At 40.1% G+C, this 144,179-nt stretch overlaps 3 protein-coding genes across 7 annotated transcripts; 1 reads left to right on the top strand and 2 right to left on the bottom strand.

The window, feature by feature from the left end:
* Positions 1-12,640: 12,640 nt before the first annotated feature.
* Positions 12,641-18,230, bottom strand: HRH4 (histamine receptor H4). Its single transcript, XM_008497622.2, has 3 exons — positions 17,947-18,230; positions 15,184-15,350; positions 12,641-13,429 (listed from the first exon to the last, which is right to left on the bottom strand). Exons 1-3 carry the CDS (start codon positions 18,191-18,193, stop codon positions 12,641-12,643), a joined length of 1,203 nt encoding a protein of 400 aa, XP_008495844.2. The 5' UTR covers positions 18,194-18,230.
* Positions 18,231-30,902: 12,672 nt separating this feature from the next.
* Positions 30,903-46,922, bottom strand: IMPACT (impact RWD domain protein). Of its 2 annotated transcripts, XM_008497584.2 has the most exons (11): positions 46,684-46,922; positions 45,885-46,013; positions 45,102-45,154; positions 44,090-44,152; positions 40,202-40,287; positions 38,439-38,567; positions 38,055-38,149; positions 37,194-37,267; positions 36,380-36,470; positions 32,873-33,007; positions 30,903-31,100 (listed from the first exon to the last, which is right to left on the bottom strand). In XM_008497584.2, exons 1-11 carry the CDS (start codon positions 46,717-46,719, stop codon positions 31,035-31,037), a joined length of 957 nt encoding a protein of 318 aa, XP_008495806.1. In that variant the 5' UTR covers positions 46,720-46,922; the 3' UTR covers positions 30,903-31,034. The 2 variants fall into 2 exon arrangements, with proteins under 2 accessions (XP_008495806.1, XP_030301164.1); XM_030445304.1 differs by lacking the exon at positions 44,090-44,152.
* A 9,342-nt stretch (positions 46,923-56,264) lies between these two features.
* On the top strand, positions 56,265-131,246 carry OSBPL1A (oxysterol binding protein like 1A). Of its 4 annotated transcripts, XM_030444802.1 has the most exons (29): positions 56,265-56,556; positions 60,527-60,647; positions 65,289-65,374; positions 67,489-67,563; positions 68,632-68,743; positions 69,827-69,912; positions 72,459-72,603; positions 73,316-73,383; positions 73,470-73,514; positions 74,513-74,586; positions 74,672-74,735; positions 75,620-75,721; positions 77,246-77,371; positions 78,507-78,588; positions 81,377-81,483; positions 102,585-102,747; positions 110,207-110,363; positions 115,258-115,333; positions 116,952-117,086; positions 117,429-117,526; positions 118,220-118,402; positions 118,880-118,987; positions 119,079-119,168; positions 119,372-119,498; positions 123,100-123,216; positions 123,996-124,119; positions 126,337-126,427; positions 127,308-127,331; positions 130,062-131,246. In XM_030444802.1, the coding sequence occupies exons 2-29, from the start codon at positions 60,527-60,529 to the stop codon at positions 130,162-130,164; spliced, it is 2,889 nt and encodes a 962-aa protein (XP_030300662.1). In that variant the 5' UTR covers positions 56,265-56,556; the 3' UTR covers positions 130,165-131,246. The 4 variants fall into 4 exon arrangements, with proteins under 4 accessions (XP_030300662.1, XP_008495807.2, XP_030300664.1 ...); XM_008497585.2 differs by lacking the exon at positions 127,308-127,331 and having other exon boundaries at positions 56,266-56,556; positions 60,525-60,647; XM_030444803.1 differs by lacking the exons at positions 56,265-56,556; positions 60,527-60,647; positions 65,289-65,374; ... (11 more) ...; positions 81,377-81,483; positions 127,308-127,331 and adding an exon at positions 84,395-84,628.
* Positions 131,247-144,179: the final 12,933 nt, after the last annotated feature.

Genomic DNA, 144,179 nt, shown 5'->3' with positions numbered 1-144,179 from the left:
TCAGTTGGACAGGAGTCAAACATTCCCCCACACTTCACTTCCGTTTCCCCATCAGCAGCACTGTAACAGGGCATAACATTTTCAGTCAAAATGTTATTAAAGCTGTCCACATTTTGGAAGAAATTGTGGTGGCTCACAGTGCTTTGAAGGTGCACAAAGTCTGGGAGACTTTGACATAATAAATGAAGGCAAGGCTCTGGGACTAAACAGAGAAAAGACTTTTTTTCATGTTACGTGCACTACCACTTTTAATACTTGCTGCCTTTAATGTTCAGTTGTCATGCGACACCAACTATGTTATCAAGCAACTAGCTAACAAAATGGGGGCTGTCAGCAGTGGCAGGCAGGAATAGAGGTGGCAGGGGATGCTGCTGACTGTTCACATCTTGCTCTGCACCCAAAAAGCCTGTTTCCCCCTCTGGTGGGGCAGGGTGCTGTAGGGAGGTAAGTGCCTCGTTGTAGTGGAACCAATGCATAGAGATTTTGTTTTCCTGCTTCAGAAACATTCTGCACCATTTAAAATTTGTCTTTATTCAGAAGTTTTTAAGTGGGAAAACAATTGTAAATTGTAGCAGTGTACTTTCTACACCTTCACTTCTTATTCATTTTCTCAGAGAATCAAAAGAACAGATAAAGAGAAAGAAATTACAAAAACAAGTAAGTAAAACTTTATACATTTTTAGTGTTCTCTCTTGAACTAGAAGACCTGCACAGGTCCCCTCCAACCAAAATTATTCTGCAATTGTATGAAGTGCTTGTACTGATACCTTCAGCTCTTCTCTCAGATGACCACTGTCACAGAAGCTGGAAACAATAAAGAGCAGGAGAGGTCTGTTCAGGGCCAAGCACAGTCTGCCTACAAGGGTGACACTGCAAGACCAAGCAATAAGAAAACTGCACACAGCATCCCCCCCATTGGGATCCCTCCAACCCTGGGTGGTACTTAAAAGACAGGTGGATGTGGTGCTTCTGGACATAGTTTAATGGTGGGCTTGGCAGTTCTGCTTTAGCAATTAGTCTTAGTGATCTTAAAGGCCTTTTCCAACCAGAACAATTCTATGATTCTATGATTCCCCAAACTCAGGAATGTGGGGGGGAAAAAAACCGAACTTTGGGTAAAAGTCATTTCAGAGGCATAGATCACTTTGAGAGGAACATTATGAATAACCAAGTCAGCTTTGAAACATGCTAGATTTGATCTCTGCTGCATGAGCAAGCCTGAAAATGTCTAAAATATCTGAGGTATGGCATGCAAACTGCATCTAATCTTTGTTTAAAGGTTTATGGATAATTTATTATTTTCACTGATCTGAATCATTGAATCACCTTAAACTCCTAGTTCACCTAAGACCTTAAAATAAATGAACTTAAATTCCCTGTGTCAAGCATTCATCTGATCAATATTTATTAAACTTAAGCATGTGAATAAGAGTATAAGCTTTATATTATTATAAAGTTCTTATAAGGGAGTTCTTAGAAATGTCATGACTGATTTTGGCTCTCAGTTCACTTCACAAATGCAGTCTGCGTGAAAATTGAAACTTCAGAAATTGTTTACTTGCCATTTTGCAGACATCCCTTCAGTTTGGGGACCCCTCTGTCATTTATGAGGTAGGGAAACACTGTAAAAAGGAATAATAAAATGATACCTTGGCAAAATTTTTTATGACTAAGGAATGCATCCCTCAGTTTTGAAGCTTGTATGAATAACTGCACTCTCTTTTTGTTTTCTTTCAAAGAGGTTTTACTCACTCATTGGACAATATTCAGCAATAAATATTCAAGCAAATATTCAGCAATATTCAGACATAAATAGGCTTGCAGCTATTCTTCTGTTGTTTTTTTTTTCATTTCAAATCTTCCCTCATTTTCAGAGAAACTTTACTTTCCCTACTCAGTGTTAAGTAGGGAATGTCCCCTTTGTACTTCCTGCTGTTACATCTTTTGTAAAAAAAAGCACAGCTTTGCTTCCCCTTTCTGTTCCCTTAACAAAACTACACAGATGGAGAGAGAATTTTCCTCTTTCCCCAGCACAGGTGTCCACATCTGCTAAGACTGAGAGAAAGAAAAGAAGGTGGCTTTAAAGAACTAGCAGCTCTGACTACTGGAGCCACCCTGGACGACCTGGGAAGAAGAATTTGTCATTCATCAGAGAAAAGGGATTACAGCACCTCTATGCACCCCAATAGTGCAGGGGTGATGGGGCAGCCTAAGGGCCACCTTGTCTGCTGATCTTCCAGGCTGGCCCTTGTCTCTGCTTCACCCTTCAAGCAAACAACTCAAACACACACAGTCTTGACCAGGAAACACATGTTTGTTGAAGAAAAGCTCAACATGAGCCAGCAAGATGCACTTGAAGCCCAGAAAGCCAGCTGTATCCTGAGCTGCATCTAAAGAAGTGTGACCAGCAGGCTGAGGGTGGTGATTCTCTCCCTCCACTCACTGAGACCCCACCTGCAGTACTGTGCCCAGTTCTGGAGCACCCAACATGGTAAGGGCATGGGCCTGCTGGAGCAAGTCTAGAGGAGGGCCATAAAGATGATAAGGGCTGGAGCACGTCTCCTATGAGGACAGGAGAAGAGAGCTGGGGTTGTTCATCCTGGAGAAGAGAATGTTTACAGGGAGACCTTATAGCTGCCTTTCAGTACCTGAAGGGGGCTACAAGAAAGATGGGGATGGACTTTTTACAGGGTGTATACTGACAGGACAAGAGCTAATGGCTTTAAATTGGAAGAAGGGAGATTTAAGTTAGACATTCTTTCCTGTGAGGGTGGTGAGACACTGGAACAGGTTGTCCAGAGAGCTGTGGATGCCTCGTCCCTGGGAGCTTTCAAGGCCAGGCTTTGGGCAACCTCATCTGGTAGGAAGTGTCCCTGCCCGTGGCTGGGGGGTTGAAATTAGATTATATTTAAGGTCTCTACCAATTCAAACCATTCTATGATTCTGAATAAGAAGATTATAGCCTGGAAACCCCCTAAGACAGCATTTGTAACTTAATTTGAGGTATTAACAAGGACTAAGGACCTATAAAGTGTTATAAATTGGAGAAGGAATTAAACAAAAGGGTTTGATTGTTTATTTATTTGGTTTTGTTTAAAATTATTAAATTTTGTGAAAACAGCCCAAAGAAGAAGATACTGCCAAACTTCAAACTCACAAGCCTGAGGAGAGTCCTAAGTTCGGCTAACCTGCCCTCAGTCCTTGTTTTCACCTACTTTAGAACTGAAACCCCTGCAGCCTGGGCCATCCAGGCCTTTGTGCACAGGGTACCCAGCTCCTGAGAGGTGCCTCCTGGGCATCTTACATCCTTGTTGTTCTCTCTTTGGGGCAGGCCCTGGCTTTCAAATTCACCTGGTAGCTGTGGAGCCCTTTTTGCTTATTAGAAAAGCTAAATTGGACGCTAACTGCCCTGACTATCAGCAAAGCAGAGCTGATGTCAAGAGTCAGCAGGGCAGTCTGAAGCTCAGCACTGCCCTTTGCAGGCTGCTGCCCCACCGCGGGCTCACCAGCAGCCCTTCGGGTGGCCGGGCCATGCTGGCAACTTTCCTTTCAATTAAGAAATCTAAACCAGGAAGAGCCATGGAGAGGCAAGAATTATGCGGGGCAAAGGGGACAAGGCAAAGGCTAATGGCCTGAAGCGAGAAAGGCAGACAATCCAAGATTAAAAGATCCTAACAACAAGGTCTGCCCAGAAGCACCCACGGGAACTCTTACGCTGGTGTTTTGTGCTTTGGGAGGATCAGAGGGAGGAAGGAGTGAAGGTGATGGCCTATATGAACACTTTGTTGGCTTCAACTGCAAGAAATAAACAGACCTGGTTCAGGAATACTAATGACTACAGAGAGACTTTGAGTTGCTCCACTGTGAGCGAGGTGGTCCCTGCTCCCTGACCCAACCATAAAGCCAGGATATTATTAGCAGTGTGAAAGTCCAACACGCACTTTCCCACCTCTGGATATTTCTTTACTCAACTCACATGTCAAAAATTAGAGAATCCATTTTTTTTTTTTAATGCCAGCAGTCTAACAAACTACACCCATGTTACCAAAACCCTTTTTTAAAGGCATTGGCTAAAAACCTAGAGAATTTGGGAGCAAAAAATAAAGACACATTTTACCTGTCTGGTCTTCTTCCAGCCCAAATTTTCATGTAGCATAGCACTGAATAACATGTGCTGGTCTCCTGGTTCCCTTTCCCATGAAAAATACATCCACAAGAATCTGCTAGATCTCCCTGTGGCGTTCAGACAGTTTTTCCAAGCACCTAGGAAACTATGTGAGAAGAGACATTCAGATATGGCTCAAGATCTTTACCAAAACCTGAGAGGGTTTTTCCTGTTTGCTATTTCAGTAGACAACAAAATACTCTCCTTCACATCCCCCATTTGTTTTGGGCTATTCCTTCCAGCCTTTCATGATTAAGGGAGTGGAACATCTCACTTATGAGGAAAGGCTGAGGGAGCTGGGTCTCTTTAGTTTGGAGAAAAGGAGACTGAGGGGTGACCTCATCAATGTTTTCAAATATGTAAGGGGTGAGTGTCAGGGAGATGGAGTTAGGCTTTTCTCAGTGGTGACCAGTGATAGGACAAGGGGTAATGGGTGTAAATTGGAGCACAGGAGGTTCAAGTTGAATATTCGAAAAAATTTTTTTACTGTAAGGGTGACAGAGCCCTGGAACAGGCTGCCCAGCGGGGTCGTGGAGTCTCCTTCACTGGAGACATTCAAAACCCGCCTGGACATGTTCCTAAGCGAAGTGCTCTAGGTGGCCCTGCTCTGGCAGGGGGAGTTGGACTAGATGATCTTTCGAGGTCCCTTCCAACCCCAAGGATTCTATGATTCTATGATTCTATGATTCGTATGGTCCAAACAGAAATAATGGCAATCTAAGTCATGGCATTCAGATATGGATGTTAGGCTACATGTCTTTTATGTATCCATAAATATGATTATGCCTCTTTTACCTATTGGAGCACTGGTAAGTAAAAGGCATTTTATCACCTGATATTCTGGGTCAAGCAATTAAACCAAGTAATCAACATTTTTGCCAGACTGGGAATAGTAAAATTCCCCTGGAGCTGATGAAAAGTACGGGCTCCAGCACACCAGTGCTTCAGAAACAAAATTCCCCATCACTCCTCAAATGGACCTATGGTTTTAATATCATTCTTTTAATATCATTCTGCTTTCTGTCATCACTGGAAGCCTGAGATCCTATCAGTATGAGTGTCAGCAAAGCCATTGACTGTGAGCTCAATCAAATCAGACGTGAGTTTTCCCCTAATAAAACATGCCCTGGTCAGCAAGACCTATAAGAAACCTCCTTAGCTCCATCTGAAAATTCATTGTTCTTTCTAAGTTAGTCATGGGTTTATCCTACATTTTCTATGACAAAGCGGGTCCTTAGCTCAGCATTACAAGTTTTTACATGTCTAACACCCTAGTAATTTTCTCTTCATATTGGCTCCCCAATGGACTTCACGTCCCTCTTTTAAGGCTGAAAAACTGAAATAACTTTAATCCTAACCTCCTGGTTTTGCTCCCTGTGCAGGAGTGCTCTCACACAACACAAAGAAACAACAAATCTAGTGAATTCACAAGAAATAGCTTGCACAGAGACCAGAGCCTAAGCTCTGGACATGGCAAGAATCTCAGAAGGAAATTAAAGCAGCTTTGTGCCTTCAGTTTTGGTTTAAATTCTTCTTTACTTCGTCTCTTACATGCACAGGTTCAAGTAGCAAGAAAGACATAAACCTGCAAACTAGTTAGGAGGAATATTTTAAAACATAATATTGCCATCCTTCATCAAAAAAAAATCTAACAAGCATTTTAACACCAATCATCAAAGGACCCTATTCTCAGTTTCTCTGACACATTAGAGGAAAGATACTACACTAGGTGTAAGGCTATAAAACCAGCATAGATTCCAATGCTGTTTGCTCTCTATCAGGATATACCTGGCATGGTGCTCTGATGCAAAGAGGCAGCTGCCCAGGCAGGGCACAGCAAAGGAAACCTGATGGTTAATAATGAAATAATCAGCAAGTGCATTGTGATATTAACCAGTGTGAACAACCCCACCAAGAGAGAACAGAAAAGAAACAGTGTGCCAGGCAGTATGATACCAGAAAAGCCAGGCAATGTGTTAACCTGAAATGGCAACAGTGGAACAGGTTGAAAACCGATTGATCTGCGTACACCAGAAATTATCACTGAAATATAATACACACAATGCAAACAGTTAAACTTCAGAAGCCATAGCCATTAACTTCCATGGCATTATTCCAAAAATTAATTTGGCTCATGTTCTGTAACACAGGTATTTGCACTGACACACTGTCTTTGTAAATACTTGAGGACTGACTCTACTTGCAGTTAGTTGTCAAAAGCAGCAGAATCAGTTGAATGTAAATTACCCAGCAGGGAACTCCACTAATTTTAACAGTCACAGACAGTTTCCTCCTCACAAAGGGCTCAAGGCAGAGCTAAAGTTGCTAAGACCTTCAGCATATCAGGGAAAGGAGTAGAACTGGGATCTGTCTCATAAGGGAAGCCCTCCATTCCCAAAAGCCCAGCCAAACATACTCCCTTGAGGTTGTCCACCATGCAGACCAGGTCCCACTCAATTCTAATTTGGCATAACTTTTCTAAAGTCACTGGAAGTTTACCAAGACAGAGAAGCTAAAGCTCTTGTCTGTAGAAAATGACTGAGCAACATATCCGTATCATATCCAAAGCTGTATCTTCATCATTACTTTAAGCTTAGACAAAAGTAAGCTTCTGACAAAGGAGGAGGTCTCACCTCTTCTGTTACACCACTGTGTGACAAACCAGGTTAGATACTCACCCTAAACTAGCCAATCAAACAAACAAACAAACAAAAAAAACCATCAATTTTTTAACTGGATCAGCCCCTAGACTTAATTTCCTTTGCAGCTGCACAAGTCCTCACGAAGCATGGCAGCAGGGCAGAACAATGGAGCCAGGAGTAGAAGCAACAGCAGGAAGGGTAGGACAGACAGACAGCTGCTTTAGCAGCAATCCACAATTAGAATGGCTTAAACCAATAATGAGAACAAATCATTTGATATCAGACAAGACACATTTTTTTCAATGAGCCAATGCTGGGGACCTGTTCTCAGCTTGGTATGACTCTGCTTTTCCACAGGTGATGTGTTTTAAATGCAGAGGACAGGATAATTACTATACAGGGCAACTTGGGAACAAGTCCTGCACTGATTTATGATTATCAGCATGATTCCAGTCTCCCTTTCTTTGCCAAGCTAATCAGCCCTACCCCTAAACTCTTCTGCAGCAAAGTAAATATTAGATGTAATATAACAGATGTGGTGGCGTTTCTGGGAAAGGTGCTGGTGTCATATCATGCAGGATTGCACTTAGAAGCAGCACCTTTTGAAATACCCACGGCTCCACGAGGTTTTAAAAATACCGTGTAGCACTACTGACATCTGCAGGAGCTCTTGGGTTGGAACAGCGAGAAGAAAAATGCCAAAAATCAGGCTTCTGTGAGAATCTCTCATTAGGCAAAGCAGCAGGTATGTTCACAGGACCTGCCTTCCCAAGCCCACCATGGAATGAAGAGGTCCCCCCTTACCTGCTCTCTCAAGGGGCTAAGTCAGACCCTTCTCTAAATCACACTTCTCATTTCGTTGGCAAGACAAGAATGTGACTGTCTGTCTTCTTGGGAGTGACAAACACAAGTGTGATCTTCAGGGGTAGGTTGTGGGGAGATTGTGTTGATTCCTCCATCAGGCCAAGGTAGGGTGACCAAGAGACACCAGTCCAAAGGGGACAAACAGAAATCATTGTGCCTTGTCCTACAGAAAACGGGGAAAGAGAACAGCTGACTTTAAATGTCGACACAGCTCAAGGGAGAGCACATCAGTGAAGTCAGTTTTGGTTGTACTGAGTCTTGCTGCAATTGATAGTTTTAACAAATGCTCTTCTTTCTACAGTGATAAGGGAGAGTTAACCGTAATCGAGATAAGAACTTTGGGCATGGTTGTTTATCAAGGAAACAAAATGAGTGAGCAAGTGAGTGCAAGAGAAGATCAGAGCACTGTGGACAGAGATCAGAGCACACAGAACACTTAAAGGGAAGAAATTTTAATCCAGCCTGAAACCAGATTGCAAAAAAAGGAGCTAGAAAGGAAAAGTTTTAGGAGGACAAGAGCTAGATTTGGCGATGTAAGGAATGAGACAGTCTGGCTTTTTTCATTTCCCATCTTTTCAAGGAAGAAATCCCTCTTGCACAGTAAAAAAAAAAAATATCTTCTTACTTTATATGATGCTGTTCCAGTTTTGCCATACACCAATCCAACCACTCTGCTTCATAACACTTACACTTCTAACTCATTTTGTTAACGCTGCTATTGAAACATTATTGTAAAACTAGTGGCACACTACTAGAAAACCAGAACAAAAAGAAATTTAGTTTTTCTGGTTTAGATGCACCTGTTGTGTTTTCTTGCTTAAAATTTGTTCATTGATTTTTTTTTTCTTAAATTCAACTGTTTTCATTTTTAATCATGCTTAGTCTAAGTTCTCAAAACCATTGCAAAACAGTGTCCCACACCACCAAAATGAACCAGGTGTGATTATTTATATTCGCTAGGAACAGAGGTCATTAAATTTTGACATTTTTGAGATCAGGATCTCCCTAGAATCATGGTTCTCTGGGCCCTGAGGTTGGTGTTGGTAAGGGCAGGAGCAGGTGAACGGTGTCATGACAGTTAAGGCCTACTGGGTCCTCACAAGGCCCTCACACAAATAGCAATAAGAATAAGTTGCCCTTGACTAAGATCTGGCCAGCAAGACATCCTCCCCTTCATCACTTCTTTTGGTTAGGGACAATTTTTTTATTTTTTTTTATGCAGGCTTACACTGTTGTTCAATAATAAATCTAAAAAGCCATGTCTCTAGAATCCAGACAGATTCCTCCTAGGAAGAGTGATACAGCCTTTTAATCAACTCTAGCTTCTGTGCCTAGATACACACCTTTCTCCTAGCAATTTTCAAGTAAAGTCCGTACTTCAAACTGAAGTTTTATTCAGGTATTGCAAAACAGGATTAATAGTTATATATATATATATATATTTTTTTTTTACTTAGAACAGTAATGCAGCTTACTTGTGCAACTTCCACAGGGACCCATGGTTCACAAGAAACAGTGATCACCAGTAGCACTGGAGTTACTCCCATAACCACACCTTCCCAGACTAACTCTGACAGCTCCCAGTGTTCATGCTTCCTGGCTGAAGGATAACGATGACAATGTGGAGACATCCTGTGTCTTTCCCTGTTGGAAATAACTTCTGCATCAGAAGAATAAAGAGACTAATTGAATTCCTCACCTACACCACTCCATTTTTCTTGGCCATCAGCTTCTTTCTGACTTGTCCTACAAACAGCAGCTCGCAAAAAGTGGGGAGTATAAGAACTATTAGATTCCCAACTGATTTGCCAGTCAACTTGCAAAATGTGTCAGATACAAGCCTGAGGCATCAGTGCAATGTCTTCCTGTGCCCCTAAAGCCAAGTTGACATCAAAAAGCCCTGTCCAGTTAGAGTAAGTATTCTTGTAACATGTCAAGTAAGTCCAAGTGGAGGTAGCACCAGGTACTCCACTGCCCTTCAGAGGAGCTGGGCTTGTGCTCCATATCTTCTCCCAACTAACTAGCTTTAGCTAGCTTTTCCTAGGCCTGACAGAGGGCACTGCTGCAGATTTCACAAGTTTAAAATTTCAGCTGTTTAAAAACAAGACCGTGTTGGTACCAGCATTCACCCACTGTTCTGGTCTGTGCCAATGAGTTGTGGCAGAGCCCCGGATGGTATGAGAAGCGAGGAAGAGACAGGAGCAAAGAAGAGGAAGAACAAAAAAAATTAATATATCATACATACAAGACTGTGTCCTTATCTACACATAGCAATGGCTTAATTTCATCAATAGTATTTTGATAAGGTAATTAGAATGAAATCTTTAATTGTCTTTTGCTAACACTATCAAAAGCGTATCTTATAAAGCAGTAAGGAGCTATTTACTTTTAAGGATGACACAAAAGCATTTTCTCACTCATGTTTCCATTACTGACTTTACAAGTTACGATCTAAAATAATTACAAAAGAAGCTTTGGAGGGTGAAAAACTGGTAGAGAATACTTTCAAAGAAAACAGATGGGTGTATGGGCACTCAGGGTTTATGTTCTGAGTTGCTTTGAGTGTTTCTGTTGAATTTAGCATTAATTGCAAGCCCAAGTCATTGGCCAAAATCCTGTAAAGACTGATGCTGTTTAAACATCAACTAAAACTATTACATATAGTTTAAGGAACATATATGAAGTGTATTCAGAGAGTTCTGGAGAGAAGGTAGAAAAGCCAAAATGCTTTTATCAACTTCTAGTTTACACCACAGACTTTCTAAATTTACAATTTAGCCTATGTTAATCCAAAAAGAAATGTCACAGAAAGAAAAAAAAAAAAAAAAAAAAAAAAGGAAATTCTAATGAGCTGTAGAAAGAAATAGCTTTTCACCTCAACAGATGAATGTGACAATGGAACAAGACCAGGCTAGACTAAGTAATCACCTGGTTTGCCTGAAGATGATGCCAACAGAAGTACATCTTGCTGTATTTGTCATAATGCAGCTCTTAAGTAGTAATCAGTCAGTCAAATAAGAGCTGTGCCTCTGGTCACAATCCTCCTGATGCTGAGCTCACATTAATATTTCCACTTGCAAGTGTAAGAAAAATGCTCCTTTCTCAGTATGTGACACCTGAATCTTGGGCAAGTTCATTCCCAAAAAAAGGCTGACTACTCAGAAAATTTTTCCAGCATTTAAAAAGCTTTAAAAATTACATTGAGATTCTTCCCCTTTATTTTTTTCATTTGTATGTTGTATCCCATGATTAACACCTTTAGCAAAGTTCTACTTAAAAATCAGGCCTTCGAAGTAGTTTCTTAAACTCTTATGTTTCTTAGTTCATGTTTGAGAGTCTCTTCCTACATTCCTGAGTACGTGTGATTTTTGTAAGTAGCTGAGTATCATACAGTATAGCAAGACAAATATTATGTTCTAATTTAGCCCAAAAGGAGAACATGCAGAAGAGTGCTAAGTAAAATATACTAATATACTATAAGAATATACATTAAATAAAACCAGGAGATAAAAGGGACATTGGCTCCTTCTCTCATTTCAAGAATTTTTCATTTTTAGAATTTATTCTTCCATCTATTTGCTGGCCTAATACTTACTGAGAATGTCATTAAAAAAATTATTTGTATTTTGAAGAATTACACCTGTGAGGAAACTACTAGCTGGTAATTCCAGAGTCATGCAACTAAATAAACCTTAAGTTTGGAAACTGCATACTGAAAGATTATCTCCATTCTATCTCAACTAAGTCACCACACATGCTATAGGGAGTCAGTTCTAGACATTTTCCTGGCTTACTCAGGAAACCAAACAGCCTAAAACAGTGTGTAAGGAATTTACCCATTTATAATAAACTCCAACAAAGGACATGTTACAGAAATAGAAGAAGTACAGAAGAGGTCAAATGAGATACAATATTCACATTTAGCCTGTTTCTCAATTATTTGAATTGCTTCCCCACTGGAACACAGAACTGACTGGAAATTTGCTCAGGTGTTGAGATGAGTTCCTCCCTGTGCATGGTGTCACATTTGGAAGTGAGCAGGGCTGGTAAGGGCAGCATTTTCACAGTACAGGACAGAGCTTCACTGGGAGTAAACAAAAAATTCAGATAAGTAGAGCCCTTGTAGTCGAGCCACTCTTACTGCTGCACACACCCTCCTCTGGGCCAGCAGCAGCAGATTTTTTCCCCTAAGGAGTAGGAATAAATGCTACTCTTTGCTGTGATCTCTCAGAACTATAGCTACAGAAGGCTTGCTTCTTGAAGAACAGCTGGAGATGCACATAAATGCTTTACACACCTAAATTCTCTTCTGCTGCATGTGAGCAAGCAGACAGAATAAATGCCCTTTTGCAGAGAAAACCTTCACTCAGTTTTTTTATAAGCAGTACCTGTATTCTCTTGATATCCAAACATCAATGAAAGGAAGTAATCCTGCTATGTGCCTGGCAACTAAAGAAATATTTAACTCAGTATTTTATGATAAGGAAAAAAATCTTCTGAATGCAGTACAAGCTGTTCAAAAGAAATATAACACAGAAGATGTTAACTTTAGAATACTATTGACCTTACAGCAAATACCCACCTTTATTGTATTTTTAACCAATAACATCTATGAACACAAATACAAGCTGTACTGCAGTTCATGATAGTATCATCCACCACCAGAATGAAGATAATGTAGATAAACTAACAGGGGCAGTCAGACAGAGGCAATATCCTTTAAATGACCACTTGAAATAGCTGGGAAAAGTACAAACTGTGGACATGAATGTTTTTCTGAAGAAAGACATATTTCATGGAAGGCTTATCTGGGCTTTCTAACTAGACCAATTGCCTGGAAGACACTAGCTTTGATTTCAAAGTGCTTCTACTGACATCTCTCATCTACAAGCTATTCAGACTTTGATTTTTATTTTGTTTTCTTTCTTCAGAAGAGGAAATTTATATATAAATAATTTATTTTAACTATCTAGAAATAAGATGTGTTAGGTGATGACAATGTTGCAAGCTTTCGGGGACACAATATTTTCATGAAAGCCATCCGAAATTTAACATGGCAGAGAGGATAGAGAAATGGGTTCAAAGAGGAATTGATCCACAAAAGCCAAAAGGTGATTTCATACAGAGAGTCCTGAACACAGGCTCCTTGGCAGGCCCCACGAATAATCATCAGGAAAGTGTAGGGAGCCCAGCAGATGGCAAAGGCACACACAAGGATGGTAAGAGACTTGGCTATTTTCTTGTCCCGCTGCAGCTTTGAGCTGGCCCTTGAACAGAAAGAAACAGAAAAGTCATTTTCTGCTGTTACAGAATTGCCTCTGGATGGAGAGGAGCTCTCAGTTACCAAAGACTCTTTCTTTGGCCTCATGGATGATGAAGCACTGTCCTCTGCTTCCAGTGGAGACCCTCCTGGCCTTGGCAGTGGCCGAAATCTCCAAGACATGTTCCTGCTCCTTGGAATCTCACGTTGCCGTGTCCTGCTGTGCCTCTGGCGCCTCTGGATGTTGTGGAAGATGTGCACATTGAAGTAGGTGACCGAGAGCAGTGGGACAAAGAACTCCAGGGTGGATGCAGACAGGAGGAAGTACCAGTTGTAAAAGAACTCGGCATGGCACTGATCCGCTGCTACCACGCTGTGTCCAGCAACCCACTCCCACAAGAGGATTGCTGGGCAGTAGAGGAGGAAGGCAAAGACCCAGATGGCCACCATTTTGATGACAGGGTTGGATATTATTCCCTGCTGGACTCTGTAAGATACCTAAAAAAAAAAAAGAAGGTCCCACCAACACAGATGCATTTTGCGAAGGTCCCACCAACACAGATGCATTTTGCAACCAACAGAAGTAGCAGAAGAGAAACTGAGCAGAGTGCTTGGTAATTTAGAGATGCAGCTATAACGATCAGCTGAAGCTCACCCAAATACCTTTAATTCATTGATGTTAATGTAACAGAAAGGTGTTTCTCTACAGCTTAGTCTAACCATGCTGTAGTCCTGGGCCAGGTGTTGAAACATGATCATACGTCAGTACCCAGTAATTTGGTGTGCCTTGTTTAAAACATCTGTGGCCTGAAGTGTCAGAATAATTAGCATTTTATAGTTGTTCAAAGGATGACTCCCATTCACTGAAAACTGCTCTGTTTTTACAGCATTTTACAAGTAAATGGGGCTGTATGCATCACAGTGGTCAACAGTAAACATAGCATATGTATTTAATGTCCAGCTCTGAGGAAATTTTTTGTTGCACATTTCATGAGGAGATAGGAATAGATTTAAGTTTTGTAATGCAGAAGCCTTTCACTAATGAAACCACAAAATCACCCCTTTTCTTCTCCCCTCTTGCTGCCCAGTACTTATTTTCCACTATATGTTGCAGAACAGACAGATATCTTGTAGTTCAAAACCTGCTCCATCGCTTTCATAGGATGAAAGGGGAATGTAATTTTAGAAGCTTAGATATACAACAGAAATTAAAAAATTATATATTAATGTCATTAAAGACTATCATTAAAATGTCCATAGGTCTTAATTAAATTTGTGTAGGTGCTCTTAATTTTGCACTTTGTAAATGCCAGTCTTTGGTTTTCCAGTTTAATGTTTCTTACATCCGAAGTGTTTTGGTATTTGATTTCCCAGACTTTTTCCTTAAAATAAAATAACACATAATAAAATGTCACTAAAAAGCAAGCATAATAAGTAAAATTCATGATCATTAACAAAACTAAAACTAAATTCTATCATACAACATTATGTTGACATTCTCATACATCACCAGAGAGCTGGAACCTTTAGCTCTCCCCAACACTTCCCTGTTGCACAAGCTAACAGAGGGATTGGTAAGAAATGCTGCTGGCCTCTATCCTTAGCATGACCCAAGACATAAAGCACAGGAAAGGAGAGCAGGATTCTCTGCAGGGAGCAGAGACATTGAGCACATCTGAGGTCTGGAGTTCTGCCCCAGGTGTCAAAAGAAGGGCATGTCTGAAAGGCATGTCTGCAGGATGTGTCTCCAGGCTGCCCTTTGTTTTACTCACTGCCCTACTTGCCCCTGGTCTTCTCCAGGGTCATCTGAGGCCATATCTCAGACACATCTTCCCTGGTGTCCATCACCTCTTTATCCAAGCCCCACTGCCTGTAAAATCCTTTGGATTTTACATCCAAACCCAAATCCAGTTTACTTTGAATTTCCTCTCTCCCCCTTATACCAGCTTCCTGTCTTAAACTTTTTAACCTTCAGACTTCTTTTCCTCAAGCAGTAGCACCACAGCATCCTGTGGCAGAAGTTGTGTGAAAAGTCTTGTTTGATGAGCTCTGGGTTGGAATATGCTCAATGAAGAACATTCACCACACCTAACTGCAAATAACCTAATAAAACTCCACATGCCAGCACATTTTTGAGAACTATTTCCTCAGTTAAATCTGGGTTTATGCTCACCAGCATGGAAAAAGTTGGTAAGTGTAATCCATCAGTGGTCTTGTGATAAAATCAAAGAAGCTACCAACAGGGTACTTACAGCTTTAGTAACTGACAGGAAACGGTCATAGCTGATAAGAACAACGCTAAACACTGAAGCTGTGCACAGGAGATAGTCCAAAACTAGCCAGAGCTTGCAGACACCTCTTCCCAAGTGCCATTTCCCCGTCAGGCTGTAAGGGATGTACAGAGGTATGCAGAATGCACCTATGGAAAGTAACAAGAGACACCATGCAGTTCACACAGATGGTACCCCTGGAAGCAGAGAGAGACATTATTCTGGTGATTGGCTAAAAAAATTCAAATATATTAAGGTGAATATGTAATTTATGTACAGAAATGGTACCATTCCCATGAAATCTGACAGTGACTTTGTATATATTAGATTGTAGTGTATTTAGCTATACCAGTTGCTGGGCATAAACTCAGAAAATAATCAGCAAAAAAGGATCTGTTGAAGAATACTTCAGCCTAAGCAGCTCACAGTCTCTAAAGATACTTAGTGCTGCAGAGTATATGCACTGTAGTTCTGCTCTGACATGCAACCTCATTGCTGCATATCCTTTAGTCTTTGATGTTTGTTAGAGATTTCCCCAAAACACATCTATAGATGTTGATAATGTCAGCTGTTAATGTAAGGCTGGATAGCATTTGTAAGATAGAAACAATATAGTGGACAGTCTGCATAGTATCTGGAAACCTCTTCTACCAAAGACAGAGCAGACACTGCAGAGGGATGGAGCCCTCTCCTCCTGTGAAGAGGTGTTTCAGTCTCGTGCAGGTTGGCCAGCCAAGATGAACTCCAGAACTACTTTGCTGGTTCATGGGTTTTGTCCAAAAGTCCTTCCACTGAAGTACTTTCATTAGAAGGTCATGTTTGAGTTTTCTTTTTAAACCAGCAACTTCTTCATTTTGCTGCTAATATCCTTCCAGAAGTATGGTGCAGTATGTATTCTACATTCCTGAAAACACTGATCCATCAGAGACAAATATAAATCTATATGAATCTTCAATATCCATTTTTTAAACTCTTGAGATTACTCTTCTTTAATACAGATCCATCAAGATCTTAGAAGTTACTGAACATATCCAGGCTGATGTCACCCACTGATAACAATCCTCTGGGCAATGAGCTGACAGACTGTTATCAACAGGCAAATGCACTCAGCACTTTCAATACTGATGGCTTATTTTATCATTTACCCTAAACAGAAACAGCATCACTTTTGTACAAAATAATTATTTTTTTCAGAGCTGCTGAAAACAGCTACTGCTCTCATCAACTTTGATGGGATCAATGTTTGGCACCATGTCAAAAAAGTCTATATAGCTCTTAGCTATAGATATAAATACAGGTGAAAGAATTGAGTTTGAAGGGTTTATATTTGAAACTTTCCTCACTTGTACTAATTAGAGGATGCAAAACACATGAGTCACATGCATGACAGGATTCCAGACCTCTAAGAAATTTTAAAAATACCACAGCAGCTTCAGAAAATAAAGCATTTTCTGACTGGTCACAGAGTTGGCTGTAGGTCAACATAGTACTGATACATCTTCTCTTGGCTGATTTAAGACTCCACAAGGCATCAGCCACAAGCAAGAAGTGATGTAGAAGGTAGATATTTAAATCTCCTGGCTATACTGTAAGACATGAGGACCAGCAGACTTTTGCAATATACCAGGTCAATTAAATGGCAGCTCTAGCAAACTATATGAAGCAGGTAAGCAAGGGCCCCTGCATATGCATCATTTCCTTTCTGCCATGTGGGGCAAGCCCCAAATTAGGGGCTACAGGTTATAAATAGCATAAATGAAGGAAAATCTTAAAGGCTAAACTAATACACTTCACTACAAAGCACTGGCAAAGGAACAGCAGTTAAGGGGGATGCTATTGCCAGAAGTGCAGTAAGCTGGTGAGTGCTATTTCCCTCCTTGCTATTCAGTGAATCCTGCTCTCTGTGAGTGTCCTGAAGAGAAAGGACTTGTGTGCAGAAAGACTGCCTTGCTCATATCAAGTCAAAATGTTTTCTACAACATCTACCACAGGAGGGTTTCATCAGGCTTCCTCTTTTTCCCTGCACAGACTGCTTCCCTGGCCTGAACCCTGAAGGGCTGCCACAAGGCATCCATGTCCCCCATCTCCTCCCCTGGCATCACCCACCAGAACTGAATCCACAGCAGCTCTAAGGACCAACTCTCCTGGCCTTCTGCAGTGACACTATAGGAAGAGGGGACTAAAAAGGATGGGAGATGCCAGCAGGCTGTTGCTGGCATCAGGTGAGCCATTTGATCTATAGCCTGTACTGAGCTGAAGCCAGCAAAAAGACATAGTGGTAGAATGTTTTGTTGTAGTGAAAAGCACTCAAAAGGCATTACTGCTATGTAGAGAAGAAATTATTTACCTGGATGTATCACAGATAGTTGTATAAAAAAACAGTTATGTTGTCAAACATAAGGATGTTCTCAAGTGTGTGACATTACAGGAGGAGCAAAGGTAAAATATGCACTGTACCAAACAACCCTTGTTTTTCAACTAGCATTTACATACAAGAGTTGCTCCTTTTTCTTCAAGCAACGCTAGAAGTAATTACATGAAAAAAGATACATTTCTCATTATAATATATTTGCAGACATAATAGGCTGCTAAAACACTTAATGCACTTTCTACCAGGCCTTACCATTCTACAAGAAATACACCTGAGAAATAGTTCCCCTAGAAGAAACCAACCAGAAAAAGAAACCCTCTTCTCCTAACAGTCCTAGGAAATAAATATTATGTGTCCCCATGGCTGCAACTTACCCACTGCAAAGTCAGAAATGGCAAGATTGAGAAAGTAATAGTTACTCCGATGCCTGAGGTTTCTGTCTGTGATGAAAGCAAGGATTACCAGGATATTTCCGAGGATGGTGACCAGAGCTAGCAGCACCATGAGGAAAGCCAGCAGCACCAACACACCCAGTGAAAACTCAGAGCTCGGTGGTGGTGTGCATGAAGTCTCATTGCACATTCCAGCCACGTGTGGAGTTTCGGCAGTGTTGTTGTGCATGTTTGTGTATCCAGGTCAGTGGAGTCCAGGAAGAAATTCACACCTGGCAAAGTTGTCCAAATAGTTGAGACAAGTCTGTTAGCAGGATGGTCTGAATACTGGCACAACAGAAAAAAAAACAAAACAAAACAAAACAAAACAAAAAACAAACAAAAAAAAACAAACCACAATATTTATTTTAATAAAGGATCACAAGAATTCAAGGCCTGCAGTCTCTAATGTTACTCGATTTGAATTAAGCTATTGGCCTGAAAACAAAATCTATAAAAAAGACACCTCCTATGCAGCAGTAATTGCACACTTTAAGATAAATTATATTTCCCTCCTGAACTCTGATCCTTATCTGCTGCGGTCAGGAAAGTTAGTATGAAAACAACTCTTCACAGCCAGTTTGCATATTAACACGGTGCAAGCAATTTTACATATTGAATTCTGCTGAAGCTACAAACAAATCTCATTTTCACTTCCCCTGTGATCAACAGAATTTAGATTATTAACACTCTGTTTCTCTTACAGCTTTTCAGACTGCAGCCATAATATTGAGTTCTTGAGAAGTGGTAGGGTAATAAATAAGGAAAGAGAGTGGGCAAGGTGTGGGGAGGAGAGGTGCAGTGCTCTGATCTTATTTTGAGAAACAAAGGGAAAAATGTTTTAAGGAGTAATTAAAGCAAAAGGTGTAGGGCACCAGTAAGAGAATAGCAGAATCACAGAATTAGCCAGGTTGGAAAGGACCTTTGAGATCATCAAAGCCCAACCCTTGATCCACTACCACCGTGGTTCCCAGACCGTGGCACTGAGTGCCACATTCAGTCTCTTCTGAAAAACCTCCAGGAATGGAGAATCCACCCCCTCCCTGGGCAGCCCATTCCAATGCCTGATCAACCTCTCTGTAAAGAATTTTTTTCTAACATCTAACCTAAACCTCCCCTGGTAGAGTTTAAGTCCATGCCCTCTTGTCTTACTGGGAGCTGTTTGGGAGAAGAGACCAACCCCCCCTGGCTACTCCTCCTTTCAGGGAGTTGTAGAGAGTGATGAGGTCTCCTCTGAGCCTCCTCTTCTCCAGAATGAACAACCCCAAGAAGAGACCTTAGGAGTAATAAAACATGGAAAACAATCACGTGCCTCAGGTGCATGTGCAAAAATGCAGCCTGGAGCTTCTGTTGCTCCAACTTACAGGAGGAATTAGAGCTCTCTTTGTGCTCCCAAAGCCACCAGGCTTTAGGGGTAACAGAGGCTGTGGTGCAGCTCATACAACTGGAGGGCTGCAACAGGCAGAGAAGTTTGTCAAAAGACAGGCAGGGAAGATGAGGAGCAGGGATTGCCTGCCATGCAGAGAAGCAGGTTGACAGTATGGAGCTTTTCTATAGGGTAGCCAGTTTGGTTGCAAAGTTGTGGGTCAGCCTGAGGAGAGGCCAGTGACACAGGTGACATAGTGGTGGGAGTGTGTTGCAGATCACCCCAGTCAGAGTAAAGGGGTTTTTGAAACCTGCATTAAGCAAATCAGGAAAGCCACGAGTGCAGAGATCCCATTTCTTGTGTAGGACCTCAATATTCATGAGAACTTCTAGGAAGGCAACACAGCAGGATTCTATCAGTCAGTAGGATTCTGGGGGTGTGTCAGTAACAGCTTTCTGGTAGACACACGGAGTGGACCTAGAAGAGACACAGCCTGATCAGTTCGGTGGTAAAGAGGAGATGCTTAGGGATGTGTAATCAATGGCAGCCCTGACTGTAGCACCTATGAGGTTGGAATTCATGATCCTAAGGGGGAGAGGAAGGAAAGTGGCAGAGTAAAGACCGTGGACTTTGAATAAGGGTACCATGGTTCATTCAGGAAAATACTAAGTGGGATCCCATGGGAGGTACCTCTGAAGTGAAAATATGTACAGGAAGCCTGAAGGTCTCTAAGCACAGCAGCCTCCACACACAAGGAAACCTGGCCCCAGTTGTGAAGAGAACAAGCAGAGGTATCAGGAGGCAGTGAACCAGGGAAGCTACAATGTAAAAAAGCAAAATGGAGGAGTTTGAAGCAGGGACAGGCTACAAAAGAGGAATTTAGGTATTAGCATGATGTTGGGATAACCAAAGCTCACTGAGAGTTAATGCCTGTAAAGGACATCAAGTCAATATTAAGAGCTTCGGCTGCCTCCTCAATAGTAACAAGCTGAATGAGAAGAATGTAGGCCTGTGTGGAAGGGGGCCAGCGATCTAGGAGCAGCAGACATGGGTGAGGCTGAGGTACACAGTGCTTTCCTTGCTTCAGTCTTCACCAGCCAAGTGTCCCTCACCTCCATGCTTAGTGAATGAATTCAAAGAGGATACCTATCAGGAGCAGGTGAGAATAAGGCAGGGATTACTTGAGAGGACTTGAGCTATAAGAATCCATGTGACCTAATGGGCTACAAAAGCCTTCTGAGAGAAGAAGCTACAAACCTTCCAAGGCCACTTTCTATCCTCTTTGAAAGGTCAGAGAGATGAGGGGAAGTTCCAAACAAATGACGAAAGGTAAATGTTGCATACATCTTCAGATGATGCCATGAGGACAAAAAGTCAGATTCACTTTGGACCCTGGGAAAATACTGGAGTAAGTCCTCATGGAAAGTATTGCTGAGAACTTCAGGGAGGAAAAGAGATGACTGAGCAATTTGGTTGTCTTCTTTAATAAAATGACTGGATTAATGGAAGAGAGGAAAGTTGCCATTTGGTTTTACAAGTTAGGGAATGCATCAAATTTACAGTTTTATTCATAGTCCTTCATGGAGCTGCAGGATAGATCTGTGAGGTCACTCCTTCCTTTCTCCCTGTGGAAGAAAAACTGTAGCCTAACATAAAGGAGGCAGAGACTATAAGAATCATCAGGGTTAAATATTCACCCCAGAAATAAACAAACATAAGAATACACCATTTCTTCCAACATGTATGGTTTATTTCTTGGGGGTTTTTTATGATCAGAGAGAGTAAAGTTAGAAAAATATTGATGTGGTTCAAGTTGAACCTCACAGTGTCATGGGCCTACTGCGACTATGTATTTACAAGAGCTATTGAACATTTGCAAAGACAGCAAAAAATGCAAGGACATGAAATAGTGAAATCAGTGAGTGAGTGGACAGAGAGACCTGGCTTAGAAATCACTTCAGCAAGCAAAGTCCACTTGTGTCAGTGCATGAAAGGCATGCCCAAGAACAAACGCTGAATAAGCATCTTACCATAACAATGAGTTACACAATGAGCACACCTTGAGTACTGTGTTCAGTTCTGGGCCCCTCAGTTCAAGAAGGATATTGAGGTCCTGGAGCAGGTCCAAAGGAGGGCAACCAAGCTGGTGAAGGGACTCGAACACAGATCCTATGAGGAGAGGCTGAGGGAGCTGGGGCTGTTCAGCCTGAAGAAGAGGAGGCTCAGGGGAGACCTCATTGCTCTCTACAACTACCTGAAAGGAGGTTGTAGCCGGGGGGGGGTTGGTCTCTTTTCCCAGGCAACTCTCAGTAAGACAAGAGGGCATGGTCTTAAATTGTGCCAGGGGAAGTTCAGATTCAGAAAGAATTTTTTCACGGAAAGGGTGATCAGACATTGGAATGGGCTGCCTGGGGAGGTGGTGGACTCTTCGTCCCTGGAGACATTTAAAAAGCGACTCGATATGGCACTCAATGCCATAGTCTAGTGACTGTGGCGGTAGTTGATCAAGGGTTGGACTCGATGATCTCTGAGGTCCCTTCCAACCCAGCCTATTCTAATGCAAAATGTCAGATGGGGTGGAGAAGACTTATGATGCCACCTTGACCAAAACAGCTCTAGTGCTTTAAGTACAGCAACTCAGTGTTTGACTTACTCTGGGGAGCATTGAGCAAAATTTTCAACAGTCAGAAAAACACAACAAATTCCTCAAATATAGAAGAGGACATAGAGTGTGACGAAACAGTTTGAGTACTGTGTGTGTAATGTAGAACATAAAACCCAATTATCCCTAGTAGCTTCACTACTCTATGTGGTTTCAAATTTGCTGTACATTGTGCTCCCTGAAAAATTCTAGTTTTCCAAGACTGCAGTTTACCTAGGAAATAATTTTGTAGGCCATTTTTCCAAAGTAAACAATACATTATTTAATCTTCAAATACAAACTGAATTTTTACACTAAACCGTAGGGGTAGAAAAGCAGACAATTTAAATACTTTCCCATTTTGTGCCTATCTACAGTTTCCCTGTTTACCAGATGTTTATTTAGTACATCGTCTATCTTATAAAACTTTTAAATGTGCGTGTGTTTGGTTTTTTAAAGCCTCATAGGAAAAAAAATACCTCGCAAAACCTATGCCAACACCTTAGCTCATGGCAGTGGAAACAGCTCTGCTGAATCAAGGACCTTCCTCTGAAACTGGATCTCTCTTAGCAATCAGGCTTACAATCCATAACACTTTCCATGGGAGTCGAGGAAGCTTAATAAGAATGAATGGTGGAAGAGAATCTTCTACCGGTGAGAGAACAGGCAGAACTCTTCAGTTCCACATCTCTGAACAGAATGTCATTTTAGCTCCTCAAAACCATCAGCATTTGTGGTCTGATAAAGCTGCTTACATCTATTAGCATCATGCTTGCAAAGTACTCTTCTTTTTTTTTCAACACTTCCACAGCCGATTTCAAATTAGGTAAAAAACACTATTCATTGTTCTGTGCATCAGATTTCTCTTTCCGTATTTTATACATTTATATAACTATACAAAGAGAAAATAAAATCATATAACAGGAGAGAAAAAAAAATTAACCAGTGACATTCACTTACCCATCCACAAAAGCTTTCTGAGTGAGCTGCAACACCCAACACAAGGTAAGGAAGTTTGGCACATGGAATGGATTATGATCGAGCTCCATTGCCTTCTGCAGCACTTTTACCCACTCTTTTCAGCACTGCATATTCAAATGATGTTTATGAACAGCAGCTTAAGACACCTCTGTGTCAGCTTTCAGACCTCTGTGAATCCCATTCTCAAGCAGTGAATGTGGCCCTTGTTCAGTGGCAGAAAAAGATCCAGTTTGATACTGGTTCAGTGGCAGAGAAAGTCCGTATAATGTCAGAGTAATGGGACACAAAGAACTGATCTAGTATAAAGCTCTGCCAGATCAAATTTGTTCCAGACATTTTGCTAGAATATCTTTGCACTTGCAAAACTTCACAGCCGAGAGGTTATTGTCTATTCTCGCATCGCCAGCCAAAATGAGAAATCCAGCAGGAATTTTGTATTGCTTGCTCTGCTAATTCAACAGGAATGTGATCACATGTCCAAGCCTGGCCTATCTTTTAGGTAATCGAGCAGTACACAAATCTGGCACTAAATATCATTTAGATGTGACCAAAGAGGCAGACACTGTCAAGAAAAAAGGACAGAACTGGTGAAACAAGGACTCGCCGCTTATGCCTGTGACAGTTTTGATCACCAAGCTCAGAATTCCACTACCATGGAAACTTTCATTCTCTGAAAACCATCCAGAATTGCTAACTTAATTGCACTGTGTCCTGCAACACCAGGTATGCATTATAATAAAATTTAAGAAGGACACATATGCCAGATTAGGAAATCCATTCACTTGCATATTCCTCACTGTGGGGAATTATGACTCTAATAACTAATGCCACTATCTTGTCTTTATAACAGTTTTTAAAACAAAGTTATAGTGCTTCTAAGAGGATTTATACAGCCTTTCAAAACTGTAGAACTACTTCTTCAGTGGTGGCTTTAGGTTCCCCATTAATACATAAATTTTAACACATACACAAACAGGTACCCCCCTCCAATGAACCTTTATGGAGGTATCTACAAAAGAGTTCTTTCATAGCATCAGCAATATATTAAAAAGCAAACAAACAAAAAAACACAAAGAAACAAACAAAAAAAATCCACCAAGGAAACTTAAAATTATCTGAAACCCTCAAACAAAGAAAGAAATTCAGCAAAACTTATACTTTTCAATGCATTAGAAAGCTATAAAAACTGGCAGAGTTAATTAAGTACATCCAGTCTAACATTTCTTCTCATAATTCTTGATCATAACCACTTTTCAGTGGTGAGCTGATAGGGTATTATCTCTGGGGACACACCAAGCAGTGGGAACATGTTTGAGTGACCTGCACCCATGGCTATTTAAATTTAGGCTGTTAAATCCAAATGTTGTGAAAGTACCAACATGATCTCGTTTTAATGACTTTCTGGTTGATCACACTACTCAGAGTCACCACACGACCTTGCAAGATCAAAGAGAATCATAGAGCTAAGAGTGTAGCTTGGTGTGATGCAGAAATGCAGTGAACAGCATCACTGCTGCAATGAAATGAAATGGAATACCCACACCTACAAAGCAATTAAGACTTGCTCTTTTCAACAGAAAGATTATATTGTAGACTTTAACATTCACAGGGGTGAAAAAAGTCTATTATTTCAACTTTAGATTTCCTTCATAGTAGTGTATACTCCTGTAAAAGTTATTGAAAAATATCTTGTTTCAATTTCTAAAAAAAAATCTTACAATTCCTGTTATTCTCCCTCTACTAAGAACCAAGAGGTGTCTCTAATCAAATCTAGCTAAAGGTCCAGAAGCACAGAGATAAAACAAAAGTAGTTCAAAGTGAAAGTGTTTGGATTAAATGTATGTAAAAGAATAAACAAAGGACTCCACAAGCATGGAAGTGTGTGCTTTTTATCAGTTAAAATCAAGAAAAAAAAAAAAAAAGTAATTAAGAAATACCCTGAATCTAAGTTACTTAGTTACAGAAATACAAACCAGTTTGACTCTAATGTGCAAAGCTATTAACCAAGTTCAGAATGCAAAATGAGATACTCAAGTAAACATAGTACCATGAAATAAAAATCTATGGAAGTTAGGTAATGGCAATAAGATCTACTTCCTTCTCTGATAGAGGACATTATTTACTTCATATTTCTCAGGTAGGTGCTGGTGTTTCTTCAATACAGTGCTAGACTGGGAGCCAGATGACAGATCACTGTCAAATGGTTTTCTGTTCACTGTTTTGGTTTTTTCCTATGTACCATAGCCAGACATCAGGAAGCAATAGCTCTGCAGCACACCAAGGCAGTTATCAGCTGGAAGAAGACATCAGACAATGGCGGAAGGGATGAAAACATTACACAACGAGATCTGAACATCACAAGGATGGCACTATTAGAAGCCATGCCCCTAACTGAACTTCTGACACTAGCAATAATTTGCAAGATTTTCTTCTGGTCTTCTTTAAAAGAGTTTTAAGATTTTGTGATGAGAGTAGTCATAATATAGATTTTATTAAATATCCACACCTATTTAAAACCATCCTTCTGCATGCTCAATACCAAGACTTTTACTAGAGACACTCAGTACTTCATAGAATATTGCAATAGGTCATTAGTGTTTTGTACTTTTTGTCAGCAAACGTTTCAAAATAAAATGTGTCCCTATATATAAACATATATGTAAGACATTACATTTCTTAGAAACTATTTGTTATTCACCTATACAAACACATACTCCTAAGGTAGGACTCTGGAGAGAGATGTACAGCAAATTGTTTAAACACACTATTCAGTTGCGAATGTCAGGTGATTATCTGTGTTGTGTGAGAGGAGATTGAAAAAGAAGATATCAAACATGCATCCAAGATCGACCAGGTAATACATGCTTATTCAATTTGAGTATCTAGACTTTAGTCAAGACTTTCCACAAGCAACTCCCACTCTTTATTATACTGCATAGATTCATGCACACTAGGATTTTTTTCCTGAAGCAGTAACATGAAATATTACCTGTCTGCCTGGCAAAGAATCTACTTCTTATGATAATGTATTTCTGTAAAATAGTGGGCCTCTAAAACACTTAATGCATTTTCCACCATTCCTTCCCCTACAAGAAACCACCCAGAAAAAGAAGCTCTCTTCTCCTAAGAGTCCTAGGAAATAAATAGTATGTGTCCCCATGGCTGCAACTTACCCATTGCAAAGTCAGAAATGGCAAGAGTGAGAAAATAATAATTCCATGGTAAGAACAAGGATCACCAGGATGTTTCTGAGGGTGGTGACCACACCAGCAGCACCAACACACCCAGTGAAAACTCAGAGCTTGGTGGTGGTGTGCACGAGGTCTCATTGCACGTTCCAGCCACATGTGGAGTTTCGGCAGTGCTGTTGTGCATGTTTGTGTATCCAGGTCAGTGGAGTCCAAGAGGAAACTCACACCTGGCAACGTTGTCCAAAAGGTTGAGATTCATAGGCTCTACTAACAGGATGGGTCAGAAATCCAATAAAAATTGACTCAGGAGAGTAAAAATTGAAATGTTGTGATCCTAGATAGATCTAGCTTTCCTAGGATTTTTTAAACCTACACGTATCTCTAAGAGTTACCAGTATGAAACATGTAGTTTTGACAAGCTCATCTTTTAAAATGCTAATTCTACATTATGCAATCTGATTCTTATCTGTGGAGGTCAGGAGGGCTGATCTGAGAATATTTCTTGTGTTCATTTATCCTTCCCTCCTTCCCTCCGTTGCAGAAGCATTTTCCTTACTAGCATTAAGTACAATTTTTCATCAATTTTTCTTAATATTTGGTACATATTCATATAAGAATTTAAACTACTTTCTAATTTCATTCTTCCTTATCTAGTGTCATTGTATTTGAGCAAGTCTGTGGCTCCTCTCTAATGTGTTAGATCTTGTTGACCAAAGGCATGGTCAGCTTTGTTGGTGCTGTTGTTGTTCCTTTTTCTGTGGAACCTAGGGCTGAAAACTGATACACTCTGAGTAAACTTATATAAAACTACTTACCAGAGCAGTTAACCAGTAGTGGTCCAAGCCTCAGAGATAAGTTGCAAAACTCCTACTGGTATCAGTTCCCAAATTTCTTAGAAGCAGCCTAAGCAACACAGCATCAGCTTCTGCCAGCCCAGCACCAAGGAACAAAACACTGACTCCCTGAACATGAATGACAGCCTGGCAATTAAGTTTAATGGGAGTAGGCTTTTCTTTCCATATTTGTGGGAAAAATCGTGTGTCTATGGCAAGTGGCTATATTTTGTGTGAGTAATGAAGCCACTTGCAGAGAGCTATGAGTATTCCACAGTACTAAAAATTCAATCATTTTTATTACGGGTTCTAAAAACACTTTGGTGTCTAATTTTAGATACTTAAATTTGAAAAATGTTGGCTGTCATATCTGTACTTCTGTTGTGGGAACAAATTCATTAGCATTTCCCAAGTGTTTTTACTAAATGTTTGAATGGCAGCAATACAAAAAATGCAAAACTTTATTACCCAAATATCTTCACAGCACGCCCATGCAGTACAGCTTCAAGCTTTATGTCATTTCCAGGTATTGCTGGACATGTAGAAAACATATTTTGGCAACAGCTGCTAAGTAATACCACTAGCCTTTCTTCTGCTAGCAATACTGAAGCTGATCTACAAGAAGTTTTTTAAGATTCAAGCTATTATGTGGTTGAAAAGAAAGGAAAGCATTAAGGAAATGTGAGGTTAAATTGAGGGTTCAGCCAAGTCTGTATCCTGTCTCAACTGCCTGTAGCCTAGAGGAAGAACATGGCAAAATACACTGCTGGTGTCCTCCCTGGTCCTCCAGGGATTTGCAGTTCAAGGTGTCAATATGGTAATAGAAGTGACATTGATTAATTTTATTTTCACTTCATCTCCTAAACAGTCACGTTCTTACCTCAAGAATTTCTTCTTCTGTATTTTATTCATAATAAGAGACATCACAGGGCTCCTGTGGGTCTTGCAGGAGGGTAACAATCCTGATTTCATCCATTCTGACATAGTTGTTTTTCAATAAATTTCTCTTATTTACAAATCTTCAGATTATCAGAAAATATTAAACCACCACAGTTTACACTGATAGATAAGACTATTACACTGTTTAGCAGTAGGATTTTAGAATATCAGTATTTATAGTAATACACTCATCAGCAGTATGGTGATTCTGTTGTCATCTTGTTCGAAAGCAAAGGCTCATCCCACCCTTGTTACCTGGTAAGGGATGAAGTTGTGTCAAGTCTAAAGCAGACCCCATGTCAGCACACTTCAGGTAAAAGAAAGCAAAATTCATTCTTCTCCCACTGCCAGGAGTAATTTTGCCACTTCTGCTTAACATCTTTTCACCACAGAAAGCTGCAAAAATGGTGATACATGCCTAACAGAAAAAGCAAATCTTTCTCTTTTCTGTTTAAACGCACCCTGAAAACCATAACTGCTCTTAGCATCTGCTAATATTGCCCCCCCCAAAAAAAAGATATTACTTATGTCAGCAACAAAAAACCTAAACGTCTGTCAGGTATAAAAATGACAGGGGTATTGTGATTACAAGTATTTGTCTATTCTGTTCTTTCACATTTTTAAATTAATGATATTATATAAAATAAGGTATACCATTCTAAAATGACTATAGTTCAGAAACATAAGATGTCAGTACTTCCACTCCATTCAAGAGTAATAGACTGGCTTCAAAGTAACATACTCCAAAAGCATGTTCAGCATTCTCAAGCTTCACCAGAGATCCAGGTCTCTCTATTAATGTTAGGATAAGTCTCTCTATTAATGTTAGGCTACAGACACCAGCAGCTTCTGAGAATACTAGATTTTGGGTTTTAAATTATTTTACTTATTTAAGGTCTGTGCAAAGTCATGCTCCTTGAAGCACAGCTAATAATCAAGGAGCAAGAATCACAGGTTCTTCAGGTCATGAGGGCTGCTGAGGCATTGCTCTCAAAGGAATGGACAAACTCTTGTATTACAAGAACTCTTCTGGAAAGCCACATGAAAACTTCTTCTTAGAATAAAGTTTAAACTTCCAAAACACTAACAAACAAAAATAGGGAGAGAATGCAACTTCTCTAACCCAGTGTCCACAGGACAGCTAGCCAGCACTTCAAGTTCTCTCTGAAAGAAATAGCATGAAAATGCATATTTTCACCTTGATAGTCCAGCCATTTTAAGGGATAAGAGATTAATTTTGCTTACTGACTGGATGACCTATACAGTCTATTTCATTTACACAGCAAGTGGTTATAAGAAACTTGTTTCTTCATTTCAGGGTTTTTTTTTTTCCTAACACACGACACTGAAACATGAAATTCCTCTGGAGAAGGATGTGTATTTTATGAGAAAAACCCCATAACATAAATAGTAAAAGAAAAATCAGTCTGCAAACTTTCGAATACCTCGGCCTTAACACCCAGAAGTTCAGACCTTCAGAATCACTTGTTGATTCTGAGTGTTCAAGCTTAAAGGATGGTCTTTGGGAAAAAAACATGCATTGCTACCAGAGCAACTGTATCTTGGGCAGCTGTAGCAGAACATCTCACAACCCACCTGCTTCCCCTATCAGGCAACTGCTACAATTTCACTTTCATAAAAGCAAGAGAAACTTTGGAATGCTTAAGTTAATACAGTACTGGGAGCGAATGGCAAAATAAGAGTTTATCAATAAGATAAACTATGTACAAGAAATAATTGTACGACCCACAAAGTGCAAGATAGATTTTAATATATGGGATCTCCTTCCTTCAGACAAAAGCCATTTTGTTATGACAAGTACAGAGGCTAACACTGAACCTGAGAGAGTTTTAGTATGCAGGTAAGGTAATGTAACTGTATACAATTGTTTTGATAAATCAATACAGGATCTATCTGACAGAGAATCAGTGGCAGTTTATTTTTTTAATTATGTATCTTAGTGGTACTTTTCAAGTTACTAAATTCTTAAGGGGTATCTCTGCTGCTATACTAAACTCTGGAGTAGTTACTTTGACTAGATGAAGTTTGCCTCCAGGTTTTCTGTGGTACCCCCATTATAGAGAATTATAATAAACAGTTCAGTATGAGAACATACTGGTAAAAAAGATGTATATTGAACTGGAGGTCATATTAGCTAATCTTACAAATACACCTCTAAACTATGCAAATGTCACCAGACAAATCTGATTAAATATCATCAGAGCCCTGACATTACTATAAGAGCAAACTGTGCAAGGTGTAACTGACCTAAGAAGGTACCTGTGACTCACCCAGTCATTGACGGATCACATAATTAAGAAATTAACTTAAGAAAAAATAAAAAAAAAAAAACAAGGCAATGTTAAATATTTAAATCTCATCTAAACAGCAATATAAAAAAATTAGTTACAAAAGGTCCTGTTAATTTTTTTGTAATGCATTAAAGTCTGAAAGTTATTAGCAAAAGAGTAAAAAATTAAAGTGTTTGTGATTGTATCAGAAGCACTTGCTTTTTTCCCCACTCTACACCCAAGAAGTCACTTCAGCACATTTACTGATGCTCACTATTAGCTGTAATAGTCCTATTTCAAAATCCCCACCTTCTTTGCTGAAATCACTAGCCCTTCTTACTATACAACACCTACTCCCCAGCTTTTCAACAATGCTCACAGCATGATCCTCAAAGAAATCCTGAAGTTAACACAATAAACTAGGGAGTTCAAGTTCTAATAAAAGACAGGTGCTTGAGTTCCAGCCGAGGAATGGAGAAGATAAGTAAGTCACAATTTAGTCAACCATCGTTGGGTGGGAGGAAGTGGGATGGGTATATGGCTCCAGATGCTACAATGCCCTCAAAGCAAGGAGCTGAAATGTGTAAGAATAAAGAAAACTTGTGCTGAAGACCTACTTCACAACTACAGGGGGAAAAAAAATCACAGAACAAGATGAAAATATACCTATAGCTTTACTGAATGCTTTTTTGAATACAAAACATCTGTTGTACCGCATAAGGCAATAGTATCCATGTATTCTTTGTAAATATGTGCAAAATAATTTTTATTGTTTTAAAAAAATTAGTGTTACGTTCTCTTCTTGTTGTCCTTCCTCATCTTTTTGCTCTTTCCTGCTTGTTTAGATGACTCTTCCTGAAATGAGAAACAAGCATTAAAAAATTTAATCTGCATTCTTATATGCTTGTGAGCATTCTCTCAGTGAGAGAACTATTTTTATTTTTATGAGAACTATTTTTAATATGAACAATGGTCATAGTTCAGTGGGATTTACAAAAGTTATGAAGTTTGCTTCTGCCTTCAGCAATGATCAAATTACAGACCTAACTATGTCAACAGGAATATAATGTAAAAATAATCTAAGCCATTTCCACCCAAAGAAAAGGTTACCAGTATAGGCATATATCTGTATTACACTGCAAAATTGCTTCCTCCCAGTGTGGATGTGTCCTTAACAAGAGATATACCATGCACCAATACATTAAAATTGCTTCCCAAAGTTAAATAAACCTATGCTGGGAAAAACAAAATTTTGCCAGTTATGTTGTCATGTAACACTTTGACTTCCAGTTTTGAAAAGCCAGATTTTTCTTTAGTGGATATTTATCACAAACACTCCCCAAACACTCAGCCACTACAACTGACAAAAACTGGGAGATTTTAATCCTTTCTCCTATACCCATTTCACATGGGAGGGAAAGAGACCCTAACAGGATGTTTGAATTCTGTTTTTCTGAAGAGAGTTAGCTAAAAGAGTAGTTTTTTCCAAGGGCCACATCTATAATAATATTAATTTCCACCTGTCATTTTTCTGATGGACATTGGTAACAAAACATATTTATTAATATACAATAAAGAAATATAGTCTGATTTAAGTTGTGAAAAATATAGAAAATAAATAATTTTTGGTACTAAACATTCTTTTGAGGGTAAAGGCTTAAAATTCTTGTTGCAGCTTCCTTTCATTTTATGAGCAACACATTCAAATAGGCACACTGATAAATTGCCAAGAAGGTAAATCAGTAAGTACAGTCAAGCACCTGTAAAATGCAGAAAGTAAATAACTGAAAAATGCAGGGGGAGAAATGGGGAAGAATGCTCAGCTTTCAGCCACAGCAATCTTAGGTAGTTTTTCTTATGGAAGAAAACTGACAGTTGCACAGTTTCACAAGTATCCATTAGTAATTCTTTCCTACTCTCTTACACTTTCTATTGTCAGCACTTACATACTGTAATACAAAAAGACATACCTAATAGGCTGTTCTGAGGTTGAAGAAATGTTGAAAACCAAGAGTATTATCTGATTAAATGACACAAGTCCCTTAAGAAGTAAAATGCCATTTAAAGGCATTTGGATCTTTGTCTTCCCAGTTGTTTAAGCTCCCTTGAAACATTTTCCCTTAATCTTTTCTGAAACAGTCACTGGTGCTTTGCTTGACTTCTTTTAGTCTAGGTACTTTTTTTTTTTTTTAAATAGGGTCTATCCTTTGTAATTCTGAAAACTGCCTGGGGTCTAATAAAGGTTTCACTTTTTAAAATGCCTACTAGCTACAGCAATTCCCATACTCAGTCTGCCTACACACTAGAACTGGTGGCACAAGTAAGCAAAAGAAGCAGCAGCCTCCTGTTTTCTGAACATGCAGAAAGAGGCATCTCCCTTCCCATCCTTCCCCAACCTCCAAACCTGTGCTGTGGATCAATGCCCTCAATGCCTGCCACACATACAAACCAGGTCACCAACTTCTTTGAAAGTTGCTCAGGACTCTTTGCACTAATCCTCTGCATACAATCAGTGCATCCAAGCCAACAGAGACAGTATTACTTTTCTTCTGGTTTCATCTAACGATGAAGGACCATTAACTCAAGTCCACATGCAAATGCCTTCATTCTAAGTGGCAGAAACTTACCCCTGAATGTACATAGTTGTATTCCACAAGCACATTTCTTGCACAGTTGTTGATATGTTTAAAACGATCTGGTCCTAAGAGAATGCCCCCATACCAGCGGGACACAACAACTAACACATTGTGAACATTCAGAATCTGTTATATGGAAAAAAAAAAGGGAGAGAAAAAAATTATTATTTTTTAATTGAACTAGTTTACACCTATTTTATATACAGAAAAAGTCTACTATCTTGCATTTTTAAGAGGAATTTACAGTCAGATCTGTGTCACACATAAGTTATCAGAGGGTAACAAATAATGACAAGTCAGCAGTTGCAATTAATCCCTCCCCAAGCTCCTACCCACATATAAAACCAAAGTAAAATGATCTGATATATCCCTCAGAAAGCTTGTAAAGCTATCTTATCTGCACAACAGTTGCTTAGCCATGTATCAAAGGCTTCAGGCATTATTAAAGTGAAAATTACTGAGTAGTATTTATTACTCTTTGATATGATAAATCAATATTTCCAGAGAACTACTGTCACTAAGCTGTCTATCTACATTTTTCTAAGTGTTAGTAGGAGAAGCTAATAACAACCAGGTGATAGCCATGATGTATATCAATACCTATAATGCCATAAGCTAATACTGTTGCCATGTGCAGGACAGCACCTGGGTAATGCAGAAAGACCTCTGCATTTTCCAGGTTTGAGACACAGCAGTTTGTAGTGGGAGGAGCCATTCTTGCTCCTGAAGCTCAACAAGCTGCTGGTCTCTTCCAGGACTCCAGCCACCACACAGCGCTTCCAGGGTAGAAGTGTAGCGGGAAGAGCCTTTCTTGCTCCAGAGGCTCAACGAGCTGCTGGCCTCTCCATGCCTCGCACCAGAGTGAGCTGAGGTACCTTCTGTGGGTGTGTGTCCCACCTTTATTGGCCCCCTGGTCTTGCTCATGCCCAATGGGGGCCTGTCCTAACCAGGCACAGGTGGACTCACACCCACTCTTTGGCAACTCAAGGCACCTGGTTGACAATGTCTCTCTACAGCAGTTGCTTTCTGAATTCAAAAAGGCACATATAAAGTTCACACCACATGAAATAATTGCATTAGCAATTAGGATTGAAAGACACTAAACAACCTCTATACAGCTTTTTTGTGACTGTAAGTAACAAATTCGAGTAGAGAGTTAAACAAAAGAAAAGTGATGATTTCTTTTACTGCAATTCAAGTCAAGAAACCTGCAAGGCCTTCAGAAGCTCTAGGTTTCACAAAATTCAAATGTGACTTGGCTAGACTTGACAGTTAGCATCCTTCTTACAGCAATCCTGTTCTCAAAATCTCCCCATCACCAGAAGTCACACAAGGAATGACAGCTGACTAAGCAGCAGACAGGAACACATATCTTGTCAAAATCCTAAATTTGTCCCTCAAAATAAGGCATCTGAAATCTCTGTGGAAGTGTTCACTTATGAACAGGTTCCTCTGAAGTCCTGGGCTCTGCTACACAAATGCACAGATGGCTTGGAGCCAGAGAAACTGAGAACAGCTTCACCAAACAAACACTGAGCAAAAACAGAGGTTTGCAAAGTATCAGTGTGGTTTGGTGGAGGTGAAAAAACTGCCTTCGGAGACAGCTATCAATAAAGCACAATCACTACCATCTCCATTCCAGAAACATAGATATGCTTAATTTGAACAATACTTTGAGAAGATTCTATCACTGATTGTGAAAATGGAGAAAATCTTCTAATTTTAAAATTCAAATGATAATGAAAAAAAAATAATAAAGAAAAAAAAGGAAGGATTTGGGCAGGTTTCCTATGCCACATATACACACTGGCCATAGAGTTTACATAGAGCAACTGTCCACATTAATCAGGATGCCAAACATAAATGAACTTTAAGTTCAGAATTAATCTAAAATACAGTTTCTGGTAACAGGAAAGTGCTATCTTGATTGAGGTGCTGGGTTTATCTGAAACAAGATAAGATTTCAATTGCAAAAGAAAAACTATTAAGCACAGCAATAGTAAGTGTATTAAACCAGTCAATTTTTGTGTCTATCTTATTTTTTTTAAGTGCTTATAACAGACAAAATAGGAGACCTATAAACATCTAGAAATCAGCCCATAAACTATTTTAATCTTTTCCTGTGAGTGAAAATTGCACTTTTCTGACAACTACACTACTTCCAAAACAAAAATATTCTCAATAGCTAGGACTACAGATGGAAAGAGATGATCCATATGACTTAGACACATTCACATTTGAAAGGAAAAACACCGTGTCACCAGATTCTTATGGAATGTTAAGTACCTAGACACTCTAAGTCTTCCAAATGTATATTTTTCATAGATATATATAAAATTTTCAAAAGTACACCTTAACATACTGAGAAAGTGCTGGTAAGCTTAGGGAAAAAAAAAAAAGAAAAAAAAAAAGAGGGACAGTAATTGCAGAAGTTGCTTACTTACATTATTTTTATTACAGTAATGTTTTCACACTTACTATGTATACTTGCATATGTTACATAAACTAAGTTTGCTTTCCCAAGTCAGATGTGAGTTATTTTAGAAGTTTCAATAAGCTTTAAGTGAGAAAATCAAAATATTTCCATCGATTTTATTTTTTCAGGAAAAATCAAACGAGCTTTGATATTAAAAAAGAAAAGCTCAAGTTTTAGAAGGGTCTTCAGGAATAAGAGTACAACACATTAAGCAAGAGAATATGCAAGCAAGCAAAGGACAGGAAACAAAAAACCTTGTTAAGAAGGAGACATCAGTCTAAAAATCAAAATTTGAAACAGTAATCAGTGTGCTGACATAGCTAAGGGACTTGAGGCACCCAGTAAGATGTATCCAGCTGTCCCCAGTTACAAGATTTTATTTATGGTTTTGTTAGGGCTGGCACCATGGCAGTGAGTCAAAATTTATCAATCTCAATTCACATTTAGTTGTAACTCTGCCAAGGGAATATTATTTTAAGACTTGAAAATTAAAATATATGCTAAGGACCAAGAACTGGAAACAGCAAAAAGAAACAGTTTAAACAATCAAAACAAAACATCTTCACTCTCACTACCTTTTGCATTTGAGATTCTACTCTGCAACTTCAAACAGAAACAATTTTATTACAAATGTCTGAGGAAACTGAATGAGAGGCTGTGCACAAATCAGCTGTAACATTCTGTCCATCATCTTCTTCCAGCCTTCATTTTCTGTGTAACCTATACCACATAGTAAGCAGAAGAATCAAAACTTATTATTCCCTTAAATCATTGAAACTATTCTTCCCACCTATGAAATGCTACTTGATTCTGTGATCCAAGACTTAGAAATCTCAGTTTACTACCTGCATACAACAAACTGTTTTTAATTTCACCTTCGATAAAGCCTTTGATCACCTTTGATCATTTACTCAGTTAAGAGCAGAGCAAGATTAAAATAATCTTCTGAAAGTTTATTTGCATTGCAGTGATTTTTAAAATCTGTTCAAGACTTCAAGAAGTTGATGACTGATTTCTATAACCTGCATAAGATGAAGAAGACGGCCACCTGCTGCTGTCTCCCCATCATCTTCACAATCCTGTAAGAATGTCTGCTTATCTTCACAGTATATTCTTAAAAAGAAATGAAAAAAGGGAGGGAAAAGGGAAAAATTAACATGAAATAAATTAGAAAACATCAATCAACTAACATTTTGACATGATAAATGAAGTCTCAGGGATCTTTCATATGCACAGGTATCAATTCCACCTCTCTGATAAGGACATCTATATGAAAACAGGATGAGGCTTAGGGTAAACCACAAATATTTATCTGTACAGTTGAGTAAGATTTGAGAAGCTTTTACTTTAGCTACTTCAGGTTAACTCCAGACTTCTCATCAGTGTAAAGTCCCTAATAAGAAAAATCCTTAGATTTTTAGCCCAGCTGAGAAGAACTCTATCAGATAAAGGTTCAAATTATGGTACACACCCATAGTTGGAAAAACTAGCACAAAAATATTATGAATAATAAGTTAGGTCTGTATATCAGCATTTCCATGCTCATACATACTATACAAAGTATAATAACACATGTCCAAATTCACTTTTAGTCTTTTTTAATTCCTACTACTTTATTATCTTATTTCCTACTGTACATTCTACTTTCTTGACCTCAAATTCAAAATAAAGTCTAAAATCTTTAACATACAAATAAGAAACCTACTCCCATAAAGATTTATACAAGATTTAATAGCAAGGAATTTCTTTGATGTATTTTGCTTTTTTCATTGCATCTTTCCCTATTGTCAAAGAACACTGAAAAAAAAAAATTAAAAGTCACTACTCATCTCTCACCTGTATGCATATATGTTGTGGGTAGCACTTGCAATTTTCTTATTCTCATATAATTTTTCAAGAACTCTCTTAACCTTTAAAAAAACAGAAATAAGCTTCTTTTTTATAATGCAGGTTTCAAACACACCATTTGAATAGCACTTGTCATCTGTCTTAATACCATAATGAAACACTTCAACAATCTGATATAAAATGAATTAAATATTCAGTGTCATAACTCAAGAAGCAGCTTCTCAGCACTCCCATGTTAGTTTCAAATCATTTCTGAGATACTGAAAACAGCTGTTCTTTGAATTTGTACATTCACATTAGTACTGAAGATGTAGAAGTGCCAAATCACTTTATGAAACAGGAGACAGTAAGATACAGAAAACATTTTTACATACCACTGTCAATTACACCTGCTTAGTTTTTTCAACTTTAACATTACACTGGAATAATCTAATACAACTTGACTCCCATTACACACTGCTTTTATTTATTTCACAAAAATATATGAAAGAGGAGAAAGCTCTACTACATTTTATTTGGAGTTTTTCCTTTGTACTCAAGCATTCCTTTTTTTCAGAGTCTCCATTTCATAGAAAGAATAATCAAGTCATACACGGTAGACTCAGTAGCTTCCAAATACCTTATAAAAAACCTATTAACATCCAAAAGTCAAATGTTTATATTCTTATTCTCTCACATCTAGTGCACATGGTGGTAAAAAACAGCAGAAGCATTGCAGAGCTGGTATTTAGAGCAATATATGCACAAAGATGCAAAGACAGACTGACATATTTGGGTAATCCCAAATATTTCGGTACTATTTTGTCAACCTCAAAGCACAGAGAAAAAGTAAGATTAATCTCTACTAACTTGTCTGGGTGTCACCACAGGAGCCAGATGTGCCTGGAAAGTACTCCTTCGATCTGTGATTGGGCTTCCATGATGTATGGGTGGCAGTTCCTCATCTAATGATCACAGACAAGAAAGTGTTCACTCTCTTTTAAGGGTACTGAAACAATGTACACGGCTACCTAAGAACAGAATGTTTCAACTTGAAAAAAGGGATCTGTTACAGCTAAGTACAACAGATGACATTCAAAACCAACTAAAATATGTTGTAGTTTTTTACCACTGTTACTAATCTTTATTAAAATTTTAATGTTACTAATTATACTCAAACCAAGAATAACAGAATCTTAAGGCCTCTCTCTTGTAAAATTGTTCCATCAGGATTAACAAGTGCATTTATTTTACCTTCTTGACTTTCAGAGGGAATGTAACTTAACATTTTAATTGAATCTTCCTGAACAGGCTGACAGTCTAGAAGAAAATCATCTCCATCATCTTCATTTACTTCCTCACTGGTTTTCTTAATATCTGGTTCTATTAAGATACAAGTAGTAGAATGTATTATACATTTTTTTGGCAGGAAAAGTAATATTTCATTTCTAGTTCTTTTTCTCAAAAATCTTTGGCTTTTCAGTTCATATCTGTTTGTCATTAAGAATTTTGATATGCAGAGCATTAATGTTTGTTACAACAAAAAACATAACTCTTAGTCCAGTATTAAGCATAATCTTGCTCAGAATTAGGAATACAACACTCATGCTAAGGAATCTTTACATAATATCTTCTATTTCAATATTAATTAACACTATTTCTAAAGAGAAGAATAATGTTTATCATTTCCGTTAAGCTTTAACAATAATACCATTACTATGTAATCTGAATTTAGAGAATAAAATAATCTGGTATTTCACAAGAATTACAGTAATTTACTAATCCTTTGGGGGAAAATGTAGATCTATTGTTCAGTGCTAGTTAATGATGTTAGAATATTGTTATTTAGGAACATATCTCTGGACACGTTTCAAGAACTCTGGGATTCCAAAAATCCTATTTACCTTCATGCACAGGCCATATGAAAAATAGTATTTAATAACTAAACATCACACACAGCTAGTGCTCTGGCAACTGGATTTAGAGGGAATCAACCATACAGGTGAGATAATATATCACAATCTGATTTGGAGGGCTTATGATGTGGAGATGATACAGTTTTTGCAACACAGGTATTTTCAGTGAAAAAGCAGAGTGGTGATATAGCACGTTCAAAAGACCTAGAAAAATGTATTAAGTAGATATATTAAGTAGAAGCCACAAGGTTGCTGTCAAAATACCCCAAAAAACTTCCAATATTGTCAGTAGAACTCTCACCTCTTACTATCCATACTTTTAGTCATGTCAGATACTTTTAAAATTTGTGATGCAGCAACAAAATGCATATTTTATTGAAAAACTAAAACTGGATCTTATACTGAGAAAACATGTATTTTTTATCTTCAGTCTTTTATCCCTCCCAGTACTAGCATCCAGCTCACAGAAAAATACTCCTATTTCCTTTTGCCACAAGTGCATTCATGCATGTTAGTCATGCATTTCATGGCAATTATGTATTCTAATGCATCAGAAAACCCTACCACTTTTTGACAGAACAAATGTGAATTTACACAAACTCTATCACTGTAAGATTAATAATAGAAGAATCACTGCAACACAAGTGATCATTTAGTTTTCATCCCAATATAGCAAAATACAAGTAAGACAGAATATTTGGGCATTTATCTGCAAACTCCACTGAAGTCACTCTTCTCTTGAGACTAATCCCAATCCTCCAAGAGTTCACTCAACACAAGAAATTAATTACTGATAAGAATGATTCCTTTGCAAGTGAGAACAATGCATAATGTACCTGTGTGCAATTCAAGTAATTTAATTCCTGAGAGAACTCAGGACCTTGTTCTAGTTCACTGAGACCATCCCCTCCTTTTTTTCCCTACTGCTTTTTAAAAAGGGAAGTTTTAACTGTAAAACAATAATCCATGACACTGGAGACTGTTGCATTGTGCTATTAAGATCCGATACAAAACTGGGTACAAAGCTTTAACTGGTAATGAATTCTTGCTTTGCAGCTGAACAAGAAATAAACTGAAAAACCCATGTATTTTCTGAAGTACCTGGATCTGATGACTGTGCCTTTTCTATCAGAACCTCTCGTATCTTCTCCACCCACAAATAAAGTATACTTTCACCAAGGTTCTGTCTGGAATATAAAACTCACAGTGAATAAATAATAATTTCACATGGAAAGGACACCAAATAATATACAGATTTCAGGCATGCAGAAATAGAATATAATAATCTAGTGAGATAAAGAGCTTAGGCTTGTGGAAAGTTCTGTTTCAGTAGTTCACTGGGTGAAACACATGATATCTGCAGCATTAGATACGCTTTGTGGCTTGTTTTTTTTCCTTTTTCATTTCTTTTTTTTTCTTTTTTTAACATTAAAAGTACCAACACTAGAGGCAAACAGGCAACTTGCGGAAACTTTCTGGCTACTAAAGAAAGGGAAAGCAACCCTAAGAAGAGTACACTTCACAGTCCTCACTGTTTTCAAAAGAATGCTGAGCCAGGATGTCTGGCCTTACAGCTTGTTCTGGATCAGTTTTGTCCACAAAAAGTGCTGTGCTGCCAGTGGTGAGCTCCTTCAGCTGCTCTGTGGCTGTAGGGGACTCTTTCCCTTCATGTTTGGGAGGGAGCTCTTCCTTGGAACAGCACCACTTCTCTTCCTCCTCCAGCAGTCAGTGCACACAGAGTACAGGTTAGTAAACCACTGGCAGTAGACACAGTGGAGTACTGGAGTGATTTGCTACAGTTTCAGTAATTAGCAGTCCTACAGCACAGGGAGGTAAATTAAAAATTTAGGGCAGAAGGTGATTCATGATTTATTTTTTTTTCTTACTTCCGAGGTTACTCAGAAGAAGAAAGACTTTAAATGGGGCTCAGAACAACAAGCTGCTTTTGAGAGTATTAAACAGGAGATTGTGCAAGCAATGGCCCTTGGACCAATTCGAACAGGTCCAGACATTAAAAATGTTCTTTACACTGGAGATGGAGGTGATGGTCCTACATGGAGCCTCTGGCAGAAAGCTCCAGGAGAGACTCGAGGCTGACCTCTAGGATTTTGGGGTCGAAACTACAAAGGCTCCAAAGCCAACTACACAGCCACTGAAAAAGAGATACTGGCCACATACGAAGGAGTTAGAGCTGCTTCAGAAGTGATTGGTACTGAAGCACAGCTCCTCCTAGTGCCAAGATTACCTCTACTGAGTTTTATGTACACAGGTAGAGAATCTTCCCATCATGCTACCGATGCTACCTGGAGTAAATGGATTGCCTTACTCTCACAGAGAGCTAGGATAGGAAGATTTAATCGTCCAGGAATTGTAGAAGCAATAACACATTGGCCAGAAGGCAAACACTTTGGAATGCCACCAGGAAAAGTGGTAAAACGAGCTGAAGAAGCCCCACCATATGACCAGCTACCAGAGAATGAAAAGCAATATGCTCTTTTCACTGATGGATCCTGTCGTCTGGTAGGAGGCCATCAAAGGTGGAAAGCTGCTGTATGGAATCATATATGACTAGTTGCAAAAACAGATGAAGGAGATGGTGAATCAAGTCAATTTGCAGAGGTAAAAGCCATCCAATTGGCTTTGGACATTGCTGAACAAGAAAAGTGGCCGAGACTTTATCTCTATACTGACTCATCGATGGAGTGCCACGTATCTACCTATCAGTGACAACATGATGTTTTTAAACTCATATTTTGCATAATGCATAGAGCATTACTGCTGAATAAAATCAGAAATTCAAACAAATGTATGCATCATAAGAAAAATATTCGATCAAAAATAATGTAATTATAAACTTGTAACTTTGTCTTCAAATTCTGGTCAGACTCCAGAACAATTCTACACCATGATTTCATGCTGCTTCTACACAAGTGTCACATCAATACATGAAGAACAGTATTTGATTTAAAGATGATTAAAAGAGATTAGACAATTTATCAAACTTCTCCATTTCGTGAATGTAAATAGCAATTTCCTCAGCTATAACTCAATTTTAGTTTCTGCCTATTGACAAATTACACTTAGTCTAAAATGTTACATTCTTATGCTACTGTTTTTCTTGTCACTTGTGCCCAAATCATGAAACAAAGCTTTTGACTGAAGAGACGTTTCACCAGAATAATATCCTGGATTTAAAAAACAACAAGCCACAAAACAACATTTGCTATGTTTTTAGGAACTCTGGGTGTCCCAAAACAGAACTTAAAAAAACAACTGTTTTCAACAGTGACTGACAACATAGCTCATAAAGTTTTATATTGCAGAACTATACAATTAAGATCACTGGAGACTAGAAACCTGGTAGAACACACACTGTAAGCCTGTAATGTAAATGTACCTGTTTATATGACAGCTATTTAGACCCTGTTGAGATAAAAGGCTTTCATAGATACCATGCACATCAGTGACAACTGCAAAAGGTTGCTAAAGAGTAATTTTTTACATAGATGGCCTGAAGTACAAATGCATTCATTTCCTGTTGAACAAATGAAAGTAAGAGGAGACCAGTGAGGGCCCTGAGCATCAACTGAGATAGCTGGAACAGAGCTGCAAGGGACTGAAAGGGAAAAGAAAAAAGGGAAAAGAAAAAAGAGGGAAAGAAAAAAGAGGGAAAGAAAAAAGAGGGAAAGAAAAAAGAGGGAAAGAAAAAAGAGGGAAAGAAAAAAGAGGGAAAGAAAAAAGAGGGAAAGAAAAAAGAGGGAAAGAAAAAAGAGGGAAAGAAAAAAGAGGGAAAAGGAAAAAAGGAAAGAGGAAAAAGAAAAAAGAAAAAATCCCCAACACAACAGAAAACAGAAAAATCTTCTTCACAATGCTATTTCTCTTCATAGTCCTCACGTGGCAACATGCATCTGTCACTCAGGACATCTGAAAAACTACCTACAGCAGATCTACCTCTGGTAATGACTCCAGCAAATCCTATGGATCTGGACAGAGTTAAGGACAATCTCTGTCTGAACACTGACCACTGAACAACTGTGGTTAATAAGATCCCATAGCACTTTTCACTTATAATCCTTGCACAACTTCAACACATCAAATTTTACTTGTTTAAATTGCCTATTGCTTAATTAGATAAGAATCCCAGTTAATCAAAGTAACTGAGTAAATAGATAAAAAAGCCCTCACGCAAGCTAAGTGTTCTCTTCTTCATTTTATGGCATTAAAAAACATTTATTATAAAAGATGTTCCTACTACAGTATTTTGGGCATGACTGTGCTTCCTTATGACATATTTTCAATTCATTTAGTTTATATTATCTTTGGGATCTAAGAGAATTAAATAAACCATATAAAATTGCTACATTTACTACTCCAGTTTCACAGCAATTCAAAACCACATAATTTGAGCATTTCTAAATGTTCCATTTATTCTCATACATTCATTATGTGCCATTGTTAGCTGCACACTGTGATAATAAACAGTCCGCTATGTTACAGATTGTAGTTAATAGATTCTACATGTGTTTAATTTGTTTTAAAACCCACTTATCCCTCAGCTATATTTAAGAAAAATTGTTTTGCCACTTAACGCGCTAAGACACAAATAAATGTTTTTTGCATCCTGGAGTTTAGCATTCAAGTGCAGAATCAGTGCAGAAATCTCATACTTCACAGCACCAATTCACAAGCCATCTCATAGATTCTAAAGGGAGTCTGTTTTATTAGGAGGCAAAATGAAGACAGATAAAATCCTAACAGAACACTAAGTCGAAACCATATAAAAGAAATTTGCCAGCATTTAACATAATTTTTTCTTGCAAAACAGCATCTTTAGCTGCTAGTATTATACAAGAAACTTTCTGTTTTATGGCTATTCCAGTAATCATTTCACAACCACTACTTTATGCAGGTGCTAAAAAGAATAAACTCACTGCTGCATGAAACTGAAAATACATTGTCTCCTACTATGTTCCACAGTCTCCAACTTACATATATATTTCTTCCAAGCTATTTGCAAGTTGCATATAATCTTGCCCTCGAAGCCATGGGGCACTAGAATGAAAAGAAATACAATAAAAATTGTGCCCATACACTGATTCCAGCATCCCAACAAACATTCCCTCCAAAATAAATATGAGAAACACCTTAAAAAAAAAAACATTATCAAACATTCCCACCTAACAAGTTTGTAGTTGAAAACATCTTGGCAGTCCTCCTTCAAAACTCCTACCTTGGGCTGCCATTTCTTACCTCAGGTAAGAAAGATGGACTTGTTTTTCACAGTGACTGACACTACAGTCACCTTACACATTACCAGCTTACCCTTCCAACTCCTTCAGCACCATAGTACCTCCTATATTTAGAGTAACTCTTCACTTCTGTACCTGTTTCCTGCTGACCTCATCTTTAATTACAAACTTTGCCTCAATGTTTACCAGCACTGTTTTGTATTGCCTTGTCAATACCAAAACTCATTAGATGTGCTGTGTGCCATGCCCTGCAGGTCCCTCTGTCATCCAAATCAGGGACCTTGTCTCCATTCCCATCTCATTTATATGTCAGGAGACAAAGGGAGAGCAGGGCAGGAAAAGAAGCAAGATGGCACATGCCACGACTCCATCCCAGCAAGAGTCAGTGCTCAGATGAAAACCATGCTGTACAATCTGAAAGAAGGATCAGACAAGAAGGGTAAACCCAAGGAAGAGTTGAAACATCACTGTCCAACATGACAGGCAGCAGCCACTATACCTCCAGGGTCTAAGTGCTGCCTTGCTACAAAATAATGCTGCAAGAGTCAGAGTTAAGGGAAGAAAGACTGTAAAAGGGAGCTCCATGAGGGTAACTCAGGAGAAAGAAGAGAATATTCTTGATGGAAACATCCCATGCCTGATATACTTGAATTCCAGCAATCATCTTAACTAAACTTCAGCTTACAGTGTAAATAATTAACAGTAATAATTCAGAAAAGAAATACAAGTGTTTGAAAGAAAACTTTTCTTACTTGAGTTGATAAATAGGTGGCTCTGCAGTTGGATATCCTGGTGGCAAAATCACCTGAAAGAAATTCAGGATATGTATTCACTGGACTACTCCTTGCAGCTAGCAGAGCTTTACTGATGGACTCTAGTGTCAAGCACAAGGACTACCATCAGGGTCACAAATTAAGAAAATTGTTGGCTATGTTGTCACAGAATGACAAGAAAACCTGAATAATGGTAATATATATAAATACTATATTTCTTGATGCAGTTTTTGTGGATAAAGTGTCATGCAAAATAAAGCACAGAATATTTTTGAAAGGAGCTGCATACATGGTTACCAGACTTAAGTAAGTGGCATTACACTTCCGTTCAGTGTTTCTCCCATGAAGTAAACTTACTGTTTTTAGTTCTGTAAACATAAGTAACAAGTTACTCAACTGACACAAATTTTGTTTTGTCTCCATACTTTCCAGAAAGTAAATCCAGAAACAAATCACAGCAGATTCATTTAGGTGTCCTTCACAAAGTCAACATAAAATATACTTTTAAAAATTAGTCTTTGGAAGAAAACACCGAAATTAATTTTTTTTTAGGTGAGGAATTGGGATATGCAACTACTGAAAATATCATGAACACATTGATTATGCTACAGGAACAACCACTGAAAAGTCTATGACAGATTCCAATCCAGAAGCCCCTTAATCCATCTGAGAAGATAAAGAATCCTATTTAAAAGGGTTTCAGGCAGTCACAGGATTTTTCCTACATCAGTTCTGCTGCTCAGCTCCTTAATGCCACTACACCTGTAAACAGAGGGTCCATTTTGGTTGATCCAGACAATCACTGATCTTGATGCAATAGATTTTTTCATCTTCATCAAGAACACACCAATCGTCACCATATATGGATGAAAGGGCTTCAATTTCATCAGTCTAGAAAAAGCATTACACAAAAATAAGTAAACCCTTCTAGACTCACTTGCCAATCACAGTTTTTTTTAAGCCTTGCTCTTCTACAGCTTATTTAAAGATGTGACAAGCTTCATTACACTGGAAGGTTGTTAATTATTGAGGATCCAGTCCTGACTCCCAGCATAAGTAGCCTGTGCTCAGTTCTTCCATACACACAGCAGCTATTGCATTTCTATGGATAATCCCGTCATTCCAGGCACGATTTGGGTGACCAAAGCAACACAGAGCAGCTTCAACTTACACATCCCTGCAGTGATGCTCCTGGCTGGGAAGCACAGCCCTGCAGAGAAGACAGCCCCACAGGCCTTGGTGCTAACTGCGTAAAAACTAACAAAATTACCCAGCAAATTCCCACAAAAACGGGGAGAGCCACCTTCCACCTAGAAACAAAACACCCGAAATGTGTCTTGAGTGCAAATGTGCTTGGGCAAAGACACCGTCGCTGCCACTCGGGACAGCACTGCGGCCCACGGACACGGGGCTCCTCACCAGGCCGGGGCGCACCCCGAGCCACCTGAAGTCACCCACGCTGCCTGCCCGAGGGCGCTGCGGCCCAGCCCGGCAGAACCGTGACACCCCGAGGGGACGGGCACAGTTCCCCCCTCTCTCCTCCTCCCCCACTGCCGCTCACTTGCTGCTGGGCTGTTTCCGTGCCACTCGCCGCCATCGGTCCCTGACAGGAGGCGGCTCAGGGCAGGCCGCAGCCGGGCACGGCGGGGCCTCTGCGCATGCGGCGGGCGGAGCAGTTTGCGCAGCGGTGGCGGAGGAGCTGTCGGCTCTTCCTTCGGCAGGGGTTCCGGTGCTCAGCAGAATCGGTGGTGGTCACCTCGTCCCTCCGGCGTCGGTGTGCCCGTGCGGTTCTTGTTGCGTCCCGGAACCCAACTTGCGAGAGGAGGGAAAGGGCAGAGACGGCCGCTCGGGGGGGCCTCTCAGAGTCTTGGCAAGAAGGGAGAGATCTGCTCGCCCGCCCTCAGGGCGACCCCGGGACTCCAAGCGGCCCCGGTAGCGCCCAGCCCGAGGCGAAACGGCGAAGCCTCCGTGCATCAGCTGCCGCTTCTGTGTGAGGCGGTGCCGTAGCCCTCCCTGCCCCGCTGCTTGGCTCCGGTTCTCTCAGGACCGGCTGCATTTATCCTGCTCGTCCCAGCGCCCTCTGCCTTCCCGCCCTTTGGTTCTCCCGAACAAAGTCTCACCCGGAGCCGGGCTGCCCCGTGGCCCGATCGGAACTTGAGGCATAGCTAGAACCGAACCCGATTCCCGAACAACTATTAGAACGGTTCCTCCTTCCGCAGCTTTCACCCCGGTGCGCAGCCACCCAGGTGTCCTGAACCATTTTTTGCTTGTTTCTGAAAAAAGGAGTGATCCCGAGGTTATGGTTAATTGCTGTCCCGAGTAAAAGGAACTTCACATATTCCTACAGCATCTCAAATAATTAGGGAAAGATGGAGCTTTCAGAAGTTGACACAAAATCTGCCTCTGACATACATTGCCACAGAATCACGATTATGCTTACCAGGTGGTATTATTGCCTTATTCGGTGCAGCCTGTTTTTAAAATGTATAAGCAGTTTTATGTCAGGGATAATTTTACAGATACAGTCATTTTTACCTTGCATTAAATGTCACTCAAAATAAGTGATTGGCATTCTCATGATGGTATCATTTCTCCTAACGAAGGATTAAAAAAATAATAATAATCTGGTGTTACAAGTAGTTTTCATTACAGTTAGAGAAATACACATAATTTTTAACATTGACAAGGTTTATGTATCTCTTTTAGAGAGCACAGATCAGTAAAGATATGTTTTTTTCTTGATTGCAAAGTATGAGTGTCACCTGTTTTTGCAGTTTGTAGTTCAGATGTTTTCTTCCAATATGTTTTTATACTGACATAGTGGTGAAGAATTCAAGGTAAGTTTTGTTTTCCCCCTTTCTCAAAAGCTGGGAGAATCTGCACCTGCTTTGGAGAACAGGGTCAGAGCTCAGAATGATTGTGACAAACAGGACACATGTTCTAAAACCAAACAAAAATAAGTGACAAAAGAACCAAAAAAAAAAAAAAAAAACCCACAAAAACCAAAAACCATGGGATGCAACTAAGTACAGACAAATCCATCACTGTATTGTCTGTATTATCAGCTGCATATACTCAGGTTGGAGAACTGATGGTTACATAAGAGTGCCACAGAAATTATCACAAGCTAAGAATTTGCAACAGCACTGTCCTTCTGCTTAAAGAACCGTCATACTGGGATGCCTGAACACACATGAGGTAAAGTAAGATATCTGAGGTAATCCTGTCTTGTATGGAGCCCCTAAAGCCCCATAGTGCACAAAGCATGTGCACTATGTAAGATCTGTATTAAAACAAGTAAATCAATCACAAATTTATAAAGCCTAAATTAATTCTGAAAAGGCTGGAAAGGAGTTTGTTAGTTTAAAGAGAAGTCTGAGAAAGGCAGGCATCCTTAATATGCTACAGATTGCTGCAGAGAAGAGACTGCATTTTTCTCCCTCTCAGATATAGAAAAGATGTGAAGTGCGAATATTTAGTTTTGAAGGTTGAGTGATTCAGATTGTGTGCTGCAGAGAATTTGCCAAGAATGAAGTCAGTTACCCTGAGAGAAGAAGAGTGGCAGTGTGATAATCATCTTTATTTACACACAAGCTGTTGCAAAGATGGGCCCATGTTGCCTAAAATTGCAGGAAGGAAGATTCAGATAATTATGAGTAAAACCTAAGCATTGAGGACTTCATTGAGCTGTCATCACTAGAAGGTCTAACAGAGGTTAGCCCTGAACAAAGTTAATCTTGTCTTGGGGCAGGAAAATGGGATAGATTGCTGTGAAAGCAGCAAATCCTAGGATGCTTATGTGAACATATTCTTGGGCTTGTAGTTCTATTGGAAATTAAGTTACTACTAGTAACTAACAACTTTAACTTGAGGGCAAAAAGAAGACAGAGATGGTAAAGAAGGAAAAATTTTGTTCCACATTTCAACCTAGATTCAAGAAACTGCTTAATTTTCACACTCCTACTGAGACCTTTGACACTACAAGGTATTTTTTAACTTCCTGATAGTAATCTCCATACATAGTGCTTGCACTTCACAAGTTGCTAGTTTACTTAGCTGAACAAATGAGTTTTCAGAACTATACATGTTATCTGTTACTAAGTAAGTTGGAGTTGTTATTGACATTTTTAATTACTTTTATTGTATATAATCCATATAATAGCACTGATATGAAGGAATTTAGCAACCTGCCGTTGGGTCAGGAATAAACTGCACTGAACCAGAGAACACAGAGAACCAATCACAAAAACCCTGTGGACAGTTAAGACATCTCTGACAGATTTCTGAGGACTCTTTAATTTCCTTTCATTGTCAGATATATTTGTGACAAATCTTACTAAATTGAAATGGAGATAATGAATCTTCAACTCGTTTATCTATACTAAATCAGTAGAAGAGTAGCTGAATTGATATAGTGCACTGGAATGTTTAACAGCTGATTAATTTCTTTGCTGGTCTGAAAAAAATGCTTTTAAAGCAGGATATGAAATACATATCCACAGCTTTCAGACTAGGGATCACAGCAGAGTTTACTGAAATGTTAGGGGCCTTCTTTTAGCACATAACTGAACCTCACTGTTGTTCATGGTGAGGGGTCTCCCAAACTGATACTCTTCACAGCAATGTATGACCTTTGATATTTAAAATGGTTACTAAATCTAACCTTTGGTCCATCAGATCTGTCTCTGTGTCCTGCAGATAGTGAACTAAAACATTTAAAGCTCAAATCAAATCAGTTAAGCAAAAGAAGACCGTGAGTGTCAGGAAGTGGCCCAAATTGCTATGGGGAATTCAAATACTTCGTTCTGTCTTGTTGGGGCACGATAAAACACTGGATAATTACTGATGCCTTTCTGGAACCAGAATCTAATCCTAAAGCACAAAAAGCTTAAACCAGTTACAAATAATATTCACATAGCTAAGGATGCAAGATTTACACATATAGCATAAATAAGAATAATTTTATTCAAATGCATTGCATATCAGAGCTATCAACAACTCTGAGGGGGAAAAAAAGAAGTTTAAAATCAGAAATGCTTTTTGATTTCATTAAATGCTGCTTACAGTCTACTACCAAATCTGTCCAGAGGGGGGAGGTAAATAGCCACATTTTAACGTTACCATAAAGAAAAGGGAACCAGCTCGTTCTCCCTGTATATTTAGCTTCAGCTCACAGGTCATGTGAGCTCTGTTTGTTGCAAATTCTTTTATCTCTGCCAGTCATTTTTTTAACTTCATGATCCAAACCTTAAAAACTTTAGATTTGCATAATAAGCCACATAAATTATATTAGTAAGATAGTACAGAGTTTGACAGCACACAGTAAATGCTGATTACGAATAAAATGCCACACTTCATATGAGTGAAAATTTCTGATCTGTGACTAATACTGAAATCTTAACTTCATTGCAGGTGATGGGATTTTGGCTTCTAACTTTGATGGGGCCACAGTATGTAAGCATAGAAAGATAAATCAGAATGGAATCACAAATAAGTGAAGAACATAAAACTGAGAAATATATAAGAACTAAAGCACTGGAGTAAATTCCTTGATTTTGCATACAACAGCACAAACAGCATGGTGTATTTGCAACTTCTCTTGTACGAAAAAAAAAAAAAAAAAAAAAAAAGAAGGAAGATTAGGGACAAATAAGGGCAGTATCATGTCATGTAGTACCCATTAATGCCCTCAGTTCTGTATTCTGTTTTTGAGCAGGATTTTGTTCTGTTGATGCTCTGTCAATACTGTAACTTTCTCTCAATAATAGCTTAATGAGAGCATTTTGACTATAGTCACTCACCAAGAAAACACAAAATTTTCTTTAATGTTCAGTTCCACTCTACTTCAAATATAAATCTCAGCCATCCCATAAGGAGCATTTAAGCACAAAGTAGTTAATCTAATTTCAGTTTCATAAATATGCATTTCTCTAGATTGACGTAAATTAGCTGTAAAGTTCACACTGCCAAATTCTCTACATACAGCTGACTTATCATGCTGGAACTAAAACCAAACCAAACTGAATCACAAGAACAAAAAAATTGCATTAAACCAGACAAAACCTTCATCTAAGAATACGAAGTATTTGTGCAAGTGACATACACCTTGGTTAAGAGCATTTCTTCTCTTTTAGCCACAACCCAGTTGTGTGCTGGGCATAGCTGTATACAGTTATCTTCTGTAGAGCTAGAGAAATCTGAAGGCTTTTCTGTGAAGTAATAACTGCTGGCAGGTTTAAAAAGCCTCCTGTCATAAGAGGATCAGTGAATTCTCATGTTTTCTCATGACATTCCTGCATTCAGATAAAAGGGGCATGTTAAAATTAACTCCTATTTATTATATGGGGTTTTTTTTACCACTAAAGGATAACTCCAGAAACTGCCTGATTTTGCTTCAGCACTTCTTTAAGCAGCGAAAAGCCTTCCTAATCTCAGTAGTTAACCCAGCTCTCACCATCTACAAACTAACCACGTTACATGGTTATTTCCTGCAAAGTATGAAATAAGTATCAGCAACAGACTCACATCTGCAAGAATTTCTACTGCAGGACATTCAGAATATCATGAAAACTTGCTTGCATCACTCACTGGAAGTTGCTCTCTGTAATTCAGGGAGAAGATCTGCAGGAATCACATCTGAGAGTGTCAGCACATAAATGAATTCTCCTGTGCCTGTCTTTCACCAGACTAGTAAATAAAATCAGTGTGGAAATATGACAAGGGCCTGAGCTTGCTGCACTGCTTTGCAGACAGAGTTGAGGAGCAACTTTCTCAGGTGCACCAGGGCTGCATGCAAGCTACTAAGGAACAAATTTTTAGCTTCTGTCCAGTGATTAATGGTCAGTTAACAAACACTCAGTCCTTAGATTTTTTTATTGCATGAAAACACACATTCAACCTGTCACACATCACTTATTTATCATAATGCCCTGATTTGAGCCAGAACAGAACCAATTTTCTTTCTAGTAGTTTTACTTTTCAGGTAAGTTAATAGAGAGCATCTGTCTTTCTTTTAATTGCCAGCCAAGCATTAAACTATGACATATTTCCATATATAGAGTACCTTGGTAAGCTGTAGATCTCAAAGTTGTCCAGTATGCTCTAGTCTGAAGAGGAAGAAGAATAAGTATCAGTGCAATAAAGACTTGTTGTATGATAAATAAAAATGTGAAGTTTCATGGAGCCATAGCAATAATCCTTGTCCCTTTCCAAGTCTAAAATGGTTTCCTAAAGTTCTTCCTTAGTTTACCTCTGGATAAGCCAGTAGCTACCCCAGTCAAATGTGCAGAGGCAGAAAGAGGTGTAGGGAGGTGCTGCTTGTCATTTCTCAGATGCAAATAGTACTTTGCAAAATTAAAAAAAAAAAAATCAGCATCTTGGCTTGTATAGTTGCTAATGATGGCATCAAACAATAGTGTGGTCATTTTTTTTTCAGGTCATGACAATGAAAGTATTATTTCAAAATTTCCAGCAGAAATACTTCTAGTCATAGGGTTTGATTGCCTGCAGCAATTAATTCAACTGGTTATTTATGCACTACTCCCAGCAGAAGCTCTCTTTGTGAATTTCTCCTCAGGAAGTGTATAACCTTACAGCTTCAAACTCCGCAGTCAGGTTGCCCCACTGCCCTATTCCAGAATATGAGATACTGTAAAATACATAATGCTGTGAAAATCATTGACAAAAAAGTTTAGTGAGTTCTGTGCAGGGCTGTTTGCCAGTGCATCCAGCCCTAGCATGGGAAATGTTTCATGCTTCATTCTTCAGATTCATGCTTCCAGCACCACTAATTTCAGCAGATTATCTAAAAAAGGAAAGACATGGGGAGAAAAAATAATTAAATATATGCTCGAGAGAGATTAAACCCCTAATGTCAGCAATACTGTTTGTCTTATTTTCACCCTTCAGACTCCAAAATTCACTGGGTTTTGTATGGGATGTGCAAGCAGGCAAAAAAAATCAGTGAAAAATAGACACTCCTTGAAGAAGGTGGAAGCAGGGGGATTGTAGTAATCCTGACAGAAAGATGACAGTGCCTCCCATTGCAGTTAACCTGAGCAGGTCCATGTTTATGCTGTGCTGCCTTCAGGCCTGTGTTGTGTTGCACAGAGTCCTTGGCTGCAGGATAAACTCCACCAGCTCTTTGCCACAGAGGAGCCTGCAGGCAGCTGCCACTTGATGTCTGCAATTAGAACAGGCCTTGCCTTTATCCAGAAATACATCCAGACGTTCTCATGTGAACACCCTTTATGAACAGGCTGTTTTCTTACAAGAATATTAAAATAGCTCGGATGAACAAGGAAGATAGGATCTGTGGAGTTTGCCAGGGGGGAAGATCATCCAGAGTTAGACCAGTGACGCAGGAACATGAAGTGAACAGCATCTGAAGGGACATAAGGCTTACACACTATCTTTATCATTCTATTATTTATTTTTAAAGAGGGTATCTTATTAATACATGCATACAAATATGCAACTTGTTGTTGGGCCTTACTTACTGAGATACAGGAAAAAAAACCTCCACTGTCCCTCCAAATTCATTGCCCCAGCTCCCTAATGCAGAACAGGGAGCTATAGGATAACTGACTGGCTGGAGTGTAGAGCTCTGCACTGTATTGCAATGCTTTATAGAGCAGAGGTTGCTGGTACTTCCATTTTATTACAGAAATTATAGAAAATATGAGGAAATACTATAAATATTGTAGATAGCATCTCTGCATGTAAATATAACACAAAACAGGAAAAGGGAGGGATGCCTGATTTTATTGTCAGGTTGCTGGGAGCAGCTAACAGCATTGTGAAAGATGGCTCAAAACCTAAGGCAAGAGGAGGAAATAAAGGGCAAGGAGCTTAGTCAGACTGACAGCAGTGGCCAGAAGCATCAGAAAAGATGGGAATCTGGGTGTGAAACAGTTAGGGATCTGAAAGTAAGAACAGCAACTTGAAGACCTGCTCCTAAGGAAATAAAGTCAATATGATCCTTCACTGGAGCCTCTCAGACCTTTTACAGTTGCTGCTGAAGCATCCTTGGAAGCAGGTCTGGAAAAAAAAGCATTGATAAGAGAAACCAATTTTAAGTAGTGAAAAGCAGGACAAATCCAAACACAGTAAATTTATGTGATCTCTGCAGGTTTGGAATTAGGTATTGAATTGCAGATATTTTCCTCTTTTTTTCTTCTTTTTTTTCTTTCATTTTTTTTTCTTTTTTTCCAATGTTCAAACCTTTAAAATAATATGTAGCTATAGACAATAAAGAAGAACGAAGTGTTTATGTCACAAGAGACATCATTTATGTCTCAAGAGTTTCACAAGAATTCCTCAGGTTTAAACTTGCCCGCTTTTGGAGCAGAAGTTTCATCCTAACTTTTGGAGATAGTTTCTCCTGGCACCTGTGACTCTTGCCCTGCCTTTTCGTGCACCTCTTGCATGTGACAGAAACCCAGTCATGCTCCAACACCACAAAGTTTCCCTACTGCTTTAATAAGTTCCTGAAGGATTTCAAAAGTGCCATGGGAGCTTTCAAAATGCAAAAATCCTTTCTGGTGCTGAAGGCAGAAAAATAAGGTGTCGGCTACTGGCTTCAAGTGAGTGGGAAAAAAAAAAAAAAAAAAAAAATTCATTCATGGGATGAAATTGTGAACCGAAAGGCCTTTTTGTGCAAAGTAATACCCAAACTTGCTGTTTTAGGTTGCTTTTGGCTATGCTGTCCTTAGGAGTAGTGTTTCAATTCAGTTTCCTCGTAATCGCTCTGCATTTTGTATACGAGACAGATGTGACTTTCAGGGACACATTTTTTACCCTCTGGTGACTACCCCATGCTCCTACTTCGACTCTTCTCTTTTGAGGCCGTTCTGTCCAAACCCTCCACGCCTCTCTGAGTTCCCATCGGTGTCTCCACGTTCCCGCCGCCCGCTCCGTCCCCCCTTTCGCGGCAGGGACTGAGATGCTCCCAGAGCACAGCGAGAGCCAAACCTGGGTGCCCAGCAGCTCGGCTTGCACGGCAGGCAAACCCAGGGGACAGCAGGACGGTGTCTGTCCGGCAGCCACGGGGTTGCAGGACTGTACCCCCCCTCGCCCCTCCCTTTTTCCCGGGAAGAGCGGACACCACCAGTCGCGTCCGGTGCGGGATGGTTTCTCTCATAAAACCGGCGTGGGCATGCCCTGGCACCGACCCTCCCGGCTTCTTCGGGCAGATCCTGGGGATCTGCAGCGAACCCTGGCCCTCAAGGACCGGCCTCACACTCACGGTCCTGTCAGGAGGCCGAGGGGGCAACCGGGCTCCTGGGAAGCGGGGGGCGGGGCGGCCGTGCCCGGGGGGAGGGGGGCGGAGCCACGGGGAGCGGGGCGGGGCTCTGCCATACCGGGAGCTGGCACCGCCCGGGCTGCCAGGCGGCGGGAGTCGGGGGCGGGAGGGAGCGGCCCGTGGTGTCGGTGCGTATAACACAAGGGGAGGAGGACGGGGAGTGGGGAGGTGGTGGGCAGGCAGTAGGAGCTGCGCGGAGCGGTGAGGCTGTACGGCGGAAGGCGAGGCTGGCGGCGGGTCAGCCCACCCGCCCCGGGCGTCTTCCGCGGCGCGTAGGGAAGGGAGGGAAGGACGGACAGACGGACGAAGAGGGACACGGGAGCGGGGGGAGACGCGCCGTGCCGTCCCGCTGCCGCGTTTGCTTTGTTGCTGCCGTTATTCCGCCTTTCGCTGTCCCCTTCTCCCTGGGGCTGCTCCCAAAACGGTGCTGCCCTCTCCCAGCCGTGGGCCGGGAGGGAAAACCAAGTTCAGGCAGAACCGGCTGCCAGGGGTGCGCCGGGACTGCTGGGCCGGGGAGGCCTGCACGGCCAGCGATGCCAGAGGTGGGGTGCGTTCCCCCACTGGACCCCGTCTCGCTGCCCGTCTCAGGTGCCGCCTCTCCTCTGCGGGCGCCGGGAGCGTATCGGGGGGTGGAGTGGGGGCATCGCCGCTGCCCCCGGAGCCTCTGGCAGCGCGTCCTGGCAATCCGCCCGCCGTGCAGGGGCCGGCCCAGAGTAAGGCTGGCGGGAGGGTGAGGAGCTGAAGCGGAGGCAGCCTTGGTAGCCGGGAGGTTTTGGCCTTCCGGAGGGGTGTGAGCCCCCGGTGCGGTGTGCAGGTGGCCCTTCCTCTCCCCACTCCTCTTCCTCCTCCCTTTATCAGCCCCGTAGCCCCGGCGGAGCTGGGTGCGGGTGTTTGGTGCCTCCAGGTGCGGTGGTCCCTGCCCTGGGTCTGCGCGCACCTTGGCCGTAGGCGAGAAGTGCGGTTGCTGTGGCTCATGAGCCCGTCGCTTTAAAAAGTGTTTAATTGCCGGCACTGAAACGGACTGCTCGGTTCCAGGCGCACCTAGAGAACTCCAGAGGTTCTGCCCAAGTTTCTTGCCTGCCTGAAGTTGTTGCGTGCCTGCTGATCCGGTGAGATCTCGCTCTAGCTGTGGTAAGCTTATTCAGAGCTCCTGGGCTGAAAGACTTTGACGTAAAAGAAGTAAACTGTGTGCAGAAAGCAGCCAGGAGATGCTCAAGAGGAGGTTTAGTTTGAATAATATTTGCCTTTGCAGTGGTATTGATCAGATACTGTGTTACTGCATCCGTGTTAATTGCTACTGAGCAGACAGTAACTTTGTTTCAGACAGAGGGCCCATCACATGAAGAGCCATAAGGCTGCGTGTAGAATCACATTCGATTTGCTATAAATCGAAATTTTGCAACCCTTTAGCTAAAATTCTTTTAGATAACATCACTCGTGCTTCTAGTACTGCATCTCTTTCTTCTTGGAGCAACTCCTGTCAGTGCAGTGTGTTGTGTGGGTTTGTAGACAGGTTCTGTCAGTTTGTGTGGTTTGGTACATTTTGTCCTCCTCCTTTACAAGCATCACATCATAATGTGTATGTGCTGGGACATGCAAGAAGTCTTCCTGAGCAAGTTTTCCTGCAGGAATCTAGTTTCCATCGCTAGAGGGAGATCTCTTGAAATATTGTCTAGTGTTGTCTGTGCTTTTTACCAAATTTACTATTTGCTATGAATAGAAAGCTTCCTATGCAGTCAGTAAGTACTGACTCAGAGTCTTAACATTGAATTGGGCAGTGCCAGTACTGCTTCTGCTGGTTGTCAAGCTGTAGTAGTCTGAAAAACAGCCATGTTCTGGTTGGTGGGTATTGGTGCTGTTCTGGGCTTTCTGTGTGGCAGGAGTCCTCAGCAGAAGAAATCCAAGCAAAAGTGAGTGCATCTTATCAATAGTGTTGACCTGTGGTCCAAGATGTCACCTCAGCACTTTGTAGACTGCTTTCTAAGAAAAGGAGGGTTTTTTTTTTTCCTTCGCTCTCTCCTAGTGGTTGGGTTGAGTTGGTAATTTGTATCTTGTTGTTTAGTTGGCCTTTTGTGGTTAAGTATTCTCCAAAATTCCCTTAAGCTGGCAACATGGTAACTTGGGCTCTCTGCATTGGAAGCAACCTCAGTGTGAAGACAGCTGCTGTAATATCATGAAAAGGTCTCTCTGGCGTAAAAATGGGGCATCTCAGTGCTATTCTTTATGCATTCTTAAAGAATAAGATTCAATAAGAAGTCAAGTACTGGTTCAGTAGTTCAGGGAGTTCAGCGAAAGTGCCTTGAAGTCACCTCTTGGCTGTATAGGAGGCACTAAATGTTATTCTGGTGTTGTTTTCTCATGGTATACTAGTGACTGTAGAGCTGAGCATACAAGGCTTTCACAGCACAAGGCATAAAGATGAGCTGTTTAATTTACCTCAACTGATTAATGGAATAATATAATGATGGCAACACTACTGACTGAACAGATGCCAACTCTCATAGGTGGCTGGTATCTTAGCATGTAGACAATTCATATAGATCAACCCACTAGTAGTATCTTATGGCTAATAAATCTAAACTAAACTATTAAGTTTCTCCCTTAGTGCTGATGGTTTGGCTTGGTACCTCAAAATTGGTGGGTAGGAGTTTTTGAGCTCTTTTAGAGTTGAAACATGAGACCACATAAATCCTCATCTGCAAGAGAATGCAAGTGTACAAAGTACAATTTTAGGAGCATAGGATGTGAGTGCCCATGTATTGATTTCTTTCTCAAGACTTGCCACTCAGACTTCTGCTGGTGGTTGCTGATCTCCATTATAGAACGAATCCAATTGCTTAAAAACACTATTTTCAAGATTATGCTGAATTCTGCTAAGAGCCCCTTTGCTGCCAGCTTCATTCAGGCACCTTTTAGCTTCTTAGCTAAAAGTTTAGGTTCTGTATCCCTTGCCTGATGAGTAACTCCACACAGATTCACTTTCTAGCCCCAACTGCAGGAACACTTTCCTGTGATCCTTCTAACTATGACTAATAGTCAGACAGTCATTCTTCTGCATCATTGCATGCTTCAAGCTTACAGAGTGTATTTGAAGCTGGAGGTTTGGCCTAAATAGCAAAGTCTTTGGGAACTAAATCAGTGAGGCAGGCAGACCTTTCTTAGCCATGTTACTATGCATGCCACACTACTGCTAGTATTTACTGCTAAGAGTGCAAGCAAATTGGTGATTTTCACCTAGTGACATTCTGGGAGCAGAGGAAGAAGATCATGCCAGTAACTTTACACAGTGATTCAGCTTTCCATGTATCTTAAACTGTTTAATATTTTACTTGTGTACATAGCTGGCCTTACTATATATAAGGGCTGTGCATTTGGATCAGCTTCTTGGTTCCCTTCCCAAACAGTTTCTTTTATCCTTTCTCATCAATATCAGATGGAAGCTGCAGGCTCTTAATAAACTGAGCATGTTATACCTGCTGTGTATGTGGGATGCTGGAAAATAGTGCAGGGTAATGATAGAAGTATATTTCTCTTATCTGAGAGTTCACTTAAGAAACACTGTGGGGGAGGAGGTGAAAATGAAAGATTTTCCCCCCTCCCCCTCCTGATCAATAGTCCAGCAAAATGAACCCCTTAGATTTTTTCTATATGATTCTCATGCTGGGTTCCCCTGAAAAAGTACTACTCAGCTTCAGAGGAAGTATTAGAGACTTTGGCATTCCAGTATTACAGTAGCATATTTGATTTTGATCTTTTTCTAGGCACTGATAGAACTGATTTACTGGAGAAAATTATACCTTTCCAAGTAACATTGTGCTGTGTTGCTCAGACAAGTGGGTAGACTCCTGTTTAAAGGAGAAGATAGCTTCAAGGTTTGAAGGATTACTAGAAGGACCAGTACTGTTGTTTTTTTGTTTGTTTCTGTTTTTCAAGTAGAACACAAAACCAAGCACAAGAGTATTTTCTAACCACTGCTGGAGAAGGCATTTTAATCCTGTGTCTGTGGTACATTGAGTTTGACTGATATGACCTTTTCTGAAACATGTTAGAAAGGGCTTGCTTAGCCTCTCCATTTTTTTGTAAACCCCTTAAAAACATATTTAAATGGAACATTAAGGTTGAGTTTTGCCTATGCTAAGCTGTGCTGCATTTGGATCTAGTTGTTGTAGTAATATTTTTTTATTTAAAGTCAAAACAACTGCAGATTGTGATTCTGGCAGTGTGAAAAGATTGGTAAAGAGATTACTTAATATAACTGCATTCATTAAGAGACCTGGCAAGTAGCATTATCACTTATCTAAAGGTCTCAGACTCTCTGCCTAGCAGAGAGTTGTAAAAATAGCAGTCAGAACAGGTTTTATTTTCTCTGTTCCTTTAATTATGTAAATGCACAATTTTTTTTTAGTTCAAAAGCAATAGTAAGATGAGAAATGCTAGTTATGTTTTGCTGTCACATGGTAACTTCTTTATATTTTACTGTTCTTCATAAAGATAACATGAAATCTGTACAGTTGTTTGAATATCTGACTCCCCTTCAAGTCAAGGTTGGAAGGGATCAATTACTTAAGTTCAAGAGCCGATCATGTCAGTGATTGGTATCTGGGGCCTCCATATGAAGGTGGATTCCATTCCCCTGGGTTGGCAGTCAAAATAAGTCTTGGTTAGTTATGAAGAGAAATTGGACTAGAAGGCAAATATCTTCATTTGTTTGTTTTGTTCTTATTGTCTCTGGAAACCTTAAGGGGTAAATGTAAAAACCTTGGGAAGAAAAGGTAAATGCTTACTGCAGCAAAGTTTGTCTTAATAGCGGCACACAGTTTCAAGTTTCAACCCACACTTAGAACCTAGAAAACTGAGAAGCCTGGTAACATGAGCATTTTGTCATTTGATTGCTTTTTATAAGGAATTTTAATGCCCTAGTGGCATGACTGGGTGCTGGACAGTTGCAAATAGCTTGCATATTAAATGTACTCCACATAGGAAGTAATTGTCTGTCTCATACTGGTGTTAATATTATATAAGGGAGAAAAATTACATTTATATTTTTACATAATTTACAACAAAAGTGATTACAAAATTGTCTTTCCTATATATATTAGAGATGAGTACTGAAGCAGAACAGCAGCTTCTCCATGATGCTAGAAATGGAAATGCTGAAGAAGTTAAACAGCTGTTGGATACCATGCACAAAGGAGAAATAAGCTTTGACATCAACTGCAAAGGTTAGTGGCCTTCCTTAAGTGTTTGTGACCTCACTGAAGCCACAGGTAGTGGCTGGAAACTGTTACTGATAATACAGACTTGCTTTCTCTGAAGTGCTTAATAGAGTAATAAAAAAACTTAAACCTTTGCTTTTACCTTGTGACCCTTAAGGCCATACTGGCATAAGGAAGAGGTCATAAAAGCAGACTACAGATAACTAATGTACAGAAAGCCTGAGTAATTCATGGAATCTAGAAATGTCAGCAAGACTGAGAATCTGTGCCTCTTTCTGCCCATGTTTGTGTCTATGCCAACTTCAGAGCTTTGTACTACTAAGCAAACCAGACCAGGGGATGGCTCAGTGAGGTAAACAGTCTCAAATAAAGCTGCAGAGATGATCAAGTAGTTTGTCTGCTGCTAGGTATTTGTGTTTATTGTTTTTTGGGGGGGGTTGTTTGTTTTGTTGTTTTTTTAAGGCCCCTGTTTCATTATCATGTATTAGGAGCAGCTACATCTCTTGCCACTTGCAGGAATGCCTGAGAGAAGTGTATGCTTTTAACTAATAGAAATGTACTATGTTACTTGGGAAAAAGAAAATTGCCAGTTTTCTAGCAGGACCATTGGCCATCATAAAAGTTTTGCATGTGCACAGCTACCATAGTTACAGCTAAGCAACTTGCTGAGCATTAAAGCTTCAACCTGGGTCTGGATTTGCAACCTCGTTATCAGTCACAGGCTGCCCTATTTTCTTATTTAGTAGCTTTCTATTTATCTTTGTTTACATCAGTGTGTTTCTGGATGCTTAAAAAAAACTGTGAATGTGTATCCTACTCCTTCTACATGGACTATTTCTTTGTTCAGCTCTCAACTGTTAAGCAGCACTGAGAAGACAGTTCTGCAAAGGGAGAGGAGAGGAGAGAAGCTGTGCTCATGGAAGAGCCATGACAGAGGGAACACCTTGCCCTAGAGAGCAGGGAAGCCTGTTATCTGAACAAGCTTTATCCCTCTCCCAGTTCTATTTCTTTAGTCATCAGTTTACTCATCCTTTTGTTTGACTGTGTAGCCATGTCTGTGTGTTCCCAATAGTTAATGTGTTCACATCTGAAAAACAAATTGTAAAACCCAAATCCTTGAGACTTCATCTTCACGGAGCTAGTTTATAATTTAAAAGGGAACTACAGAGCCTGATTGAGCTTGAGTCCTCAACCCTCACAAATATGTAGTTTGCAAATATTCATTACATTGTGTCTAATGCCTGAACATCTGGAATCTGAATGCTTTAAGATTCATGCAACATTCCTGCAGATAAACTGCTGAAGTCTCCTTGTGCTTAGAAGAGTTACCAGAGCTTCTCAGATGTTTTCTTAAGCTTTATCTGAAGTGAAGAAAGTATAATGAAATGGTATATAATCTGCAGTCCTGTATTACATCAAGCAAACTGGTCTCTGGTTGTCATTCCTGCTCCAGGTCAAGTATTGTGAAAGGTTGCGGCTAGATAGAAGGCAGTCAGCTATATAAATGAAAAGCTTTGGCTTAGCTGTCACTTGTGCTTCTTAGAAACATGTTGCCTGCCAGCTACTGCATGCTTGCTGGGAAACGAGAGGGAAGATACTGGTAACAGTTTAGGTTGAATAAAATAGTTCTGAATATGGAATACAGCAAATTCTATGTTCTCTAGAACATAGTTCCTCTAAATGTCAGAGGAGACAAAAGTCTGACTAATGTGTTCTCTAGGGGAAACTGTTCCGGCTGCGTGAAACTTTAGAGTTAAATCTCTGTTCTTCCACAGTCACTCTTCAGAGACTGTTTCAATCACTTGTACCTCTAGAGGACCCCACTGGAGACAGTCTAAAACAAATTAAGGCCAGCAAGCCTCTGCAGTATAACTACCCCTGCCATTCTGCCTCCTCACTGCCAAAACCACTATGCCTTGTACCAAATCTTAATCTGTTAGGTACCACCAGTTAGCAATGGCACAAACACATTATGATTAATTAAAACACTGATTGTAGATTGTAACTGACTTATTGCAACCCTCAATCATACTTCTCTTCCCTCTTGTCATTCTGCGATTATCCTCAGGATAATCAGATATCAAAAGGCAGGGTATGGGGAATGTCTTCAGTGCTGCAGCAGTTCCTTCAGGACTTGCACTTGACGGGGTGATGACACTTGGCTTGGAATAAAATACTTGTGGAGCAGGTGTGAGGCTGTGGTGGAGGTGCTGTAAACTTCTCCCAGAACATTCCTTGGGAGGCGTAAGTCCAACACATTAATGTGCCAGGGTATCAAAGTCTACCTTCAACACCTTGTAAAACCTGTCCTGTCTTTCCAAGGGTGAGCTTATATCTGATGCTGTGCTCTAGATTTACAAGCATAAAGTCTGATGAGTGATTCCAAACATTCCGATTTCAGACAAAGTGAAGGAAAATAAATCCAGGCTCCTCCTGCTCATTCTGTTGTGGATGGATTCTAGGTAGTCAGTGCTTGCAGATAAGCAAGACTTGTTTGAGTACCCAGCCAAATGATCTGAACTTCTATTTCCCGTTTTTTCAGTTCACTGATTTCAAAATGTATCCACATCAAAAATGCACTAAACTTGGTTTTCGTCCAAAAAGATCATGTTTTCTAGGGCTGTGGTGGCTTATTCTCCTTAAGTACAAGCAAACAGACTATCTAGAATTTTGCATAGTTAGAAAACTGTGAAAAAGTTCAATAGTGTGTTATACCAAAATGTATATTTGAATGACTTAATGTATACATTCAAACAATGTATATTTGAATGACTACAGAGTAGTAGCCTGGCAGACCACAACCAGGAGGTGACCACCTAATTTATCTCCATTCTTTAAACAAATGGTAATGCTTAAGACTTACAACTAAATGTCTAAAGTGAAGAACTGTGTGGGAGAGGTAGGGGAGTTATTTTTTTGTTGTGTTTATTCTACTTTCCCGTCCATGCATTTTGCCCAGCGTAATGATGTCCTGGTTTAAAAGAATAGTAATTTTAAAAGTGCAAACACTTGTGGTCACTTAAAGAGAAGTGTCAAGCATCTCAAGAGATTGAGAAGTAACAGTTCGGCTAACATCAGAAATACAAACATTGAGTAGATGCGGAACAAAGGCCTCTGGCACTTTATTCAGTAAGAACTAAAAATCTGGACAGGACCCTGATTTTTTTTTCATGACTGATTTCCCTGGCAGTAGTCCTTTCTTGTCAGTGCTGTAACTTGTGACTGTATTGGGCTAATTGTATGAATTCAGTGTAATTCAGACCTCTTTTGTGTTCTTTGAAAGAATCTTCTTCCCTGCTATACTAAGGGGTGAATGGTGTCCATCTGGTATGTTATCCAGAGTATGTAGCCCCAAAATTGGGGATCCACGCAGTATTTGTCTTCTGGGGTACTTTGAACCTATCAGTCACATAGGACAGGAGCTCTCTTGTAGGCCAGACAGGGATGAGGGGAACACATTAAACCTGGGGCTGGAACAACAGCAGGGTTGAGAAGAAAGAGAACCAAATAACAAGAATTAGCCAGCGAAGGGTAGAAATGTTAGCTGGAAACAATTGTAAGAAATGGGAAAATATTTCAGCTGTGAACCACATTGTAATGTTTCCTTGTAATATGAGAGTAAAAGGAATGATGAATTTACAAGATTAGGAGTTTTCTTTTTCCTTGTTCTAGTGCCTTGTCCTCTCAGGCCAAACTTGTAATGCATGATCGGGACTTCTGTGCTTAAGGATATGTGAAAAGGAAAAACTTAATGGTGGCAGTAACTTCAAAACCATTTCTAATGCCTCATTTTCATTTTGCTTCCAAATAAAAGAATGATAGCTTTTAAGTCACTCTTGGAATACTGTGAGTCTGCTGCTTAGTAAAAACAAAGCAAAAATCAGCTTTGCTTAGTAAAATTGAGTGTTGCAATTAGAAGCTAGCATGAGTTGTTAAATTAGTAATCTCTAATACTATTGATACTTTGCTTTTAAAGAAGTGATTGTAGGAAAGTTCTTGAATTTTGTTCATACAACCAATTCTCCAGGATGTGTTTTGAAGGGTTTTTTTAAAGCAAAAATGAGCATGGCATTTCTGTACCTGAATTCTACTCATGCGTTCATGCAGAAGCTTTGAGCTGTAGCACAAAGATTTCAATTAATTGTATTTCTTAAGGCTATCTTTATTAAAATTGAGTATAACAACAAGACAACAAAAGAATGCTGTCATTAGACCATCCCACCTGTTTTGGTTTGAACCATCTGTTTGGAAAGATGTGTTGTTCTACCTCTCATTCGTGTGGAGGATGTAAAATCAGGTAAACCAAACTGTTTTTTGATAAACAAGAGAAATACATATTTGCATGTGCTATTGTGTGATTGAAAGTAACCGAAGTTTCTCCCTACTGTTGTAGAACAATGTGTTACATAAAAATAATTAGGGTTTGGTGTTTTGGAGGTTTTTTTCAGATTTTGTGGGTATGAAACTGACATTGTCAGACTGCATCCTAATTTGGTAATTCAGATAAGATTAATAGTACTGATGTTTCCAGCCTCCTTGCTCCTCTGCTACTATGATGAAAGATCATCCATATTTACTTCCAACCATGTGACAAGATCTCCCTTGTACTGTGCGAGCAAAACTTTATATTCCTGTTTTGTCTTTTAGGCAGAAGTAAATCTAATATGGGTTGGACACCTCTTCACCTCGCATGCTACTTTGGACATGCTGTTGTGGTAGAGGATTTGCTGAAGGTATATTTCATATTTGCGTCTGTGTATAAGACATAAAATTCTTTGTTCTGCTGGAAGGACTTAGTAGTTATTAATTTCTGTGTGTGCACGTGTGATAGAAGAAAGGCAGCTTTGTAGAGAGGTAAAGCCACTCCTACAGCTTATCTGCATATAACATGGGAATAACTAAGCTGATTGTTGAAACTAAGGAATTAAATAGTTGGGGTGTTAAGATGCGGTCAGTTTACAAGCACTCAAAATATTGATACTAGAAGTTTATACAGTAGTGTACAGCTCTTTGCACGGTGTTTACAGATGTCAGTACATAGCTAACTTTCTTATGAAGTGTTTGTGCTTATGTAACCATCTAAATATAGAAATTAAAGACACATAGAATATAGGTATGCGCTTGTGAAAGCTTCAGCCCTTTTCAAGCTCAGTGGACATATTCATATAGTAAGCCAGAATCTGATACCATGTGAATGCAAAAGTTTTAAGGGCCTGAAAAAAAACCAACCAAACAACTAAATCTAAATCTGTGATCTAACTGGTTGGAGCACATAAAAATATGTCCAGAATTCTTTGCAAAGCAACTTGTATGGGTTTCTTTCCTGGCACAGCCTAGCACAGTTTGACTCATTGTTTCTTTCTAACATCTTTGAAATAATGAACTGTTGATAAGATTTGAAATGATGGACCTCTGTGGTCAAAGCTCACCTATTTGTATCTTCATAGCCACATTTGCATTGCATTTGCAGTTGTTTCCAAGTGGTTTTTGTTTTGCTTTTTTTTAACTGAAGCTATCCTGGGGGATGAGTTAATGCTAGCTGCATTATACCCCATTCCTGTTTGAAAAGTTCTACCCTACATAGCAGGAACTTGTTAAACAGCTTCAAATGGAAAAGTAGCCAATCTAAACTCAAATTTCATTCAGAATAAAGGCTACCAGCCATAATTGTGGCTAAAGCAGAAAACAAAGTTGAGATTTCTATGAGAAGCTCTTCTCCAACCTACACATCTGCTCTGTAGATAATGCTTCTCTCAGTCCAAGTGAGCTACTTAAAGAAGAAGGTAAAGTTTTGTCACTTCATGCGTTTATTAACACTTCCAGAGTTGGAAGAGTATGTGTAACTTTGTACTTTCTTCTTTGACTACAGGGCTCTTAAAAGGGTATTATTTAAAGAATAGGAGGAATACAAAAAGGAAGGTGTGTAACTCTGAAAGCTAGGTATATACAGGTGTGTCTGTACTTCTGCCTGGTCTTTGTGCTCAAAAAAGTGAGTGAATGAGGTATTATCAGAAACAGCTCTGGAACTAGTATTTGTTCATTAGTTAGCTTTGGGCAGGCAGCAGATCTTTGGCTAAATTATGTGATCTAAACATATCTGAGAGTTGTAAATATCCTACCCTCTTCTTTGAGAGGTTAAGTGGTATAGAAGAAATGCTTAAATAAGAGTTAAGTATTTCTTGGTATCCTGGAACAAACAGTCTTTCTTTCAGAAAAAACGTGTGGGATAGAGAAAATCTGTGAAAAGAGGAAGGGAGATTCAAGACAAAGGTTGTAGAAGAGAAAAGCAAGGAGGAGAAATGTTAATTTTCAGAGGGTGCCATCTTAATGCTGACGTGGATGTCTTTACTTCAAGTGAAATAGCAGCAAGAGATGCCTACAGAGAATGTCACTTTTTAGATCAGGAGCAGCAGAAGGCTCATGATACTGTGCATAGAGATGTAATATGCATATGCATGTTATCAAGTACAATCACAGTTCTTTCATTAAGTTTGATTTTATTTTTCTTTTTGTATTTCCTAACAACCCCCAAAACAAACCCTAACAAACAACACCACCTCCATCCCCAGCGTTAAACTTATTTTATACATACCTTCTTTTCAAAAGTGAGAGAGATGACTGGGGAAAAAACACAGGAGGCTTTTCATTTTTGAAGCTGTTTATAAAATGCTGGTTATGAATCTTACATATATACTTTACCTTTGCCTCCAGGATGGCAGTGTTACAATTCTGATATGATTTGCCACAAGGCCTATATTAGTGTTCTCCTGCTTCTCTTAGTCAAAGGAAAGAGCTATAAAGTTCTTCTTGAAAGGGCATTTATATGTCTTTTGGTCTTGCTGTTTAGGCTGGTGCAGATGTGAACGTGCTGAATGACATGGGGGACACTCCACTCCATCGTGCAGCTTTCACAGGGCGCAAGGTAAAGTATGTTCACTTTTTTATAAGCTCCAGTAGTAGAATTATTAAGGAAATACGAGCAATAGTATCGCTTTAAAAAGATGCCTTGGTGCAGGGTGTTCAAAAGAGTTAGGCATATAGCCTAGCTGCTATAACTGTCCAAAACAAAACCGTGGTGCAAGTATCTTTTCTTGAAGACAGGAGAAGACTGGTCCATGGTTTTCCTTATTATACTTTGTCATATATTTTTAGCTTTTCATTTGTAAAGATTTAGCCCTCAGATACAAACAGTAGTTGCCATCCATTGCAGCACTATGCATCCATGTGTAACTAACTGATGCTGCTTCTATTCTGCTTCTGCTGTGTGCCAGAGAAAATGCTTAAGCCTAGCACTATCTCTAGCTGCAGGCACTAATTATCATGTGGAAACCAGTGTGTAAAGGTATCCCTTCTACTGATGAAGTACAACAGATTAATTTGTGTTTGTGCCTGCTTTGACACAGTAAAAAGAGTAAGCATTTTTCTTCCTAACTGTGTATTTATATAGAAAGGGACTATATTGTTTTCATCTGAGTGGCTTTAGGAGAGCAGACACTATAAGATAGGACACACTGGTGCATTCGACATCTGGAAGTGCTGTTACTTCATAGAAAACTCGAACTTAAGACCTTTTCATAAGCCTGTAATGTGAGACAAGTTTGATTATTTCCCACGTCACCATTGTTCCCAAACTAGTACTGCCTCTGTGGATAACATCTTGGCCCTTCTGAAGGACTGACTCTTGTCAAAAGAGCCCATCAGCTATTTCTATCTGTCAAATCTGGCATTCACACCAGAGACACTCGCTTTTAAACCAAAGCAGGTTTGTTGAGCTATAACTTAGCTCCTGGGTTAGTTCCTTCAGCTTGACTGATGCTAGAGAGGTTTGCACTGAGCCCCACTCTCCAATCTCTATAAAACATCCCTTCCTGGTTTCGTATGTCATCAGGGCTGAGCAGCCATTGCACAGCTCATTTTATAGGATGTCAGTAGCTGAAAAGCCTGATTGTGGCTTTGTGATAAGAGAAGTATTTTTCAAATTGTTTTCCAGGAACTGGTGATGTTACTCTTGCAGCATAATGCTGATACTTCTATTGTTAATGGGAGTGGAGAAACTGCAAAAGAAGTTACTCACGATAAGGACATAAGGAATATGTTGGAAGGTAACTTTTATAGGTCATAGCCTGCTTTTGTGTTGTTTGTGGGATTTTTGTACATTCTAGAAGCTGTTTTTTCTCTTGCAAGTTATGGAAGTTCAATTGAACTTTTTCTTTAAATTTGATCACTAAAAAGGTTAATTTTTGGTTCTTCAGTGCGAACAGCTGGTTTCTTTTTCCCAATATGTCTGCATGTGACCTAGAGTTAATTATCAGGAATGCTAATAGCATTATTCAAGAGAACATTTCAATCCTGTTGGAGTAATCCTTGCTAAAGCTCTGAACGATGTTTGGCAGTCACAGCCTTAGCTCACTGGGAGAGGGAAAAACTCAAGTCAAGAATAGCAAATGGCTTTGTCAACAGAATCACTGAAGAACAAGATTTTGAACAGTTTGTGAAGGTGATCCCCTTCTTGATTAAGTTTAGGACTTGCTATTGCTGTCTGAGAGGTTATGTCAAAAGGGGGATAAAAGTAAAACCTCTTCCCCTCATTTCCTCCATTGCCTCAGAGGTCTTGGAATTGAGTGAGATGGTGTCCAAATCCTTACATATGTTCACTGCTGACAGGTTTTGTGAGTTCAAGGGCTGAATCCTGGTATTATTATATGATACCCCTAAAAGCTGCTGAAGCTCTGTGTCCAGCATCACAGGCTACATATGTGAAAAGGGTTCTCACTCATTATTCCACATGCAGGTGCACAGATAACAGTCCTTTCTTCTGCTCATCTGTGTTGTTAGAGTATAAAAGTTAGAATTAAAAATTCAGTAGGATAACAGTAAGAGAAGAAGAGAAACAGGAAAGAACACAGGAAAGATTGGGTAGGGATATATTTTTTACTAGGGAGTAGGATTGGGTTTAAAAAAATGCATATGTGTATATACTGCCACATGTCTTGTAAAATACACTATTTTGAAAATATTTTTGCTCTGATATAATTTTCTTAAATATTCAATTTTTACCTGTCCCATATAATACTGGAAGCTCTTGTTTCTCTAGGCTTGTTTGGAATATTTTCTTGAATGCTGTACTTTATATGTACTTGCTACTTTATCAAGACTGACCTTAAATATGAGTTTTCTTCAAATAGCAGTGGAAAGGACACAGGAGAGGAAACTGGAAGAAGAACTCTTAGGAGCAGCAAGAGAGGGTGAAACAGGGAAACTGACTGCCTTGGTAAGAATTCAAGTCTTTGTAATAATTTTGTGCCAAGTGGATCAAGCAGTAGTGCTATTGTAGCAACATGTGACATTAGGCTTTGCATTTCAAAGTGCTGTGATTTCAGAAAGTAATACTGTGCACTGTGTTATGTTAAGGTGCTAACCCCTCAAGGGTTTTAAAGTCTCCTTTTTGTAGACTGTGAAGAAAGAAAGGATTTTCAGCTTCTTTCATGTTACAGTTTTCTAAAGATTCTGCAGTCAGTTATAAGTAGCAGTGTAATGGTTCTATCTCTACTAACATAAGCTGGTTGGTTTTTTGTGAGTGCCAGCTGGGTTTTGAAGGAGGGTCTTAGTGCTTGAACTCAAGCTTTTGAGAGACCTGAAGAGGTTCCTTGGGAATAAGATGTGGTATGGAACACTTTCTACCTAGTTACTACCTTTAGTAATACCTTTTAAGACATCAAGGCAATCTGAATACTTCCACTGAATGGAAAATTCACAAATGTGAGATATATATATATATATATATTGAGAAATTTGACCTTTCTGCCTAGAAGCTGGAGTGAACACCTATTCAGAATTTATTTCCATCCTTTATGTTTACCTGTTCTAGTTTGAAGAGCTCTTGTCTATCAAACTTCTAGCATGGAAGCTGCTTTTAAATCTTTGGTCATCCTTGTAATTATGATTTGAACTTTCTGTACTATCACCTTTGAAAAAAAGAGAGTACCAGAGCTGTAAAATATGGAAGAATAGTGGATTAGTACTAATGATTGTTCTAATTGTCCTGCTTTTGCAAGAGGGCACCACTTGAAAGATACCCTTTTATGGTTAATTTTCTTACATATGTGTATATATATATATATAAAAATCAAAAATATACCGTACTGAATATTGTAAAACGGTTGTCTGGAACAGAAAATTTAATGGTGTGGTTTCTCTAAATCTTCTAATTGGACTTCAGACCATTTTTCTTCTTTTTTAGCATATGCTTTAACTTTATAACTACTCCTTCTATTGAAGTTTCTTGAAATCAAACAGTGGGTTTTGATCTTATGTCAAAATTCTCACTAGATTGCAGTATGTTTGCTGCCTCCAGTAGCTGAATACTAACCCAAGCTTTTTAATTTCCCTGATGCAAAACCAGTGTGTTCTTCCTGTGAGTTCTGAAAACATACTGTACATGTACTGAAATTACTGGAGAGCTTTTAATCTCAATGAGCTGATGCATGAAACTTACTTCAAAATACTGCCTTGTAACAAGGTGCAAGCTGCTGAAAGCACAGGCATGTAGCTTAAAAGGTGTGGAGGCAAAAAGTTTGGAGAGGCAGAGATAAGGCAATTGTAAAATAGCTGGCTGGGAAGAGCTAAAACTGGGGAATCCTCAGGGACTCAAGTGCTTGACCTCAGTGCTAACCATGTTATACTTCCCCAAGCTGTCTCTTCTTGGCTTGTGTCCTCTTTTCAATGGTAGTGTAACTGACAGCTGTAACACTTGATCTTTTACAGGGCTATTTCTGAAGCACAGTTAGGTGGCTACTATTGGCAGCAGTTTAAGTTACTGTCATGGGATTTCTTTATTATAGACTAATTTCATTAAGATAGCACATGGCTAATGCAAAAGGCTTAAACTCTGCTTCTCCAAAATCATTGTGGTCTACTTGTGACTAGACTCCTAATACTACTTAACTTATCTTTATTTAAGCCTAACAGGACTGCTTTAATACAAATGGTGGATATTGCATAAATTGGTTTGGGCTGGAAGGGACCTTTAAAGATTATCTTGTCCAGCTCCCATATACACATTCAATAGACACATTTAAGTAGAAATGTACTAGTATTTTAGGGTGGATAGTAGCATCATGTTTAGTGATCCTTTTCTTTCAGGTCAATTTCTTGAAGCATTCATATTATGCCCATGTAAAGCTTTTTTTTCTTTTTTTTCCACCTCTATTACCTAGGTGCTCTCATCTTCAGTTCTCACAATAGTTAAGACCTCAGAATGTAGCAAAACCAACTAAACTCGGAGCTTCTAACTGGCCTTGGGTAGCTCTGTCATTGAGGCTGGCAGTTTGGCAACACTTCTGTACAAAGTTCTTGTTCTCTGAAACAGGGTGGCCACACAAATTTGTGCCAATTTTTGTGGCCTGTGCCAACTTTCAGACTATGCCTGGGAGTCCTCAACAGAGAACAGCAGAATTTTGGCTGTAGAAACACAGTGCTGCTCAAGCAATATAAATGACTGAACTGCAGTCCCAGAGAACTCTATCTGGCACCCTGTAATTGAGCAGGATAAATGTATCAGTGTTGTGCAATAGAGGTAGAAAGGGCATAGCAAGCAAAAAACTGACTTTCCTTACTCTAGGTGAATATATTACTGGGTTATTGTAGTCCTTGCCCTTCTTATAACACTTCCTACATGCCTTCTTTTTTTTTTGTTAAATCTACACCAAAGTACCCTAATTAGGAATGGCTAAATTTGAAAAGAATATATGTGGCATGAAGAGGGAGGAAAACTGTTAAGTAAGCAAGGCTGGTTTTTTTGGTTTTTTGTTTTTCCAGTTGAACAAGCCCAAACCACCTGATATCAATTGTACAGATCAGATGGGGAACACGCCATTGCATTGTGCAGCATACCGTGCCCATAAGCACTGTGCATTGAAGCTTCTGAAAAATGGAGCAGACCCTAAAATAAGGAACAAAAATGGTGAGTACCAAATGCAAATACAGGGAGTGTTAGAAGGAATCATAAATATAACAGTTTTGTTTCAGGTGGAATCTCAGTGCTTTATGAGCTCTTTGTATCACTAATAAGGGAAGTCCCACTCTGACTACACTGCAAAAGACTTAAGGATTGTAGCAAAATACTCATTGTACATACTTTTATTTTCCAAACTTACCCATTACTGGTAACTTTACCACCTGTCTGTCTTAACCATTAACTATGTCTGGCTTTTGTTTTCTTGATGCTAAACACTGAGCACAGGTAACGAATAAAGTGGTAAGACTGAAGGTGTGGCCCAGACAATGTGACTTTTCAGAAGGAAGCTGCTAATGGAAGCAAATCCATAAAAATTTTATGCAGATGTTACACAGACCGTGTATTTGTCATCTGATTGAAGATGCCTCTGTCTTGGTATTTGGGAAGGTTCTGAACTGCTACATATATAGCTGAAGTGCAAAACCAAACTGAAGTAAGAGCAAAGGCCTCTTCTGTGGCCAGTAGAACTCAAAGGTGGTTGAGAGCCTTGTTAATCCTCTGACTCTGAGGAGCTTATATTCCCCAGTTCCAAGTAAACTTGAATGCTTATGGGGCCAAACTTTAATGGGTAAACACAGTGTCACGGTGCTTTATTTTTAAGTATGTCTAGCTTTATATGCATCAAATTCTCATGCCTTGTCTCTTGATTACTAAACAGATCAGACACCCCTTGATCTAGCCCAAGGTGCAGAAATGAAACTGATACTGGGAGGAAAAACTGGAAAGGTAGGAGGTTTTATACCCATTTTAAATGCCACTTGCCAAGGCTGTCTATTTGAACCAATTCTTATTAAGCTTTAATTTCTGTGCAGGTTATCAACAAACCCCTGAGACGATATGAAGGTCTCCTGTGGAAGGTATGTCTTATTCCCTGTTCTAAAATAGCTTGTAAGGTCTCCAAGTATGTAATTTTCTGTACCTAAGTGAGAACTGACAAATGAGGGAACTCTTGAATAATACATCTGTAAAATTATTTGACTTCAATTTAGTATATTGGCTAAATTATATATGGCCTGGCTGAGTGGAGCAGTTACTAGATTCATGGCACTCTGATCGTAACCTCAGATAAGGTTACGATCCCTTAAATCTCTTTTCATTTCCTTGATAATTTTTGTGGCAAAGTTTCACTGTGGTAAGGTTTTGTGCCTTGTCTGTGTGGTGGGCAAAATGTTCTGTGCTATATATTTCCTGGATAGATGTGCTATTCTCCAATAATCTATAATATTTTATCACAAGTTCACCTTCTTCTGGAAATCTAAAAACTTTAAAAAAACAAATGTCAGTTAAATACTTGTTTAAAGCTTGGTTTTCCCTTGTTAAAAAAAGCTCTCTCAGTATTCTACATGAATGATTAGTTTTTATCTGCCTTGATGAAATCTTTGAAGACTCTCTGAAATTTCCTTCTGTGTAAATTTTCCAATATATCCACTCTAAATTGTATTATAAGGAACTGTTCTTAGACCAGAACACTGTACTAAAGCCTGTGAGAGGTAGAAGCTGGATATCTCATTGTGTTTCTCATTTGATGCTATACAGTAGAATTATGTGGTGATCAACAACCTCTATAATGTCAATAAATGCAGCATTTTATTAATTAATTTCTTTCTGAATAGCAGGCTCAACAAAACCTTTTTTTTCAGTGTTTCCAAAACCAAGAATAGCACTGTAATTGCAAAATATTCTCGGGTTAAACTGATTGTGAAGATATGTAAAACCTAAAGGGTTTTCATAGTGACTGTCAGTTTTGTGTTATAGCCTTCAACCTATTAAACTTACTGGGAATAGTAACTCCAGCTTTTAACCTTACTTGGCCTTTTTTGGTTTGCTTTTTTTTTTTTTTTTTTTTTTTTTTTAGAGCTCACGATTTTTTGGTTGGAAACTCTACTGGATAGTTCTAGACCATGGAGTTCTTTCCTGGTATCGGAGACAGTAAGTTCTGTGTTTACATGTTTGATAAGTGATTTAAACAGCTTTAATCTTCTTCAATTTACTAAATCTTTTTTTTTTCTTTAAGAGCTGATGCAGTTAATAATGATCATCGTCAGGGATGCAAGCATCTAACTCAAGCTGTCTGCACGGTAGGAAGTGAAGTGACTGTAAATGCTTTTCATGTGATGGTGTTCCATACCTAGACAACAGAAACTTTAGCTAGGTTTCTAAGCATGACTTTATTGTAAAAAAAGGGGGAAATCTTGCATTATTTCTTGAAGAGCCAGTGTTTATTGCCAAGTATTCTTGCAGGTAAAGTGGCAATAAAGTTCCTTCCAGAGTTAGGAAGATTTACACAACCTTAAGGCTTCTGAAAAGCATCTCTTCAGTGTTAGAAAACAACTCTGAAGCATGTGATAGAGCAAAGCTCCAGTTCCTCCTGTAGCTGTCACTGGCTGCTTTTGACTGGTTGTGTGACATCAGTTCTCCAACTAAGATCCACTTTTCAATACTGAAGGTGACTTTAGGAAAACTTCCTTGACTGGAAAGGATGAACAGAGGACAGAGGAAAGAGAAGCCAGGTGTCATGTGTAATACACAGGAAAATTAAGTGTTTAAGGAGAATGCATTAAGAATCACTTTAGTACTTTCTCTTCTGTGATTAACCTGCCTTAGTATATAGACTGGAGCTGTAAGTTCTGTTAAATTACAGTACTCTATTAGAAGTTACTCTTGTTTTTCTATATGTACAAATTCCTTAATATTGGTGGTCTTGCACCATTGCTTAGACTTCGTGCAAATATAAAATTTTCACGTCAAGAACCTCTGTATTCTCACTCCTGATGAAAAGAGCTAGTCAGCACACGTTGCAGAACTGTTCTGACCAAGCCTTTTTTGAACTAAAGTTGTTTTGTATCAAAACTGAGGCAAAAACTTCTGAGTTAAGAGTAAAAGTAGATAATCACTCAACAGTTTTGTCTCCTCTTACTGATTCCCTATACTAATTATACTGTTTTTCTTCATCTTGCTTTAGGTAAAATCTACAGACAGTTGCTTCTTTTCTGTTAGATGTTTTGATGACACTGTTCATCGTTTCAAGATTCCTAAAAATAGCCATCCTTCTCAAACTAGAGAGGTAATAATGACTCTTTAAAAAAGGCTGTAAAATCTAATAATGCCTATAATAATTTGCATTTCACTTGCTATGGATTTATCACTAGTGAGTTCAGTATCTTGATCATCAAGAGTTGGTGACGTAAGTGCATATATTAAATCTTCTAGCATAACTATAGACTAAGTAGCAAAAATAATCAGGTTGTCATTCTCGTCTTAAAAATAAATACCACTATGTTGTACGGCTCTGTGCCTGTTTTATGTCCTGAAATCTAACTTCCTCTTTTTCTTTAACTTCTCCATGTGGTCAACTACTATTGCAACTTCCTTTTGTTGCACTTTCTTTCAGAGTTCACTATTCTGAAGAAAAGAATGTTTAATGGTACAGTCTACTCATAGCCATGTTTAATGGTACAGTCTGCTCATAGCCATGCTCCAAGATGACCTAATGAGTTATAGTTTTGTAAGGATTGATCTGAAACAAGAATAGCTTTTATTTCTTTAGGAATCTTTGTGCCATAGTTACCATCATACTTCTGTGGGTGTATTAACTAGAGATGAAGCACAATAGGAGGGAACTGGAGTACTGTGCCAGTTCTGGGTTCCCCAGTACAAGAGAAATGCAAACATACTGAAGAATCCAACAAAGGGCCTTAGGTTATTAAAGGGACCAGACCTTCACTAACACTAGGAAAGGCTCAGAGAGCTGGGACTGCTCAGCCTGGAGCAGAGAAGTCCTAAGGTTATCTTATCAAGATAGAGAATTGTGCATGTAAATGCATGAAGAGAGTTCAAGGGAGGGATGGAGCCAAGATTTCATCAGTAGTGCCTGGTGACAGGACCAGAGGCAAAGGGCACAAACTGCAACACAGGAGGTTCCCTCCTGAACATAAGAAAAAATGACAGGCACTGAGCACTGGCTCAGGTTCCCCAGAGGGGCTGAGGACTGACTTGCTATCCTTGAAAAAACTCAAGAGCTGTCTGGACGTGGTCCTGGCGAACCATCTCTAAGAGACTCTGCTTGAGCTGGAGGGGTTGGACCAGAAGACCTCCAGACATCCCTTTCAACCTCAGCCACTCTGTGGTTAAATGACCAGGAAAAGAATCTTTAACGTTAAGAACTGTACACAGAGTCTGTCATGCACAAAAAGACAGACTTTGTTGCGGGGTCTTGCTGTCAGTGCAGGAAAGATGCAAAATACATTCCCTACAGTCTTAATAGATGCAGGTTGTGTTGTTGTTGGGGTGGTTTTTTTGTTGTTTTGTTTTGTTTTTTCTGTGACATTGGATAGACTAACAGGTGGGCTTAAAGTTTGTGCTCTACAATTTGAATGAAGTCTGTAGCACTCTTGACTACAGAGTATCACATCTTCAATACATTACAATTTTTAGCAGTCTTTCCTGTTTCTTAAGGTGTCTTGTTTCACTAATGAATATTTTATTCACGTGCATAGAAGATTTTATTTTTTTCTTCTGTGTGCATGTTGCTGCCTTCTGGGGATGACCTTTGAAATATTTATTATTAATTTTGTCTTTTTCTGTTCAGAGTTGGCTGGAAGCAATAGAAGACCACTCTGCATATAGCACTCATTACTGCACACAGGAACAGTTGAGTAGTGATGACGAGGAAGATGATACAGTATCTGTTACAGAACTGCAGGATACTCTGAAAGTATGTATAGAGTATTTATTTGACTTGTTGCAGATTGCTGTTGTGTTGAAATACTTCAGTATACTTTTGTCTAGAAGTAATGATTCTTTCATCTCAGGGTTGCGTAGCTGCTGCTTGTAATTGCAATGATTACTGTCATGTGTTACTGTTTGGGCTGTACACAGAAGATGTATCATAGATGTATCATAGCTACAGGGTTGTGGGTTTTGGTTTTACCAGCACTACTGCAAAGTGGAAAGTTGCTTGAGACTTTCAGCCAGGAGGTGGAGCCCTGTGCACTGTACTTGGTGTCAACAAGATTGGAAGGTAACTTTGATTTTATTGCCAGAAAGCTGGCAATAAAATGGCCTAGAAATAAATGGTCCTTTAGTACCTCAAGTCACCTTAGGGAAGCATTGTACAGCTATTTTTCAGACCTCCAATGGAAAGGAGTCTTCCTGGATAATTTCAGCATCCTGTAATTCTTGTTTTTTGCTGTATATATACTTCTAAAACCTTTTACTTGAAGGGAAAGTTGACACTGCTGTGTAACAATCATACGGCTGAATTCCCAAGTAGTTTGTACCATACCTTTTGGTACAAGAACTCAAAGTATCCCATGGCAGGGCAAAAATAGGAGGGTAGCTGTGGCTGACAGTTCACAGCAGTCTAGAGAGGAAGATGGTGATATCTAACAGATAACTGACCCCACGTTTAAATGCAGGCTTGGAATATGATCTTGGTGTGGGTTCCTGCATATCACTGTACCTGCCATACATTAGTTAACTTTTGTGCCTGCTTATTTTGGCCTTAGGTTTATCAAAGAACAAGCAATGGGACTTTCTGTATTTTCAAACTTTTTTTTAATAAAAAAGAGGGGGAAAAACAGAAGTGGCACACACAACATAGCTTTTGGGGTTTGGTTTGCCATGCCAATTTAAACAAAAGCAAATATAATGTATATAAATCCTCTATTTGTCTGTGTGTCTTTGAACGTATTTCAATTTCTTTCAGTTTTAAAGTACCGGGCTCTGCCACTGGCAATCTTTATTAAAATTCTCTCCACATTTAAAAATTTCAGTTCAGCTGAGGGAATAAATGTGTACCTTCTTCAGAATAAGGCACTTCTGACTTAGTAATCCTTCCTGTCTTTCAGAAAGCACAAACATGCCAACAAAGACTCAGTAAAGAGATTTCAGACTTTCTTGCAATGGTTAAATCTTTGGATGCTACAAAAGGTAAACCTTATTTTTCTAAAGTGCAGGTTGTTACCAGGCAGCTATTTTTTTCTTCTAAGCAACATGTGCTTTAATGTCAGTGAAATTAAATTTTCAGGAGATTGAAAATATAGGACTATTTTCCTCATTAAAAAGGTTCAAATAATGTAACATAATTTCTAAGAACTAAGTTTTCAGCTCTGGAGATACAACTAAGTCTGCTGATTGAGAGAAATTTTATTAGTTGTTGTAAATGCAGTGAAAGTGCCTTTAGATATAGTGCTTACTGAGTAGTATCATAGGATTATAAAGCAAGGGTTTATTTTAAGGTTTGTTTTTTTAAAAAAAGATACATATATATATATGTTGGTAGCTTATTGTTGAGCATAAGTGACCCCTGACAGGTTCAAAGACCTAGTTGTCTTAATTTAGTTTTCCCCTCAGAAAATTCTTGTAGTGAAGGCTGAGGCATGATAAACATGATGTGAAGTTAAATCGAAATACCATACAGGGAACTGGAGACATGGTGTGATGTGATATATTCCAGACCTCTGCCATGAGTTTTATGCCTGGTTTGAACTTCTCAGGCTTCATTTTAAATAATAATTCTTAAAATAACATACACCTGGAATTTTGCAGCCTGTCAAAAAATGTCACAGATCTCAAGCTGTTAGAGATTAGAGCTCTTTTCATTTAATGCCTTAAAGTTGTTCAGAAGTTGCTCCTGTATTAAATGCACAAGAGTTCTGTAAGAACATTTAACTGTTGCTTCTTTGAACCTGAGCCAAATTTACATATTTTTATTAAAATTTATGAAGCTCAGGATAGAGAACAAGTTGTTTATCTGGACAAATCTGTAGTCTGCAGCAGAACAGTAGTTTTTGTGTGGAAAAGTTCTTTTTTTTCCTATCCCTGTGGCTTCCCAAAAGTAGTCTAAAATACAGCTTTTTCTCCATATGCTATTAGGGTAAATTACTGTGTGATGTTAACTTATCTTGCACTTAGTAAATTTTAATTAAAAAAATATAGTAAGGAAAAGTAAGGCTTCATAACACATGAGTGTTTTACTGGGAAGCCTTTGTAATTAATAATACTATAAGACTGAATTATTCACAAAACATTTTGAAAATCACTCCAAGGCAATAAATTCCCTTTGGTAAGTGTAGGGGCAGTTTCTCTGACCCCATATTTCTGACCTGAAGTACCAGTGGGTGAGGACAGTAACTTAAAAATAAACAAACCCAACAAAAAAGAAACAAAAACAAAACAACAAAAAACCCCACAACAATTTGAGTAACTAAAACCCGTAGCAAAGCCAAAGCAGTGTTTCCTAAGAAATGCTGATCTTAGCCAAAAGCAGTACGAAGTTCCTATTTTCTTCCCAATGAATGTTAAACTTGATGGGTCAGTGGGCTGTTTCCTGACTCATGTCACACCTCTAATAGAGAGTTTCTGCACCTCACCCAGTTCTCACACGGGGTTGATGTGGTATCTTTAAAGTATTTGACTCCTCTGGCTACTGAAGATTGCAAATTTTTAAGTCCTTTGATGTGGAACTTCTCATAAGAGGTTTTGAGTAATACAAAAATGGCTGTCTTGGGGCCTGATATTAAAAAATCCCTCCATAACTGTTTCAACATTCTGTTCTAACCCCAGGTATCTTTGGGATACCTGGATGTTATTTATCATAAAGATACCTCCTGCTCCTGCACTAGACTGCCCCTCCTTCTATTGGATGGCTGCTGTAAGTAGAGACTCCTAATTCCAGTCAGCAGTGAGGTGATCAAAGACAGTAACTCATGCATGGATATGTACCACATCTTGTCCTGCACAAGCAGGATAAATTGCAAAATACATACAAGAACTGTTGCTGCTGGACCTCTTAATCTTCATTTGTATGACATCAGTTTGAGGCATCTGCATTATTGAATGGTGTCAAATTAACCCTGGAGCCTGTGGCTCTTTAACAAACACTTGTAACAAGCAATTGCAACCAGTATGCTGCTTGATAGGATGGCTTGCTTGACTTCTGAGGAATTGCAGCACATCACAAAACTTCAAAGATGAACTTAAATGTTACATAATTTCTACCAGCTGACTGGGGAGTTATCGTGGTTTCCTGCTGGCTCTAGACATGTAGCCCCTTCTATAAATGGTTGTAGAAGTCAGGATGTGTGGTGGCAAGCTGTGCTATTATTCAGAATATGAGGCCATGAAAATAAGATCTCATTTCCTTCATATTGGTCCTTGCCTTGTAACATCCCATCTATTTTTCAAACGTAAATCTCCACAGGCACTGTGCTAAGTTTTTGCTGTGTTTTTTTTTCTCTTCTATATAATACCACAACAGAAAGGGAAAAAAAAAAACCCAAACAAAAAAAAAAAAAAAAAAAAAAAAAAAACAACCCCAAACCTTTCTCACTTTAACTTATATTAAACCCAGTGGACTATATCCTTTGTATTTGAAATGCCACATGGCAACTCTGAGGCTTTTAAATCTAGAAAGTGGTTTAAAGGAGGTTGTTGGTAGTCACTTTTTCAGTATTTTGCTGCCATGGCAGACTACTTCTGCTTTCTAAGCCATGCTGAAAGAGAAACCTGATCCATTCATATGCCACTTAAACCAGTACTAGGGAAAAGATGCAGAAGAACTTATGATCCCTCAGTGCTACTTTGGCTTTCTCTTCCCTCACACAGATATTGCAGTTCACCACCCTTCCTGTTGAATATGAATGTTATGTCTGTATTACATAGAAGATTCTGTAGTTTACAGTTTTAACCTAACACTACTAATCTTCTGTGCTTCCAGGAATATCTTTTCCCCTCCTGCAAAAAATTGATGTGGTTTCTGAAGTATCCCAGGAAACCTGTGAGGCCCTGGCTGACTGCCTCAACCTATTCACAAAGCAAGAAGGGGTATGTATTGTGCTGTGTGGGTCTACAAAGGGTCTAAATAGTTTAGTTCTGCTAATTCCCTGTGCACCTGTTACAAAAATAACTCCACAGAACTTCATATTGTTGGTAAGGTGTCCTTTTGCATACTGAATATTTTGATGAAACCTCATTGTCTTGTAGAGGAACTTAGCTACTATTTCTTTAGAAGCATATCTTAGTGATCAGGTGTTCAGAAGAGACTCAAATTTTGCTTACAAACTACTGCTTGAATGCTTCAAATGCTAAAATTCAATAAAGCAGTTGTTTTGCTGACTCGAAGGTTAAAATACTGAGAAAATTAATCTTTTTTTGGCACTGGCTAACTGAAGTGTTGAACGGTAGTGCTCCTGAATTTGATTTTCAGACCGTGTGCTTAGTGGGTGTGTGAATGCTGCCTCTTGAACTTTTGGCTTTCCTAGTGACAAATATCATGTGGTGTTAAACACAATGCTTCAACTGAGAATGTATGTCAAGGTCTTTAATTCCTGAGGCAGGAGATCTGGTATTTTTCTTTCCTCTGAAAGGTACCCTCATACCATGGAATAAACTTACCTTCCTGTATTGTGGTAACAGCAATTCCTTAGTTAGGCTCTTGTTGTCATCAGTAAGCTGTGTTTCGAAATGAAGTTTGTGTTGATGCTCTTCCAGTTACTTAACAATGAGTTGCAAACACTGGCTTCATTGTCTAAGTTTGGTTTAAGATTACTTTTTTTTTCCCTTTCCAGGCCTTTTTGTCTCCAGTCCCAAGTCTCCTAGTCTTGAATCAAACTCTAGCAGATTGGAGCAAGCTTGGGTTTTTTTACATGGAGTTTTATAGTTAAGAAAGTCTTGTATTAAAGTTGCCAGTTTTATTTGTGGATGAGGGGGAAATTGTTGCAACAGTGGGTGTTACAGTGGTAGTTAGGATTCTCTAATTGTGTTGGCATCTTGCTTCAAGCTGGACTAAAATAGATTTCTACAGTGGAGCATGGCAAAACATATGGTGAAATTGTAATTTCACCTTACTTGAACTTGAACAGTCTCAGTAGGTGTTGCAGAAGCCTTATTCTAATCTGGAAGCACATAGATTTGGGCACAGAGGGATAGGCTGAGGTGTGAACTTGAATTTTCATCAGAGCTACTGAAATCAGTTGGCCATGACAGAGGGAGAAAATGTGATGCTGTAGAGTTTTGTGCCTTGATATTTTTAAACTGCAATTCTAGAATATAATGCAGCCTTTTAAAGATGCCTTAAGCTCATAAGGGAGCAGCAATCTCTTCCTAGGACTTGAACCTTCCCAAAAAAATATGTTCCTTGATCATTACTGCTCTTAAACCCAGAGCATTTAGTTGTCTTATCTTTTGTAAGACAGGGCTCTGTTTTTTACCACTGATTCCTAGACTGCAGTTTTTGCTTGGCAATGCAAAAGCAAATACTGAGTTCCACATTAGCAAGCTGTAGGACTCCAAGTAAATGTTTTAATATTCTTTCCAAGTATACTGCATAGTAAAGCACTATTTAAAATGTGAAACTGAAGAGCAGTTTAGACAAGTGAGTTGGTTTTGGTTTGGGGTTTTTTGTTTGGGGTTTTTTTTTTTTTTTTTTTGGTGTTTTTTCTTGTGTTGTTGTTTGTTTGTTTTAATCTTTAATCTTTCTTCTGATCGTGATCTCCATAATGAAGTCTCAGGTATTGCAGATGCTTGGGAAGCAACTGCTGTGAATGCTGTGCTCTTGCAGTAGTTGACTGCTGTTAACTTAAAAGGTCCGTCAGGAAGGACAATTCTGCAACAGTTGTTTAAAAGTTGCTTTCCTGCCTCTCCTGCTACCTCCAGGCTGCTTTTGTTGTCAGTGGGACTGTTTGTCCCCTGTTAGAATTTCCTCTGAGTAGAGAGGAGTTATTTGCTCCACAAGACCCTCTGTGGCATTGTGTGTGCCCCAAGAAATCTGGTGCCCTGCAGAACAAATTAATTCTCCAGCTCGGTACCTTTTTATCTTGCCTCTTTAAGGAGAATTCTTCTCCTCTCCAACTTAAATTGTCAGCATACCAGAAGCCACTGCTCGACTAATGATGTGAGGCTGCTAACTTCAGGAAGGGTAACCACGGCAAAAGCACTTTTTTTTGCCATTTAGAGAAGACTTTTTGTTTAGCATTATCCGTCTCTGTGCCCTGTAAATCGTTGCGTAATTGCGCAGTATGCAAATGAAACAGCTAACACAGCACTAAAGAAAGAAAGAAGGAAAAAAAAAAACAAAAATACAAAGCTTCAGTTCACTTCCACTTGCGTTAGAAATTAGTGCAGGAGCGTCATCTCCAACCCGCTCCATCTGTCCCCTGCTTTTCCTTCCCCCCAGCGCTGTCTCTCCCCCGCCACCCGCGGTGCTTCCGCGCAGAGCTCGGCGTGCGCCTTGTCTGTGGCGGCGGTGACGCTTCCGCGGGGCTGCGGGGAGGGTGCGGCCGGGGTTCTTCTCTCCAGAGGGCGGGCGGACTCCGTGGCCCTTCGCTCTGGGGGTGGGGGTAGGGGTGGGATGAGGACGAGTGGCGGAGGGTGCTCCGCAGCTGCGGGCTACCCGCCCCTCCGGTGCCGGAGAAGGCGTCACCTCACCGCTCCGTACGGCGGGAGGTGCTGAGACACCGTAGAGGGGAGCCGGGCGGTGGGGACCACACTTCCCCAAAATAATCACTGCGGCGGGGCTCTGTGCGGGGCGGCCCCGGACGACTCTGGGACCCGCGTACCCTGCGGCTCCGTTCCACCCGTGAGCGGTGGGCAGGGGCTCCGGAGGCGGGGCGGGCGGGAGCTCTGGGCCTGCCGTGCCATTTTTAGGAGGGTTGGGAGCAGATTTGCCGCTCCACGATCTCGGGTCGTTTTCCCCCGCCCCTTCTGCATTCCCCCGTGGGCCCTGGCGGTGCGCGGAGCGGCGAGCGGGCTGCGCGGGGCGGGCGCGGTTCCCCCGCCCTGCACCGCGCTGCGCCGGGGCGTCCGCCCGAGCCCGCAAGGTGAAGGAAGGGTCCGCCCGCTGCGCTGAGCTGCCCGGCCCGGACGCCGCGGCTGCTGCCGGTGCCGGTGCTGGTGCTGCTACCCGGGGCGGCTTTCCTAGCAGCGGAGGGACGGGGCTTGGAGCGGCTGCCTTCCCGAAATCGGCTCCGTGGTATGTAGGGTGCGTGATGGGCTGGGTTTGGTTCTTGGGTTTTTGTGAGGTTTTTTGGTGTTCTGGGTTTTTTTTCCCCTTTTGACATTGGGCCGAGTCCTTCAGTGTCAGGCAGAGAAAGTAGAGATAAGCGTAGACGCTTTTTGACCAGCAAGTAAAACGTTAAGAGGGGAATACGAAGCTCAGTTGGTTGCTTTAATCTGAGTGCTTGTTCAGACGCTTGTATGGGAGGTAGTGCGACTTGAGACGTTTTCTGCAGTGACTTTGGCACAAGGTTAGTAAGTGTTGTTCCAGAGCAGGACTTCCCTTGTGCTATTTCTAGCAGATACCATAGCCTGCATTCCAAAAGGAGTTCCATTCTAGTGTTTTGTATTCTGAGGTATTTTTATAGAGTTGTGAGAGAAGTTTAACTTAAGGTGCTTTGTATGCTGTTATCTCTGCTAGATTTTCTGGGTGAGTTTATGTTTAATACTTCAGCTGCATGCACTGATGCTATATGAAGTTAATGGGAAAGGTATTCTTTAAAGAAATCGGCTTTATTGTTCTTGTAGCTTGCTGCTTCATTAGCCATTGCTTTATCAAGTGTGCTGATAACTATCTTGTCTCCCCTAAGTTTCACTTTTACCATCAAAGGCTACATTTAACAGTAGATTCAGAGCTCGTATTGCATGAGTAGAGAAGGAATAACAGTTTTAAGCTGACTTCATCTGTAGTCTGTTCATGGCTACATGATTCATGTTCAGTCTTCCTTTCTTTTTAATTCTTGTCATTCTTTTTTGTTGCTGCTGTTTTGATGGCTTTTTTTTTGTTTGGTTGGTTTTTTAATGGGGACTTATTTACAACCTGGTGAAAAAACCTTAGCTGATGAGATAAGGGATTCAGGAAATAGTTTCTTCATTTCTTGGTTAAGTGAGTTGTATGCTCAGGTAGAATTTCTCGTAGCAAATTAAGCTTGTCATTTTTATAGACACTTTCATACTGTAAATAAAACACATGCATACAGTTCAACTAGCAAATATTTATCTCTTGAAGTTTAGTGCACTGCCTTAGTTTATTTCATATTTCTTGGAAACATAAATGTCCAGGGGTGTGTATGGTATTGTGAATAAATGCAAGCATGGACTTTGGAATACAAATAGCTGTCTTTAATAATACATGTCTGGTTTGTGGTCTAGAAGACATGTTGTTACCACTTAGACCTAGTACCTTATAGGACTGCGAATGAAGAAGATGACTCAAAGCTGTGTCCTTGTCTCTTCAATGAGACCTTTTACTATCCCTTACCTTGTGGAGGTGAGAGGGGAGGAGCAGCAATGACACTGCAGTCAAGGGACAACTATAGATGTGGGTGACCTGAGCAAATCTGTCTAGAAAAGTCCTTGTGTCCATCTGCAGTCTTTTTCTGCCACCTGGCAATATAGTCAACTACATTAATCTGGTCGGGTTTTGGAAGCCTTTGGTGTGGGGGAGGGAGGGATGAAGAGGGCGTGAGGGACTTAATTAAAATCAGGAAAGCTAAGATTTTATGATTTCTGAGTAAGGACTTAGGAGGGGATGGTGTCTTGGCTAGCTGTTGTACTAGACCTAGAACTGTAGAATCCTTAGTCCCTCAAAGGCATGAATCCAGTGCTTGTGGTTGCTCTTTGAAGCAGGTGACGGCCCTAGTATTTTTTTCTTTTGCTTCATTTTAGTCACAGGAGCACAACAGAACAATTCTCTTGTCTGTTCTGCTCTGCAGTTTTTGCTGAAAGTAGCAGAAATCGAGGCAAGCCCTCAGTGAGTCAAGGCGTGTAGGCAATGGCCCAAACAACTGAAATGCTCTTCAGATTGTACACTTGAGGAAGGGAGGCGTTTGGAAATAGCACCAAGCACAGCACAAGGTGTCTGATGTTGAGAGGCTCAAGGTGTGTCTGCTTCAAGAAAACCTTTACTGTGCTGCATGTGTCTCTAACAGACTTGTCCCTGTTTCTTCCCCTCTCCAAACGAGCAGAAATGTGCTAGAAATACCTAATGCAGCTTCCATGTTTGGAAGTAACAAGGTAATTGCAAGGTTCTCACCGCTCCAACACATGCCCAGGTAAAGACTATGGTATTTTTCCCTTATGCAGAAGAGCACAGGATATGATGTGTTTGGGGAATGATGTACAGGCAGAGAATACAGGAGAACAAAGCTACTGGCAGAAAAATCACGTGGCAGGCTGTTTCTCATGCTAGAATGTCAGCAGTTTTAATCATGCCTTGATTCCTGCTGTACTAATATTTAGGTGCTGTATGTACATGTGTCTTTCACCTGTGGCTTTAAAGGATTATGTACAGCACTTTAGTGAGTCTAAAGTATCTAGGAGACAGGGGAGTTAAAGATCACAACTTTTTTTTTCTTTTAGAGACTGCACTGCTAGAACAGCCACACCTGAGTGGCAGAGAAGCTAAGCAGCAGCCCAGACGGAAGTTAGTTAAAATAATAAAGACAGGGACTCTATTCAGGGAAAAATAAATATTACTGGAGATTGATTGATAGATTTATTGTAAAAGGATTTTATGTGTATTGACAAAATGCTTACGTTTTGAAGCAGCTGACAAGATCCTTGGTAGAGTGCCATATATGAAGGACTTCTAGGTGGCAGATGGTCTTGGATGACAGAAAGATGCCAGAGCATTACTATATGGCAAAAAGTGAATGCTTCTGGCCTTTGTAGTACAACAGAGTCTCAGGGTCTCAACTCTTTCTTTTTTTTTTTTTTCCTTAAAAGTTTGTACTTCAAAATTTCAACTTTTTCCTTGTAGCTGGTGGTATGTTTGAATATAATCTATTGGCAAGGTGACTTACTGATTTTTAGTGACAGGAAAACTCGCTCTGTTGTAGCTCTCCAAGCCTGTGTGAAAGCTGTTCACACAACTTATCTGAAGGCACCATCCACTTGGTACTGCATTGCCCAACTCTCAAAGCACACTGTTAACCTCTTCTTGCATTTTCCAGAGTGGTTTAATGCTTTTTTCAAATCTTGGCTTGTAGTTTGGTTTTTTCCCTGGCAGTTGTTAAGCAGCCTTGTGTAAACTGACTTGGCATCTGTTCATAGGCCTCTAGGGAGACACCGTGTAAAAAACATGTTAGTTTGAAATGAGACCTCCTCACTGAGCTCCTGCAGCTCCCACTCTGAGGTTTACTTCTGAGGTATTGTCTATGACTTGTTTTTACATTAAAAAATAAAATACCCAAACTTGGAGAAAAGGAGCTTAGCTGAGGCTTCAAGGAGGAAAGATCAGGCAGGAATCAAGTTTAATGGAATAGTTTTTGATACAGTAAGCCTCCAAAATAGGAATTAGCAACTCCATTTTTTGTGAATGTATTTGAAAAAACAGAGCTCTTGTCTCTCTGTAAGCTGATAGAGAACAAAAAAGAAATACATAGAAATGTATTCTTTTTGTTGTTGCTGCTTCAAGCTATTAGGTATTGGCTTTTTCCTCTGCCATGCTCGGAAAAGCTGGAGTGAGAAGGATGCACACTTTTATTCTTCTAGTGTCATTGTGATTTCATAATGGCATCTGATCAGCTGGTTTCCAGTGTTCTGGTGTAATGTGCATCTGTGTTTTGGAAGAATGGATGAACAGCAGAGTTCTAAAACTTGCTGGCTTCCAGATTGCTGTCTATTGTCAGCTAAGCACTGGTAACATTTTTGAGGAGAAAATGAACCAGGATTTACAGCTGAATTTCTGTGCATAACACCATATTTGTTAACTTTGGTGGGATTTTTCATGCTGGTGTGAGATACTTGCCTGCAGCAACAGTCTGGCTGAGTGGTCTGGTTTTGTCTCATCTGCATAAGACATCAGAATGATGAATTGGGTGACTGCAGTCACACACATTCACTAATTTTCTGGAGATGTGTTCTCCTTTCTTGAAACTTTAGGGTTTTATAATGCATTTTTTCCTTGTAAAGCTAATAGTTATTATTCTAAGACACTAGTTCTTAAAAAAATATTTCTATGCATGTGAAAAATTTTATGTGGCCTGTCCAGTACTGGATATTAGCCTGTGTGTCTGAGGCAGATATGATATTTAACTTCTTACTTGTGTGATGGGGGAGGTTATTTTATAAGCATTGTTGCTGGGTAGCATACGTAATTTAAGGCTTTGTATCACTCATCTGTTGTCAAATAACCTCATTTGCCACGTGGTGGGATATTTAATTGGGAGGATACATATAATTGGCCTCCTTAACTGTCAGTGATTTCAGCTCTCCTGCCTTATGGCCTGGTAGGCTGTCCATGTGCAATTGTGTAGCTTTTCCTTGAATAAAGGAGGTTTACTAACAGTAAATTTAATTTTCTGCCATTCTTTCTGGGTTAAGTTGGTGTATTTTAGTAACTTCTGGTTCCATGAAATACGGGGTGGACAGTACTAGTGTGTGGGACAGATTGTGTCATTTTTGCTTTGTTTTTGTTTTGTTCTTCATCTTCAAAAATCATGGCTTTTCAACCAAAACTCCTCTTTTTCACTTTTTTTTGTTTGTTTTGTTTTTAATTCAATAACTCCTTAGAGCTAACGCCATTTTTATAACAGAGGTAAGCCATTGCAGAATTTGAGCTCATGTCTGATTTTTAATTTCATGAACTGAATGTGTACTTGTTGGCCTCTCTTTCCCAGAGTGACAGTGACTTCAAAAGCTGCTTTTTATTTTAATATTCAACATTATGTTATCTCTGCTTGTTGTGCTGTCCAGTGAAGAAATGTATTCGTATAATGCTGAGTCACTGTGGTTATCACTGGTATTGGGAGATGGGCTGTGTTTAGGAAATGTTTATGTACTGAAAATAAATCACTGGCATTATAGCTTTCCTTGAAGGTACATGCCAGGCCTGGTCATCAAGGAATGTTAGTAACTTCTTTTTTCCAGAGTGCTTGTATCATTCTTATCATCATCCGCTTTTAAGTGCATCAATAATATACTTTAAATTTATTCAGTGTTGCATACAAATAGGAAATGCAGACCTATGCTGTCATATAGGTATAGCTGATAAGCACACACAAAGCAAATTATGCTCCATTTATAGTAAAGAGCTGAGCTGAATGTTGATGCAGAGAAGTGATAAGATGGAGGGCCTCTCACAAATGGAATGTATCCATCTGCTGTCAATGTCCTGAAAAGTCCAGTATAAGAGGATGCTTATAAGAGTCCAGCTTTGATGTAAGGTTAGACATCACCTAAATATCTCATCCTTATAGAATGTGTTTGGAAGCAACACCTGTGATGTGCTTACTTTGCTTGCAGAGCTTCATGTTAAGCTTCTGGTAATATAAACATGGACTTAGTGGCTTTGAGTAGGCTTTTTCATCTGCTTCAGAGTTTTGTGTTGCCAAAGTTGTACTGCTTCCAGAACATCAGCTCACTTGTATGTTGTTTGACTCTTAAATGAAAATACATCTTCCTATTAATCTTGAAATTTAATAGTTTTGCTACTTCAGGTCCTGGTTTTTTGAGTCAAGGGCTATGGTTGGAGAAAGGATAGGGAGAACAAAACTGCCCTCATCTTGCCTGGAAGCATTCAGTTTTAATTAGCCAGAGCAACAGCCATCTGGGCCATATGCAGGTCTACCTGCACATCTGCATCTGCAAAAACATCTGCAGGAACACTGAGGGTTTGAGCTAATAGGCATGAACTCACGGGGCAGTCATACATGGGGATTTTTATCATTGTGGTGGGCCATAAGCTTAAATTGTCAAGATAATGGTATAGCTTCTCTAGGTAATTTCATAATCCATATATGCCAGTAGTTTATACATTTCTAGAAATGCCAACAAGACTATTAATTGTTGAAGTATTCTGTGCTGTGCATGCAAATTGGACTGCCTAGTGAAACACCTTGCTGCAAGGTCAGACAAATCAAATTGAGGTGAAAATGAGCTGGCTGAGCCTTTTAACACAGCTTGAAACCTTAGACAGTTGCAGCTGTGCCTATGGATAGCAGAAATCTGGTTTTGTCTGACCCCTATCTCCTCTAACTCTAAAGCCACATTTCAGGCTAAGGGCTAAATTCTAATCACCCAGATAAACAAGATCGGAAGGACCTCTGGAGTTTTTGTGGTCCACCTAGAGCTGTTTGCCCAGGACCGTGTCCAGACAGCTTTTGATTACCTTCAAGGATGGCAGCTTCACAGTATCTCTTGTCAACTTGTGCCAGTGCTTAGTCAACATCATAGTAAAAAAAAAAAAAAATTTCTTGAAGTTCAGAGGGAATCTCCTGTATTTCAGAGTATGCTCATTACCTCTTTTTCTGTCAACACCACTGAGAAGACACTGGCTCGGTCTTCTTTCCACCCTCCCTTTAGATATTTATGTAGTTAGGTAAGGTCCACCCTGAGGCTTTTTTTCTCTAGCCTGAATGCCCCTCAAACATCCAGACAGTACTTAGGAGGCAGTCCAGTCCAGTAGTTTTAGGCATTTTCAGGGAACCAGATCAGCTGATAACATAATAGGCAGTATTTTTTTTTTTTACTATTGTCTTTGCACCTACATACAATTTATTGAATCTAAAAAGCAACGTGTCACTACTCTAGGCTCTAAGATCCTTCTTCAGCTTGGGATGGGGAGAACTGTTGGTGTTCTTGTTAGACTTAGACTTTCACAGAATCACAGAATGTTAGGGGTTGGAAAGGTCTTTGAAAGAACATCTAGCCCAGCCTCCCAGCCAGAGCAAGATCAATAAGTGTAGGTCACACAGGAACACATTTAGGTGTGTTCTGAATGTGTCCAGAGAACAACACTCCACAAACTCCCTGAGCAGCCTGTTCCAGTGCTCTGTAACCCTCCCAGTGAAAAAGCTTTTCCTTATGTTTACATGGAACTTCCTATGCTCCAGCTTGTACCCATTACCCCTTGTCCTACTATAGGACATCACTGAGAAGAGCCTGGCTCCATCCTTCTGACACTTGCCCTTCACATATTTATAAACATTGGTGAGGTCACCCTCATTCTCTTCTTCTCTAAGCTGAAGAGCCCCAGCTCCCTCAGCCTTTCCTCATAAGGGAGATGTTTCACTCCCTTAATCATCTCTGTGGCTCTGTACTGGACTTTCTCAAGCAGTTCCCTGTCCTTCTGGAACTGAGGGGCCCAGAACTGGACACAATATTCCAGATGTGGCCTCACCAGGGCACAGTAGAGGGCAAGGAGAACCTCTCTCACCCTACTAGCTGCCCCCTTCTAATGCACCCCAGGTTGCCACTGAGTTTCTTGCCCCCAAGGGCACATTGCTGGCTCATGGTCATCTTTCCATCCACCAGGACCCCCGGGTCCCTTTCCCCTGTGCTGCTCTCCAACAGCTCAGTCCCCAGCCTATGCTGGTACCTGGGGTTGTTCTTTCCCAGATGCAAGACTCTACACTTGCCCTTGTTGTATTTCATTAAATTTCTCCCCATCCAAACCTCCAGTATGTCTTGCCTGTCTTTCATCAAATCTATATGCTATCTTTATTCTAGCAGCTGTTTGTGTATTATTTAAGTTCATATAAAACTGGTAAGAAGTTCAAGCTGGAGCTGCTTCTTCCTCTGAACTGTAGGTGCTACTGGATTGCATATTAGGGAATAATAAGTAGAAGGTCCATCAGTAAATATCTTTTGCTGAAGTGTTAAGTATCTATCTGGGGGAGAAGAGGAGTTTTTTTTCTACTTGATGTATTTTTAGTTACTTTGTACACAAAAGGACCTGAGTAGCAATGAGTAACACACTGAATTCTTTCAACTGAGAAGGTGAAAAAAAAACAAACCAGAGGAAAACTTGCCACCAGACAGACGAAAGTGTTTGAGCTCATTCTCAAGGAGTGAAGAGCTGTTACACTGAGTGGATTTTTTGGGTGATCTAGTTGTTCTGCATGGCAATCTTGGTTCTTTATAGTGTCTTCTTTAATAATATCAGTAGATACCATATTTTGGGATAGTTGTAGCAGTTTTAGACTCTAGCAGTAATTCCTAACAAAAATAAGATCTGGAAAGCAGTATTTCATATTTAATTTTTGGTAAGTAAATGTCTTTTTGCTTATTTGTTCTAAGGCTGTGAACTTGCATTTGGATTTCTGTAGCCCAAAGCATAGTTTCCTGAATGCCCTAACTGCTGCGTGAGCTTCTGTGGGACAAACTCTAATTTCAGGAAATGTTTTATCAGCCTACCCAGGGCCCAGCTAATGTCTGCTGGCTGTTGCCTGATTAGATGTTAGAACAAAACAGTGTCTCAGGGAAAAATCATCCCTTACAGGAGGCAAACTTACTAATGCTGCAAGCTCATCTAAAATCTGAAGCAGAAGTGGGATTTTTGCAATTGTTGTCTGTCTATGAAGGGTGATTCTTTCATACTGGAAAGCTGAGAAGAGCCTGGTCTGAGCTATAGCAAATGAAAATCCTTTCAAAGCTGGATTCCATTTGGAGATCAGAACTCCAGCAATGTTTTGTGAAACTTACCATCTACATAGGAGTTAACTTTTTCAAATTTTATCTCAATTGTTTATAATCCAAACTGAAATAAAAACCAGCAAATAAGATGTTAAAGTTTTTAATAAAAGCAGAAGAGCTATACAGCATGCATGTTTGCTTTGGAATTGCTTTTTTTAAAAAATTGCCAGTTATTCTTCATAAATAATTAACAAGTTTCTCAGTGCAGAGCCTGTAGAACAGACAACCAGCTTCAGAAGTGTTAACTTTTTAATAGGAAGCTGGTTTTACTCAGAGTCAACAATGGGTCCAGTTGTGTAGCAGCACTAGTAAGCCAATAAGAGCCAAAAAAAACATAGCAAAACCATGACAGTTGCTTCAAAAGAGAGAACATTAATACATGCATTCACTGTGATCCAACTGGGAAGAAGTGTAGGGGAGCTAATACAAAGGGGTTGATAAAAGCAATCAGTAGTGTATACTGAAAAATAAACTTAAGGGAAGTAGCTACATCAAAACTGCCTTAAGATCTATTTTCAAAACTGTCCTTAAAATAAAAATGCTTCCTGTTTGCGTTCTTCAGAACACTTACATCTTAAAGTCTGGGCTGGCAGACCAGAAGTCTAGAAGACTTCAAAGATGTCCAGACAGAGTCTCCCAAAAGGAAAAGATGCAAAAAGTGTCCCTACCAGATCTGCAAACATGCAGCAATGTACTGTTAAGAGTTCTTTTGGTATCAATGTAATGTATTGGCTCGAATTATACCCTCAGTTTGAGTAAGGTTACTTGGGTCATATGCCTCTGAGGAAATAGATGCTTCATCTCATTAGGGCAGAGAAATAACTTTGGGGTGTGTTGGGTTTGTTTGTTATTTTTCTGGTAAGCTTGTATCTCTGCAACTTTAAAGGACCTTCTCAAACATGTACCTTACTGCAGATGTCATTCCGTCCCAGCTTGTTTTGGCATAAGATATTGGCAAATGTGAATAGCAGCCATATTTAATTTCAGCTTTACTTGGAATAGAAACAATACTTAAAAGAAAATGACAAAATCAGAAGGCTTTTTGTTTGAACTCGTGGTATTTGACTAATCATTATTGTAATACTGGAACACAAGTGGGGACAGAATGCACTCTGGAAACTGGCAATTTCTGCAGTTCTCAGACCTAACCTAGACTTCATGAGATTTATCAGTTTACAGTTAGGTCATCTAAGTAAAATGTAATAAGACCCAAATGTTTTTTGAGAGGAAGACTTGCAATTGGTATTAAATCTCCCTTTAGAAACAAACCAGAAAAGAATCTAAAGTCTTGACCAGTGCAGAATTGCTTTGAAGAAGCAGTTATTCTGACATAAAAGCTTAAAACATGATCTTTTAAGCCAAAACCATCCGTCTAATCTGAAATCAGAAATCAAGTTTTTTCAGTTTGTTCTCGTGCTTCCAGATGGGTCTTGGCTCAAAACTGCAACATTCTCTGCTGATTAAAACTGTGGTGCTTTATCAGCCCCTGAGTAAACAAACTTTGATATAGTCAAATGTGGACACTGGAGAGGAGGAGGAAGGCAGCAGGCAGCAAGGTCCCTATTGAGAAGGAATTGTCAGTATCTTCTGAGGCAAAGGTGGAAGGCAAACTTAGTCCCTGGCCTGTGGATGTTTCAGAAACTGTTAATCCAGGCATTCTTGAATTTTTATAATAGAGCTTTATAATTTGAAGAAGGGTGCTGCCTGCTCTCAGCATTGCCAGATCTTGTCTTCAGTAACAGTTCTCTTGCTGCCTTGATGTCTGTGTTGACATGATCCTGCCAAATTCTGAGTTTCTTCTGTGTGAATAATAGCTTGGCTCTTGCTTTTAGCAGTGGTTCTACTGTATCTAAATTTGAACATATCTGATTCTTCATTAGTAGAATTTTATTATTTTGATAAATCAAATATAAGGTAATACTGTAACTCTGTACTTAGCGAAATGAAATATGGCCTTTCCAAATCAGCCCTGTGAAACTCCTCCTCTTGAACTTTTGAGGTGAATGTTCATAGTTAACTAACAATAAATCCTTATGTTCATCTGGGGAATGATTGAGGCAGAGTCTTATGACCTGATTTACAATGTCTTCAATTTCTTCTATATGCTTTGATCTGGGATTTAAATGACTAGATTACCAGGACTTCCAATTGGTATGTATGGAGTTTGCTTGTGTGTATGTGGGTCTTCCAACCTTTGTACAAAAAAGAACTTTATTGGTGATGCTTTTCCTGTATATAGATCTGAAAGAAAACAAAATGTTAACCTTCTGAGTTGTTTTCTCTTTTGAATTGGATGTTCTCAGTAAGATCTTGTTCTCTGATGCTGTAGTTGTGGGCTCAGTTGGCCAGACTTCTTAGATGAAGACTGATGCTGTCTTGTGATACAGTAAGTAACCCTTTACCTATCATCAGTGAGCTCAGCTTTCCTCCTTGATTAACTGATCACATCTTGTTTTGCATTTCAGTAGTTGCAGTAGCAGTTGCAATGCTACCTAACTATTCTATTTTTAACTTGAGATCTGATAGATCCCTGAAGCTGGGTAAATAGTAAGCTAATAGCACAGAGAGAGACAGAGAGCCTAAGAAAGAAGCAATGGCTGAAGTAAAGCATGACTTCTTAAGATCAGTCCTTTGTACCCTGGAGTGAGCCAAGGCTCTGATAGAGTTCACAGGAGCTAATTTATTCTAGTAAGTGAAGAGTTATAATATTAGGCCTAAATGTGTTAAGATAACAAATGTTTGTCACAAGTTCCTTATGACTGATGGTTACTGGGATTGGTGAGCCAGAGGAGGGGACTCTGTGCACAGGCCTATGTGTAAACAGATAAGAATTCTGAAAGATTTTTATAAAATACGTACATGCTTTAGGAATCTTGTGATATGTTCATGAAACTAAATCTGTTTGGAAATGCTTTAGTTTTGCTCTAATGTCAGCTGACACACATGCAGTTTTATGGTATGCCATAGGAGTATTCATAAAGCACTCGTTCCTTTCTCTGGCACTTCAGATACCTAAGGACTGCTTGCAAAGTGTACTGAAATAAAAACAGTTCCTGTTTTTTATAGGCAGAAGGGGAGGAGGATGAGGAGAAAAGCAGGATTATACATATTCATATCATATTATAATGTGTGCTTAGTGGGAGTTAAGTCTCATGAATAGAGGTAAAAATCAAGCCTTTTAAATATTTTTCTTTCTGGAAAACTTCCTCTATTGAAGTGTTTAAAAATATGAGAACTCTATGTGAGAGCAACTGGTTTCAGTTTTCACTTCAGCAGCAGCTTAATCAGCAATTTTCGTCCTCCTTTAGGTAGCAGAAAATCTAAAAGTACTTTTAATAGAAGCATAGCCTGTAGAATTACAGCTAGAGTGGTGTGTTTCAAATTTATCTAAAAAATATATATAGAACTGTTCCATTTCTAAACAAATATGCCTTGGAAAAGACACTGAAAATCTTAACATTTCTTCCATGCTGAATTTAGAAGGGAGGTTTTGCTCAAGACATGGAAGCAGACCTGACTCTTCTCAAATCTCTGCAGTTCTCATTCTACATTAAATGTAAAAGAATAACAGATTTACTCAACACTAGTTTAAACTGGTCATCACAAAGAACTGGCTCATGTGAGGAGGCACTGGCAATAGGGACTGTATTGTACTAACAGCAAAACTGCAGCTATGTGAGCAAGTCTGTGAGACCAGACAAACAGTGTACATACCAAACTTGTCTGCACTGAGGTTGTGATTTGCAGTGGTATCTTGAGCTTTTTTCAGTAGGGGTTTTCATCTGGGACGAAGACCACAGAAGAGAAAGAATCCTCTCTTTGGATTCCCAGTGCTTCCTGTGAGTAATTCTCCACAGTGTAATGTGTTACAACACAGAGCTTTAGTAGGTTCTGCCTTTCAGGATAGTATGTCCTTCCGGAGTTGCTGACCCTGAAAACTATCAGGCTCATATAAATAGATGTAGTGTGAAAAAAATGGTGGGTTTGATTGGCATTTACTTCATTACAGAAAGCAGGGTTACATTTCTTAATGTCAGGAGATATCCACAGAAAACTGTCAGTTCTACTACAGCAGCATTTCCCTAGTTCTCTGGTTAAATGTTAATTTCCAACCAGGTGTTAGATTAGCCTTTAGCTTGCTGCTGAAAACTTGCACCTTGTGTCTGTGTTTCGTGGCAAATGCCCCATCAGTGGTGACATTTTTCTGGGAGGATGGAATGGCAGTTGGACAAAACCATGCATTCTGAAAAGCAAAACCCTGGTTCTGAGCAGTCGGAGACATTGGTGAGGCAGTGTCACAGATTGCTGCTTTCCTGCACTCTGCTTAGTGAGGAAGAGGAGGATTGGTACATGGTGTGCTGGCACTCCAGCAGAGTCTTGGCTTCAGATCCCCTGGTGGCTGCTATGTGAAAGAGGTAGCTCTTCCTTCCTACACAATTCAAAAATCTGCATATTTAGGGCATTCTTGCTCCTGACACTGAAGTTGAGTACTTTTGGAAGTAAAATTCATCTCAAATTGACGTGTTGTGGAGTCTGTCTTTTCTCTTTCTCTTTGTCCAGGAGAACTTAGAGCTAAGGTCAGTCTTTTAATTTACTGTTCTTAACTTAAAGGCAGGTAGCCCTATGAATTGTTGAGGTGTCTGTAGTTGTTCTGTTGCTTAGTATGTGTTGTTTCCAGGATCTACTTGCAGCTGCAGTGGCATGTTGCTGAGATGATAATTTATTATCTGGGCATACAGTGGTATGACCTTTTCCTACCCCACAAAAGTGCCTCTGTTGTTGAGCATTAGTTTAAATTAAATTCATCCAGCACAAAACAAAGCAAGTATTTTGTGTTTTGTACTGAGATGTCTTCAGGATGGACAGAGAATGCTTGGTTACAGGCTGTGCCGATATAGCTCATGACTTGAGTCTTTAAAAAAGTAAAAAAAAAAAACAACACCAAGCCCTAGTGGTTTGGTGCCCACCTGCCTCGTGGAAGCTGAGGATGCAGAAAGGAATGGGACTGCTGTTTGTTACACACAGATAAGCTTTTTGATATTTTGAAATAGGCACATGAACTTTCTGCTACGTATAGGCAGTAACCTATTTACACTGCTCTTGTGCTTAGCAGGATTTTTAATAGCAATGAGAGACAATAGAAGCGTCTGCAAATAGCTTGATGCTTTGTTTATAAAATATAATTAGAGGTTTGACTGATGATAAATACTCAGTTTCATTGCTAAAATTCAAAGTTTAGTGCTTACAGCTTGCAGGACTCATTTATGGTAAGCTGTTGGAAGCAAATTCCCATTCATTTAAACCAGAAATGAAAACAGTTACCACAACTTGGATATCAAACCTCTTCAGCTGGAGAAATACTTTTATTTTTTTCTTAGGTGTTGCACTGATGTAGATACTGAAGTCTTGGTGGCTCTGTCAGGGTAACAGATTACAGCCATGTCTATAGCTGTAGGGTTAATGTCTGAATGGTTGTTTACTTCTGTGAGACAAAGCTAGATAGTCTTCAGCAATTATAAATATGAAGTTTACTAAATAGTACTCTTTATAGACAAAAGCAAGGCTGATTTTAGCTGTCATTGCCTAACAGTGCCAACACAAGCTCAGCTTTATTGATAACTGCAGATGTTCTTGTGCAGGATAGGCCCTGATAAGGTGAAGGTAAGAAGTCTGATCTGTGGGACACTGGGGACTCAGCTGGCCTCATGCCAGACTTGCTGGAGGTCTCTGGGCTGCTGTCCCTGTGCAGCTCTGGGGAGAGCTTATAATGCTGATGGTGGCACTGGCATCGTGAGTACCAGCTGCAGGGGTCAAAAGATGACAGCTCTTCCATAGCTGGAGGACAAGGAGATGAATCACATTACACTGTGAACTGCCATCTGTCCCTTCCTCAGCTCAGACCACCACTGCTGAAGGTACAGAAACTGTGCTGTATCACAACTTCTGCCTTTTGCAGGCTTTCAATAAAATGTCTCTTCAGTGTTTTCCTGGGTGTGCTCAGACTAGATTTCCATAGCTGCATGCCTGCATCATTTCAGCATGACACTTGCTACTGTATAAAAGTATTTGTCACTGTGTCAAATAGTGTGGTACTCAGCTAATGCAGCTTCACAAAATCAGATTACATTCCCTTGAAAAATGCTGGTCAGTTTAAGAGACTAAAAGGCATTTCTGGAAGTGGGTGTTCTTTGCTGTTGTTTTATGTTCATCTTCCAGTTTTATACCTAGATCCTAAAGAATTTTTTATAGTAAGAATTTTTAAAGCTACTCTGGGCACTCTTTCTATAATGCTTCAGTTGGGTTTTTTTGTGTGTTGGGACAATGAAGAAAGGCCAGGGAAGAAAAAACTTGAGAAAAGGGATAAAGCTGAAGTGTCATCTCCAAAACTGGTGATGGAGTCTCAGGAAGATGGTATTATTCACCCCAGAACTTAATTGGTGGCCAAGTCTTTTGAATGAAAAATTAGAGTATGGCAAAGTTATGCATAACAGCAATCTACTTGTTACATTTTGGGGAAAGCCTGTCACTCAGCTGGTCAATTGTATTGGTCAATAAATTTATGATTTGAAAATAGTGCCAGTCTGCCTGCATATTTCTTGCCAGTCTTGGAAGAATGGAGTGTGTGGTTGTGGGGGAAAAAAAAGCCCAAATTACTGCAAAGAAGCTTTGGGAGTTTTATCTAGTCAAGGCAGCAAAATAGTGGTATTGTTTTAAACTGCTTTGTGTTTAAAGAATAAAAATTAAACTGTAGGCTTATTTCAAATGAGGTTATTTCTCCAGTGATACCTGTATTTTTTTTAAGTAGAGCACACAAAAATTGTACTAGTTCTATCTCTGCAAGCATTACTTTTCTACAGCAGCAGGCATGAAATCAGCAGCAGGTGAAATCAGGCATAGTAGAATCATTTATTATTTGTTTAGTTCTCACTTTGACACTGTAGAACTGTTTTGTTTCTTAAGCACATAGTATTAGTACAGACAGGATTTCTAGACCTCTACCTTCAAAGAGCTGCTAGTGTAAACTTAAGTATTAGCTGAAAGGTGGCTCTACAAACCTCTACAGCCTCTCTGAATGTCTGTGTCCACCCTCAGGCTCTGTACTGTTGTCAGAAGTATGTTGGACCTTTATTTCCAGCCCCCAAGGTTTGAATTAAGGTTGCTTTAAAACCAGTTTATTCACATATGAACCAACATCCCAATGGTTACGAGCAACAAATACGTTTTCTTTTTTCCTTGGCTTCTGGCTACTGCTGTGCTGTTTATGTAACAGACAAAAAGGGTTTTGGGCTTTTTTTTCTCTTCATTACCTACTAGCAGTGTGTAGTTGCTGTATTACTGTTTGGTAGCTAAGAAGCTTGGAAGTACACAGAAAAGTGAACCTTACTGTAAAGCTAGCTATTCATTTTCCAAAAAGGGAACTTCTTTCTAGTACACCCTATGCCATTCTGAATCTCTCTCTGATGGCAACAGAAGACTTTTGGGGGGAGAGATGTATTGTCTTAATCCTGTGTCTGTTGTTGCTTGTTTAATCACACTAATGTGCTTTCAGAAGATGTAAAACAGAAGCTCATCTGTGTTTTGTTAGATCTATTTGCTTTTTCTGTCAGTTTGCTGATAAACAACATCAAAACTTAAGTTTTACATAAAGATTTGGATCACTCAGATCATTGGCACATAAAGGCATTAATTCAATAGTGCAAAAAAATTGCAAATACCATTTTAGTAACTGGTTTTATTTTCCTGTTCTTGCAGTCTTCCTGCTTCCCACTCTCAACAGATAGATACTGATGTTGTTTCTCTAAATGAGGAGTTCCTTAACTATTTGTTAGCATACAATATGTAAGCCCCTGAAAAACCCTACTTTGTAACAGATCTTTTGCAGTAGGATGTCTGATTCGTATGAAACATTGCAGTAATTGGCTTCACTGGTAATGTCAGTGAGCTTTAAATGAAAGTGACAGTAACTTGTCCAGACTTTATCATTTTGTTCAGGGTAAAACTATTTGAGAGTAAGTCATTACTTGTTTTATTGCTTTCAGTTAGCAACCCAATTTTATGCTCTTAATTATCATTTAATTGGATTGCCCCTTTACTTTGAGAGCCTGGCAGCCAAACCAGCTGATTTAGTATTTTTGGCTCAGCTGAGGGGGTGAAAATTTCTTCTGTAACTCTCTGGAGGGTATGTTAATGCCAGCATTGAAGGTTTTCTCTGGGAAGTGGCAAATCTGCTTTAATATCTTTTTTTTTTTTTTTTTTTTTTTTTTTTTTTTTTTTTTTTTTTACCTTTAAATTTTCACCCCTCAGTTGTGCTGGACTCTGAATCCACTTCCTGAGTGGTTGTGTTAACTGAGGGGGCTGAAGTCTCCAAATTAAGTCTTTATTATAAAATGTAACCAGATAGGATGCTCAAACAGTTCTTAAATTCAAAATCACAATGTTGATATATGTGTAAGTTCCTTAGGAGTGTGTGTAAATTGTCCCTGTAACTGTTACAAGAGACCACTTGTTGTGTCCTTGCATGTTCTCGGTAGAGGGGAAATTAACCTTACAAAGTGACCTTTGAGAGCAGGATATAGGACAAGGCAGGGGTTGGGGATGCATTTAAAAAGGGACTGGAAGGGAGAAAGGAAAAGTCAGTGTTTTAGGAACTGGAGAAGGAGTAGTACACTGAAGCCTTTCTGACCTGGGAGAAAGAGGCCTTCCCTAAGCCTACAGCTACAGCTCTCTCCCCAACCTTGCAGAAAGAGGAGGTGGGAAAGCACCAGCAGGAAAAAAAAAAAAAAAAAGAGAGAGAGAGAATCGGAAGGACATGTTGGTGTCTCATTACTAGTCCTGGTCTCAAAACTTGGATAACATCATCCTTTCTGGAGCCAATTGCATGTGTAGGCTCAAAAAAAAAAAAAAAAAAAAAGTCCACCATCTGGTGGCTGGGCTGCTTTTTTTGGTCATCTTCTGGCTCCTCTGCAGACTGCTCTGGGAATGGGGAAGGAGGGCTGCTGTATCAATGTTGAATTGAATAATTAGAAGAATTTTCTTTTTTTGCTTTCTTATTTAATCCTCAGGGTTAAATGTTTTCAGCTTATAGTTCAGTTGCAGTTTTTTGCAGCTGGCATTCTCATTTGCTCTGTAATTCAATTTAGATGATGCTGCTTGGCCTGAATTAGGGCAGACTAGTACAAGGAGCTTGGCATGCGTAGAAACCAACCGCTAACTGCATAGTTAAGGTCACTCAAGCAGAGATGTAAATATGTCCCCTCATTTTTAAGGCAGAGTTACTCATTTGTGGAATTGTGATCTCTACTGTCAGATCTCATTTGTCAGATTTCTCAAATAGTTGAAAAAGCTGAGAAGCAACCTTTTTGTCATCACAAAAATACAGTAATATAATTAATAATCCACGTGACTTCAGTTCCAGCTGTTTGCCAGTTATTTATTTGGGTCTATTTTCTGAACAGTTTCCAGCCACACATTCTTTGGAGAGATGAGATTTTATTCATACATGTGTCTACTTATAGGTGAGGAATTTGAAACTGGAGCATGAGCAGGAGAAAAACAAGATCTTGTCAGAAGCATTAGAGACACTAGCTACTGAACACCATGAACTAGAGCAATCTCTGGTTAAGGGATCTCCACCTCTCAGCATCATCAGTGAAGAGCAGTTCTATGATGCTGTTTCAGGTAAGCAATGGTGTCCAGAATGTGAGTGTGTGGTGGATGGGGGGGGGGAGAGAGTGTGGGGTTGGCAACAGCCTCACTTTAAGTGAAATCTCTGCCTTTCTAATGTGAAACTAATCTTAGGAGAATGCTTTCTGTGTTTCATCAGTGGGGCCTCTAAAAATTTGCCCAAGTTCACCTACAGGATTTATTGTTTCACCGTAGCACGACGAAGCTACAGAAATACAGGACAGTCATCAGAGGTCTGAATGCCTGGCTGTCTATGTCCTTTTATTAAATAGAAGAACTTGAGGCTCCTATTTTAGGTGTAACTGCATCTGAGAGCCTTCTGAATTGCTTTCTCCATGGTGGTGTAGGATTTTTTCCTTTTAGTTTGCTTTTTTCTTTTGCTTTGTTGATAAAATTGGTCCATAAAAATCCCTAGTTTGAAAGGATAATGGGGTTAAGCAAGACTTGTTCTATTTCAGTTTTGCACACCTCAAGTGTCACAGGTAGAAGAAAAGGATGAATCAAAATCCTGCATGCATTTCTGAAATACCCTCTATTTCCCTGTCTGCTCTTCACTTTAGTATCTTCCATATATTCATGTGCTGTACGTGCACATAGTGATTTCTAGAAAAATCTGAACTGTGTAAGATGATCACAGAGTACATTTGTATAGAGAGGTTGTGTGTAGTGCAGCTCAGTAATAGCTCTGACTGGGTCATCCTGCAGCACACAGTTGTCTACTGTTATGAAGGACCTGGAAAAGCTTGAGGGTGAACATAGTCTAACTGTAGCAGATAATTAGGTTGTGATGGAATACTTCAAGTATGAGGTTAATTTTTCCTGGGAGCTGAACTGTATCATGCTTCTGACAGACAAGTAGAGTTCTGTTCCCAGACTCCTTTATAGGGCTTCTGCAGTGTGCAACTTAAGCAGAGAATAAAAACCAGTAAAGTGGAGTCTGTGCTCAAGTATAGCACTAGCACAGGAACACAGCAAATTCACAGCACACTTTGCTTCTTGGCACAGAAGCAAATTTATCAATCCTTCAAGGAGAAGAGATCGAGGAACCCTAGAAACGGGGTCATCGACCAGCACCAAAAGAACCATGCTGCTGAAAGGCCTCAGGCTCTTTTTGCTGGCTGGAAAAATGCAGAGAGTAGCTATTTATCTGAGGGTGCTGGAATGTGTCTCTGCAGTCAGTCTTACTTTGTGTATATGAGAGAATATTCAGATTTAAAGACCTGTTAGTCTATGCATCTCATAACTGACCCAGTCTCTAAATCTTCTTGAAGTATAATGTCCAAAGCCTCCTCTGTAGTGGACAGGGGTTGTGGTTTTGTTATTTGAATCTGCAAACAAATCATATCAAGTCAATTTGTGTAACTTGAAATTTATTGACCATATATATGTATATATGTGTATAGGTATATGTATATGTATATATATATATATATACACACATCTATAAGACACAGATGTCAATTCTCTCATCTTCATGAGGAGCTACTTGACATAATTCATCTTGATTGCAATTTAAATAATTTTCCAGACCAGACTCACTTTCTTGACTGTCTGTCAGCTTCATCAGAGTTGCTATAGATTCTCTTCTCTAGGTTCCCCCTAGTCAGTGTTTTGCAGTGATCAGAGCCTTCTCTGTCTCTGAAGGTCTGTAGGGGGGAGAAGAGGCACTCTTTTTTGGGGGGTGGGGTAGGAGAGGGGAGCAGGTTGGCCTGCTAGAGAAAGGGAAATGACATTTTTCTGGATGCATGGGCTGTGGGGTTTTTTTGCTAATCACTGGCATCCTGGTAATACTTTCTAATACTCTTGCTTTTCTGCCACTGTTTGTAGAGTCTCAATGAGAAAGCTTCTTGTCTCAGTGAGACCAGAGGAGTCAGGCATATATGGCACTGGCTCAGAGTTTGGAAATGTGAGTTGGTTTTTTGGGGGGCTACTGAGACAGCAGATATGGTCAGAAATATCTTCACAACAGAGAGCAGTGCCTAGACCTGATTGTTAGAGGCTAAAAATTCCTATCTCCAGAAATCTCAACCAATAGGACTTCAAAGCTTTCTGCTAAACCTGATTTGCAATCTGTTAGTCTTTTAATAAATGATATTGATTTTGGATAAATAGACATATTCATGATTTATCTTCCAAAGCTGTATAGGAGATTGAGCAAACACAAATGTATTTTAACAGGGTGATATAACAAGTTAAAATGTCTGTCAGTGGAAAAATGTCACTACTTCAGGAGTCTTTCTTCTGTTAGGATACCATCATTTTCTAGCTACAGTTGCCTGAATTTTTAAATCTCCACTGTAGGAGTGAGTTTAGAAGTGAGAGTGTTGCATAACTAGACTTGCACTTTGAGCTAGGGAACTGTTAGCTTTGAACTGACAAGTTGAAAGAAGAAGCCACTATTGCTTTTTGGTTTGTTGTTTAAAAGATTATTGCCTGCATGTTTACTTATGCTTGTTTACTCTCAACAGAAGTATCACTAGCTGTGTCAATTCAGAGCCATCCAAGACTTTTCAAACAGAGAAAGGATATGTTCAGAGCAGCAGCTCCTTGTCCCCTTTTACCATGCTCTGAATCACATTGTAGAGCAGTCTGGTTGCATGAAACAGACTCCTCAGTGAAGCTGAAAGAGAAGATACAGTCCTGTTGCTGTTGGACACTCAGTCTGTTGTAGGAGAGCAGAGCTAATCTGAAGAGAACATCACCAGAAATGTGCCTAGTTTAAGTGTAAAAGCATCATCTGTTTGACTGACATATCTGCTCCGATTCACTCTCTACAAGTCCCTGAAAGGAGGGTGTAGCCAGGTAGGGGTTGGTCTCTTTTCCCAGGCAGCTCTCAGCAAGACAAGAGGGCATGGTCTCAAGTTGTGCCAGGGGAGGTTTAGGTTGGACATTAGAAAGAATTTCTTTACTGAGAGGGTGATCAAGCATTGGAATGGGCTGCCCAGGGAAGTAGTGGATTCTTCATCCCTGGAGATATTTAAAAAGAGACTGGATGTGGCACTCAGTGCCATGGTCTGGTAACTGCAGCAGTAGTGGATCAAGGGTTGGACTTGATGATCTCTGAGGTCCCTTCCAACCCAGCCAATTCTATGATTCTATGATTGAGCCATGCTACCTGCTAGCATTGGTGTTGACTAAGCTGGACACTGCTAAGTCTGTGTTGTGTAGCTCTCTCTGTAGAAATTGCAGGCACAATTATGGAAATATCTGGAATGTCTGTAAGGTGGTAAGATTGCTTACTGAAGTAGCAGTTTATTTGCTGAAGTCTTTCCTCTTTTTATTTTGAAGTGATACACTTCCAGCAATGCTTTCTGACTGCTGTGGGAACTCCTAAATCCCTGCAACAGGATTAATAAATACCCTGAACATGAAAGGAAGAATCTACAGGAAATGGGAGTTATTTGTGTTACCAAAGCCTGGTATCCAGTGTTAAGAACAGTAATGTTAAGGGTATTATTAATCTGAACTCTGATAGCAATAGGTCGGGTAACACTGCTTCCTGGTGCGCTGATCCCCTCGTCATAGGAGTGGTGGAAATGTGTGATTAAACTTGATAGCACAGGCAGTGCTGGAGCAGATCTCGGTTTCAGGATTGAATGCTTAAGATGTGTCAGACTCTTCTATGTTTAAAGCTGGGAGGGGGGGAGGGAGGGAGGGAGTATTGGGGAAGAGAAGAAGCACTAAACAAGTAGAAAAATTTAGTATGACCAATGGGATCTTGTAGGAGAGCTGGAGAAGTTACTAGCTTTGATTATGTATACTGACCTAAGGGAGCATATGAAAATGGAATACAAACGCAGAGTCTATCCACAATGCTGAAAATAGCTAGGCAGGTAAAGAATTAAAGGGTGAAGGTTCTTGATTTTTCCTTGCAGATAGGATTCCTTGATTATATGCATATTGCACACCTAATTAGGGAGGAGCATAGAAGTGTCCTGATTTTTCTCTTTAACAGGTTTTACCTCAGAGCTGGGGTTTTTTGTCAAACATAGCTTTTGTCTGTGTTGAGAAAGGTATTGGGGTTTTTTTCATTAATGCAATCTTGCTGTAAAAGCAGTTATTTACCTACAGGAATTACTAAAGATTATACTAAAGCTAACTTGTCTTAGTACATTTTAACTGTTACATACTACTAATGTGTGCTCTGTTTATAAATAATGCTTCTAAATGTTACAGAAATTAGTATATTAGTTCTGTTGCTCTGCTTACATCCTAGTTTGTTTCCAGTTGCCAGCTCGCTTAAAAGTAAAATTTGTACAAAAACATAGAAACATATTGCCCTTCCTTCTATGTTTAGGGTAGTTTGTCATGTAGCCTTCCCTGAATTAATTAAAAAAATACTCCACAACCTATACAAGAACACTGCTGCCAGCAGACTTCATGCCTTGCACAGAGTTAAAAGAATGAACTCAAGTATCTCTGAGAGGGCTGGGGAACACCTTGTCAGAATTCTAACGCAACCTTGTCAGTGCTTAAACACTGACATTCTCAGTTATATTTATTAACCACATCCATATTGGCCATACTTTTCTATCTGGAACTGAAGGCATACCAGTTGTTGCAAAAGGAGATGAACTTTCCTTAATTAAAGTTTGTCAGTGTTTCTGCTGTTTTACCTTGCTCTCCCACTCTTGCAAAATGTAGCTGGTGTTTTCACTGTTACTCTGACACTTCAGGTTTCATGAGTTGGAGAGCTTCCTAGTCAGCCTGGTCTTGCCTCAAAAATAATTTTAAATTTTTGGCTTCTCTTATTCCATCTCCCCCCTCCTCGGCCCACACCCCTTAAGTTCATCGGAAAAAAAAAGCTCCTTTTCTCCTAGTCATCTGTTTGACAGCTGCTCTGTAAAAACTTGTGAATATAAATCTTTTTTTTGCAGTGACGGGGGAGTATGCAAATCTTAATTCAGAAAAGAGTTAGCTGCAAGTACACTGGGAAAAGCTCAGCTTGAGTTGCCTGTTGATCTGTGCTCACAGTACAATACCAGGCCTGTTCACTCTGACACTGAGAAAACCTCTCAAGGTTTGTTAAGCTTGTTGGGTCAAAGGAGGGAGCTGATGTTTAGGGACTGGACATTGAGATTTTTGGTGGCAGGAGCTGCAGTAGTTGTACTTTCTCAATGAGAACTGTTTTTCAGGAAAATTGGAGAGATGTCTTGAGAGCAATTTCTCACAACAATGCCTGGTTTCCTTCTTCTACTGCTCTTTATTGTATGGTATGCTCTTGTTGTAATAAGTAAGGCACATGCCCTGGAGAAGGCTGGCTGGTTAGTGCCTACAGCTATAGGAAGGTTTGCAGGTGTTGACCTCAGTCCAGCAGAACTGTCTCTCAGCACTGTAAGGGCAGCATTAGGAGAACTGATAACGTGTGGTGTTTAAAAATCCTTGTTATACTGAGAAGGATATCAAGAGAGTGTTCAGCAGTTCTGGTTAAGCTTGCCAGTTCTTCCCTTTCTGGTTCTAGAGTCCTAGGTCTATTGCAGAAACTCAAAGTGCATCTTCTGACTCTTGTCTGAAAACAAGACAGTCCCTGATGATACAGAATAAAGGAGTCTTAGAGGAGGCAAGACTCTTTGCTTTATGTTACCAAGTTTGCTTCACACTTCTTTTTGTCATGATAACTGTTGGCACAGTTTTAAGCATGTCTCTCCTGCTTACCTTGAAGGGATTTATGGCTTGTCATGTGGTCAGCATGCTGAGGCCCAATCTGTGTTAGACTTTGAGAGTGTCTCTTCCTCTGAGGTGTCTGGATACCCAATGGTGTTCTGCTAACTACCTGAGCTTGTGATCTCTGGAGCAATCAGTATTTTATGTAACAGAGTTGTCCCCAAGTAAAAATGCTTCTCCTTATCCTACTTGTTCTATACACTACCCACCAAACTACTGCTTTGATGTGTTATATCACAATTTGGCACAGAGCTAGACTGACAAATTTGAGGAAAGTTGTGAGAAAATGCTCTGGAGTGCCAGTCCACTTTTTTAACATATCCTCAGCACCAGCTGGCAGTTCTTCCCATTCCCTAGCAACTGGCTTAATTTCAATGCTGTCTTGACAAGGATAGGGATGGGTGTTTTTAATGAAAGGAAAGGTCTCCTCTATGCTCTTATGACCTCCTCTCACTGGAGAGGATTGAGACATTGTGGCACAGCCCATCCATTCGTTGGGATTTTGTACTGTTCTTGACCTTCTGTAACCTGAACATAGTGGAAAGACCTCTAGTCACTGTCTCCTTCACCAAAGCAACAAATAATTCACATGTTTTGGAGAAGCTACTGGCACTGGGTTTTAGGAGAAAACAAGAAAGCACCTGGCAATGGGCAGCTGTGACTGAGATATTCTTTTGGATGAACTGGTACCTCAGCAGGTTTTGATTACTAGTTTTGAATTAGAGTCAGGGTGTAAGAGAATGATTAATCTTTAATTATTTCTCTGCATATTTGCAGCCAAGAGCAGTAGCATATGATGAAAGAAGTATAAGTATATAAGCAGGAGTGGTGTCTACTACAGTTTGGGTTTGCTTTTTCAGAAGTGGTGAGGCTTGCATTAAGCTTTCTACCATTCAGTGTTGTACCTGTTTTCTGCTAAATGATTTTCCATATGGGAACTGGTATATCTTTACTTGTCTTGAGCTGTTCCCTTGCTTCCCGGAACTTGCAATGGAATAATCCTTTTGCAGCCTTGCCAAGTTTGAAAGAAAAACATGAAACCAAAATACAGCCTTTTGCCAGGAATAGTTTTACTTTGATTTGGGGCAAAACTATCTTTTCTCAAGAGCTGATCAAGCACTGCCTGACCAGGACACTGGTTGGAAATAAGGTAGTGTTGGTGTTGTTGATGTTTTGGTTTGGGGTTGTTTTTGTTTTTGTTTTTTTTTTAAGTTTTATGTGTAATGTGGCTTGTTCTATTAACCTACCCTTCCACAGTACAAAGTTTATCTTATTGATTGGTGAGCTTATCATTTAGACTTTGCTGGGACTTACGTGGCTAATGTAATCCACTGTCTATGATACCTCCTGTCCTTTGATACTGGTTCAGTAAGTTGGGAAGTGAAGGTTTCTGAACAGCAGAGTGTCTAAGAAATTAGACCAAACTGAAATCTTACATAGGAAAAGTCAATATTTGAATGTTGAGGTAACTGGTATTTAGTGAGGTAATACACTATTACTTGTCCTGAGCAAGTTAAAGTAGTTTTAGTTTAGTGAAAATCAGATTTTGGCTCTATTTGATAAGATTTTTTTGTTGATTGTGTTCATGCTTTTTTTTGCATCTTTAGCCTGTATCTAGATGCAGAGCTGCAGCTGTCTGTGGCAGTACTAGTTACTTACCAAATGGATGCTGTCATCAGGACACAGTAGCCTACTTAGGTTTCAGTTTTGTACAAAGAGGGAAGATCTGTTAGTGACTGAAGTCTAGCAGAGGCAGTAGATTTGTTAACATGCACCTGTTCTTTTGCAGATTCAGAGTCTGAAAAATCATTAAGTGGGTTTGAAACAACAGCAGCCTACTCATTAGGAGACAGCATGGATTCGAAAGATACAATAACTTCAAGCATGTCTGAAGAAAAGGTTTGTGGCAGTGGGGAGTCGCTGTCTAATGGAATCAAAAAACACAGGTAGGATGTTACCCATTCTTAAAGTATTCTATTATGCTTTAATGGAGAGTAAAAGACCACAAGAATCTCTGAAACTGACCTCTGAAATGGCCTGTGAAAATTTTAATAACTTTGCTAGGAGTGGTTGACCAGTAGTTAGTTGTGCTATGATTTTATAAAGAATATTTTTCTAAGGCTAGTGTATTCCTTTGCATTTTCCTTTTTGGCAGTCAAATCTGAATTAGTAAAAATAAAATATGATGTGCTATGTAAAAATGGACGCACGTGTTTTTAAATAGATCTTATTGAAATCTATGTAGATTTTAATTCCTTCATATATTTTTAATGACCTATTCCTCCTATTGCCTCTTAATTTCCAGTCACTTGATCCTTCTATTGGTATCAGGAATGAATGAAAAATATTACTAGCCTGGCATAAGCAACTCAGATGTGAAGAAAGGGAATCTTATTCTAAAAGTCTCATCTATGTTTTATGTGCTTATTTTGTGTTGTCAAATGATCCATTTTTGTTTGTTTCCTTGCTGATAAAGGAGGACAATAGGTCTGGAGTTAATGAGATGTAATAGACACCACTATTCTCAAGTTTCAGTGAAGGGGCAATATAATGTTTGTGCTACAGATCGAGCCAGACTTCAGCATGTTTCAGAAAGACTGCTTGAGAAGTGTTTTGAATGTACAGAATGATGACAGGAACACCAGGTTTCTCTAAAATCAGGAAGCTGATATTTAATTTTGCAGAAGCGAGTTATGCTTTCATACTTGGTAGCTAAATAGTTAAATTGCAGTGACTGTTGAAGTATGTGGTAATGTCAGAGACCTGATGTGTCAAGGTTCAACCTCTGTATATATATCCCTCCCATACCAGGCAAAGACTAAAGCAAATGAGGGCTTGGGTGGAGTAACAGGTTGCTTTGGGAAGATAACATAAAGCAGCTGACTAAGCATGCTGCTCTGCACTTTTATACTGCTAGCAATGTGATATTCCTGGTCTTGGCCAAGTGCCTTTCCTAGTTGGAGCAGGAAGTTGAGGGATGAGGATAAGCACCAGGTGAAAGTGAGCATCTGAGTTGCATTCACTGCCTTGGAAACAGAGAGAAGAAGGAGGCAGTTTGTGGTCAACGTGAAAATGATGCTGCATGTTGACAAGCATTGTTTTAGAGAGTTTTTAACAGGAACTGATATTCTATTTACCATAAAAGAGTAATAACTTAGCAAGTTTATGTAATGCTACACTATGCTGTCATAACTGGAAGGAGCAGGTGGCTGGAGCAGCATTGAATATCTGCTGGTTTTATAAAGGGAAATAAAGACTCATAAAAACCTACCCCTGCATAAGTTATTTCTGAGTTGTATGTCTTTTAGTAATAAAGAGAATGTAGGATTTTGGAGTAAACTGAGTGTATAAATTGGCTGGCTAATAATTTACAGATAAAGAAAAATGGAAACATCCATTTTTCATAGAGAAAAACAATGTGTGGTCATATTTTATGTAATTAAGTGGCTATATAGTGCATTCTAGGTTAAGATACTAGCACCTTGCAGATACACTGGGGTTTGCCTGCAAATATATTGATGCCAACTGTTTCTCCCCAGAGCTCAGCCAATTTAAATTTTGCCTCCAGGAGAATCTTCCCAGGGGATGGGAGTTGTGTGGTGTTTCTAGCTGTGTTTCTGAGGCTCTTGGTGTCTGTGAGGTTTGGCCTGGTAACAGGGTCTGTTTGCCAAACTTCAGAACTGTGTTCCCTACCTGGAGCTGCTGGTCCAGCTTGTGGTTTTTTTGTGTTCCTTAGAGGGCATGTGGTCAAATGAGCACTGTCTGTGATGCTACCTGTGTATTTCTCAGAGTAGAAACTGGTTTCTTGATGGAGGAGGTCAAAATGTATTGATAGCATTTAATTCCATTCTTATACTTTGGGGCTTGCTTTTAACTTTTTCATGTACCTTCCATTCGTGTTAAATACTTGGAAACAAGTCACTTAGAGAACAGACCAGATTTTAATTTCTTTCACATAAAAACTTGATACCTTCCTGTAGCTCCTCAGATAAACAGAGGATCTGAAGTTGCATTTGGGTTGTACATGAGAGTGCCTAACACTCTTTAGCAGTCACTATAAATAAGACCATTTCCTATCTTCATCTAGAAGAGATGACTTCTAAACTGCCTGCCTTGAATGGTGAGGGTTTTGCAGGGAAAGGTTGGCTTTTGATGGGGCTGTTTTAGTTTTGGAGATGCAGGAAAATATTCATTGGTTCCAAGGAACTAGATGTGTGGATGTGCATGTACAGATAGGTGAAGCCAGCGCTACTTGTAACCTACTGTCTTATTCTGATTTTTAAATGTAGTTTGTATCCTACTGATTGCTCATGGAGTGTTTGGAAGAATGTGGGTGATGTGACTTCCTGTAATTTAGGTTGATTTGAGAGTGAACTTACTATTTAAAAACTTTTTGGGAGAGGATTTGAGAGATAAGAGAATGGTACATTAAATCTGGGAACATTCAAATCACTGTTTTTGAGACAGGAATTTTAAACTGAGACAAACTTAAAAAAACACAAACCAAACCAAACTAAAATATACTAAACAATTTTAAAACAAACAAAAACCCTTGCACAGACATGTTCTGGAATACCTGCCAACACTTAACATCTGTTTATTACTGCTGTTTGCCTCTTATGCTGAGGTTTTGCAGGCAGCTTTCCCTTTGATCCCTCCATTGGAGGCCTTTCAGCATGATAATACGTTTGTGTTTGGCTTTTTGGGAGCCAGGATGCTATCTGATCAGGTTTACATGAAGAGCAAACTAAATGTGCCTTTTTCACACCATAGATTTTCCACACAAGATGCCTGTGGTAGCTGATCTGCTATAGATAATGCTTCAAACAACTGTTTTTAATTATTTTAAATGCATCGTATCTATTCTACTGCACATAAATTCCAGCAGATGTTATTGTCACTTAAAGCTAAAATTAACTTCCTGAGTTGTTTCTAAAGTTGACATCTGGGAGGAAATTTTTGCATTCATAGACATTTCCCTTAATCAGGAAGTGTGTCAGGGTTAGTAGGCCTCAAGTCTTGGCTGCCTCTCATCTTTTCACATGTCCTTACTTGTCCATCGGATCTTTCTTGAATGGCTTAAGACAGTTTAGTTTCTTCAGTATGTGTGTGTTACATGGAGAAAAAAACAGACTCCCATATCGGGTTTAGATGATCTATGGATGAATGGCTGAAAATGAATGCCAACTTTCAAGTAATTAAACAAATGGAATGGAGGGACAGATTAATGGAAATACAAGTTTCAATGTGTAAGGAAACCAATCCTGGCACATACTTCATCAAAATTCAAGCCACATGAGTGTATTTTACAGGCAGAAGTGCTTACTTCAACACAAAAACCTGCCCTGATAACTGCCTTCATTAAAGAATACACAGGAAAAATAAGTGAATACTACAAATGAAGACTGAATACTTGGTGGACACTGTCCTCTCCTGGACATTTGTATCACAACATACTCAGAAGTAATTTATACTTCATATTATTCAAGATGATCTGCTTCACAAAACATTTTTGTATCAGTGAAAAATCAGAATAGGGAGTGATAACATGTGGGTCAATTAAAATAAATCCTCCTACTCACTAATCCCCTGCATGGGAGCTGAGTAAAGTAAGTCAGTGTTAGAGTCTTAGCTGCTTGCAAGCAAAACTTAATTTGGTACCATGATGAGTTCTGATTGGATGGGCCTTGTTTTATTTTCAGGACTACTTTTTGTTTTTTACTTTCTGCAAATCCCAAGAGGTTTTTCAGCAGCATATAAGTATGGGGGAGTAACACAGAAAGTAGGGCTACTGAAAGTAACTTAGTCTGGGCAGTGTTTTTTTAATTATTTTTTCTCTTTGTTAGGGGAATGTGGTTTTGTTTTCAGAAGTGTGGTGAACTAGGAAGCTACAGCCTGTTCACACGCTTTAAAAATTATACCCATTCATTTACTTTAAGGGGAGAAAAGAACTTCATTAGGAAGGCAACATGATAATTTAGACAGTTTACTAAATTTTGAAACTCAAAGAGTTAATGCAATGTGAGTGAGCTATAGGTATTTCTTATCTATTGAGAATTTTCCTCATTGGTAATAGGTTCATGATCCAAACATGAATTTTAGTGTTGTTGTAGCCAAAGGGCTTTGACCTATATTTGTGCCTTTCAAGGTAAATTGGATTAATAGTTGAACTGATCAGTACCAGTAAGAAAACTGAACAAAATCTTTCCCTGATTTCTCACAAAGCTGAGCAGTACAGGCTGTAATACAGAGCCTAAATGTTGGTCTAGAAGATAGATTTTAAGATTTGCTTCAGGATATGTCAGTTTCCTGCAGAACAGACTGCTGGGATTTCTTGTTCTTTACCAATGCTGCTTTTCATATTGTTCCTGGGGTCTGATTTTAACATGGGTAATAAATGTCATGGGTCTTCATTTTCAGTATACTAGTAACTAGCAAAAAAACCAAACCAACAATCCTGCTGGTAAATATTCAGATCTCTCCAGACATACTTAACATACCTGTGCACCTATTTGGAAAGAACTTCTCTTCTTTCACTAAGATGGAAGAAAATATCTTAACAGTGCCATTGTGAAAGTGTTGTCCTGATAACTGATGTAAAATTTTCTTCCATTGCTCTCAAACAAAACCAAGGGAGTTGTTATGAAGATTTTAGAGAAATCCAGGCTTCTGTGCAGGTAAAACAGCTGAAATGCTTGAAGGTATCACTGCCATTCACCCTTGGCTTTTAATTTAAACATTAGAAAACTGCTAGTTTCAAAAAAGAGTATTTTGATTTTTCAGTCATGGTTAGTAATGGAAAGCAATTATTATTTCTTTCTTTTCTGTTCCTTCCCACAGAACAAGCTTGCCATCTCCAATGTTTTCCAGAAATGACTTCAGTATCTGGAGTATCTTAAGAAAATGTATTGGAATGGTAAGGAATTGGAAAGCTATGATAAAAGGTGTGATGGCTTTACTTGAAGGCCAAATGAAGGGATTTTAATAATTTTTTTTTTAGATTTGTTGCTTACGTTTTAATTTACTTCACAACTAGTGAAGGCAAAACTTTGTCAAGGCAATATTCCTTCAGTAGAAGTATTTTCTTTTGATTTTAGCCCTTAAAGTACTCTGTGGAAGCAAATTGGTTTTTGTTTGTGAAAAGGAAACAAACAAAAACGGAACCAAGAAAACAAACAAAAAACCAAACAAACACACCAGAAAACACACAAAAACCCCAAACAAACAAATAAACAACCCCACACACACTTTCATTTTGTTTTTTTTCCCTTCCCCTCAGTATCTGTCTTTTCCCCTCATGGTGTTAGTGGGCAGGCAGTGGCCAGGTCAGAGGATAGCTGGCTGGCACATAATCTGCTTCCAGCTACAGGTGACTTGAGAAGATCTCTTCTCTCCATTAGCTCCTGTAATAGGCTGAACATACTTACTGCTGGTAAACCTCTGTCATCCTGTTCCAGCAGCCTACTGAAGGGAACACCTGTGCTTAGTTGCTGTTGTTTTCTTTTCTTCCCCTTGCTGTAGTTAGAAACAGCACCAAGCCTTGAGAGGTGGAAGTGTCTGTATCAGTAGCTCCCAGTCTCCTGTGATGCTGTGAAGCACCCAAAGCTTCTCACAGTGGCTTTAGCAGAAAGGTGTTATAACCTTGAAATACAAAGAGCAGATGGAAAGCCTGTCTTGCATAAGGTGTGTGCAGGAAAGACAAATATATATATATATCCTTAAAGGTGTTGATTCTGCTCTGCAGGAATTGCTGCAGAGAAGCTGTAGTTTGGAGGGGGGCAATGGAATGGAAGTTGAAGTGGGTTGTGTACCAAGGTGTCTGCCAAAGCTGTTAATGCAGATGCTACTTATGGTTAAGAACAGTGCTCTTTACTGCACATATTGCCAGTGGCCATACTAATGCTTTTAATTTGCTGCTGACATTGCTAAAAACATTTCTGTGTTAAGCATTCAAAGGGCATGGTTTTAAAAAATGGCAAAAAGAATAAACAGCATAAAATGTGTAGGACTTCTCTACATTTTTTTTATTCCTGTTACAAAAAAAAATTTTTTTTTTAATCCGGAATACAGAATCCCTCTTTTTTACTTCTGTGCCACCATCTTTCCCTATAATTTCTCATCCTCCTCCCATCCTCCTGCCCACCTGCTTCAGGAAAGATAATATGTTTAAGTAATTAGATTTTTCCATATCTATTTTAAGAGTAACAAATAACTTTATAAAGGACTCTCTGAATTACTTTACTTCCATTATTTTATCTCACCTTCTTAATTCTTTTATTGATAGGAAGTTTGTTTGATATTTGTTTTTCTTTTTCTTCTAAAAGTAGCCTTAATGTCAGCACAAATAAGTTTCAATCAAGCTCTTAAGGATCTACAGGGTTTTTTCTATGCAGCATTAGCAGAGCCGGGTCAAGCACATTGCATTAGCATTAAGAGCATCATGTGTTTTTGTAATAAGCCAATTACACTGGGGTTATTGCAGGACAGGGTATCTAAGCATTTGGTTTTTAACACCCATTTCATTTGTGCATCAGGAGCTGTCGAAGATCACAATGCCAGTTATATTCAATGAGCCCCTGAGCTTCCTACAGCGACTCACAGAGTACATGGAGCACACATACCTCATCCACAAAGCCAGCTCACTTTCCAGCACAACTGAGCGAATGCAGGTACTGGGGGTGTGGGAATTTGTGCTAGGTCTTGATGAATGCATTGGAATTACAATTTTTTTTTTCATAGTCTCATTTGTCATAGGAGGAAGTCCTGTAGTCTGCTGCATGTTGGGTTTTCTTATTCGTTTAAGCAGTTTTGCTTATCTAGGAAAATGTTTTGCTTTTCCTGAGGCTTTATTTTTGTAGCCTTTTGATGAAAACTGTTTATTCCCCTGCCTTGCACACAGAACTCTGCTGAGCTTTTTCAGAAGAATTGCTCTGTAATACCATGACTGCTGTTGGTACTTGATAAAAGACTAAAATCCAAGAGATGATGCATGCTCTTACTCTTTTGAATAGTGTGTTGCTGCATTTGCTGTGTCTGCTGTAGCCTCGCAGTGGGAACGTACAGGGAAGCCCTTCAATCCCCTGCTTGGAGAGACATACGAATTGATCAGGTAATGAACAGGAGTGGAGAGTGGGATTCTGTGTCACTGCTCTTTCATCAGACTTGTCATGGGGCTTGCAGGCTGTTCTTTGGCTTCTGAGATTTCATTTATTCTTTTACCAAATGCTGGAGGTGTTTGCAATTCATAATCTTGCTCAGCAGGGCACCTTCCAGTGAAGGGAAAACTACTGAACTTTTCAATTCAAAAAGGTTCAAAAGCAAAATTTCTTTTGTTTGCTTTTGTTTTGTTTTGTTTCTTGAAACCTTCTGAATAAAAAGATGCATGGTATATAAGGGAGGTGTTGGAATTGTAATGTTAATTATAGAAGTGTTCAGAATACAAATAGTCAATGTTAGCCAGTTAATGTGCAGCTGTATTTAGGGCCTTTTTTATTCTCTAAAGTGAGACTTTGACCTATGTTTATGTGTATGTTCAAGATCGCTATCAAAAGTAAACATATTGCCTGATCAGATTTGGTAGTTCTTGTTACCTTTTTACATTCAGTTGTCAGTTATTTAGAATGAGGATGTTTTAAATATTACTTTGCCTGCCATGTTTTATCTTAGGGTTTCAACTAACTCTTGCGCTGAGTACAGCAACTACGTGTGGGTCCCACTGTCTGTTTCAACCTGGGTAAAAAGAATTGTAACTTGACTACACCTGAAATATAGATACATGCTTTTGGTTATCTTTATTTTCCAGAGATGATCTTGGATTTAGACTTCTCTCAGAGCAAGTTAGCCATCATCCACCAATCAGTGCTTTCTATGCTGAAGGTTTAAATAACGATTTTGTGTTTCATGGATCCATTTATCCTAAACTTAAATTCTGGGGCAAGAGTGTGGAAGCAGAACCAAAAGGCACAATGACTTTGGAGCTTCTTGAGTAAGTTGATAAAATGTAACTGCACAGACCCAGTGGCCACATCATGATGATTATTGTGCATTAGAGTCTCATGGCTTAGGAATGGACATGTCTGACACCACATTTTAATGTTTGGCAGATCACTTCACAGGGAGGAGGGGACGATGAGAAGAACTGCCATTATTTCTCCTAATATACTGTATACTAATAGCAGTAGTTCAGGCTTATGTCTGTGTGTTCTGCAGATGTTTGAACATCAGTACTACTAAGACTACCATGCCTGAGTCCTGCTGGCTTTCCTCTTGTCATTCAGTGCTAACAGGAACTGCACTGAAGGAATTGATAAAATCAGTAGCAGTAGGTTAATAAACTTCTTAGGTTTCCTGACTTATTACCACGTCCATTTAAGACTTGGTGTGATTTATAGATGACAGTTTGTTGTAGGAGTGACATCCAGTACAAATATACAGTATTTTAATTTTTCTTCCCCTCCCTTAGACACAATGAAGCCTACACATGGACAAATCCTACATGCTGTGTGCACAACATTATTGTGGGCAAACTCTGGATAGAGCAGTATGGAAACGTGGAAATAACTAACCACAAGTAAGTTAAGAGCATGAGTGCTTTTATGGGCTGCAAGTCTGAAGAGGGAAAGCATTTGGAAGTAATCAGTGTCCTCTTGTTCTGCCTTTAGAACTGGTGAGAAATGTGTACTAAGCTTCAAGCCCTGTGGTCTCTTTGGGAAGGAGTTGCACAAAGTTGAAGGCTACATTCAGGACAAAAGGTAAGAGCTTCATCCCTAACAGGAAACAATTTGCTGTCTTCTGTTTCCTTAGAACTGAATGCTTTTAACTTCCTCTGTCAAGGGCATGAACCTACAGCATGCAACACTAATAATGGAGTTGCTCTGAAAAGTTCTTCTTTCAAATATTGTTGTCTGAGATGGTGAAATAAATCTCTTTAAACTCCTTTGTCTTTTTTTGACAGTAAAAAGAAACTTTGTGCACTGTATGGGAAGTGGACTGAGTGTTTGTACAGCATTGATCCAGCTACATTTGAAGCTTACAAAAAAAATGACAAGAAGAATGCAGAAGAGAAGAAAAGCAGTAAACAGGTATTAATCAGATAAACAGGTGGTATCTCAAAAGAATTGCAGACCCTTAAATACTCAACTAGCAATTAAGAGCATCAACATTTCATTTATTCTCTCTTTCCTAGTGTAATGCAAAACAGATTGGATTGAGCTCTAGCATCAAGAGATAAAATGCTTTCTCTATCAAGGATTTGTATTCAAACTTCCCAAGACTTGTAGTGTTCTAGATACTCGCTGGTTCATTTTCTGCCTCTTCCTGCTTTGGCAGGGGGTTGGACTAGATGAGTGCTACAAGGAGAGGCTGAAAGAGTTGGGATTGTTCAGCCTGCCTTCCAGTACCTGAAGGGAACCTACAGGTAGGCTAAAGAGGGACTTTCCATAAGAGTGTCCGGCAAGAAGACAAGGGGAAATGGTTTCAAACTGAAGGATAATAGATTTAAACTGTGTATGAGGAAGAATTGCTTTAGTACAAGGGTGGCAAGACTCTGGATAAGATTGCCCAGAGAAGTTGTGGCTGCCTCCTCCATGGAGGTGTTCAAGGGCAGGTTGGATGAGGCCTTGAGCAGCCTGGTCTAGATGAGAGGTGTCCCTGCCCTTGTCAGGGAGGTTGGAGTAGATGATCTCTGAGGTACCTTCCAATCTAAGCCATTCTATGATCTCTAGAGGTCCCTTCCAACTCCCAGCATTCTATGATTCTTCCCAAGCCACATGGATTGAATAGTGTATATGCTAGCTGGATCATGGTTCTGATCGTATATGCCAAGACTGATGTTCTAATAGAAGGATTCTAATAGGACTCCTAGAGGCAGAATAGCCTAGTTTCTCATCTTGATAGAAGATCATATTTTTAGCTTTTACAAGGGATTTTTGTGTTTTCTATTAAATTTTGGCAGCCATAGGAATGGGGGTTTTTTGGTTTTTTTCCCCGCTACCATTACATTTTTTTTTCTTCTGGGAAAAAAACCACATTTGTAATTCTTCCAAATTTCTGGTCAGCTGTATGCTTTTGGTTTAAGGTGAATGGTGAGGGTGACAACATATAAAAATTAAATAATTAATAATATAAAATTAAACACTTTTGCGGGGGGGGGGGTAGGGTTAGGGTTGATGAAGAAAACCACCCATGTAGTAGCTTAAAACAAGGATTGTTTCCTTTTGGTGACTGAAGACATTTTTTTGTTGGTTTGACTCTAGGTAGTTTTTATACTTCAGAACAAAAGAGACAGAGAAGTTTAAGAACAATTTTTCCTGTGCAGATGCAGATTGTTGCTGTGTCTGAGATTTGCTCCAGTGCTTGTCATCAGGAGAATGCTAAAGCACTGGGGATTTCTGCTTCTCTTCAAGTCTGACCCTGCAAGCTCTAGGGAGAAGTAAAGAAAAACATATCCTGTGCCTTTGTTCAGCTGCCACTTTGTATTTTCCAACAATGCTTAAGAGGATCCTTGCTTTTCACTTCAAAATGGAGCATCCTATTGCATAAAGCTAAAGCTAGAATGTTGCTCTGATTTTTCTTCTCATTTAACAGAACTATTTCTGTATAGAAAACAGAAAGCTTTGTAATGCACATTGTATATATGGGGTAGACTTTGAATATATATTCCCAGTGCCCCCTTGTGTTTGAGGAATTGATATTTTGTTTTTTGAGCATCTAGGTGAGCCAAGTCTCATGTATAATGGCTGTGGTTTGCCCCATTGATTCAGGTGTGGAAGTAAATGGCCTTTCAAACTTCTCTGAAGTAGAATTTCCAGGGTCACACTGCCCCAGATTTTCCCCCGAATCCCTTTGATTTTTAGAGGGATAAAACTTAGGAAAAAAAATATTTGGCAGTGAGCTAGGTGATATTTTACCAACATCAGAAGGGCTATAGTAGACCTGGGATTAGACCAGAATTATTCAGCTCTGAATGAACTAGAAACTTTATAAAATCAAGATGAAGCATTTTATGGAGAATTTTCAGTGCAAATATAAGGAATAGCTACAGCAAGTGCCCTCACATGTGTCTGGTTTACAGTCACCAGAGTTATTGCTTTGGCACAGTGTTTTACTACTCTCCTAGTAATATACTGAGAGACTGAATAGTGCAGTGCCTAAAATACAGATCACTGTGGCAAGAGTACATGAAAATCACTTTTTACCTAGTTCTTTGAGATGATTCTTATGACAACTTTAATATCATCCAACAAGGCACAAATTGCAGTGTGTTGTGTAGCCTTTCTATAGAAGTTGCTTTGGAGTTTAATAGTCTGACTGAAGTGTCCTTGTTTTGGTACAAGGGTATCTTTCTGATCTGTTCTGCTTCACATTCCTCGTTTTTGAAAGATTGGTCAGTGTCCTTTAAAGGACAGAATAGGAGGTTGCCCATACAGTTCAGATGTAGTCAAGTAAAAATGCTGTTTATATTCTTAATAGCTGAACTTGGTCTGTATGTTGTTCTGGTTACTTTGCAACCTGTTCATTATTGTAAGCATTATACTCAAGTGCACCATGGTGAAACAGAGTGAGGACTTCCTAATTTTCTTGGAGGTATAACAACAGAATCATCTCAGAGGTCAACTGAGTCCAGTTTAAATACTGGATTTTTTTTTTTTTTTTTGTCCTTAAACATCAGTCTGTATTATCTGATGCAGCTATAGGAGAATAAAGCTTATTAGCAGCACCATTAAAGCTGTTGACATGTAGCCAAAGTATTTAAAGCATTAGTTGCCTTTAAGTTCAGCTTTGCTCTCTGGTGGTCTCTGAACTATGCTGCTCTTTTCAGCTGTGATGGTAACACAAAGTTTTCTTGGAAGAGCAGTATTAATTATCTTGCTGGCTTTAGTTCAGTGTTGTAGCAAATGCTTGTCTGGTGGAATTAGTGTCAGAGGATCAGACCCCAGCTGCTTTAAAGCAGTGCACAAATAGGGGTGATGGATTAGAACTACTTCAGGTCACATCTGCACTGATGTGACTCTCAGTTATTCTCTACTGCCCTACCAGCCCTGGATGGAATTTTTCTCTTTCTGGAAAAAATATTTCTTAGTGTTGAGGCTGCAGCTGCTGCATGTGTCACCCTTCACAGGATACCCTTCCTAAGAGCAGGTAGCCTAAGATATTAATGCAACGTTTGCAGTTTGCTATTGCATTAGTGTGATGGCAAACAATGTTCTCCAAGCAAAGAGCAGTGGTGTGGGGCTTTCTGTTGTGCACAAACTGAAGACAGCATTTGCATTACATGTTGGCATTTTTTTGATGTGGAATGATGAGGAAATGTGACTTCATTCTTCAGCTTTAGTGAAGCAGTAAAGGAGTTAAATATCAGCCTTAGAAATGCTTGTCTTTGAGGAAACAAGACTATCTCTGTGGTGGAAAAAATTGACGTTTCTTAATGCTTGGACATCCAGATTGTATCTGCAAAGATGTTGATGCTAGAAAATGCTGTAGTCTTCTATTGGGAAGGAACTGTGAGTATGTATGCTATGTTAATGCTGTTGCCCTTCTTGAAAAGCACCTAGAAAAGTTTTTGTTGCTGAACTAATTTGCTTTTGGTCAAGGAAGTAATTTCATGTAAGTTCCAGTGTTGGAATGAATGGGTGTAAATGTTTTATTGACTCCAAAGAATGCCTCTTTTTGTGCTGCCTTTAGGTGGGCAATCCCGAGGAATCAGATGAGATGCCGTTGCCAGATTCTGAGAGTGTGTATGTTATTCCTGGAAGTGTTTTGCTATGGAAGATAACGCCAAGACCTCCAAATTCAGCACAGGTCAGCTATGCTTCTGCTTATTTAAAGTGTGTGTTATTCTGTTTTTCTCTATGATCAACAAAAATATACTTGTTATCTCTCTCTTTTTTTTTTTTTTTACCAAGTCTCAAACTACCTGTTGATTGCAACAACTTCCCACTACAATTGTAACTCCATAATGTGGGGTTGGAGAGAGAATGGTGATGGACATGACTCTAGAATTAGAGGCATTTCTCTGGAAAATGTTTCTTGTAGCTAGCAGGATGGGGGCTCTCCCTGCCTCTTCTCTCCAGATTGCCCCACACACTGAGACATGAGAAATCTCCTCTGAAGGTCTTGCTTAGAAGACAGATACTTCCTAGGAGGCTCTTGCAAAGCCTGCCTAGCACAAGTTGGTGTGTGAAGGGCTGTGGATCTGGAGAGGCAGTGGGTGGAATACATGGAGGAGGGGAGGGAAGATGTGAAACTAGAAAAAGAAAGAACTGGAAGAAGAAAAGATGCCCTCAGTGGGCTCATCAATGAGGAAATCTCTTTACAGAGATGGGGAAAATACCAGTAGAACTGGAATGAGAAATCATGCCCAGAGTAATTGGATGCTGGCCTGCTTGAACAGAAATGGCAGGGATCATCTACACTGTTGCCTGACAGTGCAGTTTTCTGGTATCTTGAGTATTCCTATCTTGAGTAGTTAAATAATAAAAAAGCCCTTGGATGCTTCTTTTTAGACAGCAGCTTTCTTGTGCATTAATACCAGCAGAAAGGGGAATCATCAAAGTCACCTTTTATCTTTTGAATTTCAGATGTATAATTTCACTAGCTTTGCCATGGCTTTGAACGAGTTGGACAAAGAAATGGAGAGTGTCATTCCCAAAACGGATTGCCGGCTACGACCAGATATCAGAGCCATGGAAAATGGAGAAATAGGTAATTTCAGTGACTGGCAAAGGTGGTTTTAATTTTTTTGTGAAAACTGAGGGACTGAAAAAAACCCCAACAACTCAGTTTGTTAGAGGAACTGTTAAAGTAGCTGCCCCCAAAGATACATTCTTCCATGCTGCAAGATGATAGCACAGCCTTCTGCAGGTTGTGGTGTGCTTCCAGGGAAAGGTATGTCACCCACCTGTGCTGACAGGGGTCAAGTTAATTTTCTTCATAGCAGCCCATATGTGGTGTTGTGCCTCAGAGAGGTCATCAGTGTTGGTAACACATCAATGTGTTAGCTATTGCTGAACAATATCTGCACAGTGTTAAGGCCTTGTCTGTGTCTGGGGTTGGCTGGGAAGGGAAAAAGTCAGGACAGCTGACCCAAACTGATCAGAGATATTCCACACTGTGTAACATCACACTCGGCAATAAATTGTGTGTGTGTTGGGGGAAGTAGCTGTTGCTTGGAGACTGGATGGGCCTGGTAGGAAGCAGTAAGTGATGGCATTTACGTCACTCTTTCCTCCCCCTCCTTGTCTTTTCCCCCTTATTAAGCTGTCTTTAACTCAACCCATGCATGCTTTTGCTTTTTGATTCTTTCTCTTAGCCCACTGGGGTGGGTAAGTGTGAACGAGTGGCTGGAAACCCACCACCCCACCCACTTGTTTATTTTCTTCCATATAAGCCCAAATCTTGAACTTCATGACGCAATGGTTTTTATTTAGCTTTAGACCCTCTGCTGTGCTCCATAGCCAAAGCCTATAATTGGAAACCAGTGTAAGAAGTCAGTGTCTGAATATCAAAAGGAAGTATTTCTGAACTTCTCCAGTTTTCTGTTTCCTTCAGCCTGATGCAGAAGGACTGTCTTGGTGTACCAGTTCTGATTAATTCAGTCTAAACTATTGAAGCAAAACCGCAATGCCAAAGAACACATTTGATGCAAAAATTATTTTTTCACTTGGAGTTGAACACTTCTGTTGTCCTAGAGTAGTGAATTAGAAATACATTGAGACATGCAGTACGTAGAATTGTGTGTTTTTTAGAAACCTCACAGAAATTGTTACAGATGTGAAAAGTGTCTTTTAGTCTTTTGACATGACCTAATGTTAAATATTTCAGTATGGTGTGGAGCAGCTTTCCCTTGGCCCTCTTTTGCTCCTTTTTCTTTGACATTTTGCATACTAAAGAAGGATGGCCAGTTTTGTAAACTAAAAGCATGAGGGTTCTTTCTTCTTCTAGGTTGCCAAGGTTGAGTGAGGTAAAATGTGAAACTTCTGATTCAGTTTCACCTCTGTAATAAGAGCAGTGACTGTGACTACTTCTGGTAAATAGCCTGAGATCTACCTATGAAAACCAGTGACATGGACATAATGCAGGGCAGTTGTACTTGGGTTTTTTTTTTCTCAGAACCTGATAACTGCTTATTTAAAACTTATAAAAAAACTGATCAGTGAATTTCCACAATCGGTGGGGAAACAATTCTTTTGTGGACAGCAGGATGCACATACTTTGCTCAGAGTACCTCCAGCAACAGACCATATTCCTTACTATTTTAACAGCCTAAAATTTGTATGGCAGATTGACTGATAGTGCACAGTGTGTTGGTAGCTTGCAGGGTAACTGGAAATGGTTGATAGTCTCAACTACTCAATTCTTAACTACTTCCAAGATGCTTATAAAATCTTTCTTGAGGATTCAGGTATGAGAAAGATCACCGTTCACCTAATCTCCTCCTTAGTCTGATTTACCTCAGACCAATAACAAAAAAACCCTAAGTAATCCCACAGAGGGACAATTCTTTGTAGTTTGGAAATGAGTTTTCCACACCCCTGTTATCAGGAAACTTTTAATTAGGAAAGTTAACCAAAACCTTTAAAAGAAGTAGGTGGCCACACTTCTGAAATAAATCCAGTCAGTTTCCCTGCTGAAATAAATTTGAGGTATGCCACATCCCCCAGCTCACACTTGCTGTCACATAAATATGTTTTCGGGGTCCTCAGGCCATGGATAAACATTTATTTAGAAGTTTTAAAAACTGGAATTCCATAGGTTAATCTCTACCACAGCTGCCCCGCTATTAGACTAAACCAGAAGGGTTTCTGTGTTATGTAGGAAGTTTTTAAAATTATTTTTAGTACTTCCTCTATTTATTTGCTGGATCAGAATCTTCTGCACTTTAATGTCTTCTGTATTTTTGTGTATTTTTATTTCTTCAAGATCTAGCTAGTGAAGAAAAGAAGAGGCTAGAAGAAAAACAAAGGACTGCCCGCAAAAATCGTTCAAAATCAGAGGAAGACTGGAAGACGAGGTCAGTGTCTTTGCCTCTGTATGTGTGTGTAGTGACAAAGGTTTTGAACATTGAGGTTAATTCCCAGTCTGTGCTGGTGATGTGCAGTGTTGTGTCAGCATGAAAAGCTGACATCATCAGGTTTGGTAGTGCCACTCTTGTATTTTCAGGCTGCAGGCTGCAAGTGCTTCCAGAGAGGAGCATCGGGCTTGGGCTCAGTTCCTTCCCTCTCGCTGCTTGCACACCCAGACTCATATACAAACTGAGAAACTCTTGTTTCTGACATGAAAAAGGTGTTGCCACTGGTAGCTGCTTGTAAGGACTGTTGCTGTTTAATTTATAATTGCCTCAAATTTGCATGCTTGGCCAAAGAGAGGAAGAGATGCTTCCTCTTTGGAACTTGGTAGCTTATCACCCATGACTTCTCATATCGGTTGCTGTGTGCTGGCAATGCTGTATTCCCACTGTATACAGTATTATCAAAGTTGGAGAAATTGCTTTACCACCCAGACAGCCAAGTCATTATCCCATTCCTGAGAAGGGGACAACAAAATTTAGAAGAGTTCAGTGAAAAATTAGCTTACAAGGGATCTGGGCTAGCTATTTTTTTTACTAACGATGAAAGCAGTCAGTTGGGAGCTCGTACAAGCTAAATAGAAACTATGAAAACATGAACAAATTAATCTAGTTTGACCAGAGATGGTCTAGTTAAAAGTATAACAATAAATTGGTGGTCTCTTCACAGGAAAAAAAAAACGGTAGGGCTAAACTCCGTAAAAGTAAGCAAGCTTCATCTCTTCCCTTTAAACAAGCTGTTAATATACACAGACAGTGTGGATTAAATATCTTTAAAATGTCTGTTTGTAACTATAAATCACTCTTTTCTTTTTTTCAAATGAAGTCACCCATCATCCCAGAGTCCCAGGTTTGGACATGTCTGACTTTGTCTTTTTCCTGTGCTTGATCTCCTGAAGTGTTTGGGTTTGTTTGCCCTGAAACTGGTGGAAAATAACATCTCTGTAATGCTTCCAAGTAAATATGTTAAGTGCTGGACAGCCTTGCACCTCCCTCTTCTTTTCCTGAATTCAGAGTGGTTCTAATTCTCACTAAACATTTTCAAAGGAAAGGATAGTTACATTTTGTTCTTCCAGATGCCTGAAGCAGCTAAAGGCATAACTCAAAGCACCTGAGGTTAGTATTGGAAATTGGGGAATTCCCAGGGGACAACTCCGAGCATTGTTTTTTGGGATGTATGATTAGTACAGACACAATTCTCAAGGTTCTTCAGTTGCTGTTGTGCAAGTACAATAGACTTGCTCAGAACTTCCCTGGAATGTCCTTTAAGGACATTTTGTTTTCCAGGAATTTTCTGAAGCTTTGGCAGAAAATCCCTAGTGTCTGATCCTTTTAGTAGGAATGCCAAGTGTGACTGCTTCCAAAGGAGGAACATAAAGTATGGATGAAGAGTTGTGCTTGGGGAGGAATGTATACTGTGAAGTGAAACTCTCTCCTACCTGTTCCCAGGTCAACTCTAGGTCTTTAACTGCAGTGTAATATAAACTTTGATGTAAACAACTGCAATTTCCTTGTCACAGAAAAGCAGGTTTCTTTCTTTGTCTAGTCAAGTTCCTCCCTCATAGAAGCATTTCCCAAAGTACCTAGTGACACTTTTGAAGTGGAGTCTTGGTGTTTCTGAAGAAGTGATTCATGTTGAACCCTTTATATTTTACAGACTGACAAGCACTCCTAAGACTTGAGTAAAATACTAGTCCAGTTCTGAACACAGCAGTGATCTGTTGCTTTTGACAAAAATCAGTCCCCTCCTTTCCCATCACTTACCTGGCTAGATTATCTGATTGCTTTTGAGTCTCCTGGGTCTCTGAAACTTGGTTCTTCTCATCTCCTTTCCCCTTCTTACTGAAGTAGGGGAGAGGCAGAAGGAGGGTCACATTGTCTTCACCTGTACAAGGGTTGAAAGCACACTAGGAATGTGTTAGATAATAGAATTCCTTAAAGCCAGAGATGAGGTGACCGTGCTTCTGGCTCTGCCTCTCTGCAAACCCTGTGCTCTGGAATGAGCTATAATGAGCTGGATGTGATCTCGATGACCCATGCCCACACCAGTCCCTTTGGAAGAGCTGATGCATCCTGTGTGGAGGTGATGGAGTAGGGACCCATGTACAGTACCCGAGGTGAATGACTTCTGTCTTCTGTTGGCTTTAATTCATTTAACCAGGACAGCAGGAGAACCACTGAGGTGTCCAACTGTTCAGTTTACCACCATGAAGATGGTACAAGGCATTTCTTCCAATAAGCATCCTCAAATCTTTTGACCCAAGCAAGACTTGCCTCATAGCTGCCCTGCCTTGTAACATAACACTGCAATACTGGTGGCCTTTATGCTTTTGATTTTTTAAGAGATCGAGTCATACTTGGTCTAAATGTGCTTTAATTTCTCTTCTGAAACCTTATGGTACCCTAGAAGGGAAGATCTGAGTTAAAATGGGCTTGCACATGCCATGATTTTGAGTGAGTGTGTTTGCTGCAGTGAGGCATATAAGGCAAGAACACTGGGGTTTTTTGGCTAATGAAGTGAAAGGAAGCTGTGGAGCATATAAACCACAGAAACAGCTTCTAGCAAGCTGGCTAGTGCTATAAAACAAGCCTGGCAGAATACAACCAAAAAGTAAAAATGCTAGAGGCCTGGTAGTGTGCAGTGTGTGCTGCTGAGGCAGAGGACTGAGTAACTAAGCCGAAAGAGAAAATGGGTTTCAATAACAGGCTCCAGGATTGTCAGAAAAGAATGGGGAGGAGGAAAGACAAACTTCTGTGCCATGGTGGTTTGACAGGGTTTTACTTGCCACTGGGGGATATTTGCCAGTCGTACAGCCTTGTAAGTGCAGCTTATTTTACAGATACATATCCCCCTCCACCAAAAGGTTTAATTACATGTTTGTATGTGTACACAGTGCTTCCAGATTAGGTAGGAGGGGAGAAGGAAGGGAAGAAGACGCTAAACTTGAGTGTCCCATCAACCACCAGTTTAGCAAAAAGCTTGCAGGTAACTTCATGCAGGTGGATTCAGCTTTTTGGCCTTTCAGATTAGCCTCTCAGTGCTACCAGTGAAATGCAACAATTAAGTTGTAATAAACCATAACTTCTGTAGCTTCTAGGTGATGCTTCATCTACACTGAGGGTAGCTGGCACACTTGTTCTGAGTTAGGTGCATTGCAAAACAAGGTTTTTTTAAAAAAGGGGAAACGTAGATGCCCAGGAAATAATGTTTTTCTGTTTTCAGGACTGCAGTGCTTGTGGTGTTTGTGTTCTGCAAAAACTTACTGCCTATGCATGCCAATCTGATTGTTCACAACTGCTTTGAAGTAAAAGTGTACCTGTCCTTCTCTGTGTGATAGTCTTGATTGTTTCAAGTGACAGAATACTGGTGTCAGTAATGTCACTCATATGATATTTAAGTGGTGTGGCAAATGGGGACATCCAGCCACTGAAGGTGACTTTTTGAATTCAGTTATGCATTAAAACTGCAGTCACTCTAATGACCTTGAACACTACTCTGCTGAAGATGCAGCAAAGCAGTTCTGAACTCCCATGAAGGTGTGTTAATAGCTTCACTGACATGCTCTATGTTTCCTTGCAGATGGTTCCATCAAGGCCCCAATCCCTATACTGGTACGCAGGACTGGCTTTATTCTGGCAACTACTGGGACAGAAACTATTTTAACTTGCCTGATATTTATTAAAATGCAATAAGGAGCCTGTGACTGATACAGACTGATAAGTCTTAATCCATTTTAATGCTTTCCCTTGTTTTACTTATATCCTGAAAAACCTGACACATTACGAAATGGAAAACTAAGCATCTCCACAGTAAATTTGGTGGTACATGACCTGCAGTCCCATAGGTAGGGGAATAATTTTTCTGGCTGATGGTGGACAAAGTCAGTCACCATGGTTTCAAGCTGCCCTGTTTGCTGAATACACCTATATTAGGTTGTGGTGTACAAGGAATAGAACAACTTCGGCTGTTCTGTGAATACTTTCTTTCCTAGATAACACTGGCACAAGTAAAACTGGTTTTATTCATTGTGACCTAGGAATGTTTAAAAGCACACACCGTAACTGCAATATTATCTTGGTAAAATCAAGAAGGGTGTGTCACTTCTGTAAAGATGTAATTTTTCATTAAGTGACTTTTCTTTTACTAGAGTATGTCCCTTAAATCCTGAGCTCTGCTCAGAGATTCCAGAAGTGTTCCCCTTTCTGGAGCATTAATGCAGTTATTTAAGCTGGTAACATTACTCAGAGGTATTTATTCAATGTTTTGTGCAGTGTGTTTTGAATTTTGCTCTCCTGTTTTGCTACCAACCTTATGATTTAAGGAATTAAGAGCCATTTAAATATCTACAGATTTGTTTTGAACTGCACACTAGTAACAGGTTTTAAAAATAATCTGTTTCATGCACTAAGTAGTTCTGGTGCCCAGCACCACTGCAAAAAGGCAAGAACCTAATCAGTCCAGGACCCAGTGGAACTTGGCAAGGGGGACAGGACCTGTGTCTGTACTGTGCAAACTCCCTGGGAGGAAGTCTTGTGTATTTCAAAGGTAGTACAGCACCTCAGTGAGGCCTCCTGTGTGCAGCTGCTTTACCCCTTTTCAGTGGGGTGCATTCAATCTTAGAGTGTAAGTTTATATTGAACTGTGTACAGAGCTTCTAGAGGGCAAGCTGCTCTTTGTACAATATTTTAACTGCTGTCTGGAGGTTAGTGTTAATCAAATAATTTAATTGCTACTAAATAAAGGCTTCAAAACTTCTTGCATCTAGTCTGAAGTGAGTTGTGTTTGACAATGCTAGCAAGCCTTCTCCAAAAGTTGAAGCAATAGAAGTGTCTCAAGTGCTTCGGGTACCTCTTTTCATCTGAGCAGAAACAATCTGTTTATTCAGGGGTGGGGATGGTTGGGGAACTGAGAACTTTCTGCTTTAATATGCAGTGAGGCTGTAGCTCTAGCCTTGAGAATGGGCTACAGAAAATGTCAATGAGGCAATGAGATGCCCCTCTTTTTAGTCTACTAGTATTATGAAGTTAGTGATGCTGAGACATTTGCATAGATAAAGGAAAGCCTTTTCTTTGGCAACCTTTCATATGAGGGCCCAGTTCTCACAGTGATGTGTAGATGGGGAAACTGAGTATCTGTGGTGTCTCTTGCAAGCCTTATCTCTACACTCAAGCCTTGACTCTGGCCAGCGTTTCTTGAAGTCTGTTTTAATTCCTGTGCAACTTCACGTGGGATTCTGAGATACGTAGAAACAGTCTAGTGGTTGGGTCAGTTCTTCAGCATGTCACACAACGTGAAGCACTCCTTGATAGGAAAAAAACAAACCTGTCCACCCAGGCTGAGGAGGGAGAAACCTCTACACAACAGCAACTTTGCTTTTTTAGTTTAGAACAACTACTGTTTCAGGAGAACAGAATTTTTTTTTCCAGACCTATTTCTACTTCAGGAGTTTGGCACATTCAATTGACCATACCTATAGTTGTGAAATCTCTAATGGGTACTTTTTCCTAACCCCTGCCTGGAAGCCAGCCATTCTCCTGGATAATGCTGTAGTTTGAAAGAACTGGCCATGTTCTTTTGTTCCTGATACTTCTTTCCAGTTCCTTCCTAGAGTATAACCCCAGCAATAGGGACTCCACCTGGTTGCCGACCTACCTGTGGCTCTGGATGGAATCCATCAGTACTGTTGGGGCTTATGAATAAACCAGGTGGAGAAGCTGAGCCACCCTTCAATGAAAAAAGCAGCAGCAGATCTGTCTCAGAAGTCATAATTTACACAAAGTTAACAGTCAGGATGTTGTACTAGAGAGGTATAAAATGCACAGGAATACCATTCTAATTGCTGGTGGTTTTTGGAGCATTTGTATTTAAGTTACTTAATTCGCTATAATGTAAGATCCTTTCTCCTGAACTCTTCCTGAAGTCCACAGCCTTTCTTCTCACCCTGTTAGAAAAAAAAAAACAAACAAAAAACCCAAACCAAAATTAACTCAGTAGAAAGTGTGCAACAAGAACTACTTCTATTGCTATTTAAATGCACACACAAAGTGAGAATACTTTGCCGCATGCTGAATATTATGGAACTTAAAAGTTCATGCTACAGACATAAAGAGGTCTGTTAATCTGAGATCCAAGACTTTTGTTACTTCAGACTAAAACCTAGAGCAAGACTAGTACTACTACTTGGAAAGTGTAATAAGCAGAGGAAGGCATTGGGTCTGTTATATGTGACAAGTAGTTTAGCCACTGGTCTTAAACCTTACTTCATTTTGAAAGGGATTAAATTAAGCTTTTAGTAGCAAAATCCAAGTCATCTCCCTATGCAAGACTCATGTGAGAATCAAGCTTACTTCTTCATTAGTCCATTCTAAGAATGGGACATGATATCAAGGTAACCTGTCCTGCAGTACCTGTGTGCTTATCACTAGCTGATGAGCCTTTCTTTGCAGACATCACATCATCCAGAGGGATGGCAAATGAGACAACGCTGGGCATGCATGGTTTAGCCCCAGTTTCCTCTGCAGATACAGAACCAGAGCTTGCTGTTTGCTCATCAGCTGCCCTGGCAACTGGCACAGGGACTGTAGTGAACCTCCTAGGACCTGCATCTTTCTGTGCAAAGACAGCATGGCTAGGAATATGTTTCCAGTCCTGTGTGTCCTGGACCTTAGATCCCACTAAAATGAAAGGTGGGGGATTTCCCTTCTTGTTTCCTTCTTGGACCATGTAAATTGGAGCAGATTGTTCATCTCCCCCCTTGGAAAGACTGAGGGTTGCCTGGAAGTAAGCAGCATCATCTCCAGCACGAGGAAGGGAGGGTGGTGATTTTTGACCTTGTCTCAAGTCAGTTAGGCAATAGAGGGTCCACACATTAGAATGTGGTGGTGGCTGTCCTGCTGCACTTGCTGTCATGGCTATAAAGATAAAAATAAGAGTGCTAGTATCAGGAGCAGTGGATTCCAGTCATACTGTACATCCTGATGTCTAAACCAAACCTACCTCCGCTTTGCAAAAGCAAGCATGTTAGAGAAGAGAGCTGGAATAGCAGAGTTTGGTACATGGCTGACAAACACCTGCAGCCTAGAAAAGGTTACTGTTTGTGGTCAGAGCAGAAGGATTTGTCTGGCATTTCTGAAACTGATGTTTTTCAAACTTTACTAGGTATTGGTTTGTTTTAAAAGAGACAATATTAATTTACAAATCTGCTTAATCTCAGCTCTCCTCTACAAAATGCTTTGCTGATACCTCAGAGCTGTACTACTTCTGGGGGCTTGGACAGATTCTGCAGTACCAGGGAGATGTAGGCAAGGGAGCTCCTCCACCCTGGAAGGCTTCTCCAGCTGGGCTGGGGAAGAGCTGGACACAGGTCACCACCAAGGAGAGATGCTGGTAAATGCCTCACCAGGAAAGATGAGCACCAGCTGCCTTGCTGTTTGTGAAACTGATGACCAGTGCTCAGCCCACTTAGCCCAGCTGCAGAAACCAAGCTCAAGACAGCACAGGCAACCACCACCATTTCTAAATGGAAAAACCTCCTAGGTCAGTGCTGGAATACAATCTTTTTCAGGGGAGGAGAATCAAAACTAGGGCTCCAACTGGTTGCCTCACTTCAGCCACAGCACACATGTATCTTAGGTCTCTAAGATCTGTTTCAGAAAATGTGGCTAGTTTTGAGCAAGACCATTTGGCATCAATGGTACCTCCCCATCACTTTTATCTGCATATTTGCCCACAGTAGCCCTGCCTAGAGCTAGCCACATCTCTTGGAACAGATGGGAGGGAGGTCTAATACATGTGCACTGGGGCCAAGCAGACAGTGTTGGTACAACAGGTTCTTAGACATCATCTCCACATCTCCACCCTGCACTGCACTGACGTAGGTGTTTTTCCATTTAATGACCACTAATGAGGCTGTAGAGTTAGGACCTGAACAGGAAGATGATACACAGGCCCAGACTTTCTTACCTGAAATGACATAAACTTGCTCAGCTTTCTCCAGTTGTTCTGAAGATTCTGCTCTCTCAGGTTCACACACTAAGTCATTAGCAGGTGGACCTAACTTAGTAGCACTTGAGCCCTGTTCTGTATTTAATGGAGGGTCAGTCATTAACTGATAATGTGGTTGGTCTACAAAGGGAATGATTATTTTCTGTGGAAACTGCTCCACATAAGATGGAACCTTCAAGATTATCTCATCATCCCAACATTGTGATACAACCTCAGGGGCCGAAGGAACCTCAGCTTCATTACAGGAGGGCACAGCCTGCAATGAATCTTTTGAAACAGATGATGGTGGTGGTTTGTCCCGCAGAGAGAGTGAGGAAGCTTGATTTATGCTAGTTGTTGAGGCATCAGCCTGGCTGTCCAAGGGATCCAGTTCTCCAGCTATGGAGGACTGACTTGGCACTGTCTGTGGGTCTTCAGGAAGAATCTCCATGCTTGTTCCCACATCCCTAGAAGAACAAAGGGAATCTCTGCTACCTAGGACATGAGCAGCAAGCTGTGCAGGCTCAGTAGGAACATAGGCCAGCTCAGGTCCTGCAGGAGACGAAGCTCCTTCGGATCCAGAGGGAGGTTTGGTTCCTGCAATGCCACTGGTAACTGACACGCTCTGAGTGTCATCTTTAGAGTTATCCTGAGTCTTGACTTCTTCACTGAGATCCTGTTCCTCTGCTTCAGGGCGTGAGTCCCTACGCTTGGGTGCCTCAGAAACCTCTGATGTCTTCTCTTCCACTCCTTCATTTCTATTTTCTGCAAAGCAAACAGCACGTAATGGCAATACATGAGCCACTGTTCACATGGAGAGTGGTATGAGAACCAACCCAATCAGATGCTCTAAAGACCATTCGTGATGCTTCCTGAGTTATACAGAAGGAATAAAGAAGATGTTCTCTGCTTGACAGTAAACACAGAGAAAGAAAATTCAGATGGCAACACAGACACAATTCTAATCCTTCATCAGGTTGGTGCAGTGCCACAGGAAAGAATGGCTGACTTGAAGCTCTGCAATCCACTCAGCTGTCAACTGCTGCAGAAACAACCAAAAACCCCGTACTGGTACTACAGATCTGTCACTATTCCTGAATGTGTAAAAAAATGGTAAAGATACTGCCAATAGGGACATGGTTTAGCAGTGGGCTGATAAAGCTTGATTAGGAGAGTTAAGTTAAATGTGTGACTGGATGATCTTTCCCTGATTCTACGGAGCTTGGGGAACATGCAGGGGTCAGCTGAAACCCACTTTAGGTGAAAGTCTGGAACAAATGGATACCTGAAGCTGGATATTTGTTCTAAAAGGTAATGATTCTACTCTGAGGAAAATCCTCAACATAAGGTAGAACCTGAGCCTACATAACACTCTCATCACCCCAACACAGTCAGACAGCCTCAGTGGCTGAGGGAACATTACCTTCCTCACCGGGGGGCACGGCCTCCTCCAGTGGGCCTTCAGGAACAGGCTCAGGTCCTGCAGGGGATGAAGCTCCATCGGGTCCAGCAGGAGATTTGCTTTCTGAAACTAAATCGGTAGATGAAGGGAACTGGGTGACTTTACTCCTCTTCTGAAAGTCAGCTTCTACAGAGAGAGACTCTTTCTCTTGGTCAGTGTGCTTGTCCTTTTGCTCAGGCTCCTCAGCAGTCTCTGATGTCTTCTGTTCCACTCCCTCTTTCCCAGTTTCTGCAAAGCAAAAAGGACATAACAGCAATACATGAGCCCCTGTTCCCATTTAAGTAAAACTAAAACTTCTTTCAGCACCAACTCATTGAGCTGCTGCACGTAACATTTAGGAGGCTTCTAGTGCAGCAGAGATGGAATAATTTAGGGAATGGCTTTGCTGCATGCCTATCACTAAAGGGGCAGAAAATTCAGAGAGCACTGGTACTGCCTGTAAACCTGGGGAGCTTTTACTGTAGTCCTGACTCTGCAGGGATAGCTACATTCTGACCAGCCACAATCTTTTACATTAAACACAACATCACACAAGCCATCTAGAAGATCATGGCTCTTCTTTGCAAAACATCAGAACTCTTCGGATCCATTCCACTTATCTCTGATGAATAACTGGTGACATTGCACCTTTCTCAAGAATCCTGGTCAGTTGAAGGAAAACCTATCCAAGTCAAGAATCCTGGTCAGTTGAAGAAAAAACCTATCCAAGTCAAGAACCAGGCAGAACATTCTTCTGACAGACATCCCAAGCCAACACATTTGGCATTCATAATCCCATGTCAGGAAGGGGCAGTGCCACAGGAGGGAATGGCTCCACGGAAGCTCTGCAACCCAGACACCTGCTGAATGATGCACATCCAGACCCAAAGACTCTGCTGGCACTGTGGCTGGGAGACTCCAGAGGAAACCTTGATCAACCTTGCTATGCAAATCCTCTCTGACCTTCTTCTTTCATGACACCTTTCAGTAATTAAAAAGTACACATGGATGGCACAGAAAGAGAGGTACGAGAGAGGCCTGTGCTGTGATTGCACAGCAGGAGGTTTCAATGTCAGGAAAAAATTCTTTACATGAGAGGTTACCAAGCATTGGAAGGGGCTGCTCAGGGGGGTGGTGGAGTCACCATGCCTGGATGTGTTTAAAAATTGTATAGATACTGCAACAGGGACCTGGTTTAGGAGTGGGCTGATAAAGCTTGATAAGGAGGAGTTAGGTTAAATGTGTGACTGGATCATCTTTCCATGATTCTGTGGAGCTTGGGGAACATGCAGGGGTCAGCTGAAACCCCCCATAGGTGCCAGTCTGGAAAAAGTGGATACTTCAAGCTGAGGGCACTTATATTAACCAGGTGATGGAAACCCAAACCAGTGGGGCAGATACACACTGGCTCTGGGCTACACAAGGCACCCACATCACTGATCCCACACAGCCTTCTGGAGGCACCACATGTTCCAGCCCTTTAACCGAAACCCAGCCAGCAGTTCAAAGGTCTTACCACTTCCCTAAAGAATCAACATCCTCCAGAACAAATTCAACTCAAGAGCTTTAGTGTCCCTTTCTGCCTCAGCCATTCCATGGGTAAACAAATTCCTTTTCTTTGCTAATAGACAGTGTAAGGGCACAGTCATCATTTGCTTAGGGAATATTTCATGCAGAGTGAAAACTTAAATGGCCAAAGGTATCCCAGCTCTCCTTTGTACTCAGGGAGAAAGCATGGCCTCACAGAAGACTGATTCTTCCCACATTAAAGAGAAACAAGTGCTTTCTGAAGATACCTGCCTTTTCAAAAGCTCAAAGCTCACGTGCAGCTTTCAGGTAACCAGAAGCAGACAGCATGCATCCCATGACAATCACAGAATCATCATGCTTAGAAAGGACCTTCAAGATCACTGAGTCCAACTATCACTCCCACACCACCTAAACCACTAAATCATCTCCCAAAGAGTCATAGCTACACAGTTTTTAAATTATCCCACGGACAGCATCTCCATCACCTCCCTGGGCAACTGGGTCCAACACTTCTCCACTTTTTTCAGTGAAGAAATTTTTCCTCATCTCTAATCTGAATCTCCCCTGGCATTATGTGTACCCATTTCCCCCTGTCCTATCTCCAGTCACTTGGCAGAAGAGGCCTAAATTCACACCAACACAACTTGTTTTCAGATAGAAGCAGAGAGCAATAACGACTCCCCTTATTGGGGAGTGGAAGTGGAAACATTTATCCAGTTAAGCTTTTTGGTCTGCAAGGGAATGATTCTTGTCAGAGGAAACTCCTCCCCATAAGGTACAACCTCAGCCTACACAACACTCTCATCATCCCAACACAGTCAGACAGCCTCAGTGGCTGAGGGAACATTACCTTCCTCACAGGGGGGCACGGCCTCCTCCAATGGACCTTCAGGAACAGGCTCAGGTCCTGCAGGGGACGAAGCTCCCTCGGGTCCAGCAGGAGATTTGCTTTCTGAAACTAAATTGGTAGGTGATGGGCTCTGGGTGACTTTAGACCCATTCTGAAATTCGGCTTCTTCAGGGACACGCTCTGCCTCTGAGTCCTTACCCTTCTCACTTTGCTCAGGCTCCTCAGCAACCTCTGATGTCTTCTGTTCCACTCCCTCTTTCCCAGTTTCTGTAAAACACAAAGCACATAACAGCAATACATGAGCCCCTATTCCCATTTCAGTAAAACTAAGATTTCTTTCAGCACCAACTGAATGATGTGGTCTACAACATAGTTAGGAGGCTTCTGGGTTTCCAGATATGGAATAATCTCTTGAGAGGAGCTTGCTTCTTACTAATCATTAATGGGACAGAAAATCCAGTGAGCTCTGCTACCACTTGTAAACCGAGGAAGCCTTTTCTGTAGTTCTGAGTATGAAGGGAGGCTATGTCCTTCCCTATTGACCACAAAACCTCTTCACTTCTGGGTGAAAAGATTAAAACTTTTATATTTGAACACAGGATCAAAGAAGACACCTAAGAATACCACGGCTCCTCTTTGCAACACATCAGATGTCTTTGAATGCATTCCTGGTATATTGGTTGCATTGTTGTTGATATTTTAGCTCCCTCAATAATCCAAATTACTTCAATTAACAAGTTTCCAAATCAACAACAGCGTAGAACATGAACACCCTCTAGATACAGACTGAAAGATGGCTTACTGATTAGTTAGTGTGGGAAGAACACCAGAGTAGTCAGTCATGGCATAAAAACTGAGCTCCATCACAAGATTAACAAAACCAACAGCATTGGAAAAAAAAACTAGAAAGCAAGGGGTGTTGTTTCCATCAACATTACTAAGCATTGGCCAATACCTAACATGAGCACAGCACAGTGACAGAAGAGGAGCCCCTAAAACATCACCATACTCAGCACAGATCTGCTTTCTGAAGTCATGAATGGATGAGATCAGGAATTATGAGAGAAACATAACTCAAACAACGATGGAGCTAAACCCTCTCTGAAAAATAACATTACTCTGGCTGCCATCCCAAGCCAACACATTTGGCATTCATAAATCCATGTCAGGAAGGGGCAGTGCCACAGGAGGGAATGGCTCCATGGAAGCTCTGCAACCCAGACACCTGCTGAATGATGCACATCCAGACCCAAAGCCCCTGCTGGCACTGTGGCTGGGAGACTCCAGAGGAAACCTTGATCAACCTTGCTATGCAAATCCTCTCTGACCTTCTTCTTTCATGACACCTTTCAGTAATTACAAAGTACACATGGATGGCACAGAAAGAGAGGTATGAGGGAGAGCTGTACTGTGATTGCACAGTGGGAGGTTTGGATGTCAGGAAAAAATTATTTACGAGAGGTTACCAAGCACTGGAAGAGGCTGTCCAGGGGACTGGTGGAGTCACCATGCCTGAATGTGTTTAAAAATTGTATAGATACTGCAACAGGGACCTGGTTTAGGAGTGGGCTGATAAAGCTTGGTTATGAGAGTTAGGTTAACTGTGTAACTGGATCATATTTCCATGATTCTATGGAGCTTGGGGAACGTGCAGGGGTCAGCTGAAACGCCCCATAGGTGCCAGTCTGGAACAAATGGACACTTAAAGCTGAGGGCACTTATATTAACCAGGTGATGGAAACCCAAACCAGTGGGGCAGATACACACAGGCTCTGGGCTACACAAGGCACCCACATCACTGATCCCAAATAACTTTCTGGAGGCACCACATGTTCCAGCCCTTACACCCAAATCCAGCCAGCAGTTCAAAGGTCTTACCACTTCCCTAAAGAATCAACATCGTCCAGAATAAATTCAAATCCCTAACGACTGAAACTACAAGAGCTTTTAGGTCCCATCCTGCCTCAGCCATTCTATGATAAAACAAATCCCTTTTCTTTGCAAAAAGACAGTATAAGGGTAGAGATGTCATCTGCTTAGGGAATATTTCATGCAGAGTGAAAACTTAAACGGCCAAAGGCATCCCAGCTCTCCTTTGTACTCAGGGAGAAAGCATGGCCTCACAGAAGACTGATTCTTCCCACATTAAAGAGAAACAAGTGCTTTCTGAAGATACCTGCCTTTTCAAAAGCTCAAAGCTCACGTGCAGCTTTCAGGTAACCAGAAGCAGACAGCATGCATCCCATGACAATCACAGAATCATCATGCTTAGAAAGGACCTTCAAGATCACTGAGTCCAACTATCACTCCCACACCACCTTAACCAATAATCATCTCCCAAAGAGCCATATGTACTCTGACTTTCAATTATCCCATGGACAGCATCTCCATCACCTCCCTGGGCAACTGGGTCAAACGCTTCCCAACTTTTTTCAGGGAAGAAATTTCTCCTCATTTCTAATCTGAATGACCCCTGGCATAACTAGAACCCATTTCCCCCTGTCCTATCTCCAGTCACTTGGCAGAAGAGGCCTAAATTCACACCAACACAACTTGTTTTCAGGTAGAAGCAGAGAGCAATAAGGACACCCTTATGGGGGAGTGGAAGTGGAAACATTTATCCAGTTAAGCTTTTTGTTCTGCAAAGGAATGATTCTTGTCAGAGGAAACTCCTCCCCATAAGGTACAACCTCAGCCTACACAACACTCTCATCATCCCAACACAGTCAGACAGCCTCAGTGGCTGAGGGAACATTACCTTCCTCACCGGGGGGCACGGCCTCCTCCAATGGACCTTCAGGAACAGGCTCAGGTCCTGCAGGGGATGAAGCTCCATCGGGTCCAGCAGGAGATTTGCTTTCTGAAACTAAATCGGTAGATGAAGGGAACTGGGTGACTTTAGTCCTCTTCTGAAAGTCAGCTTCTACAGAGAGAGACTCTTTCTCTTGGTCAGTGTGCTTGTCCTTTTGCTCAGGCTCCTCAGCAGTCTCTGATGTCTTCTGTTCCTCTCCCTCTTTCCCAGTTTCTGCAAAGCAAAAAGGACATAACAGCAATACATGAGCCCCTGTTCCCATTTAAGCAATACTAAAACTTCTTTCAGCACCAACTCACTGAGCTGCTGCACGTAACGTTTAGGAGGATTCTAGTGCAGCAGAGATGGAATAATTTAGGGAATGGCTTTGCTGCATGCCTATCACTAAGGGGGCAGAAAATTCAGAGAGCACTGGTACTGCCTGTAAACCTGGGGAGCTTTTACTGTAGTCCTGACTCTGCAGGGATAGCTACATTCTGACCAGCCACAATCTTTTACATTAAACACAACATCACATAAGCCATCTAGAAGATTATGGCTCCTCTTTGCAACACATCAGAACTCTTTGGATCCATTCCACTTATCTCTGATGAGTAACTGGTGACATTGCACCTTTCTCAAGAATCCTGGTTAGTTGAAGGAAGAGCTATCCAAGTCAAAAACAAGGCAGAACATTCTTCTGACAGACATCCCAAGCCAACACATTTGGCATTCATAATCCCATGTCAGGAAGGGGCAGTGCCACAGGAGGGAATGGCTCCATGGAAGCTCTGCAACCCAGACACCTGTTGAATGATGCACATCCAGACCCAAAGCCCCTGCTGGCACTGTGGCTGGGAGATTCCAGAGGAAACCTTGCTCAACCTTGTTATAGTAGTCCTCTCTGATCTTCTTTCATGGTACATTTCAGTAATTACAAAGTACACATGGATGGCACAGAAAGAGAGGTACGAGAGAGGCCTGTGCTGTGATTGCACAGGGGGAGGTTTGGACGTCAGGAAAAAATTATTTACGAGAGGTTACCAAGCACTGGAAAGGGCTGCCCAGGGGAATGGTAGAGTCACCATGCCTGGATGTGTTTTAAAATTGTATAGATACTGAAACAGGGACATGGCTTAGGAGTGGGCTGATAAAGCTTGATTATGAGAGTTAGGTTAAATGTGCGACTGGATGATCCTTCCATGATTCTATGGAGCTTGGGGAACATGCAGGGGTCATGTGAAAACCAGCTGAGGTGTCAGTCTGAAACAAATGGATACTTGAAGATGATGGCTCTTCTCACTCTTTAGGTAAATAAATTTTTTCTCATCTCTAATCTAAATCTCCCCTGGCATAACTTGAACCCATTTCCCCCTGTCACATCTCCAGTCACTTGGCAGAAGAGGCCTAAATTCACACCAACACAACTTGTTTTCAGGTAGAAGCAGAGAGCACCAAGGTCTCCACTGCGAGGAGTGGAAGCTATTTTTACCCAGTTAAGCTTTCTGGTCTGCAAGGGAATGATTCTTCTCTGAGGAAACTCCTCCCCATAAGGTGGAACCTCAAGCCTATACAACACTCTCATCATCCCAACACAGTCAGACAGCCTCAGTGGCTGAGGGAACATTACCTTCCTCACTGGGGGGCACGGCCTCCTCCAATGGACCTTCAGGAACAGGCTCAGGTCCTGCAGGGGATGAAGCTCCCTCGGGTCCAGCAGGAGATTTGCTTTCTGAAACTAAATTGGTAGGTGATGGGCTCTGGGTGACTTTAGACCCATTCTGAAATTCGGCTTCTTCAGGGACATGCTCTGCCTCCGAGTCCTTACCCTTCTCACTTTGCTCAGGCTCCTCAGCAATCTCTGATGTCTTCTGTTCCACTCCCTCTTTCCCAAATTCTGAAAAGCAAAAAAGACATAACAGGAAAATACATGAGCCCGTGATCCCATTTAAGTAAAACTAAGACTTCTTTCAGCACCAACTGAATGATGTGGTCTACAACATAGTTAGGAGGCTTCTGGGTTTCCAGATATGGAATAATTTAGGGAGGAGTTTCCTGCTTGCTAATCAGTAAGGGGACAGAAAATCCAGTGAGCACTGCTACCACTTGTAAACCGAGGAAGCCTTTTCTTTAATCCTGAGTATGAAGGGAGGCTATGTCCTTCCCTATTGACCACAAAACCTCTTCACTTCTGGGTGAAAAGATTAAAACTTTTACATTTGAACACAGGATCAAAGAAGACACCTAAGAACAACATGGCTCCTCTTTGCAACACATCAGATGTCTTTGAATACATTCCTGGTATCTTGGTTGCATTGTTATTGATACTTTAGGTTCCCCAATAATCCAAATTACTTCAATTAACAAGTTTCCAAATCAACAACAGCGTAGAACATGAACACCCGCTAGATACAGACTGAAAATGGCTTACTGATTAGTTAGTGTGGGAAGAACACCAGAGTAGTCATGGCATAAAAACTGAGTTCCATCACAAGATTAACAAAACCATCAGCATTGGAAAAAAAAACTAGAAAGCAAGGGGTGTTGTTTCCATCAACATTACTAAGCATTGGCCAATACCTAACATGAGCACAGCACAGTGACAGAAGAGGAGCCCCTAAAACATCACTCTACTCAGCACAGAGCTGCTTTCTGAAGTCATGAATGGATGAGATCAGGAATTATGAGAGAAACATAACTCAGACAACGATGGAGCTAAACCCTCTCTGAAAAATAACATTACTCTGGCTGCCATCCCAAGCCAACACATTTGGCATTCATAATCCCATGTCAGGAAGGGGCAGTGCCACAGGAGGGAATGGCTCCCTGGGACCTCTGCAACCCAGACACCTGTTGAATGATGCACATCCAGACCAAAAGCCCCTGCTGGCACTGTGGCTGGGAAACTCCAGAGGAAACCTAGCTCAAGCTTGCTATAGTAGTCCTCTTTGACTATCTGCTTTTTAAAAAACATTTCAGTATATACAGATTAGGACAATGATGACAAAGAAAGAAAGAGTTCCAGGAGGGACCCGGGCTGTAATGGTACAGTGGTAGGTTTGGATGCCAGGAAAAAATTATTTACATAAGAGGTTACCAAGC

This window comes from Calypte anna, chromosome 2 (assembly GCF_003957555.1).
Source record: "Calypte anna isolate BGI_N300 chromosome 2, bCalAnn1_v1.p, whole genome shotgun sequence".
Classification (NCBI taxonomy): Eukaryota; Metazoa; Chordata; class Aves; order Apodiformes; family Trochilidae; genus Calypte; species Calypte anna.
Note: the sequence above shows the minus strand (reverse complement) of the source record. Positions and strands in the feature narration are given on the sequence as shown.

Bases quoted from the DNA above. Each gene is read 5' to 3' on its own strand.
- HRH4 (XM_008497622.2), bottom strand. From the start codon at position 18,193: ATGCACAACAACACTGCCGAAACTCCACACGTGGCTGGAATGTGCAAT. The intron at 15,351-17,946 runs GTAAGTTGCAGC...TACTTTCCATAG, and splicing joins CATTTCTGACTTTGCAGTGG to GTGCATTCTGCATACCTCTG. The intron at 13,430-15,183 runs GTAAGTACCCTG...TTTTTTTTTTAG, and splicing joins TCCTGTCAGTTACTAAAGCT to GTATCTTACAGAGTCCAGCA.
- IMPACT (XM_008497584.2), bottom strand. From the start codon at position 46,719: ATGGCGGCGAGTGGCACGGAAACAGCCCAGCAGCAA. The intron at 38,150-38,438 runs GTAAAATAAATG...TGTGATCATTAG, and splicing joins TCCCTCTGAAAGTCAAGAAG to ATGAGGAACTGCCACCCATA. The intron at 37,268-38,054 runs GTTAGTAGAGAT...GTTTTTTTAAAG, and splicing joins CTGTGGTGACACCCAGACAA to GTTAAGAGAGTTCTTGAAAA.
- OSBPL1A (XM_030444802.1), top strand. From the start codon at position 60,527: ATGAGTACTGAAGCAGAACAGCAGCTTCTCCATGATGCTAGAAATGGA. The intron at 110,364-115,257 runs GTAGGATGTTAC...TCCTTCCCACAG, and splicing joins AATGGAATCAAAAAACACAG to AACAAGCTTGCCATCTCCAA. The intron at 117,087-117,428 runs GTACTGGGGGTG...TCTTTTGAATAG, and splicing joins GCACAACTGAGCGAATGCAG to TGTGTTGCTGCATTTGCTGT.